Source organism: Puma concolor, chromosome A2 (genome assembly GCF_028749965.1).
Source record: "Puma concolor isolate L17-30 chromosome A2, mPumCon1.1.hap2, whole genome shotgun sequence".
Taxonomy (NCBI): domain Eukaryota; kingdom Metazoa; phylum Chordata; class Mammalia; order Carnivora; family Felidae; genus Puma; species Puma concolor.
This window is the reverse complement of record NC_141668.1, coordinates 151,157,776-151,262,616: the sequence shown is the minus strand read 5'-3', so window position 1 is coordinate 151,262,616 and position 104,841 is coordinate 151,157,776. Positions and strand designations below refer to the sequence as shown.

At 49.7% G+C, this 104,841-nt stretch overlaps 11 protein-coding genes, 1 long non-coding RNA gene and 1 other non-coding gene across 28 annotated transcripts; 7 read left to right on the top strand and 6 right to left on the bottom strand.

Moving 5' to 3' along the window:
* Positions 1-7,228: 7,228 nt before the first annotated feature.
* On the top strand, positions 7,229-8,789 carry IQCF2 (IQ motif containing F2). The gene is made up of 3 exons (XM_025916562.2): positions 7,229-7,333; positions 7,510-7,593; positions 8,352-8,789. The coding sequence occupies exons 1-3, from the start codon at positions 7,316-7,318 to the stop codon at positions 8,733-8,735; spliced, it is 486 nt and encodes a 161-aa protein (XP_025772347.1). The 5' UTR covers positions 7,229-7,315; the 3' UTR covers positions 8,736-8,789.
* A 12,130-nt stretch (positions 8,790-20,919) lies between these two features.
* IQCF5 (IQ motif containing F5) lies at positions 20,920-24,080 on the bottom strand. 3 transcript variants are annotated; one of them, XM_025916445.2, is made up of 2 exons: positions 23,951-24,080; positions 20,920-21,371 (listed from the first exon to the last, which is right to left on the bottom strand). In XM_025916445.2, the coding sequence occupies exons 1-2, from the start codon at positions 23,958-23,960 to the stop codon at positions 20,932-20,934; spliced, it is 450 nt and encodes a 149-aa protein (XP_025772230.1). In that variant the 5' UTR covers positions 23,961-24,080; the 3' UTR covers positions 20,920-20,931. The 3 variants fall into 3 exon arrangements, with proteins under 3 accessions (XP_025772230.1, XP_086554178.1, XP_086554179.1); XM_086698052.1 differs by lacking the exon at positions 23,951-24,080 and adding an exon at positions 22,763-22,873; XM_086698053.1 differs by lacking the exon at positions 23,951-24,080 and adding an exon at positions 21,784-21,876.
* Positions 24,081-32,963: 8,883 nt separating this feature from the next.
* IQCF1 (IQ motif containing F1) lies at positions 32,964-34,507 on the bottom strand (the record flags this gene model as incomplete). Its single annotated transcript, XM_025915952.2, has 3 exons — positions 32,964-33,420; positions 34,194-34,256; positions 34,391-34,507. Coding segments are annotated over 3 exons (630 nt in total), but the record flags the coding sequence as incomplete, so codon positions are not given.
* A 64-nt stretch (positions 34,508-34,571) lies between these two features.
* Positions 34,572-43,226, top strand: LOC147583596 (uncharacterized). The gene is made up of 4 exons (XR_015248378.1): positions 34,572-34,894; positions 36,692-36,792; positions 40,016-40,073; positions 43,184-43,226. It is a non-coding gene; the product is annotated as an uncharacterized LOC147583596 (long non-coding RNA).
* Positions 38,049-38,157, top strand: LOC112853073 (U6 spliceosomal RNA). The gene has a single exon (XR_003222881.1). It is a non-coding gene; the product is annotated as a U6 spliceosomal RNA (small nuclear RNA).
* A 2,582-nt stretch (positions 43,227-45,808) lies between the features above and the next one.
* On the bottom strand, positions 45,809-53,744 carry RRP9 (ribosomal RNA processing 9, U3 small nucleolar RNA binding protein). Of its 4 annotated transcripts, none has more exons than XM_086698063.1 (16): positions 53,557-53,715; positions 53,188-53,276; positions 52,921-52,987; positions 50,266-50,375; positions 49,833-49,900; positions 49,710-49,751; positions 49,285-49,411; positions 48,329-48,453; positions 48,154-48,246; positions 47,724-47,824; positions 47,510-47,644; positions 47,371-47,433; positions 47,075-47,220; positions 46,913-46,992; positions 46,090-46,163; positions 45,809-45,976 (listed from the first exon to the last, which is right to left on the bottom strand). In XM_086698063.1, exons 2-16 carry the CDS (start codon positions 53,219-53,221, stop codon positions 45,883-45,885), a joined length of 1,359 nt encoding a protein of 452 aa, XP_086554189.1. In that variant the 5' UTR covers positions 53,222-53,276; positions 53,557-53,715; the 3' UTR covers positions 45,809-45,882. The 4 variants fall into 4 exon arrangements, with proteins under 4 accessions (XP_086554189.1, XP_086554190.1, XP_086554188.1 ...); XM_086698064.1 differs by having other exon boundaries at positions 53,188-53,270; positions 53,557-53,697; XM_086698062.1 differs by lacking the exon at positions 52,921-52,987 and having other exon boundaries at positions 53,188-53,270; positions 53,557-53,744.
* A 258-nt stretch (positions 53,745-54,002) lies between these two features.
* PARP3 (poly(ADP-ribose) polymerase family member 3) lies at positions 54,003-60,752 on the top strand. 7 transcript variants are annotated; one of them, XM_086698060.1, is made up of 11 exons: positions 54,003-54,124; positions 55,222-55,411; positions 56,059-56,184; positions 56,401-56,589; positions 56,801-56,933; positions 57,014-57,240; positions 57,488-57,634; positions 57,854-57,940; positions 58,197-58,374; positions 59,579-59,734; positions 60,186-60,752. In XM_086698060.1, the coding sequence occupies exons 2-11, from the start codon at positions 55,229-55,231 to the stop codon at positions 60,353-60,355; spliced, it is 1,596 nt and encodes a 531-aa protein (XP_086554186.1). In that variant the 5' UTR covers positions 54,003-54,124; positions 55,222-55,228; the 3' UTR covers positions 60,356-60,752. The 7 variants fall into 7 exon arrangements, with proteins under 7 accessions (XP_086554186.1, XP_025772006.2, XP_086554185.1 ...); XM_025916221.2 differs by lacking the exon at positions 54,003-54,124 and adding an exon at positions 54,174-54,536; XM_086698059.1 differs by lacking the exon at positions 54,003-54,124 and adding an exon at positions 54,174-54,536 and having other exon boundaries at positions 55,174-55,411.
* Positions 60,753-60,886: 134 nt separating this feature from the next.
* On the top strand, positions 60,887-67,678 carry GPR62 (G protein-coupled receptor 62). Its single transcript, XM_086698069.1, has 2 exons — positions 60,887-65,709; positions 65,783-67,678. Exon 2 carries the CDS (start codon positions 65,813-65,815, stop codon positions 66,902-66,904), a length of 1,092 nt encoding a protein of 363 aa, XP_086554195.1. The 5' UTR covers positions 60,887-65,709; positions 65,783-65,812; the 3' UTR covers positions 66,905-67,678.
* Positions 67,628-77,903, bottom strand: PCBP4 (poly(rC) binding protein 4). Of its 2 annotated transcripts, XM_086698067.1 has the most exons (13): positions 77,792-77,903; positions 71,336-71,477; positions 71,168-71,191; positions 71,027-71,059; positions 70,685-70,801; positions 70,332-70,463; positions 70,043-70,171; positions 69,722-69,796; positions 69,513-69,557; positions 69,373-69,436; positions 69,197-69,249; positions 68,938-69,107; positions 67,628-68,516 (listed from the first exon to the last, which is right to left on the bottom strand). In XM_086698067.1, the coding sequence occupies exons 2-13, from the start codon at positions 71,414-71,416 to the stop codon at positions 68,228-68,230; spliced, it is 1,212 nt and encodes a 403-aa protein (XP_086554193.1). In that variant the 5' UTR covers positions 71,417-71,477; positions 77,792-77,903; the 3' UTR covers positions 67,628-68,227. The 2 variants fall into 2 exon arrangements, with proteins under 2 accessions (XP_086554193.1, XP_086554194.1); XM_086698068.1 differs by lacking the exon at positions 77,792-77,903 and having other exon boundaries at positions 70,685-70,796.
* Positions 77,904-78,997: 1,094 nt separating this feature from the next.
* Positions 78,998-83,203, bottom strand: ABHD14B (abhydrolase domain containing 14B). Its single transcript, XM_025916578.2, has 4 exons — positions 83,053-83,203; positions 81,906-82,141; positions 80,466-80,707; positions 78,998-80,084 (listed from the first exon to the last, which is right to left on the bottom strand). The coding sequence occupies exons 2-4, from the start codon at positions 82,114-82,116 to the stop codon at positions 79,905-79,907; spliced, it is 633 nt and encodes a 210-aa protein (XP_025772363.1). The 5' UTR covers positions 82,117-82,141; positions 83,053-83,203; the 3' UTR covers positions 78,998-79,904.
* ABHD14A (abhydrolase domain containing 14A) lies at positions 82,752-89,065 on the top strand. Of its 2 annotated transcripts, none has more exons than XM_086698070.1 (5): positions 82,752-82,911; positions 86,630-86,841; positions 87,018-87,133; positions 88,270-88,505; positions 88,712-89,065. In XM_086698070.1, the coding sequence occupies exons 2-5, from the start codon at positions 86,648-86,650 to the stop codon at positions 88,892-88,894; spliced, it is 729 nt and encodes a 242-aa protein (XP_086554196.1). In that variant the 5' UTR covers positions 82,752-82,911; positions 86,630-86,647; the 3' UTR covers positions 88,895-89,065. The 2 variants fall into 2 exon arrangements, with proteins under 2 accessions (XP_086554196.1, XP_025771836.1); XM_025916051.2 differs by lacking the exon at positions 82,752-82,911 and adding an exon at positions 84,179-84,323.
* A 1,482-nt stretch (positions 89,066-90,547) lies between these two features.
* Positions 90,548-95,646, top strand: ACY1 (aminoacylase 1). 3 transcript variants are annotated; one of them, XM_086698066.1, is made up of 15 exons: positions 90,548-90,708; positions 91,217-91,328; positions 92,037-92,101; positions 92,173-92,277; positions 92,639-92,733; positions 93,022-93,098; positions 93,190-93,279; positions 93,380-93,436; positions 93,776-93,849; positions 93,935-93,984; positions 94,080-94,224; positions 94,326-94,394; positions 95,025-95,104; positions 95,238-95,298; positions 95,380-95,646. In XM_086698066.1, exons 2-15 carry the CDS (start codon positions 91,235-91,237, stop codon positions 95,542-95,544), a joined length of 1,227 nt encoding a protein of 408 aa, XP_086554192.1. In that variant the 5' UTR covers positions 90,548-90,708; positions 91,217-91,234; the 3' UTR covers positions 95,545-95,646. The 3 variants fall into 3 exon arrangements, with proteins under 3 accessions (XP_086554192.1, XP_086554191.1, XP_025771831.2); XM_086698065.1 differs by having other exon boundaries at positions 90,549-90,822; XM_025916046.2 differs by lacking the exon at positions 90,548-90,708 and having other exon boundaries at positions 90,728-91,328.
* Positions 95,647-97,812: 2,166 nt separating this feature from the next.
* On the bottom strand, positions 97,813-100,333 carry RPL29 (ribosomal protein L29). The gene is made up of 4 exons (XM_025916100.2): positions 100,197-100,333; positions 99,734-99,778; positions 99,343-99,407; positions 97,813-98,315 (listed from the first exon to the last, which is right to left on the bottom strand). Exons 2-4 carry the CDS (start codon positions 99,768-99,770, stop codon positions 97,932-97,934), a joined length of 486 nt encoding a protein of 161 aa, XP_025771885.1. The 5' UTR covers positions 99,771-99,778; positions 100,197-100,333; the 3' UTR covers positions 97,813-97,931.
* Positions 100,334-104,841: the final 4,508 nt, after the last annotated feature.

The following is a 104,841-nucleotide window of genomic DNA, read 5'->3' as shown; positions in this document are numbered from 1 at the left end:
CTCCAAGCCCCTTGCCTCTTACCTCCAGTGATTCTGACTTCCATTTTACCTGAATCACCCACTCCTATAATTGCACCAGAGATTGTTGCTTTTCAAGCTGCCTTTAAGGAATGGCCTTAAAAAAAAAAAAAAAGTGTCCAATCCATCATATACTAATTCTTTTGTAAAACAATAAAAATGAATTGTGGGAAAAAACAAGTAGAAAATGTATACAGAATATAAGGCTTACTTTTGTTAGGCTGGACACACATAAAATTTCTGTTTCAATTTGCTATACAAATTTCTAAGTGCTTAATCTCAATCTTTGTACTTAATCTCAGTGGTAGCAAATGCTAACCATACTTTGGGTGGCATTGTCCTGGTCCTTGTCATAACTGACCACAGCAACACCAATACTGATTTTAATAATCTTGGTCTCTAACTTTTGCTTTCTATGCTTTAGGGCAGAAGTCAGAAAACTATGGTTTGCAGTTGAGTGGTTGTGATTGTGACATCAATCTTAAAATACTATCTGGTCCTTTACAGAAAAAGTTTGTCAACCTCTGTGTTAGAGTCGCTGATTCTTATGCATTGATCCAAATGTTTCTTCAGTCCTAATAAGGACTTCCCAAAGATTGACTTTACCAGTATTGTACTACTCTTTTCCCCAGCTCAGATTCCATTCTCTATCAAGGATTCTCTTACAATTTTACCACTGTTGGCCCTCTCTCTCCACCTTTGTGTGAACCCAACCCTTCACCTACTTCATCCACAAGAAAAGCTGAATTTCCGTGAAGAAAAACAAATCACTATATTGCGTGGTTTGGGTTTATCTTCAAGACCACAGATGGACAGACTTGCTTCTCAAGACACTTCTCTGTAAATTTGTTTTTTGACCTGAAGATTTCACATCACTTCCTTTTTCCTCAATGCGCTATTCTTCCTCTTTTCCTTTTGACCTCAAATGATGATATCACTACACCCTTAACTGAGAAAATGGCAGCAGACTGGACTTCCGTCTCCCTACTGTCTCATCCTCCATCTCAGCTGGCCTTTTTTACCACACTCATTGCCTTCCTTGAGTTGAAATGAATTATCTTTGCCCCATCCAATGCCACCCCTTCCACTTTGCTCTTCTGGTGCTCTTCTTTTCCTTTTGCCCACTGTCACCTCCTGCCTTTGCAATGATGTTCTGTAATTTCATTTGTTTCTCTGAACTGGTTTCTTCCTTTTCACCAAATCATTTACATCAGCATAAGTATCCTCCACCATTAAAAAGTCCATTCTTGACTACCTCCTATCCAGTTCTTTGCATCTTCTTATAGAAAAACATGTTGTCACTGTTTCCTCTCTTGCTCTTCCCATTCTCTCATAAATTCACTCCAATTGGTCTTTCCTTCCCCCCAACTCCACGGAAGCTACACTGGTCAAGGGTATTGATTGAGAGAGATTGTTTACAAAAATGACCAAAATTACTGTCCTCCTTGTATCCATGCACCTTTGCAATGTGACTTTGTAGCTCTATCAATAACAGACAGAGGCTACTTAACCTCCTCTTGTATCTAGGCCTCCCTGTGACTTTCTTTGGCCAATAGTATGCAGTAAAAGTGATATTGTGCCGGTTGCAAGCCTAGACTTTAAGAGGTCTTAAACAACCATCTCCCATGCGAACAAGGAGATTACCACTGTTGCATGAGACAACATATGGGACAGAGATGAGCTGTCTCTGATGAGGCCATCTTACATCACCAGCCCCCATCACACCTACCAACGGACCACGTATTTTTAGCGAACCCAGTTGAGAACAGAAAAATCACCCAGATGATCCTAGCTCAAATTGTCACTCCACAGACCTGTGAGTTCTATAAATGGTTATTGTTTTGAGTCTCTATGTTTTGGTGGTTGGTTGAACAACAAAAACTAACACCATCTAAAATCACCAACTAACTTGCTTACATGAAAATGGTGAATCCTCTGCTCTCTGCCTTCTCTCTGCATCAGACTACAAGTTGACAACTCTCTCTTACTTGAAACACTCTGTTTGGCTTCAGGAACATCACACTCTCCTGCTTTTTCTTCACTGGCTGCTTTTTCTTAATCTTATCAATGGCTTCTTCATTGATGAGCCTCTAACCTATGAGGGGCTCAATCATAAAAGTTCTTTTAGTCCCTCTTAATGTGTACTCCCAGATAACATCACCGACATGGTCTTAGCTATCTGCTATATTCTGATGCCATTCAAATCTACATCACCATCCCTGATAGCTCCTCTGAATTCCATACCCAACGTATGACTTCCCACTTAATGTCTTGCTTTGATGTCTAATAGGTTTTTTCAAACATAATGTGGCAGACAGGACCCCCACACTTCATGATTTTATCCAAAATTGCTTCTCCTTGTGCCTTGACCATTCACCACATCTGTTTGATTCAAATTCTCTTCTGAACCCTCCCTTTTACTTATCTCTATCCATCCCCATTCACATCAGTCCATCAGCAAATGCAGTCAGCTGCAGCTGTGCAATATAGTAATATCTACAATACAGTAGATAGTAGGATTGGAGAAACTGGATCTTATGTAGATTGCTCTTAGGAATGTAAAATGGGGTAGCTGATGTGAAAATAGTTTGATGATCTCTCAAAAGTTAGGTGTAGAGTTACCATAAGACCCAGCAATTCCACTCTTAGGTATATATATCCAAGAAAATTGAAAACACAAAAGCTTCCACAAAAATTTCATGGTAGAATAATAGCCAGAAAAGTGGATGCAACCCAAATGACTATTCAAACTGTGGTACATCCATACAATGCACCACTACTCAGCAGTAAAAAGGAACAAACTACGGATACATGGAACAATTTATATGGGTCTCAAACTAACCAATTCAGGGTAAACCCCCTCTGTCTTTGTCCTCTACATCCAGAAAGCCATAATCCTCTGCCTTAATCATTCGAAGCCAGGTATTAGACATCTATATAGCTTAGGAACCACAGAAATGACTCAAACCAGGCAATCTTAACCTGTTTACCCTATCCTTCCTTGCCTTTCCCACTCTGACAGAGGCCATGGGAGAAGTTCTTTTCTTACTCCTGCTTTCTGCCACCTGACTAAAACCTGATGCTTCCCTGTGATCCTGTGTGACATGCAGTAAATTTGAGTAGAACCTGTACAAAAGACCCTGACAAGCCAAAGCAGCCATGAGAAAGAAGAACAAAGCTGGAGGCATCACACTCCCTGATTTCAAACTATATTACAAATCTATAGTAATTAAAACAGTATGGTATGGACATTAAAAAAAGACACAAAGGTCAATGTACCATAATAGAGGTCTCAGAAATAAACTCATATACTAATGGTCAATTAATTTACAACAAAGGAGTCAAGCATAAACAATGTGGAAAGGACAGTCTCTTCAATAAATAATGTTGGGAAAATTAGACAACCACATGCAAAAGAATGAAACTGGCCCATTATCTACATATTATGCACAAAAATTAACTCAAAGTGTATTAAAGACTTGAATGTAAAACCTGAAACTATAAAACTCCTAGAAGAAAACATTGGTGGTAATCTCCTTGACATTGGTCTTAGTGATGATTTTTTAAAATCTGACACCAAAAGCAAAAGCAACACAAGCAAAAATGAACAAGTGAGATTACATAAAACTAAAAGGCTTCTGCACAGCAAAGGAAAGCATCAACAAAATGAAAAGGCAACCTACTGAATAGAAGAAAATAGTTGCAAGTCATATATCTAATAAGGGGATAATATCCAAAATATACAAAGAACACATATAACTCAATAGCAAAAAAATCAAACAATCCAATTTAAAAATGGGCCAGTCTGGGTGCATGGATGACTCAGTCATTAAGCATCTGACTTTGGCTCAGGTCATGATCTCACGGTTCATGTGTTCGAATCCCACATCAGGTGAGCTTGCGCTCCACTTCAGATGAGCACAAGCTCTGCTTGGGGTGAGCTCAAACCTCAGTGGGTAAACACGAGCCCCACTTCGGGTGAGCCTGCTTCTCTTTCTCTCTCCCTCTCTCTCTTTGTCCCTTCTGGGATTCTCTCTCTCTCTCTCTCTCTCTCTCTCTCTCTCTGCCCCTTGCTCACTTGCGCCCTCTCTCTCTCTCAAAAAAAAATCAATTAATTAATTAATTATAATAAAAATGGGTAGATCTAAGACATTTTTTCAAAGAAAACACACAGCCAACAGGTATGTGAAAATATGTTCAACATCACTAGTCATCAGGGAAATGCAAATCAAAACCACAATGAGATATAACCTCACACCTGTTAGAATGGCTATGATTTTTTTTAAAAAAGATAAGAAATAACAAGTTGATGACAGCACACCTGAGTGACTCAGTCGCTTAAGTGGCCAACTTCTGCTCAGGTCCATGATCTTGCAGTTCGTGGGTTCCAGCCCCACGTTAAGCTCTGTGCTGGCAGCTCAAAGCCTGGAGCCTGCTTCAGATTCTGTGTCTTCCTCTCACTCTCTGACCCTCCCTCGCTCATGCTCTGTCTCTCTCTGTCTCTCAAAAAAATGAATAAACATTAAAAAATAAAAAAAAAAAGTTGATCAGGATGTGGAGAAAAGGGAACCCTCGTGCACTGTTGTGACAGGTAAATTGGTGCTGAAACTATGGAAAACAGTAAAAATAGAACTACCATACGATCTAGCAATTCCACTTCTGGGTATTTATGTGAACAAAACAAAAAAACTAATTTGAAAAGATAACCTGCACCCCCATGTTCATTGCAGCAATAGTCAAGATATGGAAACAACCTAAGTGTCCATCGATGGATGAATGGATAAAGAAATTGTGGTTTGTACATACAATGGAATGTTACCCATTTTATGGAATACCCATTAAAAATAATTAAATTTTGCTATTTATGATACCATGGATGAAACCCAAGGGCATTTTACTAAGTGAAATAAGCCAGACAAAGACAAATACCATATGGTTTCTCTTATATGAAATCTAAAAAAACCTAAAAACTGGAAACAACAAAACAAACTCATAGATACAGAGAACAGATTGGTGGTTGTAAAAGGCGTTTTGTTTTTGTTTTTTTTTTTAAGTTTCTTTATTTTGAGAGAGAGAATGGGAGAGAGGCAGAGAAAGAAGGAAAGAGAGAATCCCAAGCAGGCTCCACACTGTCAGAGCAGAGCCTGATGTGGGGCTTGATCCCATGAACCAAGAGAACCTGAGCCAAAGTCAAGAGCCTAATGCTCAACTGACTAAGTTACCCAGGTGCATCTGTTTTGCTTTCAGGAAAAAAACAAAAAAACAAAAACCTTACCATATGACCTAGCAATTCCACTTCTAGGTATATATCCAAGAGAATTGAAAATGTATGAGCATTGTATATGCTCATACAAAAACTTGCACATCAATACTTATAGGTATATTATTCATAATACTAAAAAAATAGAAACAACTCAAGTGCCAATTAACTGATGAGTGGATTAAAAATGTAGTATATACATGCAATGGAATATTATTTAGCCATAGAAAATAAGGACATACTGACATGCTACAAACATGAGTGGACCCTGAAAACATTGTACTAAGCAAAAGAAGCCAGACACAAAAAGCCATTTATTGTGTGATTCAAACCATATGAAATATCCAGAATAGGCAAATCTATAAAGACATAAAGAAGTTCAGTGGTTACCAGAGGTTGGGGTAGGGAAGAATGGAGATTAACTGCTAATGGGTATGGGGCTTATTTGGGGGCTTATGAAAATGTTCTAGAATCAGATAGTGGTGATAGTTGCACAACTTTGTGAATATGCTTAAAAACTACTGGATTGTACAGTTTTATTTTTTTTTTTCAACGTTTATTTACTTTTGGGACAGAGAGAGACAGAGCATGAACGGGGGAGGGGCAGAAAGAGAGGGAGACACAGAATCCGAAACAGGCTCCAGGCTCCGAGCCATCAGCCCAGAGCCTGACGCGGGGCTCGAACTCACGGACCGCGAGATCGTGACCTGGCTGAAGTCGGACGCTTAACCGACTGCGCCACCCAGGCGCCCCTGGATTGTACAGTTTTAAATAGTGAGCTTTGTAGAATGTAAATTATATCGAGAGAGAGAGAGAGAGAGAGAGAGAGAGACCTTTACAGGAGCTCCTGGCCGGCTCAATTGGTGGAGCATGAGATTCTTGATCTCAGGGTTGTGAGTTCTCAAGTCCCACATTGAGTATAGACATCACTTAAAATCTTAAAAAGACCTTTACAGAAAAATTTTTAAAAACTTTAGAGAAATATATAGAAGAATTATTTTTTGAAAGACGTAAAAGAATTCTTGTCAAAGGAAGGGATAGTCCATGGTCTTAGAAGGAGTATCAGAAGATAGCTTTTCTTCCCCCTAAAAAAAAAAAAACCCTAGCAGGATTTTTTTAGGGGATTGACACTATGAAATGCTTGATGGAAACTTCTATCTTCTGTCTTCTGCCTTGAATAGTTTGTCACATTGGAAATATCTGAATTTGTAAGTTTTGTTTAAAGTTTGTGTATGAATCTACCTGGTCTTGATGCCTTATTTATGGTGGATCTTCAGTAACCTTCTCAATTTATCAAGTTTTACATATTTTCTCCAATTAATTTTCGTAATTTACATTTTGTTAGGAAAGCATTTCCTCTTAGTTTCCAAATTTGTTACGATGACATTCTCTTACATTTATTTAATTCTCTTTGTGATTATTTTGCCTTTCTCATTCCATTTTTGTTCTCTTTCTCCCTCACTCAGGTTCATGGAGTGTTTATCTTTAATATTGGTGCTTTCAAAAATACCACATTTTCATTTACTTTCCACCACCTATTTTTGTTTTCTATTTAATTTAAATTTTTACCCTTATTTTACTGCTTTTTAGATTCATCTGTTCTTTCTCTTTCTGGTTTCCTATGGTGTATTGAGGTACTGAAACCTGAGTCAAGGGGAGACAGGAAATGCTAAGTCTCAGAAGACACTAGAGAGCTCCACAGAGATACACTGCCATGGTCCTTCCTGCTCCCCTGTGTGACTGAAAATGAGGGATGTGGGCGGGCCTCACTGGAGGACCCCGGGTATCAAATGGCCCTCACGCACCCTATCTTTCCACTCTGAGCTCTGGTACATCTCTGACAGGAGGGAAGTAGACAGGTAAGGTAGTACAAGTTCCCATGGAGCTTGTTTCTGAGGAAGACTCAACTCTGTGGCAGATATCTTAATCCTGATGTCATAATGCAGTTGGGAACTCATAACTGTCCCCCTCATTTTATTCATGCCAGACTTTGGGAAGTAGAGAAATCAAGGCTAATGAACCATCTAGAGATAAGCCATGGGGCTCAGATTTTGTGTAAGAGACATGGCCAGATTTACTAGGCAAACTAGGAGTGGGTGAGAATCACCCAGGACTTCACAGGTCTTGGGAAAAGAAGGGATGCTGAAGCAGGGGGTATCTTTGTACAGAGCCATAGAGAGAAACAGCAGTCTTAACTCATCCATTCATTTCCGATTCAATTCTGATGACAGACTCACGGCAATTTAATTGTACTTGTAATTGAAGATGTTGAAGAAAGAACCGAATGGAAGAAGACAGAGAAGCAGAAACTCAAGGTGAGTAAAATTTCCATGTAGTTAAGAGATATCCAGAACATTTATATTTGTGTCATAAGGGTGTGGAATTGTGCTCCTTATGGATCCTGAGTCTAAAATAATCAAGAGTCAGCTCAATTTTGGCCCATTTTTCCTCCACTCCCTTCTCAGCATGGGCTCTCTGGGTATCAGTCTGACTGTGACATGAAGAGTGAATGGGGAGAATGAAAGCCATCAAGAAATGAATGGGGCTGGGAGGTGATAATGTGAGGACTCTGAATTAGAGAGTACAATGTTCAAAATATGGGAAGGCTGGAATAGAAAGTGGGTTGAGGGTGCTGAAAAACAATCAGAGTACTGAAATACATTGTGGCAGAGGGAAATCAGCCAATGATGGTTTGGGACTAGAATTAGCAGAGAATACCAGACAAAGGCATTATGAGGCCAAACCTCCAAAACCCAATAAGCATTGAAGATGTGGACCATGACTAACAAAGTCCCTCACATCCCTAATGCACCCTTCTAGCTGCTAATGGTTTTCCCCTTGATCTATACACCTGTGAGATAGTAGGGTGCTGTGACTCTGAGGGCAGAGTGATGTGCCCACAGTGGCAAAGAAGGGCTCACTATCCAGGTCTTCTGGCTCTTAGGCAGTGTCCTGCCAACTCCCCAACTCTCCAAAAAATGGTAACTGTTAAGAGAATCCAGGCCCCTTCCAGGAAGATCTTGGAAGTTGATGGCAGGAAGTTCCCTGAGTGGTCTCTCTTATCTCCACTTAGAAAACTTTTAAAAAACAAACAAAAGCAGCTACAGAGATCCAGGCCTGGTGGCGTGGCACCCTGGTACGCCGGACATTGCTGCACGAAGCCCTCAGGGCCTGTATCATTCAGCGCTGGTGGAGGCTGACCTTGGATAGCCTGCTGCAGGAGAAGCGAAGGCAAGCCCTGGTCACCTATGCAAATACAGTGAGGGCCGTGGTCAAGATCCAGTCCTTGGTCCGTATGTGGCGTATCCACTGGCGATACCGTCAGGTGCTCAATGCCATCTATGTCATTCAGTGCCACTGGCAATGCCACAACTGCCATACCTGTGCTCTCCTCCGGGGCCACTGTGTAGTCACAGCCACTCACCTACAGTTCCACATTGAGATCATCAACCCCTAAAGGTTGGCAAGAAGGGGCACTGTGTCTCCTGTCCCCATTAAAAGTTTAACCTGGTCTGGTATGTCTCATGTTCTCCTCCAGCTAAGGGAAATGTTGGGTCTTAGGCCATGCTGCCTCCTTTTCTTCCTGGGAAAGAACTTCAGTAAGTTTTCCCCTTGTGCCCATGGACCCTATTTTGGACTGACAATGACCATATGCTGTTTACTCAGTTGTTGAAACAGAAACTGAGGTCCTTGTCTATCCTGATATATGACAGAACCAGAAGTCTCAGTTCCCGTTCCCAGTACCCTTCCTTTCTTCCCCCCCTGGGGATCTGAAAGATAGGTGGGCTGCATCTCACTGAAGACCCTGAGCATCTCTGCACATGAGAAGAGACTCTGAGACTCTTCTCTGTCAGCCTGGGGTCAGGGGTTAACTGGGGTCTGGGTTACCTCAGACAAGGTATCTTTGACAAGCACCTAGAGAAAATGCCAACATTTGTCTGACTACTAGAAGCAGTGCAATGCAGCCTCAGGTGAAGACAGGAGGCTGGCCTTAGTGATAGGTGCAGCTAGGCATGTTGATGAGCAGCTGAGGGGGACTAACAGAGAATATGAGTTCATGGTACTCCAACTCTGTCTCCACAGCATCCTTACCCAAACTCCTCTCCTTAAGGGCTGTAGCAAACAGGGCTCTCTCTGAAATTATCCGATCCCTACTCTTATCTCCACTCTCGGTGATTTTATCATTAGTCAGATTGTCCTATCAATCTCCTTGCTCTAATAAACCATTTTTGCTCCCCTCCTCAGCCACTCACTCCCATAGTCATACTAAAGCAGTGTGATTCAATGGAACTTTCTGTGATGATAGAAATGAACTGGATCTGTGCTATCCAACGTAGTAAGCCACAAGCTACATATGGTTGCGAAGTACTTGAAGTGTGCCTGATGCAGCTAAAGAATTGAATCTTTGATTTTATTTTATTTAAATTAATTTAGGTTTAAATGGGCACATGTGAATAGTGGCTATTCTATTGGACAGTGTGACTGTAGACCTCACCAGTACAAATAATTGTTCTATTACCCAAATGGCTTTTTCTAGTGTTGCATTTTCTGATTACTTTATTCTTTCTTTCCAGTTCATCTTTCAAATACCCCCAATAGACTCTTTCTTCAGATATGATAAAGTCTTCCAATCTATTGACCCTACCTTTTTATTTTTTACAGCCATCACCCCTGGCATGTCCTTGCATCTTTCTTTACCCAGTTCAGATTCTGCGGTTATTATTGTAATCTCTGCTCTGCACAACTTGACTTCTCTTAGCCCTCTCTCTGCAAGCATGTGTGGGGTGAACTCAACCATCTACTTGCTCTGTGCCTGCAGAACAGCGAGCATGGCTGGAACAAAACAAACAATCCTGAGGCATGATCTATCTCAGTTAATATTCATAACTGTAGGTGTCTACTGGACAAATTTCCCAAAAAAGTTCTCTGCTATGTTTGCATTTCAATGTTCTGAGTTGAAAATCCATATCACCTCCTCTCCAAATGTCCAGTTCTACATCTTCTCCCCTTGAACTGGATGATGGTATATGTCACCACACACTCAACTGAAGAAATGGGAGCAGACTGGACCCCCATCTTCCTACCACCACATTCTCCCTTTTCCTTCCCTCTAAATACAAACTAAATACTGTGAAAATAATTCAGTAGACAATCCTAAAAGGACTCTGAAATGTGGAAAGAAGGTGGATCAGCTAGGAACCTCAAGATTTAAAAATGTACACCATGATGAATTCTCTAGGTTTTCTTTTTATCTATCATATATCTCAGACTGGACACCAGAAATGTCTGCAATCCAGAACCACTAAGGGGTATAGAGGAAATAAAACAAAAACAAGAACAGCCTGCTCTCTATAGCCAAAGGAAGGGTAGCCTCACAGAAACTATGCAGGGAGACCCATACCTAGTGGCAATGACAGGCTAAACTGCCTGCAGTAGTGACACTAGTACCCAGATAGATCAATCCGTCTCATGCTCCAAATCCACTGGTAGCAGCAGGCATGATCTGCCCACAGCAGCAGCAATAATGGAACCCAGGCTTATCTACCCTCTCCGTACCCCACATCAGCCAGCAGCAGTGGCCCAAGCTATCCTCAGAAGCAGTAGCAGCAGAACCCACCACATTTCTTATCTGCTGATGGAAGCAGGCCTGATCTACCTTCCTGATGAAAGAGACTGAAGAAGATACAAATAAATGGAAACATTTTCCATGTTCATGGTTAAGAGGAGTTAATATTGTTAAGATGTCCATACTACCCAAAGTGATCTATGGATTCAGTTCAATCCCTATCATAATTCCTATGGCATTTTTCACAGAAATAGAAAAAAGAACCCAAAAATTTGTATCGAGCCACCAATGATCCTGAATAGTCAATGTAAGCTTTAGAAAAAAAAGAACAAAACTGAGAGGCATCACACTTCCTGGTTTCAACTAATGTTAACAAAGCTATAGCAATAAGAACAATATGGTACTGCCATAAAAACAGACACACAGATCAATGAGACAGAATAGAGCACCCAGTAATAAACCCACACGTGTATGTCAATATTTGACAAGAGAACCAGGAATACACAAGGGGTAAAGACTAGTCTCTTCAATAAATGATGGGAAAACTGGATGTCCACATGCAAAAGAATGAAATTGAACCTTTAGTCTTGCACCATGTACAAAATAAACTGAAAATTAATTAAAGACCTAAACATAGACCTGAAACTGTAAACTTCTAGGAGGAAACATAGGAGAAAAACTGCTTGGCATTTGTTTTGGCAGTGATTGGAAACATTTGAGAAGAATTGGCTTTAAATGGTTGCTAGAATTCACCCATCAAGTATGTGAACTTGACTTTACTGGGAGATTTTTTTTTATTATTACTGTTTGAATCCACTTGCTATTGATGTGTTCACATTTTGTACTTCATCATGATTCAGTCTTGGTAGGTTGTATATTTCTAGGAACTTATCCATGTCTTCTAGGTTATTCAATTAGTTTGTGTATAGCTGTTCATAATAATATGATCCTCTGTATTTCTGTGGTATCAGGTGTAATATATACTCTTTCAATTATAATTTTATTTATTTGAATCCTCTCTCTTTTTTTTTTCTTGGTTAGTCTAGCTAAAGGTGTGTCAAAATTGTTTATCTTTTTAAAAAACAGCCCTTAGGTTAATTGAATTTTTCTATTATACTATTTCTGCTCTAATGTTTATTATTTTTACTCACTTTGGGCTTAGTTTGTTCTTCTTTTTCTAGTTCCTTAAGATATAAAGTTGGGTTGTTTATTTGAAATCTTTTTTTTTTTTTTTTAATGTAGGCATTCTCATTATACACCTCCCTCTTAGAACAGCTTTTGCTGTATCCCATAAATTTTGGTATGTTGTTATTTTCATCTTTATTTGTCTCAAGGTACTTTCACTTCCATTTTTATTTCTTTTTTGACTCATTGATTGTTCAGAAGTGTATTGTTTAATTTCCAATTCCAAATTGTGCATTTTTCAATTTCCTCTTATTATTGATTTCTAATTTCATACCATTGTGGTTAGAGGAGATACTTGGTACCATGTCAATCTTCTGAAATTTTCCAAGACTTTTTTTGAGACCCAATATATGATCTCTCCTGAGGAATGTCCCATGTGTGCTTGAGAAGAATGGTATTCTGGTGCCATTGGGTGGAATGCTGTGGATATGTCTGTTTAGTCCATTTAGTCTATAGTGTTATTCAATCCTATTATTTCCTCATTGTTTTTCTGTCTAGATAATCTATCCATTGTTGAAAGTGAGGTTTGAAGTCCACTACTATTATTGTATTGCTGTCTGTTTTTCCCCTCACTTCTGTTAAGATTTGCTCTAGGGGCACCTGGGTAGCTCAGTTGGTTAAGTGTCTGACTTTGGTTCAGGTCATGATCTTGTGGTTGGTGGGTTTGAATCCCTCATTGGGCTCTGTGCTGACAGCTCAGGCTGGAACCTGCTTCAGATTCTGTGTTTCCCTCTCTCTGCTCCTCCCCAACTCACACTCTGCTTTTCTTTCTCAAAAATAAATAAACATTAAAGAATTGTGTAAAAAAATTTTGCTCTAAATATTTAGGTGCTCTGGTACATATCTATTTATAATTGTTATATCCTCTTGATGAATTGACTTCTTTATCACTATATAGTGACTTTTTAATCTTGTGATTGATTTTGAATAAAAGTCTATTTCCTCTGGGGCGCCTGGGTGGCTCAGTCGGTTGAGCGGCCGACTTTGGCTCAGGTCATGATCTCGCGGTCCGTGAGTTCGAGCCCCACGTCGGGCTCTGTGCTGACAGCTCAGAGCCTGGATCCTGTTTTGGATTCTGTGTCTCCCTCTCTCTGACCCTCCCCCATTCATGCTCTGTCTCTCTCTGTCTCAAAAATAAATAAACATTAAAAAAAAATTTTTTTTAAGTCTATTTCCTCTGATAAAAGGATAGCCAGCCCTGCTCGCTTTCTTTGGGTTATGATTTGCATGGAATATGTTTTTACATCTCTTCACTTTCAGCCTATGTATGTTCTTAAAACTTAAGTGAGTCTCCTGTAGGCAGCATGTTGTTTATCTTGCTTTTTAAAAATCTTTTCTATGTGCCTTTTGAATGGAGAATTGAATTCATTTATGTATTTTAAATTTTTTAAATGTGTATCTTTGAGAGAGAGACAGAATGTGAGTGGGGGAGGGCAGAGGGAGAGGGAGACACAGAATCCGAAGCAGGCTCCAGGCTCTGAGCTGTCAGCACAGAGCCCAAAGCTGGGCTTGAACCCACGAACCTTGAGATCATGACTTGAGCCGAAATTAAAAGTGGGTGGCTCAGTCGGTTAGCGTCTGAATCTTGATTTCGGCTCAGGTCATGATTTCACAGTTTTGTGAGTTCAAGCCCATGTCAGGTTCTGCACTGACCCTTCAGAGCCTTCTTGGGATTCCCTCTCTCTCTCTCTCTCTCTCTCTCTCTCCCCTTCCCCTGATCCCATTCTGTCTCTCTCAAAATAAATAAAGTTTTAAAAAGTAATTTAAAAAAAAGAGTTGGACACTTAACTGACCTGAGCCAAAATGAAGAGTAGAACATTTAACCAACTGAGCCACCCAGATGCCCCTCTACTAGAAGATGTGTGTGTGTGTGTGTGTGTGTGTGTATGTGCGGTTACCATGAGGCTTACATAAAACATCTTACAGTTATAGCAATCTATCTTAAGATATTGACAACTTACCTTCATTTGCACACAAAAACTCTATACTTTAACTTTTCTTTCCATACTTTATATCACACTTTATATCTTTTTATATTGTGCATCTATTAACAAATTATTGTACCTATATTTTTATTACTATTGTCTTTTTTCACAGTTCCTTGTTTTTTTAAAAAAAATTGAATGTAGTTGACCCACAATGTTACATTATTTTCAGGTGTACAGCATAGTGATTCAACAACACTTACATTCTTCTGTTCTCACAACAAATGTAGCTACCATCTGTCACCATTCAACACTATTACAGCACCACTGACTATAGTCCCTGTTTTGTAACTTTTGTTCCCACGATTTAATCATTCCATAACTGGAAGCCCATACCTCCCACTCCCCTCTATCCATTTTTCCCATTCCTCTACCCTCACCCCCTTCTGGCAACCATCTTTTAACTTTTACACTAGACTTAAAAGTGATTTATGCACCAGGGCGCTTGGGTGGCTCAGTCAGTTGAGTGTCCAACTCTTGATTTCATCTCAGGTCATGATCCCAAGGTTGTGGGATTGAACTCCATATTAGGCTCCACACTGAGAGTGGAGCTTGCTTAAGGTTCTCTCTCTCTCTCCCCTGCTCACACTCTCTCTCTTAAAAAAAAAAAGTTATTTGTGCACCACAATTACAGTATTAGAGTGCTCTGAATTTGACTGTATATTTTAACTTTACCAACAAGTTTTATACTTTCATATGTTTTCATGTTATTTCTTAGCATTCTTTCATTTCATCTTGAAGACTCCCTTTAGCATTTCTTGTAAGGTAGGTCTAGTGATGATGAAGTCCTTCTGCTTTTCTTCATCTGGTCTTTATCCCTCCTTCAATCTGAAGGACAACAATGCTGGGTGTAGTATTCTTGGTTGGAAGTTTTTTCTTTCAGCACTACAGCTATATCATCCTACTTCTTCCTGACCTTCAAGGTTTCTGCTGAGATTTCCACTGATAGCCTTTGTGTGTGTGTATGGTTTTTTTTGGGGGGAGGGTTCCTCTTCTATGTGACAAGTTGCTTTTATTTTGCTGTTTTTAAATTTTTCTCTTTGTCTTCGACTTTAACAATTTGATTATAATGTATCTCAGAGTAGTCTTCTTTGGGTTGATCTTGCTTGGGGTCCCTTGAGCTTCAGGTACCTGGATGTCCATATCTCTCCCCAAATATAGGAAGTTTTCAGCTATTATTTCCTTAAATACCTTCCTGCCCTTTCCCCTCTCTTCTTCTTCTGGGACTTCTATAATGTGTATATTTGTTCAGTTAGTGGAATTCCATTATTCATGTAGGCATTCTTCATTCTTTTTCATTCCTTTTTTCTTTTTGTTCCTCTAACTGGCTAACATCAGATGACCTGTATTTGAGTTCCTTGATTCTTTCTTCTGAGTGATCAAGTCTTATTTAAGTTTTCTATAGGTTTTCAGTCTTTCATTGTATTTTATAGCTGTAGAATTTGTTTCTTTTTTATGTTTTCTATTTTTTATATTTCTTATTTTCTTCATTTTTTTCTTCTTTTTGCTTAATTATTTGTGTTCTCTTGCATTTCATTCAGTTTCTTTAAGGTGATTACTTTGAATTGTCAGGCAATTCACAGATCTCCATTTCTTTGGACTCACTTACTGGAACATTATTAGTTTTCCTTTGTTGGTGTCATGTTTGCCTGATTCTTCATGGTCTCTATTACTAGGTGTATGGATGAATGTGGCTCCCACCAGGTCCCTAAGAAAGATCCTGCCAGGACACTGGGTAGGCCCTGGGAAGGCATAACTGGGCCCAGATCATGGCTTAGAGGGGCTAGAACTGAGTCCCAAGGCTACTTCAGTGTTCATAGCCAGGACTGAGGTCTGCAGGCCTGGCTCTGGAGGCACAGGTGGATGTGTTTTTCTAGTTGGTCACTAAGTGGGCAGGGCTGCTTATGGATTGTAACTGGGATGGGCTAGAGCTAAGTCACAGAGCTGTTTCATGAATCTGCTGTCATACCAAAGTTGGCTGTTCTGCTTCCAGAGACACTGATGGGCATTTCTCCCAGTGGATCCCCAGGCTTCTGGGACTTTGTGGACTGAAGCTGGGAATAACTGGAGCCAAATTACAGTGCAATTTCAGGATGTCCAGGGGTGCAGAGGAGCATGTTTTCCCCTGGACCCCTGGGCTGTCAGGATTGCTTTAGACTGCAGTTGGGAGGACCTTGAGGTGAGTCACAGGGCCATTTCAGGATCTGCATCAGACCAAGTTTGACAGGCTTGCCTCCAGGGGCTCCCAGGATGAGGTTGAGAGGGGCTAGAACTGGTTTACAAGCCATTTCAGGGTCCACAGCTGGGACCAAGGTCTGTGACAATTGCCTGAGACATAGATACACATGCCTCCTCCCAAGTTCCTTGATACATGGTGTTGGTTGTAAGCTCAAGGCCAAACAGGGGACATAGAGGTATTTCCATGTTTGTAGACAAGACCATGGGTAGTGAGTCAGCCACCTGGGCATGAGCCTACATTGTCAAAATGACCTTCTTAGGTCTTGACTCCACTGGGGTTTCACAATCTCTTACCTGGATCCAAGATCTCTCACAGAGTACTTTTGTCCATGGGTGGCTGCCAAATTATTGCTGCTGAGGGGGAGTATGAGCAGGGAGCCTCCTTTTTCATCATCTTGCTGATATTCTCTGCTAAAATATATACCTTTTATATTCCCAAAGAGGGGCACCTGGGTGGTTCAGTCAGTTAAGTGTCAAACTGTTGATCTCAGCTCATATCTTGATCTCAGGATCATGAGTTCAAGTCCCGCATTGGGCTCCATGTTGAGCTCTGTGCTGGGCATGAAACTTACTTAAAAAACAAAAACAAAAACAAACTCCCAAAACAAAACAGTAAAAAAGAAACAATCCAGATGGAAAATAAGCAAAAGACATTAACAAACATTTCACTGGAGAGTACATAGATGGCAAATAAACACTTGAAAGTATTAAGCATTCAACTTAATTAACCATTTGGTAAATGGAAATTAAAGCCACAGTGAAGGGGAGCCTGGTTCAGTCAGTGGAGTGTGCAACTCTTAATCTTGGAGTTACGAGTTCAAGCCCCACTTTGGGTGTAGAGATTACTTAAATAAATAAAACTTTAAAAAAAAAACAGTGGAATGTCACTACTTATCTATCAGAATGGCTAAAACAAAAAATACTGACAAAACCAAATGCTGGTGAAAATATGGAGAAGCTGCATCTCTCAAAAATTGTTGGTAGGAATGTTAAATGGCACAGCAACTCTGGAAAACAATTTTGAATTTTCCTAAATAACTAAATATGCAATTCTCATACAATTCTGAAATTGTACTCTTGGGTATTATTCCCGGGGGGTGGGGGGGACGGAAATTTATGTTTACATTAAAGCCTTTATATGAAGTCAAAGCTAGAGAAAACATGGCAGAAAGGATGGACAAAGAATCCATCTCCCTCATCTAGACAACAACTGCACTGGAAGACTCTGTCTGATGTAGCTGTTTTGGAGCTCTGGACTCTATTTGAAGGCTTATAACTTCCAGAAAACTAGATGGTAAACTGTCATTAATTTTGGTCAATTTCAGCCCTTTGTACAGTACTGGCTGCCCATCCCTGACCCTATCCCTAATCCCCAGTACTGTGGTGGGCAACCATGTATGAGTTCCATAAAAATTTTTATTCTGTTTCCAAAAACCAAGGTGAGTAATAAAGATTCTGTCCTCTAAATATCAAGGATTTGTGCTCTGACTGCTTATTGCTGCTTGTGATCACAGAGGTACAGAGGCAGGCAGCCATTGTTGCAATTCCCAATCCCCACCAATTGTTTCAATACCCTTTTCTTCCAGCTAAAACAATTTCCAGAGGATTTAAAGATATGGAACCTTTTTTTTAAATTTTTACTCTTTACTTTTCTCTTTTTCCCTTATTGAGTACCGGACATTTAAGGACTAGAACACATATACCGGGTAATATAAAAAGTCATTATGTTTGCCCAGGAAAGGTGTGGGCTCAAAATTTAAGAGAAGGTCTTAAATTTACACCTTAGATTAACTCCAAACACAGAGACACCTTACAACAAACCACCACCACCAACAACAAAACTAGCAAAATGAGGGAAAGTGTGAAAATCTGACCTGTAGAATCACCACATTATAAGATTCAAATTTCCAGTTTTCAACAACAAAAAATTCCAAGGTATACTAAGAAATGAGAAACAATGTCCTATTCAAAGGAAAAACATTAAATCAACAGAAACTCCTTGAGATAAACAAGATGGCAGACTTACTAGAAATCGACTTTAAAACTGCTGTCTAAAAGGTGCTCAGAGAGCTAAAAGAAGACATGGACAAAGTCAAGATGATGTAAGAACAAAATGGAAATATTAAGAGATAAAAAACATTTTTTAAGTAGGCTCCATGAAGCCCAATGTGGGGCTTGAACTCACGACCCTGAGATCAAGAACTGAGCTGAGATCAAGAGTCAGATGCTTAACCAGCTGAGCCACCCAGGTGCCCCAAGAGATAGAAAATCCTTTTAAAAAGTAATTCTTGGATTGAAAATTACAAGAACTGAAATGAAAATTCATTAGAGGGATTCAAAAGCATATCTGAGCAGTCAAAAGAATCTGCAAACTTGAAGATAGGACAATTGAAATTATTGAGTCTGAGGAACAGAAAGAAAGATTGAATAAAAGCTAATATAGCTTAAAGACCTGTGGAAGACCACCAACCTCTCCAGCATATGCATTGTGGAAGTCCTAGAAGGAAGAGAAAAAAAAGTGCAGAGAGATTATTGAAGAATGGCTTAAAACTTGGCAAATTTGATGAAATACATGAATATAAACACCTTAAAAGCTCAGTGAACTCAAGGCAGGATAAATTCAAAGAGATCTATGCAAAGGAACACTATAATCAAACTTCCAAAAGACAAAGACAAAGAGAGAATCTTGAAAGCATCAATGGAGAAGCAACCCATTATATATAAGTGATTGCCTATAACGTCATCAGCAGATCTCACTGGAAACGTTGAGGCAGAAGGAAAAAACTGTCAAAAAAGAACCCCTACTGGGTTCTCAGCCACCTGGATGCCTCAGTCAGTTAAGCCTCTGACTTCAGCTCAAGTCAGGTCATGATCTCTCCGTTCACGAGTTCGAGCCCCGGTTCAGGCTCTGTGCTGAGCCTGGAGCCTGCTTCAGGTTTTGTGTCTCTCTCCCTCCACCCCTCCCCTGCTTGCTGCTAGCTTTAGCTGCACTGAAAGGGGAGGGGCGGAAAGAAAGGGAGACAGAATCTGAAGCAGGCTCCAGTCTCTGAGCTATCAATACAGCTAGTTTTTTAAAAAATAGGATCAAATCTTTGAAAATTATATATCTGATCAGGTATCAATATCCAGAATATAGAAAGAACACCTACAACTCAACAACAACAAAAAACCTGATTCAAAAATGGACAAAGGATTTAATAAATATTTCTTCAAAGAAGATATACAAATGACTAGTAAGCATATGAAAAGATACTGAACATCACTAATCATTAGGGAAATGAAAATAAAAACTACAATAAGATACCACTTTACCTCCAGAAGATAGCTACCATCAAAAAGAGAGAGAGAAAGAGAGTCAGATTAGCAAGCATTGGCAAGGATGTGGAGAAATTGGAACCCTTGTGCACTGTTGATGGGAATGTAAAATGGTACAGATGCTACCGAAAACAGCACAGCAGTTCCTCAAAATTAAAAATAGAATTACTATTTTTATAATGAATTTTATAATAGAATTACTATTTTATAATGATGCAGCCATCCCACTTTTGAGTATATACACAAAAGAATCAAAAGCAGAATCTCAAAGAGATCTTTGTACACCCATGTTCACAGCAGTATTATTCACAATAATCAAAAGGTGGAAGCAACCAAAGTATCCATTCATGGATGAATAGATAGACAAAATGTGGTGTATACATACAATAAATATTATTCATCCTTAGAAAAGAAGGAAATTCTGACACATGCTACAACATGGATGAACCTTGAAGACATGCTAAATGAAAAAGTCAGTCACTTCTACTACTACTGCTACCACTAATGTCTGATTCCATTCAAATGAGATTTTTACAGTGACCAAATTGATGGAGACAGAATAGAATGGTGGTTGCCTGGGGCTGAGGGCAAGGGAGAATGGAGAATAATTGTTTAATAGTACAGAGTTTTAATTTTGCAAGATGAATAAAGTTCTGGACATGGCTGCTGGTGATAATTGCACAACAATGTGAAATACTTAATGCCACTGAGCTGTTTATTTAAACATTGTTAAAATGGTCAATTCAATTCTATGTTATGTATATTTTACCACAGTTTTTTATTTTTTTATTTTTTTTATTTTTTTAAAAATATTTTTATTTATTTTTGAGACAGAGCATGAGCAGGGGAGGGGCAGAGAGAGAGGGAGACACAGAATCTGAGGCAAGCTCCAGGCTCCAAGCTGTCAGCACAGAGCCCGATGCGGGGCCTGAACTCACAGACCGTGAGATCATGACCTGAGCTGAAGTCGGACGCTCAACCGACTGAGCCACCCAAGCGCCCCAACCACAGTTTTTTAAATGGCATTTTTTAAACATTTGGGTGGGGGGAAGCAAAAGATGGCACAGTCCTCCATGTTACACAACTACAGAGGGTGCCACTTACATGAACCACACTGTGAAAGAGTCTCTCCTGTGTTGGCCAACTTGGAGGCCCTGAAGCCCCCAAATCTCCTACCCATGGCAGACATTGCTAATCAATCTGTTCATAGGTCCTGTTCATCCAGCATTGGGCTCTCAGAATCTTTCTCCATGCTAGGAGAACTGGCACTTCCTCGGGACCGATTTATGAGATGCTATCATTAACTCAATGACCTCTTTGAAATCTGGCAAAGAGAGCAGAGGACACAGATATAGCAGACCTGATCATTCATTTACTGGAAGGGGTATGCACTGTTGCACTTTACAAGCCTGTAAGCCTAAAGAGATTTCAAGTTGAAGATTTAGTTGGCTTTCTTTGAGGTTGTAACGGCCCTGAATAAAGCCACGGGTTTGACAAATATGCCAGCGCCAATAGATCTGGATGATGCGGACAGCGTGGAGCAAACGGCAGTAACGAAGGCGTAAGCGCCACATGCGGACCCAGGACTGCAGCTTGACCACTGCCCATTCTTGCTGAGCATAGAACTGTAGGGATAATCGCTTCTTCTTCTCCATCAGCTTCACCAGCATCTGCTTCCACCAGCGCTGAATTATCCACGCTCTGAGGGATGCGTGCAACAGTGTCCGGCGTACCAGGGTGCCCCGCCACCAGGCCTGGATGAACATGGCCGCTTCCTGTTTTGTAGTGGTCTTTATTCCAGGGCCTTGCAAAAGAAAATGGGACACTTAGGAAACTCATACATTTCAACTCCCAGGTGTGCCAGGAAGGAGCCCTCTATCAACAATTGCCCCTTTCTCTGACATTCAGCAGAGCTTTTGTGGGCAATGGATGGACTCAGGAGATTAAGCAAGTGTCCTGCCTCTGCCACTCTCTGATTACTGGACATGGACACATCATCTTGCCCTCTGAGTCTCATGGCCTCCTCCTGAACTTGCAGTGTCACCCAGTTTTGCATGGACCTGGTTGGCCAGTTTAAAGCAAGAGCACCATAATCAGAAGTGAAAGAGATATAAGTTTCACCTGGACCCAACCACCTACATACGGTTCATGTCTCTTTCCTCAGACCCCTCCCGTTTGCTGGAGAAGTGGCATCTTTGTACCCCCTGCCCTCTCACCTCTGACTTCAGGTTACATCCACAACGTGCTGTCTCCCCTCTGCCTCACCAAAGTATTAAAAGATTCTTCCACCGTCTATACTTGAGCTTAAACATCAGTTAACACATACATTAGTATAAAGATACACGTGCACACACACTTCTAGACCCAATCTCCCTGTACCTCTACGCCAAACACAGTCCCCACCTTGTAGCTCCCAACCATGCATGGTCTAAGTTCATACTCTTTGCCCACCTCCTTGGCACAATCTATACACCTTGGCCAGACCCACATCTCAGCCTAAGGAGAAAATGGGGGAAAAGGATAGCCAAGGAGGAGTCAATCTGTATTCATTCCAGCTCTGTGTATGAGGACCATTCCTCTGTTTGCCTAGCACACCCTGGGTTTATGCCTATTGTCCTGGAGCCACGTTAATAAGTGTCCCTTCACTCACTGAAGCATCTCTCTTTGGATAACAAAGTTCATGGTCACAGACTTTTGGAATACTCCACTGAACCCCAAGGGTCAGAGATGTCACAAGTCAAGACTTTCCCCAACATAGTAAAGCCTATAACCATCTACACATGGAGGAGTGGAGTGGGTAATGGTAGTGATGTGGGTGGGAGTTTGGGGGACAGCCACTTCCTCTTCTCCCCTTTGCTCCTTCAACCTCTGTTCTATCAATATGACTTCATCATCTTTGACTATAACTTGGAAATTTTGCTGTCCTGTAATCAGAGACTACCGAGAAAAACATTGGAGAAAGTAAGGGTGATCTTCCCATCACTAGGTGACAAGTCAACCACACAGATTCCTGGCCTTTCTGGGACCTCAGATATGGAAGTATTGGGGTTGGGGGGGGGGGGGCTCTCATCCTGAGAACTTTACTGTCCTCCCAGAAAGCTCAGGTGGACCTAACTCTTTCTTACAAAACATTAAATGCCCATGACTTGAGGTGGATGGTCAAATCCCCCTCAGATCTGCACTTTACTAAATTACCCATGGTTAGGGGCAAGGTGGTCCCATCACTCTCAGGTCCATACTCCTCCAGCCACACACTGGCAGGAAAAGTGGAGGAGGGGTGAGAGATATGATGTCATAAAGGCACCTATGACTCAGGCACCAGGATGGCTTCCAGCAATTGAGCCCCTTTCTAAGAAAAACCTAGAAGAACTGTCCTTTCTTTCCTACCAGAGTGGCCAGAGTTCTAGCTACAAAGAAGGACACCCCAAATACTGACCCACTGACACAAAAGTGTATAATGATACTCATTAAAGCCTGGGTAGTATTTATTATATGGATTTCAGTTTATCTCAACAACGACACCCCAGATAACAATTAGAATCAGTGTTCTATGTACTGATATAGAACAGTGTTCAAGATTTAGCAAGATTAACAATCATCAAATCAAGATGAACTCAATATAAGTATATATTTATACACATGTTGTCACAAAAGCATTATTTTTAAAGGGGTGGGGATTAAGAAGGTAGATAAAAATTAGCAGTGATCATCTCTGAAGAAGATAGCAGAATTAGTGGAACAGAATAAACTCCCTTGTTGCTAAACCTCCTATGTCTGGCCTAACTGTAGGTCGTCTAGTTATCAGGCCTCTGGGAGAGCATTCATGAAGCCCCCAGGACTAGCCAGGGCCTTCATCTCAGGCTCAAGTGGGCTCAAACACTCTCCAGTCTTCCTTTTCCCCTGAGAGCCTCAAAGTCACAGCCAGAAGATGGGTAAGGGGCAACCACTACACAAGAAGTGCCCCACTTTTGCCTGTTCCTTGCCTCTGAAGACCCACATGGTCATTGTGAAGACCTGGTCCCCTCTCAGGGTCACAGCCCCAGGGGTCACTGAGGAGTGCACTTGCAATATGTAGAGTGGGCATGGGGTGGGGGCAGTGTGGGGCTATGCAGGGGGGTGGCATGTAGAGAAGACTCACACTCCTTACCCCCTTCTCCCTTCCCCCTTCCACCCTTTGACTAGCACTTCTGCTGGTCTAGGCAATTTCAGGGGGAGCAGTTATCCAGACCTTTATCCATGAGTCTAGACCTTCATCCGTGAGGTATCTGATTCTCTAGTTACCATACTTCTCCGGTCATAATTGTATTCATCTACCATTACACTGGGCAGCAAAGCACCAACAGATCTGCCAGTGAATCACCCAAGCAGCATTCATAGTCTTACCTGCCCCCATAGTGTGGCAGCAGCCCCCTCACCTTCTGATGACCAGGGTTAATTATCCCTGCCAGTATGGTGACTCCTTTCAATACCTGCTTGTCTCTTGGCGAAGGAGTCCAAAGTGACCAGGTCCCAGCCATAGCTTTAAGTTTAGTGGGACCCTTATTGTGACCCTTGATGACTACCCTCCTCCCTAGAAACTAGAATCCCCAGTCGTATGGAGCCTGCAGGGACACAAAGCCCAAATTCCCACATGTATAACTGGAAGGGTGCTCATGGATGCACCACCACTGCCACACATTGATTCTGGGACACATACATTCTACCTATTAGGAACCAACCACCATGTAATGGGCCTTGATTTAGGGCTTGGGTTAGCAACTACAGCACATAGGTTAAATCCACCCCACTGCCTGTTTTTGTACATCCTGCAAAGAATGGTTTTTATATTTTTCAGTGGTTGAAAAAACTAAAACAAAACAAAACAAAACCACAAAAAAAAACCTCATGACACATGAGAATTGCATGAAATTCAAATTTAAGCATCCATAAATAAAATTGTATTGGAACACAGCCAGGTTTATTTGTTTATAGGCTGTCTATTGCCACATTTGCACCGCAATGACAGATTTGAGTATTTGTGACAGGGACAGTATATGACCCTCCCATCACCTCCCACTGCTGCTCAACACATAACAAATGGCAGTGGTGCAGTTATAACTGAATAGTATTTCGAGTGCCACATATACTGCTTGCTGTGATTTATATTTTATCACCAATACATAATGTATTATGTCAAACAAGAACAGAGGAGAAAAGTAGACTTTAAATGTCACATTATTTGGCAATAGCAAAACATTGTGTTCATTATGCAACATTATAGCTGTGCTAAAGGGATACAGCATTATATACCTACATTACCAGACTAAGCAGTCCGTATTATTCCTAACTCACAAGAAAGCAAAGATCTTAAAATTTAGCAATTTTAAATGGGATATCTCACCACAGCAGAACTTCTTTACAAAAATAAAAAATGAAATTGGGGCACAAAGTAAGTTTTCAGACTGCTCATTTGTTAGCCAAGCAAGAAAACGTGTTTACTACTGGTGAGCTAACTAAATTATATTTAATTGCAGCAGCTGGAAAAAAAATGTGATGACAGAAAATAAACTTAACACTATTAGCCTTTAATGGGAATAGTTGCTCTGAGAGTTGAAGACACTGGGGACAAAACCAACAGTCAAATTAAAACAAGGAAAATGATTTCAAGTGGTTTTTCCTTAGCTGTTGATGAGTTAGCAGATGTTACCATACAGCTCAGCTGTTGTTCATGAAAGGGGTGAATGCCAACTTTAAGAGGCCTAAAGAACTCAGCTTTATGAATAGTCTGCATGAAAACAACTACAGTTGAGAATACTGGTTGAAGAAGCTGAGAAGAGACAAATTCAATGCCACCTGAAGTGGAATCTGCTAGGATGTGATAAAACTGATACAGCGAAAATACATGTGGAAAAAAGCAGAAAAATTAGGCTTAGTTGGACAAATTTACAAAGTTTATGAAAATGTAAGGTGCTTACAGCCTATGGTTACTCATTATATTATTCATCAATAGGTATTTTGGGGAAAACATTTTAACCTACTGTGTTACTAAAGCAGGAACATCAATGATAAGCTTTCCTGCCATTGTTGACTTAACTATTATTAGTTCTGTGAGTTTTTCTCAGAAACAGAAGGTGAATGTTCTGATTTACCAAACACACCACAACTCCATGACTTGAACATAGCAGTAGCAAGAGCTACATAAGCCTTGCTAACTTGGAGCCTATGCTGTTGGGTCCATATATTGCCTCTATCTCTGCCTCCGTGACCATCCAGGACCCATTGTTCCAGCAATAGAATGAGTGACAGAAGTTGGCTGACATCAACCAGTCCAGTGTTTTTGTCTACTTCACTGTTTAGTGCCTATTCCGTGGTAGATGTACCCTGGTGGCAGGTGTTAACATACAATACAAAGATTTTTTATTCTGTGTATACTCCCGTATGTCCATCTATCTGCCTCTAGACCAGACTTCCTTGTCCCCATTGTTCAAGTCTTTGTGTTGCCAGGAAGCTGACCAATAAGCCATTCACTGCTACTGAAAAGCCCATATATATTCTATCTCAGACCACTTCTCTTTCTGCATAAAGTAGGTGTTCAGCCTGAAACTCTGACAACTAAGAGGACTTTCCCCTCACCACTCACTGTCTTTCAAGGCTACCTTTGAATGAGGCTGTGGCTCACCTGCTCTTTGGGGATGGCATACACATACTAAGCTTAACAATCTGCAAGTCAGGCATTTTCCTCTTATGTCAGCTGGACCCAAGGGATTCCCTATAAGCCCACATGAGTATGAGCTAAGAGGGCTGATGGCACAACAGTGGTGGGTACTCAAGAGTCTAAGCTACCTGCTCATGTAGTTTGCATCTTCAGTTTCCCATTGTCTGTCACCATTACTATCAGTGAAGTTAAGGAGGAGTATCACATTTCTTCAGATTCAAAGGGTTCAGGGGAACTTGGGAATTAAAGATTTGGGGGGCCATCAACCCAAATTATCCTATCCCATGTGTCAGAGTTCCATCTTTTTCCTGCCCTGATTTTGGCAGAACATCCTACCTTGATGGAGAATTTAACCTTCTTAGGATGTTGGCCACTTTGATGATTAAGCCCTGGTCCTGGCCCTCAGCTTTTTTAAGCCCTACCATTGTAGACAAGAGTTTCTTCATATGCCATCAAGAAGGCACTCTGGCTTTTACACTTACTTTTTAATTACCTGTTACTTGTTCTCAGCCATCTGTTATCTTTTTCTAGAGCTTCATAGAGCCTAAAATAGCCATCCAATTCTTTATAGTTAATTCCCCCCTACTTTCCAAATGCTTGCTATGTCACACCAGCTAGTGGATATATATATGATCCCATTCACGCTTGAGAAGGTTACCATTTAAACCACCACCCTGTGTCAGGGGCTATCTGTGCTGCACATACCACTAGTATTTGGGGTCCTCGTTGCCAACCAGGCACTGATGAAGTCAGTGATCCCACTTCAAAACCCCATCTTATTATCTTCTTTCTCAGGCAACCTCTGGCATCAACTGTTGTACTTTGGGTTCTCCAGGAAAGGAGATGGAGTTTAGCATTCAGGCTATGTATTAGGGAGTACCCTTGGGATCAATACCTATGGGAAGAAAGGGAAGGAAACAGGATTGGGTAGAGGGAGAAGATGCAGCAATTCAGCTGGCAGCCTTAGCAAGCACCACAGGAAGTTCTGTTGCTGAAATGGCCTAGCAAGATTGACCCACATTAAGTCCAAATGTCCAGGTCTTTACACATTCACTTAGATCAGTCATTGAGGGTGGTATCTGAAGGGCTTAACTTTGGGCAAGGCAGGCTCTTTGCAGCTGAAGCAGTCCCTGAAAGGGCTGACAGCTGCTATCAGCACTCCCAGGAGCCAAGGCAGCAGGTTCTTCCTCGAAGGGGAGTCTGTATAATTCATCTCCATGTCTACCAAAAGCAAGATCTGTTTAACTCAGAAGGAGAACATTTTTTTAATAGATGGATATTACTAATTCACATTTATTGATTCCTAATATATATGGACTTACTACCATCTTATTTTGTGCCTTAAATCTATCATTTTTTCTTAAAATCTGTTTTTCTTTCCCTGTTTTTTGTCAGATTGAGTTTTCAGTGAGTTTGGAGGTTGGTGAGTTTCTTCCCTTCTACTATTTTAGCAATTGTGACAGAGATTGTGAGTTGCTTACCCATATCCACACCCTTCTTTCTTACCAAAAGAACTGATTTCATTGGAGTTGGCAACATGCTCATTTAAGTAAAATGACGTTTCTCAGGATGTCTTTTGACTGGAGTGGCCATGTGATACTCACTGGCCAATGAGATGTTGCTGGGTAAGTCTTTTGGGAAAGCTCCTTAAGAATGCAAATGAATCCTTTTTGTCATTCTGCCTGAACCCTCTTCTTCCCTAAAAAGTAGGCTTGATAGCCAGCACTCTGGTAATCACTTTGAGGACATGAGAATAAGGCTAACATCTCTAAGATAATGAGGAGGAGCAGATGAGAAACTAGTAGCTTAGTTACATGAACTGCTACACCAGGCTTGGATTGTCCATGCTCAGATTTCTGTAATGTAAAAACAAACCCCTAGTTTGTTTATCTCCTCATATTTTAGATTTGTTTTCTCTGAACATAATTTCAAATTTCTATAAAAGTTATACAATTTATTCCTTTTCTTCTAGTACTTATTTATACTTAGGTTCATTTTAACACTTACACTTTAAATTTTATGTCATGGAAAATTTTGACCCAATCAGTATCTGTCACTTCTACCCCAAATCTGGCAGGGACTTCTGCCCAATTTTCCTTACTTCACTCACTGCCTCCAGCATCCTCTCATGTTAGTATCATCTGAGATAGTACACATATTTTTAATAGAAAAATCTTTCTTGTAACAACAAATTTTAATGGCATCTGTACTCATTACTGCTTCTTATGTCATTCTCCTGGATTCATTTTCCTTTATTGTGGAATTCATTTCCCAGAAATACTTTGAGAGACTTTCAATGTAAACTTTGAATTAATAAAAATGTCTTTCATTTTTTGCCCTTAGACTTGAATGATGTTGTAGGTGGTATATCATTCAATGCTTACATTTCTTTTCTTTTAGAACATTAAGGGTGTCACTCCACTTAATCTCCTCACACCCAGTGTTGCTGCTGAGAAGGCTGAGGTCAGTCTGCAACTTATTCCTGAGTGGGTAGTTTCTGGATTTTTTTCTTCCTCTTCAAATGTTTACGTATATTATCTTCATCAGCTATGAGACTGTGCTGCAACCTGTTTGGAAAACAGATGAATGCCACCCTTTTTAGGGCAATTGAATCTCCTTGATGAGTTCTGAGAAACTCGTTAATGCCTTGAAGGTTCCTGCTCTTCATCTCTGTGCTTCCTTACTCAAGAACACTAATTCAACCATGAGTAGAACTTCTGGATCGGTGCTCCATTTTTAAATTTGCTTTTCTTTAACCTTTTCGTTTCTCTGAATCTTTCCCTTTTCTGCTGTATTTCAAGAGTTCTCTTGTCAAACTTTCTACTCATTAACTTTGGTGATGTCCATTCTGCTATTCATCCCATCTATCAAGTTTGAATTTTAACACTGTTCCTTTCTAAGATCCATAAATAGCTCTTTTAAATAATGGTTTGTTCTTATATGGCTAAAATGTCTCCTCCCATCCACTGAGAATATTAATTCCACCTCTTTAAGTTGCCTTCTTAGTCTTTCCCTTGGCCATTGTGTTTCTCATTATTGAGTCTAGGGATGCTTTTTTTCTGCGGTTGGTTTCCTCCAAAGCTTGGTGATTCTTGTTTGGGTACTCATCTTTGTCTTGTGATTTCCTCTTTGCCTCTTGATGATTGCTATGTCCATGGGTTGCAAGGGAAGCATGGGGTGGGATCTCATGGTTGGTGGTCTCCTGGGCAGGAGTCTTGCTGTGCAAGGGAGTCACATGGTAACAGGCCCTACCAATCATAGCTCCTCCCTGGAGATAGTCCTTCTCTTGCCAACCACATGGCTCAGCTAGAGCTGGCTGCCCCTTCTATGGTTATATCCCAGCTAGTCCCCACAGTAGCCACCAGCCCCTGCTGCCTCCTGAATCAGCTGCTTCCAAGCTTGGAGGGACTGCATGGCCATTCTCTTCCTTGATAGGAGACCTTTTTTTAGAGCTTTGATATATGTTCTTTCGGTGTTTTCACATCTGCCTTCTATCCTTTAAGGAGGCCACATAATTTCTGTCCATTTTAGTTCCCTTCCTAAATGTTTAAGTACTATTAGAGATTTTTTTATTTTTTTATTTTAATTTTTTAAATGGTTATTTTATTTTTGAAAGAGAGAGAACAAATGGGGGAGAGGCAGAGACAGAGGGGGACAGAGGATCTGAAGTGGGCTCTGCGCTGACAGCAGCAAGCCCAATGCAGGGCTTGAACCCACAAACTATGAGATCATGACCCGAGCTGAAGTTGGATGCTCAACCTACTGAGCCACCCAGGCGCCTCTATTAGAGATTTTTTAAATAAATATATTCTTTTTCTGTTATTCCTATGAATTTACACCAAGAGAAGAAGACCTGAACCTGTGTTCAAACATGTTGAGCCATTTTCTCATGGACATTTTTCTGGTTTTCTTTATGGTCATGTTTCGTTGAGGTTTGAGATAAAAATGTTGAAGCAGATTTTAATGACTGGGAATTTTTTTCTGCAGATGGTTTTTCTCTGTTTTTAAGTGGAAATTTTAGTTTCCTCTCATCCTTTCCCTCATTTTATTCCCTTCCCTTCCTGAACAATTTAGTCTGAAAGCCATTAGGCTGGGCAATGCAACATAGGTATACAAGGGCAAGAGAAACTGTGACACAGAACAGGGCGTGGATCCCAAGAGGGTGAGGAAGGTGTTGGCATAAGAGAGTTGCCAATTTGGAACCCAGGCAGAGTAAAGGGGGGGTCTGGACATGGGAGTTCAAGGCCATGACAGTAGTAGGTATCATAGCATAGACAAGATGAAGAGGGCATCCTTAATGGTATAGGAAATCAGAACTTGAGTACAGCAAGGAGGGTATCTGTGCAGAGGGCATCCTGAAATTTCATGTCAGCCCCAAGTTAGGTGAGAGGGGCATTCACAGAGGACAGCAACCAATGCGGGAAACTGGAGCCTGAGATACATGAAGAGGGTAATGGCCCAGCAGGGTGTCAGAGCTCAAGCAGGGTGAAGACAATGTCTGCATAGCCAGCAGCAGCCATGGAAGATTAATTACATACAGAGGAGACCAGATAAGAAAATGTATTAAGTATAATTGGGACCAGGTGTCTTAATCTTGGAAACAGGAGGTAGAAATATAGAAAGTAGAAAACTAGAATGAACTCTGATTTTAGATTGTAATTGGAGATATCAGTGTGAACTCATACATTTCAATATAGATAGATGATAGATGATATAGATGATAGATAGATGATAGATAGATAGATAGATAGATAGATAGATAATGTGTGCTTGTGTGTATGCACAAACATATATTCCTTATCTCTGTGCACTGAGAGGGCCTGGGACCATTGCACCCCAATGATAATGAGAACACCTTGCTGTGCTCTCTGGGGTACTCTACTGCATCCCCAAATTTGCAGTTTTTCCCTGGCTGCCAGTTTTTAAGGTGGGTGTGACCCCTTTCCTTGTTTTGTTGCTGATGCTAAATTTTTATGGCACTTGACCTTTGTGCTGAAAGATGAGAATCAGCTCAGGAAATGAGCTCAAAGAGGTAAAATGTGTCCACAGCCACACAGCAGTGAGTGGTGGAGTAAAGGATCTGACCTAGGGTTTGACTCCAAAATCCTTGCTCTTTACTCTGAGACACTGAACACAAGAGGGAAAGGTAGTCAAGGAAAAAGACAGAAGTCCTTCAGAGTGAGAGACCAGAACCTGTGTGAGACACAGGGGTGGGACACAGAGGCACAGAGCTGGACATACAGAGCTCATGCCCCAATGCAATACAGAGAACTGGAACCTGAGGCCTCCAGGCGGTATTTCAGAACCCTGTGAGCTGAAGGACTAGTTTGTCAGGGCAGAGTAGATGGAGCAGGACCAGATATAGGGCTTTTGAGCTTGCAGTCTTGATGGAGAATAACCCAAGACCCCAGGACCCTGTGTCTATAGGAAGCCATAGGATAGTAGTGCCCAGATGGGCAAAGGGACAGCTTAACCTTGACCTCTTAATGGACCTAGGCCCCAATCCCACCCCAGGGGGGGCAGCTTTTCATAGGAAGTGACTGTCAGAGGCCCCAGCTCCAGCTGGACCAGCCTCTGCTAAGACTGAGCCTGGGGATAGGGTGAGGGAGACATGGCTGATCCTTCTTAACTCTTTATCTGTGAGATGCTATGACCTGACACTCACTAGAGGGTTAGGCTAGCAGTGGAGTGCGTTCTTTCCCATCTCCACTCCGGTGGAACCTCCCATAGGTCTGAAGGGGAATGAATCCTAGCCTCCATTTGGGACTGGAGGATGAGTTTGAAGTAGGAATGAAGACTGGGGCTATGCACTCTTAACAATTTACAGTTTGACTCATTCTGACTTGGAGGCTGGGTATGAGGATACAGCCCCCAGTTGGGCAGGGAGTTTTGAAGAAGGTCGTTGAGAGGATATGACTGCACATTGACTCGCAAGCTGGACCCAGGCAACTGAAGGCCCCTCATCCCCTCCCTTATCCTTGGAATGTGCATGCCACCCACCATGCCACAGTGGGAGCCTTTTTCAAGGACATAGCCTTGAGAAAGCAATGTGGCATTGAGAACATCTGGACAGTATATGTGTCTGAACCCTGTTAAGGCTTATATATAAACTTTTAAGATTCTGGCAGGCAGGTGAGATCTACTCACCTTGCAGCCACACAAGACAAGCCCCATACATAAGTTCATTTACTTATTAAACCTGCCACCTACCAATCTGAAACAGCCTGCCTCCTCCTTTCCATCTCTCCTTGCCCTTTATAATGGGGGCCAGTTTATGAGCCAATGGGAACCATGATCACAGAGCTTGGGGTGGGTGGGCTCCTCTCATTCATGCAGGTGAGAGAACAAGCCCTAAGTAATTAGACCTAGGTGGGTGAATTCCCGACAAATGTGTTGCCATTGCCATCACTAACCCCCGCCCCCACCAGGCCTCCATTATATGCAACCTTGGGGAGGGGCACCATTTACATGAAGGATGCTCCCAGAGTTGGCCAACATGACAGATAGGTTTCACCAACTTTTCTACTTATGGCAGACCTTGCTAATCAGTCTCTCCTCAGTCTGGACAAAGGCTCAGGATCCTTCCCCTTAACACACTCGGGCCTTTGGACAATCCGGCCCATTCCTCAGTGCCAGATGTGAAGTATCTGCTATCATGTGCCCTGACCTCCTGGAACCTGTCAAAGAAAGAGACTGGGGGAAGACCACTTCACTGTTTTATTGGGAGGGGAATACACTCTGTCACAATGCAAGGCCCTGAGCCCAGCAAGATCTCTAGCTCCAGATGCAGCTGGTTGGCAGTGACTCTGTACTGGCCCTTGATGAATCCCTGGGAAGCACAAGAGTGGCACCTCCAGTAGGCCTGGATAATGCGGACAGCATTGAGCAAACGGCAATAGCGCCTCCGGATGCGCCACATGCGGACCCAGGACTGCAGCTTGACTGCCGCCCACTCCTTCCGTGTAAAGGTCTCCAGTGCTGTCCGCCGCCTCCTCTCCATTAGCTTTGTCAGGATGTGCTTCCACCAGCGCTGGATGATCAGCGCTCTGATTACCGCGTGCAGTAGTGTCCGGCGCACCAGGGTGCCTCGCCACCAGGCCTGGATCTTTATGACTTCTTGATTATTGCTGGTAGAGGGCTTATTTTGATTTCTTGGGATCTTGCAAGAAAAAAAAAGGAGGGGGCATTTTGAGAATGTTCCCTACCCATTTGAGTTTGGGGGCATGCCAGAAAGGGGCCCAGATTCCCTATCTACAATCAGCCCTTCTTCTGAAGCTCAGGAGCACTGAACAAGGCACTGGCTGGAACAAGAAGACCAGGTAGGTGTCCTGTCTCTGCCACTCTCTGGTTAATGGACATGGACACAACATGTTGACCTCTGAATCTCAAAGTCCCCATCTGTAAAATGTGAGTACGTCTGCCCTGTCTATTTTATATGGATTAAGTTGGCCAGCCTAGGGCAAGAACACATGACCTATGGGTCAAAAAGTTACATGTTCCACCTGGTCAAGACCTATGATCCTTCCCTTCAGACTCCACTCACCTGCTAGAGAAGTGGCATTCTTTGCTAATCCTGTCCTTTCATCCTTGACTCCAGCTCCAAACCACAACCTGCTCTCTTCCTCTGTCATGTTATGGTATTAAGTATCCCCCACCCCATAAAGTTTATTTCTTATCTTTTCTCCATCCTTACTCTTCTTGACTTTCACATTTTAACTCTTAATTAACAAGCAAACATATATGCACATGCTCTCTCTCTCTCTCTCTCTTTCTCTCTCTCTCTCTCTCTCTCTCTCACACACACACACACACACACACAGACAAATATTGCTTAAGCTCAGCTTTCCATATGTTGGCTATTCCATTCCACAAACACAGCCCCTACATTCCCAGCCCCAGCCCTGTGTGGTCTTGGGGGATAGGGGCTCATACTTGTCTAGCTTTCTTATCAGCACCATCCACTATCTGTGTCTCAACTGTATTTACATCTTCAGCCTGAAAAAGAAATGGGGAAAGAGGACAAACAAGAATGAGTTTATTCCTTTCTTAGTTCTAGACCATGCAAAAAACACTAGCTACAGGCACTATGACACAAGGACCAGAGACATCCAAGTCAAGGCTCCTCCCACCTCTACATTATTCTCTGAGGTCAGTGGTACTGAGGATAAACTGGTCGGTTCCTCTTTCTGCTGAGACTCATCTTCAGTGGGTTCATTAATATTTTGAGGTTGGTCCTTCTCCTGCAATCAGCAGTTAGGGAAAAGTCAAGAGTGAAGCTGTGCTCCCTCCCTCTGCATTCAGTATCTCTAGCTTCCAGGGCTTCCCAGAGTATTCATATGCCAGGGGGATCCCCTTATCCTAAGAGATTTATGGAGACATCCCTAAAAAGCCTGGTTTATCTGTCTCTCACTTACTCACCATTGGATTGGGTGTAGATGGTTCAAATCCCCTCAGGTCTGTCTTCCTCTAGCCATGGATGGGTAGATGGAGTGGAGGGGGAGACCTATGATGTCATAAGGGCAGCTGTGACTCAGGCACAAGGATGCTCCCAATAGTTGAGCTGCATCCAAGGAAAAGACAAAAGTGCTGTCCATTCTTTTCTGCTGGAAATGGCCAAAGCCCTGAATACAAAAGTAAGACACTAGAATATTGGCCCACTGATGTATAGGTATACAAAAATAACCAGTCATTGATCATATCCCTAATTGGTAAAAGTGAAGATTGATTTAATTGTTAACAGTCCATTTATACTCAGAGAATACTAATAAATTATAACTGTAAAAAAATTAATTTAGGGGTGCCTGACTGGTTCAGTCAGTAGAGCATGTGACTCTTGATCTCAGGGTCATGAGTTCAAGCCCTATGTTGGATGTAGAAGTTATTTAAAGGAAGGAAGGAAGGAAGGAAGGAAGGAAGGAAGGAAGGAAGGAAGGAAAGAGAGAGAGAGAGAGAGAGAGAAAGAAAGAGAGAGAAAGAAAAATAATGTTTTTAATAATGAATTTGATTTATATGTACTGATGAGAAAGTGTATCTAAGATATATTTGTAAGTGAAAAAGTTGGAGATCATTATGATCCCATTCATGTAAGTAAAGTCATCAAGATACATAATTATACATATATAGTAAATGCATATAAAGGGGGAGAAAGGTATATGTACCAAATTGCTACCAATGATTACCTTGGAAGAGTTGAATTGTTGAACCATCCATACAAGGCCCAGGAAACTCCATGAAGCTTCCAGGACCACCTGGGGCCCCCATTGCAGACTGCAATGGTCTCAGGTGCCCTCCTGTCTTCTTCCCTGAGGGACTCAAGGCTACATTTTATGGTGAGGAGTGGCCACTATAGAAGTTCTTAGCTGTGTTCTTAGCTCTGAACCATACAAAAGGCACTTGCCACAAGACCTCCCCACCTTTGCCTGTTCTTGTCCTGTGAAAACCCACCTGGTTAGTGTGAGTCCCTGGTAGCCCCTCAGAGTCACAGCCCCAGGTGTCACTGAGAGTGCATTTCTCATATCTTCCAGAACACTGAGGTAAGCTATATGACTGAGCAGTGGGGAGGAACTGAGAGAATATCAGGTAGGGCTCAAAATGTATCAAACGGATGTGGGTTCTTCTAACCAGACTCCTTCAGGAAGCCTGCCCACAAGCCACTGAGGATGCTTCACCTTCAGATTCCCCAGCTGGCATATGGACATCTCTAGCACTCTGTGCCACTCACCCCATACTCCCTTACCCATGGCTGGCTCCCTGTGTAGGCCTCTGAGGATGACGAGTAGAAGCCTTTGCAGATGGCCAGTGAGCATGCATACAAAGCCAGTTGACTCTGTGGGACTGAGAAAGAACACAATTTGAACATTCAGCACTGCCCCAGGGAAAGCAAACAGGAGGCTATCAGAATTCAGCCTGGCTTTACAGGATTGAGAGAAGACATACAATCTTAAGAATCCTCTCGAGAAGGAATAAGAAGTATGGAGCAGGTATATTTATTTTTGAAGGAGAGAGAGATAGAGCATGAGCAGGGGAGGACTAGAGAGAGAGGGAGACACAGAATCCAAAGCAGGCTGCAGGCTCCAAGCTGTCAGCACAGAGCCTGACACGGGGCTTGAACCCACAAGCCATGAGATCATGACCTGAGCTGAAGTCAGATGCTTAACCAACTGAGCCACCCAGGTACCCCACCCCTGCAAAATTTAAAAGCAACAAGAGCAACATTTTCTCACATATAAGGGAAACTCCTTAAAGGTATCAGTGGATTTCTCAGCAGAACAGGCCATGAGAAAGTGATATATTCAAAGATATGATATATTTAAAGTGCTAAAAGAAAAAAAAAAACCCTGCTAATCAGGAATAAAGCTGTCCTTTAGAAATGAAGACAAGATAAATACTTTCCCACACAAAAGCTGACAGTTCATCTCTCTCACCACAAGACCTGCTTTACAAGTAATGCTGCAAGGAGTTCTTCAAGCTGATATGAAAGGATGCTAATTAATAACAAAAACATATGAAAATATAAAGCACACTGGTAAAGGTAAGTATACAGTCAGATTTAGAATACTGTAATATTGTAATCTGGTGCTGTGCTAATCACTTAATTTTAGTACAAAGGTTAAAGGGCAAAAGTATTAAAAATAACTATAGCTACAACAATTTGTCAATATATACACAATATAAAAAGATGTAAATTATGACACCAAAAACAGAGTTGGGGGAGGAGTAAAAGGGTAGGTTGTATATACAATTGAAGTTGTTATCAACTTAGACTATAAGATGTTTTATGTCAGACTCATGGTAGCCACAAGGCACAAACATACAGTAGATACACAAAAGAAAAAAAAAGGAAATCAAAGCATACCACTATAGGGGCACCTGGCTGACTCAGTCAGTAGAACATGTGACTCTTGATCTTGGGGCTGTAAGTTTGAGCCCCATGTTGGGTGTAGAGATTGCCTAACAAAAAATAAAATCTTAAAAAAAATTTTTTTAAGCATACCACTATGGAAAAACATCAAAGAAAGACAGCAAGAGAAGAAAGGAATAAAAGAACTACAAAAGAGCCAGAAAACAATAAGATGGCATTAGTAAATCTTTACCTATCAGTAAGTACTTTAAGTGTAAATGGATTAAATTCTCCAATCAAAAAGACACAGAGTGGCTAAATGGACAAAACAAACAGAAAAGACCCAGGTAATGCTAGTTAACAAAGACTTAAGTTTCAAGGACACCCATGAGCCTAAAAGTGAAGGGATAGAAAAAGATATTCCATGCAAAAGGAACCAAGAGAGAACAGGGGTACCCACTTAGACAAAATAGACTTACATTATCTGATTTCAAGACTTACTGTCTTGGAAGACTATAAAGTTACAGTAATCAAGACAATGTGGTTTTAGTGTAAGAAGAGACAAACAGATCAATGAAACAGAATGAAGAAGCCAGAAATAGACTCACATTTACACAGTGTATTGATTTTCTTTAATGTATCAAGATAATTCAGTACAGAAAGGAAATGCATTTTCAATGGGGAAAAAAGAAAAAATCTTGACCCCTATCTAATATCATAGACAAAACACACCCACACATGATGTGTCATAGATCTAAACAAAAATTAAAGCTAAAACTATAAAGCTTCTAGAAGAAAAACCATGAGAATTATTTTGTGACCTTGGAGTTGACAAAGATTTCTTAGACAAGACAGAGAAAACATTAAGTACAAAATATTGATAGAATGGACTTCATCCAAATTAAAACCATTTGTTTATCAAAAGACAGCATTTTTAAAGGTCAGCTGGGTGCTCACTTGGGCAACCCATACACTAAAATTGGAACTATGCAAAGAAGATTATCATGGCTCCTGTGCAAGGGTGACATACAAATACATGACATGTACCATATTTTTCAGTATGGAGACCACAGTCATCACACTGTATGGCATATTTGAGAGGTGCCAAGAGAGTAAATCTCTTTGTTTTATTATTATTTATTTTATTTTACTTATTTGATGGGGGAGGGACAGAGAGAGGGTGAGAGAGAATCCCAAGCAGGCTTCACACTGCCAATGTGGAGCCTGATGTGGGGCTCGAACTCACAAACTGTGAGAACATAACCTGAGCCAAAATCAAGAGTCGGATGCTTACCGACTGAGACACCCAGGCGGCCCTCTTTTTTGTTTTTGTTTTTAGATGTTATTTATTTGTTTTGAGAGAAAGAGAAAGAGTGCATGAGTGCAAGTGAGGGAGGGGCAGAGATAGAGGGAGGGAGAGAATCCCAAGCAGGCTCCATGCTGTCAGCGTGGAGCCTGAAGGGGGTGGGGGGTTGATCTCATGACTGTGAGATCATGACCTGAGCCAAAATCAAGAGTCAGACACTTAACTGACTGAGCCACCCAGGTGCCCCTGAGAGTAAATCTTAAAAATTCTCTTAACAAGTTAAAAAACTTCTGTAACTGTGTGGTGACAGATGTTAACTAGATTTACTGTGGTAAGCATTTTACAATATATACAAATATCAGATCATTATGCTGTACACCTAAAACTAATATAATGTTGTATGTCAATTATACCTCAACTTTTTTTTGAAGTCACAGGCTAAAGAAAAGAATTTTCACTGTATATATTATATATACATAGAGACAGAGAGAGAATGTGACAAAGGTCTTTAGTCCAGGATAGAAAAACTTCTGCAACTTAATAATAAAGATAAGCAACCCAATAAAAATGGGCAAAAGACTTAATACTCCATAAAAGAAGATATACAAACAACCACCAAACACATGAAAAGTTTCTCAACATCATTGCTTATTAGGGAAAGTCAAAACTTACGCTACAATGAGATACCACTACTTATCCATTATAATGGCTCAAATGAAAGAATTTTTAAAAACTGAGACCAAATGTTGGCAGAATGGAATGACCAATTTGGAAATTAGTTTGGCTGCCCCTGATAAAATTAAGCATACACGTACACCTGTTCTGTGACTCAGCAATTCCACTCCTTCATATTTATTTACTTGAGGGAAATGAAAATGTATGTTCACAAAAAGACTTGTACAGGAATGCTTGTAGCATTACATTCATAAGAGCCAAATACTGGAGACAAGTCAAATGTCTATAAATAGGAGAATGGATAAATATTTTTTATGAGTATACTCATAAAATACTATTAAACCGTAAAAAGTAAAGAACTAACAATACATGTAGTAACATCGATAAATCTCCAGACATTATGTTGAGGGGGAAAAAAGACAAACACAAAACAGAACATTTTGTATAATTCCATATACGAAGTTTGATAACAGGCAAAACTAATACATAGGGATAGAAATCAGAACCAGGGTTGCCTTTGGGAATTAGGGCAGATTAGAAAGAGGCATGAAGGAATTCTCTGGAGTGATAGAAATGCCCTATATCTTGATAAGGTACAGATTTATGGGATGTATGCATTTGGCAAGACTTATTTAGCTGCACATTTAAAATTTCTTCATTTCACTATACATAAATTATAACCTTGATTTTTTTAAGATAAAGTTGAAATAAAGCCATTTTCAAAAAAAAAATAAGAATTCAGAAAACAAAATTGCTAACAGATTCACATTAAAAGAAATGTTGAAGGAAGATCCCATATGGAAGCCCACATCAGCAGGTAGAATTGAAGGCCCCAGAAGTAGTGAATGTTGGGTAAATAGAAAAGACCATCTTTTTTTTTCTTTAAGCTTTTAATTTTAATTCCAGTATAGTTAACATACAGTGTTGTATTAGTTTCAGGTGTACAATATAATGATTCAACAATTCCGTACATTGCTCAGTGCTCATCACGGTAAGTGTACTCTTTAATCCCTATCACCTATTTCATCCATTCCCCCACCCACTTCCCCTCTGGTAACCATTAGTTTGTTCTCTATAGTTAAGAGTCTGTTTCTTGATTTGTCTCTCTCTCTCTCTTTTTTCCCCCTTTGTTTCTTAAAAAAAATTTTTAATGTTCTATTCATTTTTGAGACAGAGAGAGACAGAGGGTGAGCAGGGGAGGGACAGAGAGAGAACGAGACACAGAATCCAAAGCAGGTTCCAAACTCTGAGCTGTCAGCACAGAGCCCAATGCGGGGCTCGAACTCACAAACTGCAAGGTCATGACCTGAGCCAAAGTCGGACACTTAGCTGACTGAGCTGCCCAGGTGCCCCTGTTTGTTTCTTAAATTCCACATATGAATGAAATCATATGGTATTTGTCTTTCTCTGGCATTTCACTTGGCATTGTACTCTCTAGATCCATCCATGTTGTTGCAAATGGTAAGATTTCATAAGTTTTTTATGGCTGAATAATATTCCTGTGTGTGTGTGTGTGTGTGTGTGTGTATCTTTGTCTATTCATCTGTCCATGGATACTTGGGTTGCTTCCATAATTTGGCTATTGTAAATAACGCTGCAATAAACATAGGGGTGCATATATCCTTTAGAATTAGTGTTTTTGTATCCTTTGGGTAAATACCCAGTAGTGTGATTGCTGGATCATAAGGTATTCTATTTTTAAATTTTCTTGTAATTTTTTTTAATGTTTATTTATGAGAGAGAGATAGTGCAAGAACAGGGGAGGGGCAGAGAGAGAGAGAGAGGGAGAGAGAGACAGAATCCGAAGCAGTCTCCAGGCTCTGAGCTGTCAGCAGAGCCTGATGAGGAGCTAGAACCCACGAACTGTCAGATCATGACCTACACCCAGGTCAGACGCTTAAACGACTGAGCCACCCAAGTGCCCCTATTTTAAAATTTTTGAGGAACCTCCATACTGTTTTCTACAGTGGCTGCATCAGTTTGCATTCCCACCAACAGTGCACGAGGGTTCTTTTTCTCCACCTTCTTGTCAACACTTTTTTTTTTTAATTTTTTTTTTTAACATTTATTTATTTTTGAGACAGACAGAGAGCATGAACGGGGGAGGGGCAGAGAGAGAGGGAGACAACAGAATCGGAAACAGGCTCCAGGCTCTGAGCCATCAGCCCAGAGCCCAACGTGGGGCTCGAACTCACGGACCGCGAGATTGTGACCTGAGCCGAAGTCGGACGCTCAACCGACTGAGCCACCCAGGCGCCCCCTTTTTTTTTTTTTATTAAAATTTTTTTTTTAACAACACTTTTTTTTTTTAATCCATTCTGACAGGTGTGAGGTGATATCTCATTTATTTGCATTTCCCTGATGAGTGATATTGAGCATCTTTTCATGTGTCTTGGCTATCTGGACGTCTAGAAAAGACCATCTTTTTTTTTTAACTTTATTTATTTATTTTGAGAGAGGAGAGAGAGAGTGTGAATGGGGAAGGGGCAGAGAGAGAGGGAGAGAGAGAATCCCAAGCAGTCTCTGTGCTGTCAATGAAATGAGAGATTATGACCTGAGCTAAAATCAAGAGTCAGTGGGAACACCTGGGTGGCTCAGTGGGTTAAGTGTCCAACTCTTGATTTCGGCTCAAGTCATGATCTCATGGTATGTGAGTTCGAGTCCCACATGGGGCTCTGCACTGACAACACAGAGCCTGCTTGAGATTCTCTCTCTCTCCCTCTCTCTCTGCCCCTCCCTGTCTTGTGCTCTCTCTCTCTCTCAAAATAAATAAATAAACATTAAAAAAAAAAAGATTCGGCTTAACTGACTGAGCCACCCAGGTGCCCCATAGAAAAGACCATCTTTTAAAATTTCTTTAAAATACCATGGAGTCTGGTGCTGGCAAGATGGAATAAGGGCATTACAGCTAATCTTTCCCAATGATGACAACTAAAAACTATGGCTAGAATACCAAAAGCAACTGGAGGGGCACTGGGATGGCTTAGTTGGTTGAGCACCCAACTCTTGATTTCATCCCAGGGTCATGAGATTGAGCCCTGCTTAAGATTCTCTCTCTCTCCCTCTCCCTGTGCCCCACTCACATGCCCTCTCTCTAAAATGAATGTTTTTAAAAAGTTGGGGAGATGGGGCACCTGGGTGGCTCAATCGGTTAAGCGTCCGACTTCAGCTCAGGTCACGGTCTCACGGTCCGTGAGTTCGAGCCCCACATCGGGCTCTGGGCTGATGGCTCAGAGCCTGGAGCCTGCTTCCAATTCTGTGTCTCCCTCTCTTTCTGCCCCTCCCCCGTTCATGCTCTGTCTCTCTCTGTCTCAAAAATAAAAACGTTAAAAAAATAAAAAAAAAAGTTGGGGAGAAAGCAACTGGACTCTGAAAAGTGGACAATAGCAGGTAGATTGGGGAAGAAAGACAAAATTTGAACTGTCAATTTGTTTCCACATCAGAGCTGAAGGTGTCTCAAAACACAGAATTGCACTAGTGTGGGTGGCAAATGATCCAAGAGAAAGCCCCTCTTTTTTACCAGACGGTCAAAAAAAGTCACCTCCTCAAGCCAAAGATTATGGACAGCATCCCTTCCCCCACCCCACCCCCCATTTTCCTGTTTTTGTTTTCTCCCACGGCTCTGCCCCATGGCAAAGTCATAGAGCTGTCACAGTGGTAGCACCATGAGCTTCTGAAAAATCATCTCCTTGGCTAGAGGAAACATCCAGGATACAATCCAGAATTACTCAATTTATAAAGATCTAGGAAAATCTGATTAATTCTTAAGGAAAAAGACAAGTATCAAGTATCAGACGACAACGTTTACAAGTTTAATGTTTACAAGTATCAGACGACAACGTTTTAAACAGTTGTAACTATCTTCCATGATGGTAAAGGTGAACTATGAACAAAAACATAGTTCTCAGAAGAGACATAAAAACTAAGATAAAACAAAAGAGGGATGCCTGGCTGGGTCAATCGGTAGAGCATGCAACTCTTGATCTCAGGATCATGAGTTTGAGCCCACCATTAGGTGCAGAGATTACTAGAAAACAGACAAACAAGGGTCGCCTGGGTGGTTCAGTTGGTTAAGTGTCCCAACTCTTGATTTCGTTTCAGGTCATGATCTCATGGTTCTTGAGTTCGAGCCCCACATCAGGATCTGTGCTGACTGTGCGGAGCCTGCTTGGGATTCTCTCTCCCCTGTCTCTGCTCCTCCCCAACTTGTGCTTTCTCTCTCTCAAAATAAATAAACTTAAAAAAATTAAAACAAAACAAAAAACTTAAAGAGGAACCAAGTGGAAATTTTATAACTGTAAAATACAATATCTGAAATAACTCACTGGCAGGCTCATTAGCAGAATGCAGATGACAGAGAAATCAGTGAGCTTGAATAGAGAGCAACAGGAATGAAATAATCCAGAGAGAAATAATATTGTGAAAACAATTAAAAGAGCCTCAGCAATCTGTGGGACAATATTAAAAGGTCTAACACTTATGTTATTAGAGTCCCAGAAGTAAAGAAGTTGATGTAGAAAAAACTTTTGAAGCAAGGCTAAGAACTGCCCAAATTTGTGAAAGGCATAAATTTACAAATTCAAGAATCTCAGCAAACACCAAAGGGGATGTACTCAATCAACAACAAAAAAAGCAAACAACCTAATTAAAAAATGGGCAAAGGACTTGGATAAGCATTTATCCAAAGAAAATATCTGAGTGGCCAAGAAGTGCATGAAAAGATCCTCAACATGATGAATCTTTAGGGAAATGCAAGTCAAAAGTGAAAGGTGATACCACCTCACACTCATTAGGATGGCTCTATCAAAAAACAAAACAAAAAAACCCAAGTGTTGGCAAGGATGGGGAGAAATTGGAACCTTTGTGCACTGTTGGTGGGAATGTAAAATGGTAGCCATTGTAGAGAACTGTATGGAGGCTCCTCAAGAAATTAACCATAAAATTCCCATATGTCGCAGCAATTCCACTTCTAGGCATACACCCCTCCAAAAAAACCGAAAGCAGAGTCTTGGAGAAATATTTGTACAATTGTGTTCAGAGCATCATCATTCACAATAGCTAGAACATGGAAGCAATCCATTTGGTGGATGAATGGATAAACAAAATGTGGCATATACGTATAATGGAATATTATTCAGTCTTTAAGAGAAAGGAAATTCTGACACCTGCTACAGCATGAATGAACCTTGAGGACATTATCTGAAGTGAAATACATCAGAAATGCATTAGTCGCAAAAAGACTAATAGCGTATAATTCCACTTATAGGAGCTAGTTGTAGTCAAAATCGTAAGTAAAATGGTGGTTGCTAGGGGCTCGTGAGAAGGTGGCCTGTGTGTGTGTTGGGGGGGGGGTATTATTTAATAGGTATAGAGTTTCAGATTTGTAAGCTTTTGGCAGGTGGACAGTGGCGGCAGCTGCACAATGTGTAGGTACCTAATACCACTGAATTGTATGCTTAAAAATGGTAAATTAAAAATTAAATTAAAAGTAAAGGTAAATTAAAAAGTAAAGGTAAATTAAAAAGTAAAGGTAAATTAAAAGTGGTAAATTTTGTTGTGTATTTTAACACAATAAAAAAGAAAAAGATGTATTCAAGAAAACCATGCCTTGGGGCGCCTGGGTAGCTCAGTCGGTTGAGCATCCGACTTCGGCTCAGGTCATGATCTCGCAGTTTGTGGGTTCGAGCCCCACATTGGGCTCTGCTGACAGCTCAGAGCCTGGAGCCTGTTTAGGATTCTGTGTCTCCCTCTCTCTCTGCCCCTCCCCCGCTCGCGCTCTGTCTCCATCTCAAAAATAAATAAACATTTTAAAAAAAAGAAAGAAAACCATGCCCACACATGTAATTAAACTGCTGAATATCAAATCTCAAGAAAAATCATAAAAGCAGTCAGAAGAAAAATGATGCATTACTTAGTGGGGAGCAAGGATTCAAAGGCTGTGGATTTCCCCTAGTAGGAGCACGCCCATAGGAAAGGGGTTAGTATATTAAGGTATACTTCAGTGTTGCTTTGCAGTGTCTTTCAGGAGGTATGTTTATGCCATCATTGAGCTGAATTGGAGGAGAGACACATGAAATGAATTCTATCGACGTCTTCTGACCTCGAACAGGATTTTTGGGGGTTTGATTTGAACCTGACCCCGCTGGCCTCAGAAGAATGAGAGCAGGCAGGAGCAGGTCTGAGGGTGAGGCCTCAAGAGCATGGGAGCAGGAGAGAAGCCTGTGGCTTCCTGAGGGGACCACACTATTCCTAAGTCTGACACTTGTCCCCAGGCAATAAGCAGTGTAGCGTGTCACTCCCACCCCAGGGGCAGTCTGTCCCCTCCAGGTTCTTGACCTGGCCCTGGCAGGAATGGCGGGGGTGGGGGGCAGGTCACCCTGACACCCTGACTTGTAGGCCTAGTGGTCTTGTCAGTTCTCAGACTCCACAGCCAGCCCCAACACATAATTGGACAGCCATGGCTTCCTGGCTGAGAGGTCAGCTTCTGACACCTACCAGCCCAGAGCAGTGGGTAGAGACCTGGCCTAATAAGGTCACAGAGGATACTTAGGGACCAGGGGCTTTCTGAGGTCTCCATCCCCAAGTTCCATGGAAAAGGATAAAAAGCTCTCTGCCATCAGAGGGGCAGAATGGAGACTGTGGGAGCCCTGTCCCTCCCTGGCCTTTTCCAAGCCACAGTGCCACCATCACCCGCTGTCCCCGCCCAAGAAGCTGCAAGAGACAAGGCCCAAAAGAGGAGGCTTTTAATACAAAGAGGGCAGGGCCTGGCCTGGGAAGGACTTAAATAAAGTGGAGAGGAGTCAGGAGCCGGCAGTGGGGGGCCTGGGGGCCCTGCGGAGGGGGATGATGCAGACGGAGTTCCGAGCCTCTTTGATGCGCCACCAGCGGCCAAGCCTGCAGAAGACAAAACGAAAGGAGCAGCTGAGGCCAGGCCCAGCCCCCACCACCCCCAGTCCCACCAGGTAGCCCAGCCTCACCACCCTCACCCCTCCAAGGATGCCTCATACCTGTGCTCCTGCCCCACCCCAGCCACCAGGAAATCCCCAGAGGTGGAGAACTTGAGGCTATTGATGAAGCCCACCTGAGAAGAGGGAGAGACATGGGAAGATGTGAGAACAGATTCCCCCAACACCACAGCCCCAGCCTCACAGCCAAGGGCTTGGCCTCAGCAGGCCAGGTTAAATCCCTGCTCTGCCTCCTGCACCCAGACCAGCCCTTGACCTGTCAGGGCCTCAGCCTCCATACCTGTGAGGTGGATGATAACAGAGCAGCAGCCGCACAGTGATATTTGTGAGGATTTAAGGAGACAGTGTATGCCAAGTACGTCGGGTGTCAGGGGTAGCCCAGGGCTTAGCTCCTGGCTGTGGGATCCTAGAGACCCCATGACCATCACCAAGCCCTTCACTGTCACCAGATGTCGCTGACCATCCTGCCACTGTCCCTTAGGGTGCCACACGTTCACAAGCCCTAGACTGGTGTCAATCTGGCACCAGCCTCACAGAACCCATCACAGCACCAGGCCCTCCATGGCTCTGCACACAATGTTCCCTGCCTTGTCCCTGCCTTGTTCCCCTGCACCCAGGACAAGGTAGGGAGTAGAAAAGGGGAAAGGGGAGGAAGGGAAGAGGAAGAGGAAAAAAAGGAGGGAGGGTTCCTGTCAGGTCCTATGCTAGGAGCTGGGACTATAAAAAAGAGAAGTCATAGCTGGCCCTGACCTGAGGAGCCTCCATTCTGGTAGGAAAATACAGTAAGGGTCTAATTCCAGGGGCCACGAGCTCCTGGGCCTCGGGACTGTGGCAAAGACAGGCTGGGCACTAGAGCCCCACTCACCAAGGGAATGTCACAGAGAGGGTCAAGCCGTCGGAAGCCCTCCCCACACTGCCAGAGCCGCACGCGAGAGCTGTGGGAGCCTGTGGGAGACAGGGAGACAGTGGGCACCCCCACGCCAGCCCACCCTGCAACCCCCTCCTCCCTGCCTCAAAGAGCACCCACCTGTAGCCACAAGGTCCGTGTTGAGAAGGGCTGCCACCGATGACACCCAGAAGGGCTGCTCCAGGCCTGGCTCCCCCCGCAGCCCATGGGCCTCACGCTGCAGGGCAAGTGGCCGCTTCTTAGAGAGGCCCCACAAGGCCACAGAGCTGCGAACGGAGAATATGATCATGAGGGGCTGGGGTAGGGCAGAAAGGCCACTCAGCGGAAAGGAATCACACCAGCCGCACAGGGGGATTCCAGGAGGCAAGTCCAGGAGCAGTGGCAGTGGCATGAGACATCCAAAAGGCAGTTCTTACCCATCATCTGCACCCGACACCATGTGCTCCTCATTGATGAGCTGGATGCTGTCGATGGAGCCCCTGACAAAAGGAGCAGTAAGGGGCATGGCCCCTCTCCCCAACACCCTTCCCAACCCGGCCCAGCGGATCGCCTTACTGGTGGCCATAGAAGACAAGCTGGGACTCCTCCGGGATCTTCCACACGCGCACCGTCCCGTCTCGGCCCCCGGCCGTCACGCAGCACTCCCTGCTCAGGGCATCCAGCGCGGCCACGGCGTCCTGGTGCCCAAAGCTGGAGGGGGGCAGAGGCAGGATGGGTCACACATGAACAAGCACACACATCCGCACACCCTCTCCCCGCACACACTCACAGTGTCTCCACATAGGAGTTCTCCGCCACATTCCACACCTTCACAGAGCGGTCGTGGGACGTGCTGTAGAGCTGGTGGGTGCCTCTGCGGAAGGCCAGCCCCTAAGGGTACACAGAGAACAGGTGAAAGGGGACCTGGACTACGACAGGCGAGACGGGTCAGGCCCAGGGAGGACTTCCCGAAAAGCAGGTCACAAAGCACAGGAGTCAGGGCACACTCCCTAGCCATCAAGCAGCTGCAGACTTCTCAGAGGGCTCCCTGCTTCTTAGGCAAGCCCACTCAGCCTCTCCCAGCTCTTCCCTATCCCTTCACCCCTTTATGTCCTTTACAGTGCCACCGACTGCACAGAAGTACAGGTTCTGTGACCTCAAGGACCCCCTGCCTCATTCACCCCATCACCCAAGCACCGCCAAACATCCATAGTTCCTACCGACACAGCGTCCCGGTGTCCCGTGAAAGTGTACAGGTGCCGGCAGCTCTGGGCCTCCCAAATGAAAATGAGCTTGCTGCGGTCACCCGAAGCCTGTGGAGATGATGACAATGGCCCCAGGCACCCGATGTGTGCCCGGGCCTCTCACCCACTCCCAGGGCCAACCCTGCCTTACAAGGTACTTGCCGTCAGAGGAGATGGCCATGCAGAGGATGTGGCTGCCGTGGCCGGGGGGCTGCCCCTCCACACCCTTCTTGGCTCGTGGGATCACATGAAGCTTCCGTCTGCTCTCAACACTCCCTAACACCAGGAAAGAGAGAGGCTACTGTGACGGAGGAGAGGACTGGCTGGCAACCCCCTCAAGGGCAGTATGGGGCTGTGGAAAAGGTCGTGGCCTCAGGGCCAAAGATCTGGCTCAGCCACTGTGAGACCCTGCACAAGTCCCCTCAATTTCCTCATCTGTTAAATGGTGACAATAATGCCAAAAAGCAGCCACAAAGCCCCAAAGAAAAGGACAGGATGGAGCTTTGGGACCAAGGGTGCGCGTTCTTCTGGTTTCTCCTGAGGAAAGTACTCCGCTGTCAAAGGGGAGACCCAGGAGGACCAGGAATGCAATCCCAAGACTGCACAGGGCCTCAGGTACCCTCCAGCTGCCCACCTGCAGCATCACTCCTCATTCAATCATTATCCTGCCTCATCATCCCCAGTGACAGCAACACAGAGTCACTAGCGCCACTCCTGGGCAGAAGCATCCATTGTCATCCAGAAAACACTTCGTTGTTTTTTTTTTAATGTTTATTCATTTTTGGGAGACCAAGAGACAGACTGGGGGAGGGGCAGAGAAAGAGGGAAACACAGAATCTGAAGTAGGCTCCAGGCTCCAAGCTGTCAGCACAGAGTCCGACGCAGTTCTCGAACCCAGGAAGCACGGGATCACGACCTGGGCCGAAGTTGGATGCTCAACCGACTGAGCCACCCAGGCGCCCACAGAAAACACTTCTTCAGGAGCAAACTTCCTCCAGAAGCTTTCCCCATGAGGCCTCGGTCTGCCCTGATTACTCCCTCCTCTGCAGACTAGCCCTCCCCAAAGACCCCTGGTGAGGCTGCACCCCCACCCAGCTGCTCACTCACACTTGATAATGGTGCAGTCTTTGGCAGCAGAGAAGATGGCTGAGTCGTCGGGGGTGATGACCACGCATGTGATGGAGAGCTGGTGCCCCCGCAAGACTTGGATGTCAGCCGGGGCTGGGGCCTGAATCTGGTGGGCAGGGCTGGGTCACTGCGACAGGGGGCAGGAAGGCCCCGACACACACACACAGACACACACACACAGACACACACACACACACACACACACACACACACACACACACACACACACGCCATCCTTTCCCACCACCCTGACCAGAAGGCAAAGTGGACACAGAACTGCAAGGATCAGACCCTTATCTGGTCCGTCCTGTCTGCCTTAGTGCTCACCATGTTCCAGAGCAAAGAAAGACCCCCACAGCCTGAGTCCCCAGGCTTACTTACACCAAAGTGCCTTGCCCACTCACCTCCTTTGCCACCGACTTCTGCAGCCTGCCTCTCTGCTCGAGCTGCACAGAGAGGAAAGGGTGAGCTCCCAGGAGCAGGGCCAGCCCCACCCTTCTCTCCTACCACCTTCCCTCTACACTCACCACGTCCTCCTTCAGGCGCCCTGCCACCTGGTCCTCCTCAAATGCCTGGGCCTCAGCCTTCTCCTCCTCTGTGCAAGGACAAACCAGACCAAGTAAACCGAGGCCGAGACTCCACTTCTCCCTTCCCATCCCCACCACCACCACCTCCATCCTGGGCCCCAAACACTCAAGCTGTGTCCCATGGAAAGTTTAGGATGCCTTGGGCAAAGGAGGGGTCTCCTCCTGCCTACCCCCTGCCTTTACTTAGAGATAAAGTAAGCTGAAGGTCTGGCCCAGCCCAGGAGGTCCGTTACTCTCCTAGCCATTCTCCCCCAGGGCCACTGGCACCAGGAGCTCTGACAGCCCACCAGGTACCTGCATCAGTCACCCATCAGGTACAGCAGGCAGCCTTAAGCACAGACCCTGAACTCACAGGCCCAGTGCATGGGCTCACCTTGTTGCCTGAGCTGCTCCAAGTAGAGTTTGGCCAAGCGCAGCTTCTTTTCCTGGGCTGTCTCCTCCAGCTCCTCCTCCTCTTCCTCCTCAGTCCTCCTGGGAGCTAGGCTGGGGGTGGGGAGGGGCTGGCTCTGAGGGGGCTCACCCCGCTTCTCTAGCCTCTAGGACCATGCCTCGTCGCTGCTTCCCGACACTCAACCGCCCCCATCCCTGCCAGCCCTCATGGCCAACGATTACACATGTAGAAAACCAAAACAGGTGGCTTACCAAATTGAAAGGACCTACCCAGTGCCCGACATAAGGGTGAAAAGAGACCCCAAACCCAAGAAGATCACTGTGAAGTTTCTCAATTCTAGAGGGAAAGAGAAGGTTCTACAGGCTGCTGACAAAAGGTTACATACAAAGGGTCAGGAATCAAAAGGCTTCAGAAGTCTCAACAACAACACTGAAAGCAGGCAGGCAAAGGAGTCTCACACACAAAATTCTGAAGGAAAATGTGAACTCCTGGAAGGCCATGCCAGTTACTATCAGATATACAAGGTGCCACAAGATTGGTCTTTTCTACACTTCATTTAAGGATGGGGATGTGCTCCCCAAACAAGAGGATAAACTAAGAATGAGAAAGGCATGGGAGACAGGGAATAGGAGATCCAACATGAAAAGCAGAAAAGGTAAATCCCAGAACCACCCCCAGACAGGGGAGCAGCCAGCCCAGGTCTGAAAAAAGGACCCAAGAGGCAGACACGCTGGGATGTCATTGCCTCATCCTCACCTTGGATGCCACCTCACTATGGATGCCATAGCACCATCCTCTACCTTGAGGACAGGATTCCAGGTGAAGCTTAACTGGTCTTGGCTTGACCTTGTGCTGAAGTTTCTGCTTTCCCTTCCACGCCCCACTCCCTACCACAGCTGAGGGCACTCTCTTTACTCAAGACAAGTCCTACTTTGACTTGCTCCTGGGAGCTAGAGGTAGGTCACAGGAACCGTCCCTTCTGATCACATGCCTAAAGATACCTAGTCCCTGTCAAATGCCCCAGTTGTTCCCCAGGACTCATTCACGACCCTGCCCACAACTTTCCCAGAAAGGACCTTGGAAACTCTCAAGGAAGCTGAAGCTAAATCAGGTCACAGAGACCATTTAGTACTCAGTGCTCAGCAAGACTTCAGCCAACAGGGTTGGTGGCTGCCCTGCTAACCAGCCAACGTTAGAACTTGCACTCCATTTACCCAAACTAATCGGTCTATTGTTTAGGGGTTCACACATAGGAGACAGAACTCTGAAGGAAAGCAAAGGAAATATACATTGTATTGTATAATTCCACTCATTTGATGTTCTGGAAAAAGCAAAATCCAGGGACAGTAGTTAGCAGGGACTGGAGGCAGGGCAGTAACTGACCGCAAAGGAGTGGCGGGGAGTTCTGGAGTGTGATGAAACCCTTCTATACCTTCACAGTGGTGGTCGTTATACAACTACATGTGTTTAACTCACAAACTGTACGCTAAAAAAGGTGAATATTACTATATGTAAATTGTATCTGAATGAAAAAAATGAAGAAGAGAAGGAGAAGGAGGGGAGGGAGGAAGAAGGGGAGACCAAAGAAATGATTAACTCAAGTCAGGAATGCAGTTGGGGCTTCCAAGTTTCCGCAAATGGTCTAGTTCCTAACCTAAGGGGTGGGCGCACAGAGGTTCATCATTTCACCACTGCTCCCTATAGTACAAAACGCGTTTCATGAACTCTGCTGTATCTCATACATTCACAACACATTCTTTAAACGTTAAAAGTATTTGGCACAGGGCCAGACACACACCTGCCCAGAGTAACCTTGAGAGAAAATATATATCTCTGTGAGCAGGTTAAGGCCAACATGTACTCAGTTGTTTTTTGTTTTTTTTTTTTAATTTATTTATTTTTGGGATAGAGAGAGACAGAGCATGAACAGGGGAGGGTCAGAGAGAGGGAGACACAGAATCGGAAACAGGCTCCAGGCTCCGAGCCATCAGCCCAGAGCCTGACGCAGGGCTCGAACTCACGGACCGCGAGATTGTGACCTGGCTGAAGTCGGACGCTTAACCGACTGCGCCACCCAGGCGCCCCTGTACTCAGTTTTAGAAGCTGAATTTCTAAGGCCAACTCTAGGATCCATCCCCTGATATGACAGACTCCATTCCACAGGCTCAGGACTTGACACTTTGCTAGCGTCCTCTGAAACCCTGCATCATGCCCCACCCCTGTCACCCGCAGAATGAGGGAGGTATTAAAAGCCCTCCACAATCTGGATGCAGCCAACACCTACCTTTCCATCCTCTCCATCTCCCAGTCTGGCAGTTTTACATACAAATTTGACAATTTACATACATAGACTTTTCTCTGATCCCTGAGTGTCCTCCCTACCTCTACATGAGGGACTCCTCTTCATCTCTCCAGGCCCTATTTAAATGTTCCCTCACCTGTCTCCAGAACACAGAGCTGTAGAATACACATCCTATTACAACACGTTTTGTCTTCACCTGCCTGCTGATCTCTATTCTCAACAGTAAAGCCAGTACCTGGCGTATGTTGAGAGTCAGCGGGGAGAGCAGCAATTGTAAAATTGTGGGAAAGCAGATGAAGAACTAGCAAGCATTTCTTGCATTCCACTTCCCTTACCAGCCAGTCCAGCCTGTGCTCAGGTCCCTGCCAATGAGGGAACTCTCACTGGTCTCGCATTGGGACCCTGCAGGGAAGGAGATGAGACTTCTCAATCTCCTCAAGATGAGACCTACTCATCAGGGTTAGAACTGGAGGAAAGAGCCAAGATCTAAGAGCCAAAAAGGCGGGAAACCTGGGTTCTAGGCCCAGCTCTGCCCACACTCACTGAATCTTCCATACACCATGGGCCTCAGTGTCCCCTTCCCCCAATGGAAGAGAGCTCACCTCTCACTCTCGGAGTCGCTGGAGATCTCCTCATTCATCTTGCCGCCTCCCTTGGACTTGCCCTTCTCCCCGGCAGAATCCGCCTGAGAATTAAATAATCCTTTCGTTGGTCAAGGGTCCCAACCACCCCGGCACTGTGCAAGAGCCCTTTCCGATCCCTCGAGAGCCGCGGGACTAGGAAAGGCGGTGGCCCCCCGGCTCAAGTGCAAGGCCTTCCAGGATTTGGCCCGCGGAGAGAGGGACGAAGCTGACTCCAGCTGGAATCCCGAAAAAAGGGCCACGGAGGGGCCGGGGGCCAGGATGTCCGTAGGAGATGACGGTGGTCCCAGTAACGGGACTGACTCTGGCCTGCAGAAGAGCCAGACTCACCTTCCGCCGCCGCTTGCCGGCCCCTGCACCGGCCCCGGCCCCCGAGGCCGACCTTCCGCGTTTTCGAGCCGCCGCTGCCGCCGACATGCTGCCCACCTTGCGTGTAAGGACCGCCACGGAGAACTCACGTGGCTGCTAAACCCAGGCGGTCTGGCAAGACTCCGGGCCCGGATAGGCTCCCATTGCCCGGTGGGCCCCGCCTCCCACAGCTCCATTGGGTCCTTCTGTAAACTCTGCCACGCCCCCCAAGCGTCCATAGGGTAAACGCTTGTGGCCACGCCTCCAACAGTTCCTACAGGCTCCCGCGCCAGTCTCCAGTAGATAGCAAGCCTCTCCGGGCGCTTCCGGCACAAGGCAGTGGCGCGTGCGCCCTGCTTCAAGCTGACGTCCAAGGGCGGGTCGGAAGAGACTGGCTTTCTCTGTGTTTGCGGCCCTTGAACGCTGGGAGGTGTCAGAGATGCAGGGTTTCACGTCTCGGAACGTGACTCCTCCCCGTCGGGGGCGGGGGCAAGAACGAACCAGCCTGGCACTAGATAACCCCGGGGAATCTAGGCAGCCTCGAGAAGAGGTAGGCAGTGCCTGCACCAGGGTCCAAGGTCATTGGCAACCGGCGGACTTGTACTGCGCACTTCTGGCCAGACAAGCGGCGCTCAGGATGCGTCAGTCCCTTAGGCCTTGGCTGTATCCCTATCAAGTGTCCTTGGGTCCGTGGGACAGGCTGCCGGCCTCCTCCTGCCCAGCCTCTGACTCACTTGACTGGTGGCCAGATAGCTAGAAAACCACACCCCCCCACTCCTGTGTTGCCCCTGCCCCCACCCTCTGGCGATTGTAGGGAAATCACTCTCCAAGTCACACCTAAGGTTACAGAGGGTTGCTAGACAAGGTCCTAGAACTGGAACTGCTGTGGGGGTCCTGATAGTAGACCTAGTGGCCGCCACTAGGCCACCACTAGCCGCCAGGTCACGGCTTCTTTCTCCTAGGTGAGTGCCCTATGATCCAGCCCACAGCCCTCCGCAGGGCAGGGCAGGGATGGGTGGGACTGGCCCTTGCCCTCTGGCAGTTCAAGGCCACTGATCTCACACCCTGACTGGCACCCCAGAACTTTTGAACCCCTTGGGAATGAATGGTTTCTGGGCCCCTGGGTCGCACGTTCTGGAGGGACACATCTGGCCCCAGGAGTGTGGCCCCGGGGAGCTACTACTGCCCACTGTCCTCCATAGTTGGGTGACTCAGCCTAGCAACCATGTCAGGCCCATCTGAGTCAGCTGAGACAGGGGAGGAGCAAGCAGTACCCAGGGAGTGCTCTGAAGGGAGGAGGAGCCCAGAAGCAAGAGGAAGGAGATTTCCTTTCACTTTCCCTCCCTCATCAGGACATACTGGATTGCTAGAGGATAGGGAACCACTCTTCCTTGACCCCGGGCAGACTGTACAGGGTCCTGGCCTGGCCCCTCTGAATGGGAAAAGGGAAAGGTGACTGGTACAGAGAGCTGGTTTTGGTCTGAGTCTGGGAATGGGGAAATGGAAGCAGGGGGAGACAGTGGCTTGAGGGTGGGGGGTTGGGGGCAGAACACCAAAGGGCAAACCCAAAGTGGGGCAAGCTGGTGCTGTGCCAGCCAGGTGGAATGCAGAGTCCATGAAGCCCTGAGGGACCCCTCTGTGCCCCAGAAGAGCCATGGCTCCAAAGCACAAGCCCCCGGTGCAACATGCGGGTCCTGAAAAAAAGAAGGGGCGTCAGGGGGCAGAGGAGGAGGACAGCTTCCGCTCCACTGCCAAGGCTCTCAGAGCTGCACCCACAGAGAAGCACATAGTCCGAGTGGATCCAGCATGCCCACTCAGCCACAGTCCCAGGACTCAGGTAAGCTGTAGGCCCCATCCAGTCTTGGAGCCTACTCCTTCCTAGGTATAAATACACTCAGACCTACTCTGCTTCCCACTGGGGCTTGGTTCTGGCCTGATAGGTCAAGGTCCCAAGTAAGCTATGTTCCCTCAGGACCCCAAAGGTCATGTAGGGTTATATACCATCAGATCCAGGCAGGTCATGTCTGTTCTGCAGACCCCAGAGCAGACCCCTGAGCTTCTTAGGCCTCTCCCTGCCACACTTAAGGCAGGGCTGTGACCCCTCAGTCTTCCCAGGGCTCACTATGTCCCCTAAAGCAGCCCCACAGAGCCATGTCCCCTGAGATCCCTTGCATGGCAGGGTCATGTTCCTGTCAACCCCCCAGGGCAGAACCAATGTCTCTCTCTGATTCCCTGACACAGGGCACAGCCATGTCCTCCCAGAACTCCCCCCAACTGCCTGGGTTGAGTCATGTCCCCTCAGTCTGTGTCCCCCAGGGCAGAACCGTGACCTCCTCAAGCCTTCCCTGACAGGGCCTCCTCCGATGCCCCAGTGCAGCATGACTCCTTCCCCATCAGACCCCTGTCATTGTGCAGCTGGGTACCTTGTCTCATTCAAGGGCAGCCCAAGCCAGCCTGCCTTCCCTATGCCCCCTCTGGCCCCAGGTGCATGAAGACTACGCCTGCACCCTGAACCAGACCAACATCGGGAGCAACAACAACAAATTCTACATCATCCAGCTGCTGGAAGATGGTGACCGCTTCGCCTGCTGGAACCGCTGGGGTCGTGTGGTGAGTGCCACCTTCCCACCCTGTGCCCACCTCCTCCCCACCTCTCCCTTTACAATACATGCCCCCTACTCCCCCAGGGTCCCCACAACTTACTCAGCTGCTGACCACACCCCCTCCCCACTTCTGACTACCCAGGGGCTCTTGGCACAGCAGAGGGCAACTAATGTCCACAGTGGGTACTGTCGCAGGCACACCCCTGAAGGTTGTTGGTTGCAGGGAGAAGTGGGCCAGTCAAAGCTCAGCTATTTCGTGTTACTGGAGGATGCAAAAAAGGACTTTGAGAAGAAGTTTCGGGACAAGACCAAGAACAGCTGGGTGGATCGGGACCATTTTGTGGCCCACCCGGGCAAGTACATGCTTATTGAAGTACGGGGAGAGGACGAGGCCCAGGAAGCCATGGTGAAGGTGAAGTGGCCAGGGAGGGTGGTGGGCCTTGCGTTGAGGGAGGGGACTAGATGGAGAGACCCAGCCAGTTGTGTTCTGCCACTGTCCAGCTTTGTGGCCTCAGGCATAGACCTCTCTTCTCCGGTCTCAACCTGGCCAGTCTCTGTTTAATGCCAGGTTCTTCTCTGGCTGTGCCCAGCTACTCCTGCTCATTTGTGCCCTCTACCTCTAGATGGTTGGAGGCCCAGTAAGGACCATGGTTCAGCAGGTGCGGCCCTGCTCCCTGGACGCAGCTACACAGAAGCTCATCACCAACATCTTCAGCAAAGACATGTTCAAGAATGCCATGACCCTCATGAACCTGGGTGAGGGGAGAGAGGGTTGCAGGGGCCTGGGGGCTGCAAGGCCATGGGACTGAGTCTCCCTGACTTTCCCCACCTCCTAGATGTGAAGAAGATGCCCCTAGGGAAGTTGAGCAAGCAGCAAATTGCACAGGGCTTCGAGGCTCTGGAGGCACTGGAGGCGGCCCTCAAAGACCCTACGGATGGTGGCCTCAGCCTGGAGAAGCTATCCTCCCACTTCTACACTGTCATTCCCCACAACTTTGGCCGCAATCGGCCCCCATCTATCAACTCCCTTGAGCTTCTGCAGGCCAAAAAGGACATGCTGCTGGTGAGGGTTGGCAAGTGGGTGGGCAGTGGGGCAGACAGAGAGACTGGGCAAGGGAGATGGAGGACAGATGGCCAAGAAGGCCCAGATAGGTGGACTGAATGGGTAGGTTGAAGGACAGGGGAGGGGAAGGCCAGGCAGATAGATGGTATGGGGGTGCACAGGTGGGGTGACCATGGTCCCAGTCATGTGGGAGGGAGGAGGCTGGGAGTCAAGTGGACAGACAAGCTGCCAGTGCCCATCACTTTAGGTGCTGGCAGACATCGAGCTGGCTCAGACCCTGCAGGCAGCCCCTGAAGAGGAGAAGGTGAAGGAGGTGCCACACCCACTGGACCGAGACTACCAGCTCCTTAAGTGCCAGCTCCAGCTGCTCGACTCCGAGGCACCCGAGTACAAGGTGGGCCAGGTCCCACAGAGGAGCCTGGCTAATAGCAAGCACTGTCCCTCTACCCATCTGCCCTCCTGGTGTGCAGAGGAATCCCTTGGCCTTGGCCTTGGCCTTGGCCTTCTCTCCCTGTGTCTGAAGGGCCCAAAGAGAGTTCTGGGACTGGGGCACCAGTGGAGGTTTGTCCACACATCTGTCAGCCTCGGCATCCAGCATCTGCTTTCCTTGCAGGTAATATATACCTACTTAGAACAGACTGGCAACACCTACAGGTGCCCTGTTCTTCAACATGTTTGGAAAGTAAACCGAGAAGGGGAGGTAAGAGAGATTCCTCCCAACCCACTCCCCTATCACTATCTGACTCTGAAGGAGATGACCTTAGTTTATGTGCCCATTAGTGAGTCAGCTTAACAACTTGTCAGTTTCCCTCAGACCCAGGTCTTGTGCATGTGTACATGAGTGGATGTGATTGGCCAGAGGGGCCTTTGGCCTTGGTGGTGCTCTCTGAGCATCAGGGAGAAGCACCTGAGCTTGGATAGCATGACCTTTCCTGTTCCCACCTCCTTCCCCCCAGGGAGATAGGTTCCAGGCCCACGCCAAGCTGGGTAATCGGAGGCTGCTGTGGCATGGCACCAATGTGGCTGTGGTGGCCGCCATCCTCACCAGTGGGCTTCGCATCATGCCACATTCTGGTGGCCGCGTTGGCAAGGGCATCTACTTCGCCTCAGAGAATAGCAAGGCAGCGGGCTATGGTGAGATACCCCCGGGGGCCACCTGGGCAGATGCAGGACACCAGGGAGGACCAGGCCCAGTGCTCGCCCAAAAGAGGAAACCTTGAATAGCTACTGACGAGAGTGCTCAGCGGGGCATCCTGAGTCCTATGGGGACTCCGTGGAGGGGCCAGTGGTCACAGACAGGTCAGACAGCCCCAGGCAGCATCTCTTCCTGGAGCAGGTGATGCAGATAGGATGAGCGTGCCAGCCAGATGTGGAGGGGAGTGCAGTGAAAGAGGAGGTTTGGAGGTAAAGAAACTAGGAAGTGGCACACAGGCTGGGAGGCTACGCACACCATGTCAGGACCTCCAAGCACAGCCTGATGATAAGGATCCAAGCAAATGCCTTGTGTGGGCGGGAGGGCTGGGGCCTGGAAGATCAAGGGAGCTTTATCCAGATAGTGATGGGACCCTCACCAGACTTGGTATAGCAGCAGCATCTCAGTGGCTACAGCCTCAGGGAGAGCGACTGAGGCCAGAGCATAGGGAGGCCATGTTCTTACCCAGGCCAGATGTGATGGGCACACAACCCAGGCAGTGGAGGTGGGGGAAGAAAGAATCCGTGAGAGGGATGTGCGGGAGGTGGGATGGGCAGCATGTGTGACAGGGTTGAAGTATCTCTGATGACCCCCAAGTTTCTGTCCAGAGGTGTCCTCACTGAGGAGACCTCCCCAGACTGGCTCCCCGGCCAGCCCATCATTGGAGACCACCACCACCCACTGATCCAAGAGAGCAAGGTTGGATGGGGCTGATGTTCTTGGATGTCTGAGGTTGCTCAAGGCCAAGGGGACCACCAGGAGGGCAGAAGAGCTTATGAAGGAGTAGAGGGTAGCCTCAGCAGAGCCAGTGCAATGGGGTCCTAGGCTAGGGGGTGGAGGATGCCAGTGGTAAAATCAACAGAACAGGCCAGAGAGAAAAGGCCTCCACCCTGGATTTGGTCACTGAGAGCCCCTTGCTGACGTTGGTGTCGGGTAGAAGGGGCTGCATACACCTGCTCTCAGGGATCAGAAGAGTGGGGTAAGGGGTGGGGGGGAGCACAGCCAGGACAAGCGGTGTTTTTAAGGATGCAGGAAGAGTGGGCACTTTCCTTGGCTCGGTCAACAAAGCCAGAGGAGATAAGGATGCAGCAGAAGGGGACCAGGGAGTCAGGTAGGAGGGCCAAGCTTCTTCCCTGTGTCCCCCAGTTACTGGCATGTCCTGCGGAGCCCACCAAATTGGCTACATGTTCCTGGGTGAGGTGGCACTGGGCAGAGAGTACCACATCACCATCGACGAGCCCAGCTTGAAGCAGCCACCCCCTGGCTTCGACAGTGTCATTGCCCGAGGCCACACAGAGCCTGGTGAGTCCTGAAAAGCTAGACAGGCCTGAGGATAGAGACCTGGGGCTGAGCTAGGGGACCAGGATGCTTTCAGGGCATGGTGGGCCCAGGAGGTGGGCAGGGAAGGAGCTGAGGAGAGGGACAAAAAGCAGTAGGCTTCTTCACTATGGTCATTCACTTTGTCATTCGACAAACATTTGCTGATTGAACATATTCCTGGGCATCCAGGAGGGCTTCAACGAAAAGGTGTCATTGAGCATTGAAAGATATAAGTAGGCATTTCCCAGGCAGAGAAATGGGGAGGATACTCCAGGCAGAAGGCCCGGCCTGTGCAGTGGCTTGGAGATTGCAAGGGGGGGAATGAGCAGGTGTTCCCTGTGGCAGAAGTGGAGAGCATAGGAGGCAGAACTTACTGGTAAAGCCAAGGACCAGTGACCCTTGAGTCACCCATGGCCCTTGCTGTGCCCTGCAGATCCAGCCAAGGACACCGAGCTGGAGCTGGATGGACAGCGAGTGGCAGTGCCCCAGGGCCAGCCCGTGCCCTGCACAGAGTTCAGCAGCTCCACCTTCTCCCAGAGCGAATATCTCATCTACCAAGAGAGCCAGTGTCGCCTGCGCTACCTGCTAGAGGTTCATCTCTGAGCTGTCCCCCTACCCTTGCCCCGGGGCCTGCTGGCCGCTAGACCATCATCTCAACCTTCCTGCCCATCCCCCATATCACCCCTTCTTGCCCCCAGATCTCCCTCTTGTGTCCCAGACAGTGATCTCCCCCTCCCTCCAATCCTTGCTAGCCCTGGCATGGCTGTGGCCCCAGAGTCTCACCTCCTAAGGTGATGGGCATGATGGGCTGCCATTATTACTGGGGCACAGATACAGCAGCCCATTCAAGTTAGAGGAGCACAGACTGAGAGTGGGCAGAATCCCAGATCCACCTGGGCTGTCCACCCTGGCCCAGCTTGTCTGTCCGAGAGGTGTGAGCACCAGGGTAGGCTAAACTTCAAGCATGCACAGCAAGCTTATTAAATATTGTATCTGCTCACTCCCTGGCCTCTGCTTGTCTGTGCCGCAGCTGCACCAGGCCCAGGCCTCCTTTTCTCTTGTTGGGAACCCACTACACCGCACAGCTGCACCAGCCCACTCCAGGGAGCAAGCACTCACAAGGTTGATGTGGGATGCACACACATGCGCACACACACACACACACACACACACACACGCACAGGTCGATCTACATCCAAGTCTGCAACAACTAGCCTCCTGATCATTGAGCCTTCAAAGGGGGATTCAAAACTGTTGGGCATCTGGAGACTCACCTGGGCATCTGGGGACTCATTTGGCCCAGACACAGCCAGGCAAATCAAGCATTCCTGTCTTGGGGCCAAGCATCCGTATGTATCTTACATCTGAATATTATTAACAAGTTCAGCACATATCCATGGAATACTGCTGTACAATCATGAAAGGAATGACAGCCACCCCCAGGTAACCCTGTCCACAAATGGGGTGCAGGTACTAGAGAGCAATCAGGATCCAGTCCGGGGTCTCACACTGCATTTAGTTGTTGTGTCTCATCCGTCTCTTTCAGTCTGAAGCCATTCCTCAGCCCTTCTTGTCCCTTCATGACTTTGACATTCTTGACACTCGTGAAGGGGATGGGCCAGTTGTTTTACAGACTAACTCAAAATTTGGGTTTGTCTGATGTTTTGTCATGATCAGATTTGGGTAGTGCAGTTTGAGCAGGGACGTGACCTATGTGATGTGTCTTCGGTGCATTATATCCAGAGGGACATGTCCCATTCTAGGTGATGTTAATTTTGATCTCTTAAGGTGGTGACCACCAGGTTTCTCCACTGGAAAATTACCATTTCTCCTATTTGTAATTAATCGGTAATCTGTGGGAAAATATTTTGAGGTGTAAGTGTCCCATTTTTCCTGGACTTTCACCCACTAGCTTTAACATCCACTGGTGACTTTTACCTGGAATCAATGACTTAAATCAATTTTTGGTAAGATGGTTGCAAATGACAGTTATCTAATCCCACCATTTCTTTTATATTTATTGATACTAGTCCTTTTTCTTTCTTTATTATCCATATGGACTTGTGGATTCTTATTTTATGCATTAGGTTATAATCCATTACTATAATTATCCTGATCTTCAAAATGCCCCAGATTTTGCCAGCAGAAGGCCTTTCAAACTGATTCCTGGATCTATGTCATTTTCTGAGCACTTCCTTACTTTCTGGCATCACAAGATGTTCCAGGCTCATCTCACACAAACCCAAGTCAGCCATTTCTCCAAGGAGCCCTGGTTCCCTAGAGCAGGAAATGGTATTTAGCATCCCAGATTTGGGCAGTAGGTATGCTCCTTAGTTCTGGGGTGTCATTGCTTGTAAGTTCTTGTAGTAAAGAGAGCCAGGAAATACGTGTATGTAAATAAATTAACACATCTGTCTGTCTATATCTATTTCTTCAATTCTAATCCAACACCACAGGGCTCTTCCATTCTTCCTCAAATACATATTTAAAATATCTCTTTTCTCTAACAGAATCTTGGTTTCCATCAACCTTAATATATTTACTTATCACTAAATCCCATGTGAAAAGGGGCTTCAGAATTGCCACACCTGTACCATTATGAAAAACAAACCAAAGTCAAGCTCCAGATGTATTGAATCTTATTCATGACCACCCTCTAGACTGAGGGTCAATGGTCAAAGCAGCAGTTTGAGCACAGGTTCAAATGTTATTTGGATGAGCTATTTATTTCTCTTCAGTGTGGCTGTTATGCATTTGAAATACAGGGAGGTTCATTTGTTTCTGTTTATAGTTCACTTTCAGGGAGTTTCCCTCATCTTCATTTATTTGTTTTTTTCAATCCATAGAACATTAACAGAGTCCCCAAAAGTCCAATCTTTTGGACATAAGCATGCACTCCGAAAAGTGTCCTTCTCCAGCCTTTCACTCCATTCCCACCAACCTGCTGCAGTTTCTGATTTATCCTTCCTCCATTTCTTTGTGCAAATTAAACCAAAAAAACCCCACATAAACTATGAAGTGTTCCATTTTCCCCCCATTTTTAATTGAGTAGGACTGTTTTGGTGGGAGGGGGCACTCTCCAACCCACCATCGTCTCTGTCCCTCCCCTAGCACCTTTCCCAGCCCACGTTTCTCATTTGCTATTCCCACTTGGCCCTTCTGAACCCTCCCCAGGCCCTGGTGGCTCAGGCACTGCCCCAGCCCTGCAGGCCCAGCTGGGCAGGGAGAAGACGAAGGAGAACGTGTTGGACTTCCCCTTACTCTCAACCAAGACCTCAAAAATCCAGCTTCACCTCCTAGAGGCAAATACCTATGTTCAAATTGTGGCCAAGCTCAGGAAGTGGTGCCTGTGTGGACAGAGCCCAGGAAGCAGGTGACCTGGGTTCCAGGTACAACTTAGCTGTGTGATTTGGGACACATTCCTTACCTCTCTGAGTGCCAGTTTTCTCATTTGAATAATGGAGAATTGGATCAGGCCCTTCAAATTCCAGCAGGAAATGAGTCAAATCTGGAGGTTCATGCCCTGGTGGCTACCATCTAGCTCTATACAACGCTGATCATGTGCCTGGGCACAGGCACGAGCAAGACACAGCCAAAACCCCTGCTCTCATGGACCTTACAGGCTAGTACAACAGGCTGTAAACAAGCACATGCATAGATATGAAATTTATCAAGTAGGGAAAGTGCCAGGAAGAAAAATAAGTCAGGGTAAAAGAATTAGTGATGGGAAGGTGGGGGGATGTTAGAAAAGATGGTCACTGAAGGCCTCTCTCAAGCAGAGCCCTGAATTAGGTGAAGGACTAACTCCTGGACAGATCTGAGGGAAGCATACTCTGATAGAGGAAATAGCACATGTGAAGATCCTGAGGTGGAAACCAGTTTGACATGTTGGAGGACCAGCAAGATGGTTGCTATGGCTGGAAGTGTGGTCATCAAGAAAGAGTGTGAGGTCAGAAAGGTGGGGAGAAGGCCAACTGGGCACAGAGGAGCTGAGAGTCTATTCTGATGATGGGAAGCTCTGAGAGGGATAACAGCAGGATCGTGACATGATCTGATTTGTTTTTAGAGGGATCCACTTCAGCAGCTGTGTAGAGATGGACTGGAGGGTGTGTTAATCAAGATCCATCAGCAAAGCTGAAATCACCCTGGGGATTCCAGACAAGGGGAATTTGATACAGGAAAGAAACTGAACTACCAGAGGGGATGGTGAGGCAATCCAAAGATTAGCAACAGCAGGAAGTTGCTACCACCCTTAGGCTGGAGGGATAATGGAAGGAAATGATATTCCACCATGGGAGGCCAGGGTCTCCCTTCAGGTGTGGAACGACAGAGGGGGCTGCGTGAAGGAGAGAGAGGCTGTCCTCCACAAAGGACAGTAGATTCAGAGCCCCAGGCTGAGAGCATGAGAGGGAAAATACCTCGGCTTCTTCCCTCCCTCCACCCTCCAGTCTTCTGCTAACTTCCATTAGCTGAATACACCCAAAAACCAGCTATAAAGAACACTGAGAAGTACAGTTCCCTGGAAGGCGGAGCACTGGGGAAGACTGGGGAATGGATCTGAGGACAAACAAATGACTGCATGAGGTGCAGAGGCAGAGGCCAGGAGATCAGTTGAGAGGATGCTGAAGTGGTTCGGGTGAGGGATGGTGGTGGGAGAAATGGCTGGATTCACACATATTAATGGATTGGACATGGGGCCTGGGGGAAGGGAGGCATTAGTAAAACCTTCTGAGATGGGGAAGACTCTGAGAGGAGCACATTGAGGAGAGAGGTCAAGAGTCATGGTTCTGTTTTGGACATAGGAAGTTTAAGGCACCCAGTAGTCAAAGTACTGGGGGAGATGTTGGAGAGGCAGGGGAGAGAAAGGAGCTTCGGATATTAGTCAAACCACCAGGGCATAGAAGGGGGTTGGACAGGGGACTGGGTGACTTCACCTGGGGGCATATGCCCCATTAGAGTCACATGGCTTTCCCAGAGCCAACCACCTCCGGTGTGGGGGGATGCCATACACTGGCTGGGACTGGGTTTTGCACCTTAGGAAGACAGAGGGTGGGGATCTTGCTCTCCCAACCCCTAACCCTGAGAATTGGGGAGGGGTGGTTTCCTAAAGGAAACTCAGGGTGCTCTTAGCAGAAGGGACTTGTTTGCTAACAGCAAAAACAAAACCGAACAAAAAAACAGCAGTCAAAATGGTAACTACACTTAGCGTGGTTTTGTAATGTATAGAATTGTCGAATGTACACCTGAATTAATATGTCAACTATACTTCAATTAAAACAACAAAAAAACCCCAAGAGTTTCCCCCAAAGCCTCCTCTTATTAATTCCACACACTATCATGAAGCACCTAGTCTGTGCCAAGTTAATCCTTGTGGAGAGCCTACTCTGCGCCACATCCTACGATGTTTTTCCCTCACTTTTCCTAGCCTCCTCTCTGAGAGAACTAGCCCTCCTGTAGCCCTCCCCGCTGCAGCCCTTGTCTTACTGGTACCCCAGTTTCCCCTCAGGACAAAGGCTGAATAATCTGATTACCCCCACTGGTGGAGATGAGAAGGGAGAGCATGTGGAGGACCACTTCCTGCCCTGGGGAAAGGCAGAGCAGGGTCCCACAGACTCTGAAGCCCCCACTCTGATGTCTCAGTCTAGACTCCAGCCTGTGCCTGCTCTGGGCCCCCCTCCAGAGGCACCCCCCAGCTCCTCCACAGCACAGTCTCCAGCCAGCAGCTGGCAGCTGCTAGGACCCAGGGGGCTGGTGCCAGGCCCTGCTCCTCCCTTGCCAGCTCTGTCTCTAAAGGGCAACATCAGAGTATCAGCCAGTACCATCTCCAGCAGAGGCTGAGTTGCGGCGGTAAGGGGAGAGAGCAGAAGTCCCAGCCTTGCATCCCTCCATGGGGCCGCCCAAGCCCCTGAGAGGATGGCAGCCTGGGCGATGGAGCCAGCACCGGGGCATCCTGTGAGGTGAGGGGCCAGAGGAGCAAGGGACAGGTGATGGGAAGGGGGGAGGGAAGACGCTCCATTTCGCTCTCTGCAGCCCAGCACAGGGTGAAGCCTGAGCGTTCGAATGGCCAACACCACAGTGCTGAACACCTCAGAAGTCGCCGTCTCGGCAGGGTTGATCCTGGCGGCTGTCGTGGAGGCAGCAGCACTGCTGGGCAACGGCGCGCTGCTGGTCGTGGTGCTGCGCACCCCAGGACTGCGTGACACGCTCTACCTGGTGCACCTGTGCATCGTGGACCTGCTGGCGGCCGCCTCCATCATGCCGCTGGGCCTGCTGGCCGCGCCACCGCTGGGGCTGGGCCGCGTGCGCCTGGGCCCCGCGCCGTGCCGCGCCGCGCGCTTCCTCTCGGCGGCGCTGCTCCCCGCCTGCACGCTCGGGGTGGCCGCGCTCGGTCTGGCGCGCTACCGCCTCATAGTGCACCCGCTGCGGCCGGGCGCACGGCCTCCGCCGGGCCTGGTGCTCACGGCCGTGTGGGCCGCCGCGGGGCTGCTGGGCGCGCTCTCCCTGCTCGGGCCGCCGCCCGCGCCACCCCCGGCTCCACCGCGCTGCTCCGTCCTGGCCGGTGGCCTCGGGCCCTTCCGGCCGCTCTGGGCGCTGCTGGCCTTCGCGCTACCGGCCCTCCTGCTGCTCGGCGCCTACGGCGGCATCTTCCTCGTGGCCCGCCGTGCGGCCCTGCGGCCCCCGCGGCCCGCGCGCGGCCCCCGGCCGCGCTCCGACTCTCTGGATAGCCGCCTCTCCATCTTGCCACCCCTCCGGCCTCGCCTGCCTGGGGGCAAAGCAGCCCTGGCCCCAGCCCTGGCCGTGGGCCAGTTCGCAGCCTGCTGGCTGCCCTATGGCTGTGCGTGCCTGGCGCCCGCTGAGCAAGCCGCAGTGGCTGAGGCGCCCGTCACCTGGGTGGCCTACTCGGCCTTCGCGGTTCACCCCTTCCTGTATGGACTGCTACAGCGCCCCGTACGCCGGGCACTGGGCCGCCTTGCCCGCCGGGCTCTGCCCCAGCCCCCGCGGACCTGTACTCTCCGGGCCTGGCACCTGCCAACATTTCTGCAGCACCTCCAGGGACCTTCATTGCGCCCTGCCCTAGGCCCTCCTGGGGCACCAGAACAAGCCCCAGATTTGCCAGAAGGGGAGAACCTGAGCATGACAGGGGCCACCTGAGAGGAGATCTGTCTCCCATACTGAGCTGGCACTGGAGAAAGATGGTGGTGTCAGAAGGAGGCCCATCCAAACTCCTGCACAGTTCCAGGCAGGTGCCCTGCCTGGATTTCTGGCTCTGGAACAGGAGAAAGAGGGCCTGCAGCCTGGTGAGGCCAAGAGGCTTCTGGGAGCTAGGAATCCTGGGTTCTGAGCCTGACTCTGCATAGCTTTGTATACAGACCTACCCTTTCCTAGGCCTGTTTTCCCATTTGTATCCTGGACCATCTCTAAGAGCTCCTCCAGCTTAGGTGGTTTGGACACTCACGGCTAGTCCCCAGGCCAAAGAAGGAGAGGAAGTGGGCAGGATCACAGAGAAGTGGGCTCTAAGGGTTTACAGCCAAAGGGATGGACGAAGCAGGGCAAGGTCTAGGTAACAGCCACAGCAGGAGGAACCAGTGGAGAGATACTCAGAAGGACTTCCCTGACATCTACACCAAGGAGAGGCTGAACCAAGCTACTGGAACTCCTCTACCAGCTTCTAAAGTGCCCAGAAAACAACTGGATCAGTGTGGTCAGAGGCAGGAGGCTGAACAACATGACCCCAAAGGGCCCGAAGCCCCAAAACTGGCATGTGGAAGGAGCCAAAGCCCAATGGGGACCGGTGGATTCACAGATGGGGTCCTCCGGGACCTTGTCAACACCCATTTTCTGGAGGTTTTGCCAACACCCACAATGTTTCACAGCTTCCTGGTCTCTGAGAATATTTATTCAAAAACAGGGATTGAAAAAACTGTACAGAGTGTCTGCTGCTGAGAACTCGGCCCCTGCCTCCACACCACTCCCCCAGCTGCCCAGCAGGGTCCCCTCTTTGGGTTGCCCTCTGCCAAGCCCAGCCAGTCCATTCCAGTCAAAAGGGTATCAGTGGAAGCAGCAGGAATCTGCAGGGAGGTGGGGAGAGAAGCATGGCCCCCAGCCACCCCCCAGCCCTCCTCCCTGATCCCCACAGAGGAGCAGGAGACTGGGAAGCCCTAAGGGATGGGGAGTGCATGAGTGACCCTTTGAAGTGAGGGCACTAAGGATGCTCCCTGCATCCAAGCATAGAGCTAGAGGGGTTGGAGCCCCCTACCCTGGAGCTGCTGCAGTTCCCCAGACCCTGGGCCAGAAACTGCTCCCGCTCTAAGAGGAGTTACTCCCACAAACCGGGGCCGGGTGGGGGGTGCATCCATGCGTCTGGGCATTAGTGGTGTTTGGGACCCCAGGGTGGAGTCTCCTTGGGCAGATAGGGTGCAGAGGCAGCCCCTACCGGTGGTCCTGCCTGCCCCTGCGCCTGTGCCTCAGCCGGCCTCAGTAGGGGGAGAATTTCTGCCGCTCAGCTTTCTTGCTCCCATTGGCTGCTGCCATCTTGGCAGTGTAGGCCGCCAAGCCCGGCGGCGGCCCTGGGGAGGCAGGTGGTAGAGCCAAGAAGGGCACAGGCTTGAGGCCGATGAAGTTGGAGAGGGAGATGGCATAGGGTGTACCCAGCAGGCCTGGGGGAGCTGTGGGCAGGGCCGTCAGGGGCGGCGAGAAGGGGGCAGGCAGGTCTGTGGGGGCCGAGCCGGGCGTCCCCCCAGAGGTAGACTTGGCCGTTTCTAGACTGGAGAGAGGGATATGGGGGGAGATGCAGGGGAAGGTGGGGGTGAGAGAGGGGCAATGAGGGCAAATATAGGGGAGATTAGATGAAAGATGGAGAGGAATCGAGAACAATGTTCAACCCGAGAGAACAGGAATGGCAGGAGAGTGGGAAACGGGAAGAAAGAATAAGCAGGTAAGGTACGGGGTGAGAGGAGACGCAGGGAGGGCAAAACCCAGTGGAAAAAGACAGGGATGGGAAAAGAAGACACAAGGAATAGACGTGGAGGGGAGATGGGGCAACATGGAGTGGGAAGGGCAGGGTTGGGGAGGCAGAGGACACACCCAGACAGAGACAGAGAAGGGAGATCAGCTTTCCCGCCCCAAGTGTGCTTTTCACAGGCACATAAGCCCCGTGACCTGGGACACCCCCTCCCCACACTCACCAGGCAGTGATGAGGTACTGGGCCAGGGCGATGGAGACAGGGGAACCAGTGATGGTCACGTGCCTCTCGCCAGCACCCTCTGCTTGGTTCCCGATCTTGATATGTGCCCCTGACATCTGCCGGATCTCACTGATCTTGCTGCCCTGGCGCCCGATCACGCAGCCAATCAGCTGGGGGGACAACAGAATTCAACCCGAGGCCAGGCCCAGACTCCTGGGCCCCTGCTGCCCACCCTCAAACTACCCGATCCCCTGCTCACATCGTTGGGAACCAAGAACTCCTGTGAGCTGGTCTGTGTGCCAGGATCCAGTCCTGGGAGGGAGGAGAAGAGGGATCAGATGTGATTCTGGGCCTTTCCTGCCTCCCCATGTACATCCCAAGGGGGCTGTCTGCCCCTTGGAGTGTGCCCTTGCCTCCTTCTGCAGGGCTGCTCACCTGGCACCATGCTGGGTGAGGCAAAGGGGACTGCGTGGCCCGAGAGCTGCTGGAGCTTGGTGACCTGTGCCAAAGAAGAAGGGTCAGAAGTCAGAGGAGGCCTGGTTTGGGAAGGACTCCCTTGGGTTATGGTTACTCACCTCAGCTGGGGTCACAGCCCCATACTGACCCTGGACAGAAAAGCCCTGTGGGAGACAAAGTGGGTGAAGGGGGCTTACTGTGACAAGTCAGACCAATTTGGCCAGTCACTCCTCCTCCCACCCAACCTCCAAGTCCTTCTTCCATCCCTCCCCCATCTCAAGTCCCTTCTCCAGTAATGCTTCTCACCCCTCTTACTGTTCCACCTCACCTGGTTGGCAGAGAGAAGGACGGTACCTAAGGAGAGGCTTGGATGATATGGGATAGTAGCTCCTTTGGGTGGGGACTAGAAGGCACAAATGGGGGAAGCTCTGTCAGGACCCTCCAGGCCCCCCTGTATCCCCCAAGGGCCTATGTTTTCAAGGCCCTTCCCATGACCCCCAGGGTAAATGCATCCCGACACCCTGGAGCTCCCAGTCCATCCCTGCAGCCCTGCCCTGCCTCCACCCAGTGCCATATGCATAGGACTTGGTGGCCTGACAAGACGGACCAGGGCCCATCCCCGTCCCCTCTCCCTGCACCAGGGCAGCACCTCCAGGATAACAGCACAGATCTGGCGCACACACAGGATGATGGCATCAGGTACCCCAGACACAGTGACAGCACGCTCTGTAGAGTTGGGGAGCAGGTCTCCCGCCACCTGCACCTGGGCACCCGTGGTCTGCAAGCAGAGAACAGGGGCCACTTCTGGCTGCCCTTGTAATCCAGGCTAGGGCTGCCCAGGCTTAGAGCTCCCCAGGGGACAGGAAGCCATAAGCCCAGGTCCACTCTCTGAAGTGGAGGGTAGGACTCCCCGAGGGTGGTATCCCCCTTCTCCTCACCTCTCGAATCTCCTTGATCTTGGTGCCAGCCTTCCCAATCAGTGAGCCACACTGGCTTGCAGGGATGACAAGGCGCAGGGTCACCGGAGGCCTGGAGACATTTCCACCATTTGCAGGAGCAGCACAAAGGTCCTGGGTAGGAAGACTGTGGTTTGGCTGTGCTTGCCCCACCCCCGGAGCACCTTCCTGCTGGGGTTTGAAGGAGGGAAGCCCTGCCCAAATCCCACCCTAATGAAAGAACCCTGCCCCGGGCTTAGCCTTTCTTGCCACCTACAGCCACTGCGTGGAGTCGGAGCCCTGTTCCCCTGCCCCAGGGAACCACCCCTGGCCTCCCACCCCAGCCACCCACGGACCTCATCCAGCTTGAAGGCGATCATGGAGACTGCATGGAAGACGGCTGCTGTGGACCCAGTGATGGTGGTGATGCGCTCGGGGCAGGAACCCTCAGAGATGGTGATCCGGGCACTGCTCTGCGGGTACAGAAAGGCCGGGCAGCAGGTCTCCTTCTCCACTTCCTTGTCAGGAACCTGTCTGCCTGCCCACTCACCAGGCCCCGGCCAAGGCTGGAAACAGCTACCTTCCAAGGGCACTCACTGGTCATCCCAAATAGTGGGGTTCAGGGAAAATGCAGCTAGGGATCTCCCCTCCCCTCCAAACCAGGTGCCCTGGGCAGCTCTCCCAAACTCCATCCTCACCTGCTCCCGGATTCGCTTTACAGTCTCTCCTTTCTGTAGGAGACAAAATACAGAATGGCTCTTAGCCTGACTGGTCACTGCCCCCACACCTGGCCTAAGCCCTCAGATTGAAGTCTACACAGAACAGAACTGGGCACCTACCTTCCCAATTATGCTGCCAACCTCCTGCAAATGAGACAAGAGTAGAGTCAGGGAGCACCAATGCCCCAGGCCCTGCCCCTCCGCCAGGACAGGAGCTCTAGCAGAGACAGAATGCAGGAGAACAAACTGCTGGCTGGCCATGCCTCACCTTGCCCCCCACCCACTCACCTTTCCATGCATTAGCATCCGAAGTGTGAGGGTGATGCTGAGCTCTGGCTCCTCCTCCAGCCCCGCATCTGAACCGCTCATCCTGTCAGGCGGGGCTGGGGCCACAGCGGCCTGGGGGTGCGTCCACGGTGCCCAGCCGACTCTGGTGGGTGCAGCAGAAGCGGGGTTAGAGAGGAGCCCAGGTCTCTTTTGGGTTCCCTGCCCTTACATGAAGATATCAGAGCCAAACTAACTAAATTCCTACAGAAGAGAGACAGTTTCGAATGTCACACTGACCAGTGTCCTTGTATACAACTACTTGCTAGGTAACCCTGGACAGTTCATTTAACCCATCTGAGCCTCCGCTTCCTCATCTGTAAGAGGAGACTACCAAGTCCTACCATCAAAGAGTTATGAGAATTAAAATGAGCTAAGTACATATGCAGTAGGCAGCCAGTCTCCATGGGTATCCTTCCCTTTCCCACATATATTAGAAAAATTAACCAGGAGGCCTATGGGAGTCCAGAGAGGGAGAGCCTCCTCTCTGACCTTTTGGAAAAGGGGACCCCTGTGGATTGGGCCTTGAAAGTTTGGTTAAGGTTGAAGTTATTTCTTTTTTTTTTTTTTCAACGTTTTATTTTATTTTTGGGACAGAGAGAGACAGAGCTTGAACGGGCGAGGGGCAGAGAGAGAGGGAGACACAGAATGGGAAACAGGCTCCAGGCTCTGAGCCATCAGCCCAGAGCCCGACGCGGGGCTCGAACTCACAGACCGTGAGATCGTGACCTGGTTGAAGTCGGACGCTTAACCGACTGCACCACCCAGGCGCCCCGAAGTTATTTCAAATGAGAAGCACTTGCATCCAGGAGCCAGAGCTCCCCACCCCCCGCCCCTGCCCCAGGACTATAACATGGAGTTGCTGCTGGAGCTGAGGCTGGAGAGCCCATCGGGAGCCACAGGAAGGCCTTGAAAGGAGGGTGGAAGTAAAGATAGCAAGGTTCTAGGAGGGTCCATTTGCCCCAGCCTTCCCACTGCCCGGCAGAGGCTTGTGGGGATTGGGGCACAAGGGCTGGGAATACCACCTCCACTGGTCACTAAAGCAGAGCCTCCCTGCAGACAGCAGGGTTCATTCAGCACATGGGGCAAGGGGGGGTGGTGTCAGGAGACCAGCAGTCTGCATAATGGTTTTCCTAGCCATCTCCTGTGTGCTGCAGAGGTAAGAAGTGGCCACATTCCCAGCCAGGAATACTTTCTACTGCACCAGACACAAGTCACTGGGCTCCCAGTCTCAATTTCCTCACCTATAAAATGGAGAGAATGCTTCCCCCCTGGGACTGGGTGATGGGTAAGAAAGGGATTTGGGGGCTGGGAAATGTCAAGGCCGTTAACTGTTAACTGACAGAGGAAGGAGGAGCCAGAGATTAGCTTCTGGGATTAGCCCAGCCGCCAGCCCTCCCAGCCCTCCCTACCCGACCCCTTTTCATGCCCCGACTTAATCCTGAACCTTAATCCTGCTTGGAAATCCCTCTCCTCCAGCCGGCTGTCTCCTACCAAGGCTCAGCCTTGATGGGGAGCTAACTGGGGGACCAGAACCCAAGGCAGAAAATGGAGTGGGACCAATTGGTGCCAAAGCTGAGCCAAGACCAAGCCCTAACTCTGCAAATTCCTTCTGCCCAGGAGGGTGTGGGAGCCAAGGATGAGTGTGCCTGCCTAGAGCACTCTAGAGACCTCTGGGCACCTTCTTCCTCAGCCCCCTGCCCTATTCTGACATGAGGGTCAAGGGCGTGGAGCATTGTCCAATCCCCTCGTTGGAACCCCCATGCTAGCCAGAGCTTGGGCGTGGAGTAGGAAAGGGGTGCCCCCAGCCTGGCTTTCTCAGGAAGCCCAAGCAAGCCACTCTACGGCATGAGGCCTGTTCCTTCCCTGTACCATTGGGTGACAATGCTGTCCCCCCAAGCACTCAGTAACTTGTCTCCCCAACACAGGCTCCTCCCTCCCCTTGAGTCCTGTCCACAGGCTCTCCAGAGGTCAGAAGTCAACAGTGGATACAGGGACTCTTCTGTGAGCATCCTGGCCAGCCTCATGCTGGCTGCCCTTGCTAATGTTCCCCCAGCTGCATGCACTTCCTCCAGCAAAGCACTTGTAATGACGTGCTTAGTTTGTGCCTCCCTGGACAGCCAAGCTTGGGAGCCCCTTAGAGCAGGGGCCAAGGCTGCCACCTTCTCCTTGTGTCCCCAGAGCTCAGACCAGAGCCAAGCTGGAGAAGGTGTTCAGAACATAATGGTGAGCTGAACAAATGAATTCACCAGACAGAAGGCAACCTGATGCCAACAGAGGGTCTATAACCTGCCCAAGGTCACAGAGAGGTGGGGGAAAGCACAGTCCTGCTTGCTAGTGTGGGGCTCTGTCACAGGCCCCGTCCGCCTCTCCTTTCTGGCTGTCCCATCTGGATTTGTCAGTCCTCTTCCTGGAGCAGGGCTCTTTAAAGGTGAGGAGCAGACTTAGTAGTCTGTGAGACCCCTGCCTGGCTAGTACATGTGGGTCATGTCTGGAAAGGACTGACAACTTGTCCAAAGCTACGGCCTTAGGCTCCAGAATTTTCAGACACTCAGGGACTCCTTTGGAATGGCAATCAGTGGGAGACTTCACACTGTCCCCATACCATTGCCACATTACCTCTTGGGGTCATAAGGCTTGAGGAAAAAAGGGCAAAGGGCCTAGAATGTGGCCAGAACTAGAGTTCCTGCCCTGCAAACGGTACCTGGGTCTGTAGTAGAGCCCACTGCCTCAAGTTCCATGGGTGACCTTGGCCAGGCCTTCACCTGACATGGACCTCAGTTTACCCACCTGTGCTATGTGTGTATGTATGGGGCTGGGGGTTGCTGGTGCTGGTATCTCTGTGTCCTTCCTGTTCTGAGACACCCTCAAGATCTTTCCTGTTTTTAGGAGAGAACAAGAGTTCCTGACACAGGTTTCCCAAATTAGTCTCCTAGGGGCCCTAAGAGCAAACAGTCCTATTAGGCGTGCTGGCTCCCCTTCTGCCCTCACCAGGGTTCTAGGGAGTTATTTGCTGGTGGGCCCTGGGTCCCTGCTGGGCCACCCACATGGCAGCCACACGTCATGCCATACTGACCTCCAGCTCACCTCTGGGGGTGCCCAGCCCCCTCTGGTCAGCAGGGCTCCTTGGCAGAACATACCAAGCTCAGACCAGGCCTCTGACCTCGGGTGTTCCCTTCTGCTCCCCAGGCCCCCTCCCCAGATCGAGTGCCCACTCCTTCTGTCCCTGGCTTCCTGCCACCCAGGCTGGAGGGGGCGGGGGGGGGGTGACAGCTGTGTAAGCGATGGCGGCTGCCCCTTCCTGCCCCTCCCCCCCAGCTGTCTCTCTCTCATGACAGCTGCCCAATCAAAGGGCCGGGGGCTTAGCCAGCTCCCCCCCACATGCAGGGATCAAGTGTCCACCCTGGCTTTGTTCTGGAGCAAGAACAATCCGGGGGAGGGGAGGGCTCCTGGGGCCAGGCAACTCAAGTGGACGGGAGCGCCCCTTGGGGGATTCCCTTGGCTCTGCTAGCCAGTGTCTAGACCAACCAACCAGGGCCTACAGACCCACCTGGGCTAGAGAGAAAGTGTGTGTGTGGGGGGGGGGGGGCAGTCTCCAAGTTCATCCCCCACCTCACATCCCCTGACATCCCTCTCAGCACCACCAGGCTCCAACCTAGCAGCCTCCTACTCCTAATCCAAAAGCAGCCATGCTGGCCACACCCAGTGATGCTGGGGAATGGCTCGGGACATCAGGCGAAGCAGGGCGTGGCGGGAGGTGGACACTAGGCTTGGGGAGATCAGCACTGAGGGAGGGATCCTAACTCCCTTGCCTATCCCCTTCACTGGGTATGCTCCCCCTTCTTGATTACCCAGGCCTCCACAAGAAATGTTCCAGTATCCTACGACCCATGTGCCCAGCCTCTCAGCCTTACAGCTTCCCAGGATGACCATTCATAGCACTTCTTGGGAGAGTCAGGGGAGGAGAGGCCTGCAGGGGAGCAGCCTGGGGGGTCCATGAGCTCCACCCTCTGGTTTCCTGACCCAAAGCTATCCTGTAGAATCTATGCTAGGCAGCGAAGGGGAGCTCTGACAAGTTGTCTGGTGTCAGAAATGCTATAGCCTCCTTAGGGCATCATTAGGCAACTCCTCAAGAGTCCTCACAGCCGAGGGAAACTGAGGCAGGCCCAGACTGGGCTCCAGGAGGAAGGACACAGCTTCATGGTACAGCCCCACCCCCTGATACCCTTTGCCTCACCCAAATTGAGAAAGGTCTCTAGCTTTTATTTTCCATGCTGGAGACTCGGTCATTCTGCTGCTCAACAGCCATCGATGGCTCCCCAGTGCCCAAGGAATAAAGCCTGATCACCATAGACAAGCACTCAAGGCCCTTTGTGATCTGGTCCCTGCCAGCTTCTCTTCTCTCATCTCTACCCCTTCTCCCCTACACACCAGGCTGCAAAACACGCCTAGCACCTCCAGGCCTCTGGGCCTTTGCCCAGGCTGAACCCAGCTTGAAATGCCCATCCTCCTCACTCTCTGTCAAAATCCTTCTCAAATGCCACCTCCTCTGTGAAGCCTTCTCCAACCTTCCAAGTCAGATATAATCACTCAGGCCTCTGTGCCCCTTAAAGATATGCCTCAACTCAAAGGAGCCCCAACTGGGCATTTTCAAGCCTATCTTTCTACTACCCAGGAAAGTAAGAGTTCCTCCAGGAGATCAGGAGCCAGGACGTGTGCAGGGAGAAGGGCCTGGCGGCATTAGGGACCAGAGATGGGGCTGAGGGTCCCAGAGAAGCAGTAAGGATGGGGTGAGAAGATCAGGGCATGGGGGGACCAGCCACATAGGAGGCCCAGGATCTGGCTGGACAGAATCCTCTCTCCATTCCTCAGCAGAGCCCCTGCTCCTGCTGTTTCTTTGGATCTAGGTGCTTCCAGGGCATGTCACTGGGGTGGGGAATTTGTGCTGTGCTTTGAGACTTCCAGGGGCCCAGAATGGGTTCCCCATGTGGAAGGGAGGCTGGAAGAAGAGCTGGGGAGTGGCGCAGGTTTCACAAAATCAGAACCTGAGGCCCAAAGAGGAACGCATTTGTTTACAAGGCTACATGAAAGGCAACTGGCAGAGCTGGGAGAACCAGGGGTCCACCTGTGCAGCTCAGAGCTCTTTCCTCAAGAGGTCAATGCCACTGGGCGATGGTGATGGAGGCTAGAGGGGGGGTAGGTGGCAGGGATGGGAGTAGGGAGGGTGGACAGAGCCTGTCTGGGGACACAGGGCGGGGCAAAGCCAGCCTCCCTGTGGCCTGGGCCTGCCAGGGTGTGTGGGCCGCCTGCTCCCAGCCCCCCACCCTGAGCATGCAGGAAGAACAATCCCCTTGTGTTTGGGCAGTCTGAGCCTGCATGCTGATGAAGGCTGGGGGGTGGGGGCTGGGATGGGGGTGCTTTGGAGATTGAGGGGGTTCCAGGGCCCAGAGCGACTAGGGGACCTTCAGATGGGAAAAGGATAGGATCCCAGGTGCTGGCCCTGAAGCAGTGAGGGTAACCTCAGGAAAGAGTGAAGACTGGAGCTAAGGTTTAAGCTCCTGGAGAGTCCCTGGGGTCTAAGAGCTCTTTGTAGGAGAAGGAGGGCCCCTAGGGATACATGCCCTGTTGGTCCAGCATAAAGGTAAACATTGTGGGCTTGGTGGGGACCAAGAGCCCACATTCTGGAAGGAGGGCATGCAACTGGCTGTGGGTGCATCCCCTTGAAGACCACTCCCCATGGTGCTGGAGCCGGGCGGAGCACTGGGTGCCACAGGTCTCAAGATGGCGGGCCTGGGACAGGGGAGTGAGGAGGTGGGCACCTCCCTCTCCTGGCCAGGCAGGCATGAGAGCCAGGCTGAAGTGAGTAGCCAGAGACACCCCCTGTCCTCCAGGACTCCAGCTAGAAGCTAGGTCAGAGCTGAGGGGCTGAAGAGCCACAGGGCATGAAGGACCACTCTGAGCCCCCAACTGTCATCTCCACACACCCCTGGATGGAGATCTGTCTGCCGCCCCCCCCCCCCCCCCCCCGCCCAAATCAAGGACTGCGGAGAATGGGAAGGGGTGTGTGTCCAGCCAGGAACTGCAGGGGAATGGCAGATGGGGATAGAGATGGAGCAGAACCAGAACCCAAGGCAGGAGATCGAGAGAAGAGCAGGTCCAAAGAACAGAAACAGCAGGTGGGATGTGGGCCTCGAATCTGGGGTCTCAGGTCCAGGAAGGCCCTCCCTTGGTGCTGGGGGCTCCTCTGGCAGAGCAGCGCCCCCCACCTGTGCAGGCCTGGGCCGGAGTAGGACAGGGAAGCATGTCTCCCAGTCTCCCAAATCTGGACCCCGGCCTGTAGACTCCAGCGCGGTCTCCCCACCCCCCGGCCGAACCCCCAAACTTCGCGGCCCGCGGTGCCCCGCCCGGCCCGCGCCCTACCTCGCTGGGGCTGTCCTGCGGCGGCGGCGGCGGCGGCGGCGCGGCGGCTGGGCCGCTCAGTCCCACATTGTCCCCGGGAGAGGCGGCCGCTCACAACTGCGAGTGACATCAGCTGCGAACAATGAGGGGTTTGACAGGCGCGGAGCCCGGCCGGCCCGGAGCCCGGCTCCGCGCCCCCCCCCCCCCACCCCCCGGCCCGCCCGGCCCGGCCCCTCCCCGCCCCCTCCCCGGATCCGATTACAGCGCGGCGGGCCCGCCCCAGCCGCCCCAGTGCCGCAGCCGCCCGCCCCGCCCCGCGCGCCGCGGTGCGCCCCGAGCGGTGGCCGCTTCCGGGAGGGCTGGTGCGACCCTCCCCCGGGAGGTCGTCCGCGCGCCGAGAGCGGGGGACCTGGCTGGGTAGGGGTGGAGGGGGTGCCCGGCCGCGAGCGACCGCCCAGTGGTCCCGCGGTGCCTGGCCCCGAGCCCCTGCGCTCTCTGCCCGCCAGGGCCGCCCGCCCGGCGCCTGCGCCGAGCCCACCGCTCCCAAATCTCGGTCGCGGGCCGGCCGCCAGGCCCCACGCTGCCTCGCTCGGGCTCGGATCCCTCGGAGCCCGGACGACCCTCCGCCCGACCCGGTTCCCAGCTCTGCTCGCTTCTGCGCCTTCCATCCCCGCAACCCCGCGCGGGGCTCTCGCCCACCAAGATCCGCGCCCCTCAACCACCCACAGCTTCCGCGAGGCCCGGCCCTTGTCCACCCGGGACAAGTTACCGGACCAGCTGGAGGAGGGGCCTGAGAGCGGTGTGATCCCGTGCAGCCCGCCCCGCCATTCTCCCAAAGCTACCCCCAGAATTCCTTCTGGGGACTAGGGTCGCAAGGGCCGCGACGCAGTAGAGTACTCTGCTAGGGAATGGGAGGAGTTGGACGGTCCCCCAAGCCCTCTCCTTCCCCCACCGCACCCCCTGGGGAGCAGATCTACCTCCCCCTCTCCTTCGTAATCGGCTCAGCCTGGTCCCACTGACCTCCACCTCCCCCCACAGCTGAGTCTCTTGGCACCTGGGTGTGTGTGGGTGGGGAGGGGAATCCAATCTCCCTTCCCCTCCATCTGGCCGGGTGGACAAAGGGCAGGGGGACCATCTGGTCCCGCCAGGGTGGGGGAGGGGCCCACAGTGGCTGTCCCCAGGGACGGGGGAGGGGCGGCGCTCTGGAGACAGCGAAAGCCTGCGGGGTCTAATTGCATCACTTTATTTCACCGACCTCCACTCTCCACTCTCCGTCTCCCCAACCCCCAAACCTCAGAGCAGGAAACAAGCTTGGCTGAGCAGATGCAGGCCTAATAACCTGGGGAGGTGTGGAGCACCCAGAAAGAGAGGAGGGGAGGGCAGGGAGATCTGAGGGTCGAAAAGATGTCACCTTTTGGGGGGCAGTTCTGGTCGGGGGGCCTGCTGCAACCTGTGGGTGAATGAAGTTCAGGGCTGGCTACCCCTAAGCTTGGCAGAGGGCCTCCTGCTAGGGCTGGCCTATTGGGTCCCCACCTTCCTGGACAGTGGGTGCTGCATGGTTGGGAGGGGGCATGTGTGGAGGCACAAGAATGCATGCATGTGAGTGCATGCAGGGCAAAGCTGCAGGTGACAATGTGCATGTCAGCCCAGAGTTGCCTGTACCTATGCAGTTGCTCCCAGGTGAAGGGTCATATTTGGGAATATAGATGGCTCTAAATGTGTAAGCATGCATGTGGTCATGGATGTATCTGGATGTATGTGTGGTCTAAGGCAGGGGTAGGGGATGTGAATGCCCCATAGGACAGCCAAAGAGAGAAGCTGGAGGCAGGATGGGGAGGCTGAACAGGGCAGAAAAAGGGGTGCAAGCAAACAGGAAAGCCTATAGGAGAAGCCCATCTAATGGATTACCCTCCACCAGATTATGTCTCTTGATTCCTGGGGCTTTTCTTCTTTATTTCACCTCCAAAGTCTGTCACTGCAAGAGGAAGAGGAAGAGGAAAAGATAGACCCCAAAGACAAGAAACCAGATAGAGACACACCTGTTGCATGTACATGATGCACAGGGACCCATGGCAGAGGAAGGAGACAGAGCCCAAGGCAGACCAGCAGCCACCCCCATCAGCAGGGCTGGGTTTCATGCTAGCCCCTGCAGGAAATCCAGCAGCCCTGTGTGCCACTCCCCAGGTTTGTCAAGGTAACAGGGGTGCCCTGCCCCCTCCATGACCAACACACGGTGGTTGGGCAGATGCTTCAGGTGCTCAAAGCTGGTCAGACCCATGGGGTCCTGGTCTCCATATACAATAAGTGTTGAGGTCTAGAGAAAGGAAAGGGAGACAGAGTAAACAGGGACCTGACACACCGGCCCCAGCCTCCTAGAAGTCAGCTCTAGCCCCACAATCACTTCAGTCTCTCCCTGGGGTCACCCCAAATAAGGGGGAGAGACAAGCTGGCCCAGTGGGTGGTAGAAGCCCCAGCTCCAGGCGGATAGAGGCATGGATGTTGTCTGCCCCAGCATACAGATTAACACAGGCCAAGGCACAGTAATCTGCTAAGTAAACCAAAAGGGTGGAGTTTGGTCATTTAGCTGCTCCCAGAAGACACCCCTTGGTTACCCTGCCCCCAGGTGAGGAAAGGCCCCAGGATGGACCCTTCCTTGCTCGTGGCAGGGGCATCTCAGCCTCCCACACAGGGGTACCTTCACACTGGCATAGTCGGCAGCATTGATTTTGTCAGTGCAGATAGGGGCCACTGGCACGTAGCCCCGGAGCTGGGAGCCAGGGGCCGTCAGGAAGGGCAGGGAGTACATGCCACTCAATGACGGGCTGATCACAACTGGGGGACCCAGGTCCAAGGCATCTACCACAGCTGCCAGGAAGCTGCTGGGGACCAGCTCTCCAATAGGGGCAGGGGCTGCTGCTTCCTTGGAGCGCCCCAGACCTGCAGGGATTCAGGTGTGAGAAAGACAAAGGCATGAATCGGGAAGTGGAAGAGACAGTCCCTTCCTCCAGGAAGTCCTCCTAGGTGGACCTTTCTGTGCCAGGTTCCTGCAGCACACAGCGTACCCAAGCTTATTCCTACAGCAGCCTAGATCTACCATTATCTGTGGCAAGCATGAGGCATTTCCCTCAATGTCTGTGCCCATCTCTCTCGGCAGTAGAGTGGTCCTGGAAAGGATCAGGCTCTGAAGTCCAACCCAGATGGGTCCAAGTCTCAGTCTTCCACTTACTATCTATGTGACCTTGGGAAAGCCTCCTCAACCCTCTCTCGGCTGCTCAGTTTCCCCGTGTGTTAAAGGAGATAACAAAAGTATCTGTCGTTTCAGATTGTTGTGAAAATTAAGTGAGTTAACTGGTTAAGAGACACCCATCCCAGGGCTGGCAGAATGGACAGTGACTGAGGAGCTGGCTCTGCACATGGACCTCCCCTCCAATTAGTCGTACCTTTCCCACAAAGATTAGCTCAAGACCTTCACCTGGAAGATCAGCCCAACCCACTGTCTGAACCAATTCCATCTGGGCCTAGAGGCCCACACCTGGGCACTGAAAACATGGCAGCCATGCCTGTGAGGGGAACAGGTCAGCTATGCTGCCCCTTCACATGGCACCATGTCTAGGTTATGATTGCCAGTCTGGGGCTGTCCCTGCCTACTCCAGAACCCAGTTTAGGGCTTTGTACATGGCTTAGCCACCCTCCAGGGCCTGCCCCACCCCCAAATGTGTCAGAAGATTCAGTCTTACTAGGCAGGACTTCCAACAGACCCTATGGTTATGGCTCCATCAAAAGATTTTACTTCCAATTGGCCGAGCACCGATTACTGGGTGTCAGGTACTGGCCACTATTCACATAATCTCAGTCCATTCTCACTAGAGCCAACCCTCAAAATGAATGTATCTCCCGTTACAGATGAGGAAACAGAGGCTCAGAGATACTGAGACACTGCCCCAGGACAACACAGTTAGAAGGATCTGGACAGTGTCCAGACCACATCCGGATGGAGACTAGAGACAGTGGAAGGCCCCACAGTGTGCACCGTGCCCTATGGAGCTTGGGGCCCAGCCTGGCCAGGTCCTCCCAAGTCCCCCAGCCCCCAGTGAGGCCCCCACAACCCCTGTCCAGGAGCCCGCCCCAGAAATACCTGGCAGGTCGATGGCCACAGCCCGGTAGCCAGCCTGAGCCAGACTGTGCAGCGTGCCCAGGTTCTGCCAGGTCTCAGAGGAGAAGCGGATACCATGCAACAGCAGAACTGAGAAGCAGGCAGCCTGTCCACCGCCTGGCCGAGCCTCTCGGAAGAAGAGGCTCTGGCCCTGCACCTGGATGGTGCCCTCATGCTGCTCCACACCCGCCATACTGGCTGCTGCACTGGTGAAGCACCTATGGTTCAAGGCCAGACTGATGAGCCACAAAACACCCTGCCCAGGCTACCACAGAGAGAGAAGGGGTCCCTCAAGAAGCAGCAAAAAGGCCTCCAGGAAGCTACCAGAACTCTAGGAACATGCTTTGGGGGGGAGGAAGACATAGTGTTTTTATGCCTCTCCCACTCAATTGTGTGGCCCTGGGCCTCAATTTCCTCTTCTGAAATAAGGAACAATAAAGCCTATCTCAAGAATTAATGAGTTAAGAAAAAAAAAAGAATTGGCAGATGAGGGTGCCTGCCCTTAGAATGTAATACATGGGGCTCCCATTACGATTATTGTCCTCACTGTTATTATACTTTTCTACAAATAGGGATAATACAATAGTGTTCGGCTCATAGGTAGTTGATGAGATTAAATGAGCTCAGGCATGTACAACGCTGGACATCGTTCCTAACACATAGGGAGCATAGTAAGTGCTCAATCAACAGTAAGGTGCTGTTTTGCTTATCGACCTCTTCCTCTTCAAGGCACTGTTACAGGCTGTAGGTTGGCACCACAGACCAGAGGGGGTCGGGGATGGAGTTAAAAACCCATTTTCCGGAGGCGGAAGCTGGAGCAGAGCCGGGAAAGGCATTGGAGTTCCGGCCTGCAAGGGATGCGGAGTGCCCAGCGCGCTTCCCGCTGGGGGCCAACGCTCTGACGCCGTGGTCAGGGGGCACGGTCAACGGCGCTGCAGCGGCTCTCTCTGTCCCCTCCGCGGACCTCGGTTCTGGCTCGCAGGGCCGGGTAAGGCGCACGCGGAAGGGTGGGAGCAGACCCGAGGAGGGAACCTGGGGAGCCGAGAAGGGGAAGGGGAAGAACTTGGGGTAGTAAGGGTGGGCCCTCACTGGATAGCGGAAGAGAGGGTCGGGGGTGCAGGGCCGGTACCTGAGGAGCTGCGTAGGCTCGCGCAGACAAGAAGCAGGCGAGTGCTGGCTGCGACTGAGGCCCGGGGCAGGGAAACCGGGAATTGGCCTGGCCGAGGGCGGGGACCAGGCCGTGCTACGGGGCGCCCTCTTGTGGCCACAAGACGTCGCAGGCCTGTCGGTGCCGTTAGACCTATCTTTCTTGTCGCAGCGGCCTCAGTTTCCCAGAGCCCCTCGGCCCCTTGTGTTCCAAGTACCCGGCTAGGTGCGGCTCCCAGCAACCTGCCCCAGATGCACATGGTGCGGCTTGAGGTTCATAGAGTCTCATCCCTGCTGCTCCTCCCCGCCTTGTCCCCCAACCCACTCATCCCTGGGGCCTTGACTGCCCGGGCCCAGAGTTGTGCGCCTGACATGCAGTGAAACCCGACAGCTTTGAGTGCGAGGTACTGACAAAGTCCAGCCAGGTGGCGTTGGTCGTTTACCTATCGTCGCTGAGCCTCCTGGCCTGTAGAATGGGTGCGATGTTGCCTTTTTAGCAGGGTGTCGATAACAGAGTGAGTCCTGCATGCTCAGCGCAGCTTCCCCGTGCCAGGCCTGGCCGCCAAGCCTGGGACCTGTCCTGAGCCGGGGGCAGACCACACGTTGGTCACACATTGCCCACCAGGATGGGTGCTATAAAGAGCCGTGAAGGAGCGAGAGGCTGCCCTGGGCTGTGACCAAGTGCGTGCGCATGTGTATCCGTAGGGGTTGGGGAAACAGTTGGGATGAGACCTGGAGCTACCAAGTAACAATAATATCTGACATTTACAAGGCAAGGGACTCCTCGCCAGACACTGAGCTAAGGCCTGACCGGTCCTTTGTGGTCCTTAAGACAACCCTTATCCTTAACCCCGTTGTGCAGACCAGGGACTGACCCACGATAGAGATGGTCTGGTGGAAGAAGCCGGTGGCTCTCCCCTGGCCCTCGGGATGGAAGCAATCCGGAAAATCTGGACGGGGGGACGAGGCCTGTGTGCTTTCAGGCGCCGCCTGGACTCACCCCCCCCCCCACCCCGGCCACCGATCTGGGTTGGGAGGCGGGGGAGGGGGGGGAGGAGCGGGGGGGGGGGGGGAGGTGCTGCGACTGCGGACTGCGCAAGCGCGCCTCCTTGGCCACGCTTTCCGCCGACCAGTGCCCGCAGCAGCCTGCGGAGCCGCCGAGGCAGCGCAATGGTTGCGGCGCTGTTTGGCTGCTGGTTCCGCGTGGGCGGGGCCCGCTCTGGGGTGTCCGGCCCGGTCATCCCGGTCGGTCGGGTGAGTGTCCCCGGGGAGTGAAGCCAGCAGGGTGCCCGGGGCGGGCCATCCTGGCTCCGCCCCTTGCCCCCAGAGTCCTCGGGCAGAGTCCTGCGGGAGTGGCAGGCGCTGGGGCAGTGAGTGTGTGTGTTGGTGTGTTGTGTGTGCACGCACGCGCTTGTGTGCGTGTGTTCTTAGGGGTCTGAATGTACGTGTGTGTCGATGTGTGTGTCTGTTTCTACATGCATATATAGCGGAGGGTTGGGGATTGGTCTGTCCGCTTGTGTTTGTGTATGTCAACTGTGTGCATTTCTGCCTACATGTGATTTTGAGGGTGTGTAAATTCCTGTGAGTGTATTTCTGAGGGTATGTCTGTCTGTCATGTGCACGTGTGTTTCTTGTATGCATGTGTAGTTTTAGGATTGTGTGAATGACTGTGTGCTGGAAATGTGAGGGTCTGCATGGTTTTGAAAGCGTGTGTCTGTATGTCCACCTGCCTTCCTGATGGCTGACTGTATGCCTGATTTTGAGGGTATGTATTTCAAGGGATCAATTGTCCACAGGCCAGGCATGTCTGCCTGTACGTGCGGGGAATAGCTTGTGCAAAAGAAAAGCATGTGGGAGCAGGACTCGATGTTTGTGCGCACATGTGTACACCCGTGTGTCATTGTTGACACGTATGTCAAGGACCTAACTTGAGTAAAGCTTCCCCGTCCCCACACACCGTATCTGTAGTTGCCTGCAGCCAGTTGCTTGCTAGCTGTCCACTATCATGGTCTAGTGCACTAGCTGCCTGGGTTGCCAAGGCAACGGCCAAAGTCCTGACTCTCCCTACCCCCAAAGGGTAAGGTGCTGGGCGCCTGCAGGGAAAGGTACAGCACAGATTCTCCCACTGGTGGGAACATAGGCTAATGCCAAGTGGGAGGTTGCTCTTCGTGGTCAGAAGGAAGAGAGGAGCGCCCTCTTCCTCTCCTCAGCTCCTGGCTCTCCATCAGCACCAGAGGGGCTGCCACTGCCCACCCACCACGGGACTGGGAGCCTGGAGGTGGGGGCTTGGGAAATATCCCCAAAGCTCCCAGGAGAGGAGGGTGGGGCTCAAGATGGGTTTCCAGCTCCTAGCGAGGGCCAGCACCCAGTTGGCACTCAATAAAGATGTGTTCGCTGCAATCGGAATAAGGCAGGTGTACTCATCCTAGGCCCAAGAAATGAAGACAGGACATCCCTGGATCAGGTCCACTGTCTTATTGACATATCACAGGAAATTTGAAAGGGCTGATGCAAGGTTATCCTTTCCCCCCATTTTACTGACAAACTGAAGACACACAGCCAGGAAGTGGCAAACAGAGTATTGAAGCCAGGGCTAACTGTTCTGTCTGGGTCCTGGGTCCTGGAGTCTGTGCTCTGGATAGTCAGAGGACTCAGACTGAGGTCCTGAAGCTGGGGTCGGGGAAGCATTCATCTCTCCAACCTCCATGCCGCCTTTTCCATTTCTAGGTGTACCATGCTCCTCCCTTGCCCCATACCCCTCATGCCTCAGCATTTCCCCCATCCCAGATATTCTCCAGGAGCCCTCCTCCCACTTAATATCAGCTGAGGTAGAGTGTTAACTATTCCCATCAACTGTAAAAAAACACATTCTGATTTAAGCACTATTCTATGCAATGTGATTAAAAAGGAAAAAAAAGGACCATTTCAAACATGCTGTCAGTGGGATGTAGCTTTACACATAGTCCTTCACTTTTGATGACTCTCACTCCTCTGTCCACCAGCAAGGCTCCAGTTCATTCTTCACCTCTCAGCCCCATGGTTTCTTCCTTGGCAAATGGAGTGTGGCTTGGTGGTTAGCAGCCCAGCCCCGGATTCAAATCCCAGCTCCCCTACTTGCTACTCTGCATTTTGGGCAAGAGAATTTACCTCTCTGGGCCTGTTTCCTCATCTGCAAGAGAACCATAATCATATCTGCTCCCCAGTGTTCGTTCTTGTGTGGATTCATGAGCCCTTGCATGCGAAGGGCCAAACACAGGATCTGGCTGTCATCAGCACCCGATGAATGGAAGTGGTTTCAGCTGGCACAGTGGTGATGGTCACTGAGCATGCTGTGTATCGAGACATCTCAGATGCCCCTTCTCACACTGCAGGGTATCTGAGCCCTTGCTCCAGCATGTGGAGGAGTTGAGTATGAACGTCAGATCCCTGCCCAGAGCAGGAGAAAGGGCAAGGGCTGAGCTCTTCCTCTGCTGGGGGCTTCCGGGTGGGGTTTGGGGATGGGGTCCCGGGGGCCTGGTGGAGGCGCAGCGCCAGCCTCTTCTTCCTCTCCTCTCCTCCAGACTGTGGTACAGACCTCCATGAGCCGGTCCCAGGTAGCCCTGCTGGGCCTGGGCCTGCTGCTCATGCTGCTACTGTACGTGGGGCTGCCAGGCCCCCCTGAGCAGACCTCCTGGCTCTGGGGAGGCCCCAATGTCACAATCCTGGCTGGTCTCACCCCTGGCAACTCCCCCATCTTTTACCGCGAGGTGCTCCCACTCCACCGGGCACACAGGTGGGTGCTGACCCCAGGGTACAGTGGAAGGACTAGGTCCAAGGGGAGTCCCTGTGTGGGACCCCAGCTCAACTCAGGGTGCTCAGGGCCTGGGAGGGCAGTGGGAGAAGCCTAAAAGAAAGAATGGCGGGCCATTCTCAGACCCCCAGGACACACACTCCCCTGTGTGCCCACAGGGTGGAGGTGGTGCTGCTCCATGGAAAGGCCTTTAACTCCCACACGTGGGAGCAGCTGGGCACACTGCAGCTGCTGGCGCAGAGGGGCTACCGGGCCGTGGCCCTTGACCTCCCAGGTGAGAGCCACCACTCCGGGGTCTAGGGAAGCGACAACATCCAGCAGGTACAAGGGGGCAGTTTCCCAGAGTGGGGAGTCGGAGGGGTAGAAAAGCCTTACGGTATGGCTTGGGGTTGGGGGGGGGGGGGGCTTGGCATTTGGATCCCAGTGTCTGGACAAACGGTGGCAGGTCGCAAGACAAGATGGCCACACTAAAGGGCCTGTGTTTTTATTCTCTACCTTGAAAACTAGAATGTGGATTGTTGCATGTCACAGAGCAAGTAGAAACATGACTCACTTTACAAGCCATTGAATGGAGAGACCTCACTGTACTTTTATGACAAACTAGGTAGCTTTTTGGTTTTTTTAGTTATGCAAATGGTTTATGCTATTATTCTTGTCTTTAAAAAATCCAACAAGAGTGATGCCCTCAGAGACCCATGCCACATTTCTCTCCCAGCAGTTTGGGGGTTCCTGACTCCCTTTGGGTGTTTCCATATATAGAAAAATGTGGTGCTGCAGGATTGTGTGGTGAGGTTAGGAACGTGACTGGTGTCCCGTCTGCTTAGCAAATCTATCCGCAGTTTGGTTTTCTCCTCCTGTACCATGTCTCATAGGGCACGCCAGTCATCTGTATGTGTACTATGTGCCATTGGAGGCATGGACACATTTTATCTGCCCATTCCTCTACTGGTGGATATGTAGGTTGATTTAGAGTTTTCAGTGTAAATTGAAATGCTTGAGAAATGAAGCTGAAGCAACTTTGGACATGTCTCTGAGCACAAAGGCAATAATTTCTGTAGGGTAGCTACCAAGGACATTGATGGGTCAAAAGATACACATTTAAAAAATTTTTGACAAATACTACCTTACCCTCCAAAAATGCTATATGGATTTATCCTCCCATCCGTCATTTAAGAATGTGCCCATTTCTCCTCATCTTTCCCAACACTGCGTATTATCAATCTTCTTGGTTTTGCCAATGTAATGAATTAAAAATGCTTTTCTAGCAGACCTATCACATTATAAAAAGTAGCTTCTGGGAAGTTTGGGCTAGCATTGCCACGTACCACTGCTCTTTCCCCCACTGTGGTGGGCAGGAAGTCCTGAGTTCCTTTCCAGCCTCCCTTAGCTGGTGCCTCCTGCTGTTCCCAGGTTTTGGGAACTCAGCACCTTCCAAGGAGGCAAGCACAGAGGCAGGGCGGGCAGAGCTGCTGGAGCGAGTGCTTCGAGACCTGGAGGTGCGGAATGCCGTGTTGGTGAGCCCCTCTCTGAGTGGCCGTTATGCCCTGCCCTTTTTGATCCAAGGCCACCACCAGCTGCGTGGATTCGTGCCCATCGCACCCGCCTCCACCCAGAACTACACCCAGGAACAATTCTGGGCCGTGAAGGTACTAGGAGGAGGGTTTCCAAAGGTCCTGGCTTGCTATCCCTGGCTTGAGTCATGGCAGGAAAGGACTCAGGTCTCACTTGGAGGACACACGGCCTCATCTGGATAGAAAGAGATGGGGTGTTTGGGAAAGATTTCCTAAGGAGGTGGCTAGAGGGTCAGTTCCCATCAGGCTCCAGGATCACAAGCCCTTGCCTTGCCCTGCAGACCCCGACTCTCATCCTGTATGGGGAGCTGGACCGCATCCTGGCTCGGGAGTCACTGCGGCAGCTCCGTCACCTGCCCAACCACTCCGTGGTGAAGCTGCGTGATGCAGGCCACGCCTGCTACCTCCACAAGCCTCAAGACTTCCACCTTGTCCTCCTTGCCTTCCTTGACCACCTGCCTTGAGGTCACCCACTGGCCAGGCCCGAGGCCTGGCCTGAGCTTGGAGAGTCTGGACCAGCACCTCACCAGGGAGGCAGCCCCTGGGATTGGAGGGTGGAGGTCAGAGGGCCAGACCCAGTCAGGACCTCTCATTTCATCTCACAGGCACAATAAAAAAGAGCATTTTTGTCATGCCTGGGGAGTGACAGGTCCTGTTTCCTGGTATTACAGCAGGTGGGGTGGGAGTGGGAGGCAAGTCTGGAACTGCTTTGGGGCTGGGAGCTGGAGGGAGGTTTCAGCAGCCTGGGAAGACTAAGAACATGGGCTACTTCCTAGCTGGCTGCCCTTACCACTCTGTGACTCAATTTCCTCATCTGTAAAATGGGCATGATGTTAATACCTAACTCAAAATTTGGTTTTAGGATTGAATCAGTCTGGGTAAGTGAGGTACTTGGCCACACGGAGCTGGAGGGGGTCAGGGCGAGGGGGTATTACTACTGCTGCGTGCCCACTGGGATTGGTGGGAAATCCAGGATCTGGCAGTTGAACTGAGTGAGTCAGGAATGCAGGACCTATGGCCTAAGGGAGCAGGATGTGTAGGGCTGGAGGTGGGGAATGTGGTTTAACAATTAACATAGCATTGGTGGTGAACTACCAAGACTGCTTGCTCCTGGGTATGTAAGCAGACCTGACTTAAACCCTGGGAGCGTTGGGATGGACCCCTACCCTACCCTCCTGGCCTGCCTCCTCTGAGCCAGGAGGCTGAAGTCTTCAACCCTGCCCCTCCCCAAGCTGACTCAGAACTGCCTAAGGGTACAAAGGGCAACTGGGGGCACAAGTGGGCAGCTACAACTGTGTGCAGTCTGGGGGTGGCCAGTACGACACCTGTGCCTCTTTATCCTCCCTCTCCGGTGGCTGCAGAAGAGCCAGGAAGCCTGGCACAGGGTCAGCCAACAGTATGTCACATGTATGCTTTTGTGCAGTTTCCCCACCTCTCCCGCTGTCACGCAGCCTCAGTTTCATCCTCCCACCATGACATTTTCTGTCACACAGATGCTACCACACCCAACCACCACCTCACACTCATATTGTCACACACACGGTCACACACACTGATGCACACTGTTAGATTTGCCCACACAGCTGCACATTCGCACGATCTCACAGGCAGTCACATATGTGCCCCTCTGTCCATTTATCCTTTCCTGGCACTTTGTCTAGGCATAGGCTCAGTGCCCTACCAGGTACACGGATCTGCGGGTACACGGACCGGCCTCCTGGAGCTTATACAGTATGAAAAAACAGATATTGACCAATAACCTCTCCACATAGGGGGCTGAGGCAGTCAGGGAAGCCCTCCCTGAGGAGCTGAGACACGGAATGGGGGAGAAGTCGGAGACGCATGGGAGGGGGTCGGGGAGCAGGCAGGGGCCAGCTCTGGCAGGACTTTGCAGCTCTGTACCCCAAGAGTAAGGGGCGCCGGAGGGGCAGACACTTCGTGCGTCAGTGTCTACCCGCCTCTCTTCTGTCCCCACGTGGAAGTTGTGGGAGCTAGAGCCCTCTGGAGGCGGGACCATCCGGAGCTCGCTTCTAGGCCCGGGGGCGGGGCCTGGCGGGGTGGGGCCTGTGGGGGCGGGGGCGGGGCCAGCGGGGGCCAGCAGTCAGCCGCGGGGCGTAGCAGGTGGCGGCGGAGGCTGCCCCCGAGAGGGATCAGGTAATCGGAGCGGAGGCTGGAACCAGGGGCGGGCGGAGACTCCCGCGCCGACGCGGCCCTAGAGACTGGGGCGGCCCTTACTCGCAGTCTTCGGCCCCGCCCCGCGACCGGGTCCGGGCACGTGGTAGGCAGACCCGGGCGGTTCTGAGCCCGCGACCTCGCAGGACCCTGAGCCCTGGGCACAGTCCGGAGCGGGCGCTGAGAGGCAACCGCGGGCCCAAGACCGGCAGAGAGCGAGGTGGGGGGCCCCGGAGAGGAGTAGAGCGATCTGGGGTTCCATGGGATAAAATCCGGGCAATTGGGAGAATGATTTGGGAAGGGCTGGGGGAGTCAATGCCTGGGATCAAACCTGGCTCAGCTATTCTCTAGCTGTCCCCGAACCTCTCAGCCTCAGCTTTCTCCTCTGTAAAGTGGGCATTCAGAGGCACAACTTCATGGGGCTTTTTGGCGGATTCAAATGGGCATGTGTCGAAAGCGGCCAGCACGGCTCCTGAAACAGAATGGGGGCTCCAAAACGGGGTGTGTTCTCCCTGTGGGACGTTGGAGGAACCGCCCTGGGGAGGGCCTGTGTGCAGATGGAGTCCACTGGGACCCAGACGGGAGGGGTAGGTAGCCACTCGCTTTGCCCCCAGCGCACCCCGCGCAGCGCCATGGCCAGCGAGGGTCTCGAGGGCGAGCACCCGTCCGTGACACTCTTCCGTCAGTACCTGCGCATCCGCACCGTCCAGCCGGAACCCGACTACGGTGAGAACGCGGTGGTTCCAGGGCCTGCGGTGGGGCCCCAGGGCGGGGACTGTGCTCTATACCAGACTCCAACCCCTGTCACCCAGCTGAGCCCCACTCTGCTGCCCCAAATGGCGCCTCAACGCCTCTAGCCATTCCCCAGACCAACAGACTGCTCAGCCACCCCCTTCAGACTGTGCTGCACCAGAAGCTAGCACCAGAACTAGCCTGGTGGCTAGTTAAGGAACAACTTCACCTCACTGCCCAGTGTTTGAGGTCGGGGAGGGGAGACCAGACAGCCACAAGGAAAGACGCTCCAGAAGCCTACTGGGGCAGGACAAAGGCCACAACCCTTAGGGAATCAAGCTTGATGGCTGGAAATTGTGGACATGGGTCCAAACCCCTGCCCTGTATTTACCAGCTGGGAGACATTAGGTGAATCTCATGTCTCTGTACCACAGTTTTCCTATTTCTAAGGAAGATAGCAATCACTCCTGTTTCTAACTGTGGACTTCCCACTTGACCTTCCACAAAGGGTCCCTGACTGGCCAAAAATATCTTCTTCCTTGGAGACAGAAATGCAGGTGTCCCTGAGGGATGTGGAATTGCACTGAGGAGGCAGCAGCCCATTTTGAATGGGCTCCCCTCTCTGAATGCACCCCAGCTTTGCCTGGATCGGTGGGAAGTGTAGGTAGGCAGAAGCAACCCCAAGACTCTCTGTGTCCCCAGGGGCTGCCGTGGCCTTCCTTGAGAAGAGAGCCCACCAGCTGGGCCTGAGCTGTCAGAAAGTAGAGGTGAGCTTGGGGCCCTGCATGGGGAGGGGATCTGGCCCTGGGGCATCTCCTCACCTCCTGGTCCTCTCCAGGTGGCACCAGGCCGTGTGGTGACCGTGCTGACGTGGCCAGGCACCAACCCCAGACTCTCCTCCCTTTTACTCAACTCCCACACGGATGTGGTGCCTGTCTTCAAGGTGTGTGTGGGGACAGGGGGAGTGGTGTAGGCTTTGAGGCACGCGAAGATGATGTAGACCTTCTCTTGGACCCCAGGGATCCTACTGGGCTGGTCCTAAAACTGACTCCTGATCTCATAGGGCGTTACTCTGTTCAAGCAGCTTTTGTCCAGTGGTCCATTCTGTGCCCACAGTGGGGGTGGGGGTGATGGTGGGAACAGAGTTGAGGGATGGCAATCAGCTGCCCTCTTCAGCCCTCTTCTATCCCCTTCACCACCCCACTTGACACCCCAACTCTACTATGGGCTTCCAGGACAGGGCCACAGTTGAGCAGAATAGATTAAATTTGGGGCTTGGGTCCTTCTTCTCATCTCCACCCCAGGAACACTGGAGTCATGACCCCTTTGAGGCCTTCAAGGATGCCGAGGGCTACATCTATGCCAGGGGCACCCAGGACATGAAGTGTGTCAGCATCCAGTGAGTGTCCTCCATTCCCTGTCCCCTCCAATGTCACTGGCCCATTGAATTGACACAGGACCTGGGGTGTGATTGGAGAAACTCAAGGCCAAGGAACATCTTGACCCCTTACCTTGGACAGGAATTACCACCATTACATGGATAGGGAGACTGAGGGACAGGGATTTCCCAGAGTCCCCCTACCAGATTGTGGCAGAGTAGGGCCCAGGGCCCAGGGCTCCAGCCTGCCCACCCAAGCATCTGGTGGCTCCCTCAACACCTGGCTTACCTCCTGTCATTGCCCCTCAGGTACCTGGAGGCTGTGAGGAGGCTGAAGGCTGAGGGCCACCATTTCCCCAGAACCATCCACATGACCTTTGTGCCAGGTAGGAGTGGCTTGGGGAGGGACACTTTCAAGGGAGGAGGATGTGTTGGTGAGGGTGGCTCCCTCATCTCATGTCCTTGTTGCTTTTGCAGATGAGGAGGTTGGGGGTCACCAAGGCATGGAGCTGTTTGTGCAGCGGCCCGAGTTCCAGGCTCTTAGGGCTGGCTTTGCCCTCGATGAGGGTGAGCAGGGTGGCAGGCCCCTGAGCGGCCAGTAGGGGATAGGGAATCTGCTAGTGGGGGCTGGGCCACTCCACCCTCTGAATCCCCTTTTCCTCCCCAGGCCTGGCCAACCCCGCCGATGCCTTCACTGTCTTTTATAGTGAGCGGAGCCCCTGGTGTGAGTATGGGCTCGGCAGGAGGGTGTCACTGTGCAGATGGGGTGCTGGGCCAGAGGGGCAGGGGCCTGCCCAGGGTCATGCAGCAGGTTTGGACCTGAGTAGGCCTTGAACCCAGAGCCTCTGCCTCCCAGACCCTTCCTACCTGGGCTTCTCCTTCCTGAGCTTCTTAGGGTAACCCCCTGTCATGAGCAGAAGCCAGCTCTACACTGTGCATTCTGTGGGGGACAGCCCTGCCAGAGGAGCTTGGAATGAGGGGAAGACCTGGGTCCACCCCAGGGCTGATACTCTTTCAGCCCTACCCATGCTTAAGACACCCACTTCTCACTCATTTTTCCCAGGGGTGCGGGTCACAAGCATCGGGAAGCCGGGTCACGGTTCACGCTTCATTGAGGACACAGCAGCAGAGAAGCTGGTGCGTGGCACACAGGGAGGGAGTTTGGGAATTCCCAAGGCTCTATCCCAGGGCCACTCTCACATCCGATCTCACACTCTCCTAGCACAAGGTCGTGAGCTCAATCCTGGCTTTCCGGGAGAAGGAGAGGCAGAGGTAAGGCAGCCTGGGAAAGAGGGTGGGGGTCTGAGCATCTGTGCAGGAGAGAAAGGAGGTTCCCCCTGCTGCCCCTGCCCTGTCTCCCACCGCAGGCTGCAGTCAAACCCCCACCTGAAGGAGGGGGCTGTGACTTCTGTGAACCTGACTAAGCTAGAGGGCGGCGTGGCCTGCAATGTGGTACCTGCTACTATGAGCGCCAGTTTTGACTTCCGTGTGGCACCGGATGTAGACCTGAAGGTGCCACCTCTACCTGGGTTTGGAGGAGGGAGCCAGGTCCTCAAACCTATCTTGGAGGCTCAGGGAGAGCCCGAGAGGTCAGCTCATCTCCCTTCTCATAGGCTTTCGAGGAGCAGCTGCAGGGCTGGTGCCAGGCAGCCGGCGAGGGAGTCACCTTCGAGTTTATTCAGGTATCGGCTGGGGACCCATGGTCGGGGAGCCGTGGGCACAGGGGAGACCGGGCTGGCTGAGTGTGGGTCACAGTGGGAGTGTGTGCTTGGTGTGCATGCATATATCTAGACATTGCTTTAGCTATGAGAGACACGTTTCATTCACCAACAAGCATTAGTCATGGAGGCCACTGTTGGGTGCTGAGCATAGCATAGGAGTAAAATTAGGCACAGTTCATGGCCTTCTAGTCCTTACAGCATGAAAAAAGGAATAGACCTGAATTAGACATTTGTATAATATTACTTTTACATAAGTATGAACACATGTGGTTCAGAAAAGGGTGGGACCCCACACTCTGAGAACCCATAACGAGTATTCGGCCAGTCTGAGAGGTCTGGGAGAGCCAACCTGAGGAAGGGCCACTTGGCCTAGGATATGAAGGATGGACAGGAAGTAAGAAGATGGAGAGCAGGGCAAGGTCCCAGACCTGTGGCTGGACTGGCCAGCTGGACATCTGAATAGGTGGATTGAGGCCAGGGTGGGGAGTGGGGGTTGGATGTGTGCCTGTGGCAGGCACAGCCCACCCTATGAAGAATAGGGCAAGATGTCCGGGCCCTGTCCTGATCTTGCCTTCCTTCCCCTCCCCCCAGAAGTGGACAGAGTCCCGAGTGACATCTACTAATGACTCAGATCCCTGGTGGGCAGCATTCAGTGGGGTCTTCAAGGACATGTGAGCATACTGGCCAGCCTTTCCCTTTCCTCTGTCCTTCCCCTACTTCCCTTCCACCTTCCTTGTCCCTTCAATCCTTCCCTTGCCCTCTCCCCTCACTGCCTCCCCATTCACCAGGCTCTTCCCTCGGCAGGAACCTCACTCTGGAGCCGGAGATCTTCCCAGCTGCCACCGATAGCCGTTATCTCCGTGCGGTGAGCCTCATGCAATGGATGAGCAGTGGGTGGGCCTGGATCCTGGCCTTCCTCCTAACAGCTTCTCCTTGCTCCCTGCAGGTGGGGGTCCCAGCTCTGGGCTTCTCACCCATGAACTGCACACCCGTGCTGCTGCATGACCACGATGAGCGTCTGCATGAGGCTGTGTTCCTCCGTGGGGTTGACATATACACACGGTTGCTGCCTGCTCTGGCCAGCGTGCCTGCCCTGCCCAGTGAGAGCTGAGTCCCAGGCTCCCCAACCTCTACCCCGGGAGTGTCCATCCTGACCAGTGTTAAGTACCCCTCTGCCCCCCTGCCCCACAATAAAGTCTGTGTGCGGACAGGGGCCAGTTCTGAAGTACTAAGAGCAAGGATGTTCATGAAGCAGGGATTCTGTCATTTTCTTTGTGGACATGCTGTTATCACCCCCAGTTCACAGATGAGGAAACTGAGCCTGGCTCTGGATATGTCTCTAGCATCCTATGCTGCTCTTGTGCCCCTCGACACGGCATGCTCATTCAGTACCACCCAGCCCTGTCTGGCATCAAAGGACCATAACTCTTGTTCTCAATGGTCACTATACCTATATCCGATTTTTAAGGTCGGGGATACCATCCGCGTTGAGGGGGAAACTAAGACAAAGATCTCAGGGAAACATTCCTGGCTTTCTGGAAACACACTTGGGATCCTGAGATAGAACTAGAACTGGAGGCCAGGTGGGCCCTGCCAGATGTCGGGGCAGGCAGATAATGAGCAAGTCATGACTGCTCGCATTGGCCAGACCCTAGGGATGACAGGTGTGGTGCCTGCTCTGGTGTTGGGAGCTTGAGTCACAGAGGGGCAGGAGCCTTGGTAGACCTGGTTAGTTGACTTTAGGGTCCCCAGCACCCTGTGTAGGGAAGGATCAGTGTGCAGAGTGGCTCACGAATGGGGGCTTCAGTCTGTCAGCACTGCTAGGGCTCTAGGCAGTACCAAGAGTCACTGTGGCCCTGAGAGTTGAGCCTGTTCCTCTAGCTTATCCGATCTAGTCCTGTTCTGGCCTCCACAGAACTGGGTGGGACAGGTATGGCTGGGCTTTTAAGTGCTGATAGTGGCCAGAGGGAAGTCCACAGCCTGGTTCTGTGGTCTGCAGGCTTAGTCCCCATGGTAGTAACCCCTGCACCTGGAGTTCTGACAAGGAGCCAGGACTTTGTTACCTTTGAACCCTCACAGCAGCCCCTGGATGCAGGTTTCACTGGAACCCCTTTAGAAGCTCTGCTAGAATACCCTGCCCAAGACTGCATAGCTTGCAGGTAATGGGAGTCCACAAAGAATTGAGACTCAAGAACTGGGGACCTGTGCTTCTACACAAGGGAGGCTCCATGCAAAAGCTGAGTGCAGCACGCTGGTTGTGACGTTCAGTAAGCCTAGTTGAAGCCCCTGACCTGGGGTCTGGCCTCCCCCTTCAGACTGCAGCAGGATGACTGGGCAAAGGAGTCTTTATGCCCCCTCTCTTGGGGATTAGAGCACAGGCCTTAGTGGAAGCCACATGACCTGGTAACCTCAGGCTGGGCCAAGCTACCTTCAGGACATAAAACCTGCTTTTGGTCCCTTTCAAGACCCCACCTATCTGACACCCCCTGGTAATGGGGCAGTTGGCCATCCAGAGCATGCCAGGATGACAGTCATGAGCTAGCAGCCCAGCCTTGGCTGGCCAAGCAAACTTTCTGGGGTCCAGCATGGGCTGCCTGGGTCCCAATGCGACTTCCATCCCAGCCTAGCCCCATCATCTAGGAACAAATTTCCTTCCCTGTAAAACAAAAAGAATAGTAATACCTACCTCAGAAGGGAGACCATTTATCATGGGTTGTAGCTAGTACCCCAGAGTAAGGAAGTGAAATCCTTGAGACAAGTGCCCAAGGCTGGTTCACAAATTACATGATCACCATACTCAAAAGTGAGTTTTGAGGACTCGGTGACCAGGAACAGTGATATGCTTGGCACCTTCTATAGGAAGCCCCCAGATACCAATGACCACTGTACCACTTGCTTCATTGACTCCTCTAAGGACGAAGACTTTGCAAATAAAGCAGCTGATCCAGGGTGCACAGCAGGGTCTGGCGCAGTTGCACTAGGAAGACAGTGCCATCACTGCCCTGCCTGCAGGGCCCCCAGCGCTTGGGGGGACCAGAACAACCGGAATAGTGGATGCTGGCCATGTACACTAGGAACAGCTTAAGTGTGGAATGGCTCAGGCCAGAGTGCAGAATTCAGCAGGGTCCTTTATCTCCTGGCTAAATTCAAAGATCAGGATGTTTGTGATTACTTTCCTCACCAGCCTGCCTAGTCCAGCAGGCTATGTGCTCCAGCCTCCCTAAGGCCCACCACCGTTTCTTTTACCAGGTCCCCTTCCTACACTCCAGAACCCCATTTCCCCTGACTCCCACCCATACCCTACCACCGAGAGAAAGCAAAAAATGGAGGTACCAACCCCACTCCAACCCTAGTTCCAGGATCACAGACACAGGCCAACTGACAGATCCTGCCGCAGGTTTATTTGTACAAATAGCACAGGAGGACACCAGCCCCGTGCAGATAGAAGCCCAGGGGTCACACCAGTCCTTCTACCCTCACACTGGCAGATGGAAGCCTCTACACTGGTGCCTTTGTGGGGGCCTGGGCACCTTTGGGAGCCTGAGCCTGAGCTGCAGCAGGAGCTGGAGCAGGAGTTGCAGCTGCAGCCTGGGCCTTGGTTTGAGCCTTGGCCTTGGCCTTTGGCCGGCAGAGCCTGAGACCCTTGGCAATGCGGGCACGAGCACGTTTCCCGAGCTTGGGGTGAGCGATGTAGGCAAGTCGATTGAGCTTGCGGCTGCCACCCTTTGGGATCTTGGGCTTGACCTCCTTGGGCTTGACAAGGGCCTTGATAGCCTCGGCACGTGCACTCATGGCCTTGGCGTTGTTGGCCTGCATCTTCTTCAGGCCCTTCTTGTTGTGCTTCTTGGCAAAGCGCATATTCCTCAGGAACTTGGGGTCTACCTGGAAGGCAAAAAAAAGCAGACACTGTAAGTGCAACATGTGGGCCCCAAGTCACCTGTTGTGGCCCTCTCCACAGCTGTACCCAGGAGATTGCTGGGCTCCAGCCAAGGCCTACTGGGGAGGTAGACAGTCAAACTTAAATGCTGAAATATACACCCCTCACAAATCACCTGAAGAGAAACACGTACTACAACCCCAGAAGCCAACACTCCACCCTAATACTCCACACACACCACATTTTCCGGGCTACATGCCCAGAGCCCAATAGAGCTCAAATCAAGTGCAGACGGAAAGAACAAATGAAGGCTGCCCCTTCTGCCAGGGTTGCAGGGCGTCAGCTCAGTTTTCCTGAAACCCCTCAGGGCCATCCCCACCTCTTTTAAGGAAAGTGTCAGTTAAACACCAAACCTGGTACAACAGATTCATGGCAAAGAAGGCTGAAAAAGAAATCAAGATGGGGAAACTGAAGCTGTGAAATTCAAAGATTCATTCCACAGATCAGAGACCAAGGGCACAGGGAAGAGACAGGACCCTGTTCTCTTGCTTAGACCCTGTAGCCTCAGCCTTCTCAGCCAATTCTTGGAACTCCTTGGCACAGGAAGGAAAGCTGACCCCCCAAGCTCAGCACCGGGTCAGATCAAGGTCATGTGACTAGAAGAATGGAAGACTCTCACAAAGTGCGCAGTACACAAAGATAAAGCCATTCCCTCCCTTCAAGTGCTCTGGATAAACAATGGGGATGGTCAAACTACCCTCAGGAGGCAGGTTACAGTTGACCAGGGAGTTACGACCTGGGCTGGGAAAAGCCAAGTAAAGGTTTCTTATGGGTTTGGCAGAACTTCAAGTCCAAGCGAAAGGTGGCTGGATAGAGAAACCGTGGACTTTGGTAGTCCAGGTAAGACAAGAGACAGTTCATAACGGTGCTCAGGCAGATGCTGAAGCCAGAAAAAGATACATGAAAGGCTCTCTGATGGTGCAACTGGGGCCAAACAGACACACTTGTATGTGATGCGGCACACACACTCACCCCCTTAAGAGATTCGTATCTTTGTGACCGGGGCTTCTTGATGCCATTTCTGTGCCATTTCCGTGCTGTGAGGAAGCAAAGGAATTAGACCAAATGAGATTTGCTCTAGTAAGACCACCCAACATCATAGCTGGCCAGCCTGGGAAAAACCATTACTTCCCAGAGTAGGCCTTCTTGAGATCTGGAATAACCCTTATCATTGAATGCAAAGCACGGTGGGTATCTCAAGCGGATGCCTGGCTTCTACAACTATAACCCAAAGGTAACAGTGACTGAAAACAAAATCAGCCCCAGGCCCACAGTAGAAATGTGCCCCCTTGCCCTGCCCTGCATCCCTAGTTCTTGTCAGGGTCTGAAGTGTGAGATAAGAGGTTGGGCCAGGGGAACTTACACTGGTTGTGCGTGGTGTGGTTCTTGGACTTGGCCATATCTGCACCTGGAAGAGGAGAGTAGCGGTCAGGCCCGGGGGCTCACAGGGCTGGGCCTATCACTGCCGCCCTGATGTGGAAGGACGTGGGCCAGAAGCCGGAATGAAGCTGCACACAGATGCCTGCCTTGTATCTGCGGCCTCCACCGGCCTCAACTTACTCAGCACGACCCGACGCCGGTCCCCGCCTCCCGAACTCGGGTAACAGTGCCCTGAAACCAACCCTCCCTCCGAAGGCTGCGCTCTACCCCAAATCCGAGTCCTCCCCCTCCCATCCACTCCTTGAGAACCCGCAAGCACCGCGCGCGCTCCGCACCCTCCGCTCCCCACAGTCACGCAGCCGGTCTCCCTGTCCTTCGCGGGGTTTGCGCCCGGCAGCTGGCTGGGAGCCGCGGATGGCTCCGGATACCGCGCGGCCAAAACTCACCAAAGCCCGCGGCTCCCGAAGCGCCTTGGACCGGAAGAGAAAGAGGAAGGCCGCTGTGCAGCACGGGAAATAGGGTCGTCCGGGCCGGAAGGTTCTTCCGGAAAAGCTTCCCCCAGCGCCGGGAAGAAAGGTTCCGAAGCCTGGGAGGGTACAAGCCAGATGGGAAGGCGGCGCTACGAGCCTCGCGCAGCTTCCTGCAGGTTTTACCCACGTTTATTCTTCCTGGACTAGGCTCTTGGGGCCCAGTTCTCATTAAAGGTCCCGAAGACGAAGGGAGACCCTGAGGAATACATGCTAGGAAAGGAGTGACAGACTTGTGTTCTTTAAAAGTACCTTGGCTGCTGTGCGGAGAATGGACTGTAAGGGGCAGAAGTGAAGCGGGGGAGGTGTGGGGCGGCTGGTGCCGTCTTTTCCGTGGTGCCACTGGAGAGTGGGGGAACCTGGAACCCAGCCAGGGCGGCCGGTATGGGGAAGAGTGGATCAGTAGACTGGACTTGGGATGCAGAAGATGAGGGAGGAGAGGGAGGCCAGGTGGCCCCTAAATTTTTGGCTTGAACGTCTGGATGAATGCTGGTACTGTTCACAGAAGTGGGGAAGGTTGGGAGGGACAGGGCTTTTATTGCTTTGCTTTGAGGAGGCCAGTGATCCAAATGTTTCTGTTTGGATGCATTAAATGTGACACGCCTGTGGGACATCCAAAATGAGTCGGGCGTTTCCTCCTGACAACTTTTCCCTCTTCCCCTCTCCCCCTCCACAGTTCATCTCCACGCAGCAGTGGGACCGGAGGGCACGGTTAAAGACACAAATCAGACCTTGTCATTGAAAGTCTTCAAAGGCCTCCTCTTGCATTTGGAAAGAAACTCGTTACTTCCCCTAACCCTGGCAGTCTTCTCCATATCATTCACTTCTCTCCAAACCCATGGGCTTTTTTCCTTTCCTGCCAAGTACAAATGCTTGTTCTGACTTCAAGGCCTTTGCACTTAGTATCCTCTCTGGCTGGACTACCTTCTTCCTGGACTATGCTCTTTGGATGGTGTGCTTTCTTGGAGAGGTCTCCCAAAGACTGTCCACCCTATCTAAAATAGATACACTCTACTCCATCTCCTCAGTTATTCTGTGTCCTCTCATTCTCTTTGCTTCCTTCATCGAACTTTCCAGACTCTAATTATGTTCTATATTTACTTGTGTACGTGTCCACTGGCACAAGTGCCATGAGTTCAGGACTGGTTTGGTCACTGTTACTTCCCCATTGCTTGACATAGGACTTGATGTAGAACAGGAACTTAATAAACACCTGCTGAATGGACGTTCTTTGGCAAGGTGGTTTCACGGAGTGACAGGAGCATATTGCAGAGAGTTGGGGGGTGAAGGGGGAAAAGAAGATGTGGACATCTGCTCGGGACTTAGTTTTGCCAGGTTGTTATAACAGTGGCAGAGCAAGCAGTGAGCAGAGAGCCGTAGTCTGACAGGGGAGGCAGATTCAAAGACAGGTGATGGCCATCCATTAACATTGGAGCTGCTATAGGGATTGGCCCAGGGTGAAATCCCAGCTGCCTGTCAAAGGGGGAGCAGTGACAAGAGTGGGGAGCTTTGATTGATCTGGGACTTGTTCAGGAGCCAAAAGGGAACATGACCTAGAGCCACTTGCCTGCCATGCCTTTCAATAGGCAAGATGGTAGGGCCAGCCTTATGTATAGGGATAGTTCCCTCCTTCTTCCTTCCTCCCTCCCCCCTCCCTTCTTCTCTCCCTCCCTTCATCCTTCCCTTCCCTCTTCACCCCTCCCTCACCTCCATCTCTCTTTCTCCCTCTCCCTCTCCCTCCCTCCCTCCTTCCTCCCTCCCTCCCTTCCTTTCTCTCACTCTTTTTCCGTGAAAGCTCTTTTGTGACAATTGTATTCATTCAGTCATAATTCATGGACATCCTTCCCTGTTCATGAAAATCCTTTGTGGTCCTATTTTATTTTGCTCATTTGAAAACATTATTGGTGTGTGTGTGTGTTGGGGGGGCACCTGGGTGGCTCAGTTGGTTAAGTATCTGACTTTGGCTTAGGTCATGATCTTGCAGTTTGTGGGTTTGAGTTCCGCATCAGGCTCTGCATTGACACTGAGGAGCCTACTTGGGATTCTCTCTCTCCCCCTCTCTCTGCTCCTGTCCTGCTTGTTCTCTCTCTCTCTCTCTCTCTCTCTCTCTTTCAAAATAAATAAATAAACTAAAAAAAAAAAAAAGGAATATGGGACTCCTGGGTGGCTCAGTTGGTTGAGCATCCGACTTTGGTTCAGGTCATGATCTTATGGTTCACATGAGTTCAAGCCTCATGTTGGTCTCACTACTGTCAGCACAGAGCCTGCTTTGGATCCTCTGTCCCCCTCTCTCTGCCCCTCCCCTGCTCATACTCTCTCAAAAATAAATAAGCATTTTTTTAATTAAAAAAAAACCTTTAAAAACATTATTCTGGGGCTGGCTCAGAAGAGTGTATGACGCTTGATATAGGGCTTGTGAGTTCAAGCCCCACATTGGGCATAGAGAGTACTTAAAATAAATAAGTAAATAAACAACAACAAAAAAAACCCCACCACAACAATGCATTATTCTGAAAGAGGTCAGTAAACATCACCAGATGCCAAAGCAGTCTCTGACACAAAAAAGGTGAAAAATGTAACCTTTCCTCCAAGGTTGACACACTTCCACCCTCTATGAATGAGCAGCTCTTGCCCCATTTCAGGTCCATGTGGAGGCCTGGGTCCACCTTCCATCCTCAGTGGCCTAGCCTAGGGCAGAGCCACTAGCTAGACTCAGCGGAGTGTCTATCAACCAGGCCCCTTGCCGATGCCTTGGGCACAAGCTGGAGAGGGGAGGCCTAGATAAACCTTGCACTGGACGAGGCTGGATGTGACCCACCTGAACCACGTGGCCTCCAGTGGCATTGTCTTGCCCAGGCCTTGTCCAGAGCCACAGTCCAAGTAGGATCCAGTAGGGCCCATTCACCAAAGTAACAGGATTGGAGACATCTGGGATTATTTTTGCTGTGCCTGGCACAGGTCCAGGTGCATGTGGGGGCCTGATAAGTATTTGAGGAATTAAATGTACACACTTCACAAACCCAGGCAGATGGCAGAATCAAGAGGCAAGAAGCCAATCAGCCTGAAGGGATTTCACAGGGATAAGAGTCAGCTCTTTGACCAGGTCAGATCTCTGCTCTCTAAGCTTCATTCTGAGTGTAACCTGGGGACAAACACAGTAATTGCTCCACAGGGTGACAGTGGATAATTTGAGTAAAGCACTGAACACTGTGCTGAGTACACATTAGGTGTTCAATCATTGTCAGTCTCATTTATGCTTTTTTCCCCACAAGGCCTCTGGAGACGGGGAGAAGGCTCAGGGAAAGAATGTCAGAGGCAAGTGAATGCTAAAAATGAGGACAGGATCCAAGGGAGGGTCAGGCTGGAGGGAAGGGACAGTCCTCAGGGGTCCAGATTCCCCTCAGGCTAGAGTCCCCTCAGTTCCAGAGGGACAGGGACCCCCAGTGTACCAGATAAGAGGGACTGTGGGTGGGTTATCAGAAACCAGGATGTTCTCTCTGTAGAAGACTGGCGGGGGGAGGGCACAGAAGAGGAGCCCCCCTGAGCAGTGGCTTTGGATCTGCTTAGAAATTCCCAAGTGAGAGGCCACCTAGCTCTATGTGGCCACAGAAGGCAAAGCTGTGACCGAGGAAGGCCAATACCAGCTCCATGGATGAGGATTATTTCAGATCAAGCAGAATTTCCTCCGAACTATGGAGCAGTGAGTTCCCAGAAGCAGTGAGCTCTCTTGTACAAGAGGTATGCAAGCAATGATTTAATTACTGAAGATGAGGATGAAGTATGGGATAGAGGGTTGGAGAATATAACCTTTAAGTTCACTTATCTCTGGGAGTCTGGGATTCAAAGTTCCTGAAGAAGGAAAGGTGGTGGGCAGCGTGTGACGCCAGCGTGGGGCTCGGGGCCTGGCAGGAAAAGAGAGGACAGATCAAGCGGAGGCTTGGAGGTGCAGCCCATCCCTCAGGTCACTGGGTATGTCTTCAACAGCCCCAGGCCACCGATGTTCCCTCTGGGGGGGCCTCTGGCCCCGGAGTGCTGCAGTGTCCCCAGCCAGGAATGTGAGCCTGCTATCCGCATGGGGGCAGCACGGGCCCACGAATGGAATGGTGCTGCAGCTGGTAGGCTGGGGCTCCCTCTCATGGGAACCCTTTGAGCCTCCAGTCCCTCTCTCCCTCTCTCTGTCCCTCTCTCTCTCTCTTTCACACGCCCACCCCCCCCACACACACACCCACACACACACACTACTTTTCCACCCACCTCCACCTGTGGATCAAGCCTCTATCTGCCATTCTTGGCAGGTGCTCTGGGGTAGGTTGGGTCCCCCTGGCCCCAACAAGAGCCTGGTGGTGATGGGGGTGGGTGGGTGTCTTCCCCGAAGAGAGTTCAGGGTAGAGAAAACGAAGCCTGTGGGGACCACCCCTGTTGGTCTACCTGAGAGTTATAGGAAGCCACAGTTTGGGCATCAGGTGGGCTTGGGTTCAAATCAGACTGCCACTCACCAGCAGAGTGACTTCACATTTCTGAGCCTCAGTTTCCTCATCTGTAACAGTGGGGGAGAGCATCACCC

What these genes read in the sequence shown, in the direction of transcription:
- IQCF2 (XM_025916562.2), top strand. An exon ending in CAGAGAAGCAGAAACTCAAG is followed by an intron (nt 7,594 to 8,351) that starts GTGAGTAAAATT and finishes ATCTCCACTTAG; the next exon opens with AAAACTTTTAAAAAACAAAC.
- RRP9 (XM_086698061.1), bottom strand. Translation starts at nt 53,643, where the DNA reads ATGTCGGCGGCAGCGGCGGCTCGAAAACGCGGAAGGTCGGCCTCGGGG. An exon ending in GTGTCGGGTGCAGATGATGG is followed by an intron (nt 47,221 to 47,370) that starts GTAAGAACTGCC and finishes CTCCGTTCGCAG; the next exon opens with CTCTGTGGCCTTGTGGGGCC. An exon ending in GGGGTGGGGCAGGAGCACAG is followed by an intron (nt 45,977 to 46,089) that starts GTATGAGGCATC and finishes TGTCTTCTGCAG; the next exon opens with GCTTGGCCGCTGGTGGCGCA.
- RPL29 (XM_025916100.2), bottom strand. Translation starts at nt 99,770, where the DNA reads ATGGCCAAGTCCAAGAACCACACCACGCACAACCAGT. An exon ending in CCACACCACGCACAACCAGT is followed by an intron (nt 99,408 to 99,733) that starts GTAAGTTCCCCT and finishes GCTTCCTCACAG; the next exon opens with CACGGAAATGGCACAGAAAT. An exon ending in GATACGAATCTCTTAAGGGG is followed by an intron (nt 98,316 to 99,342) that starts GTGAGTGTGTGT and finishes TTTGCCTTCCAG; the next exon opens with GTAGACCCCAAGTTCCTGAG.
- ABHD14B (XM_025916578.2), bottom strand. Translation starts at nt 82,116, where the DNA reads ATGGCGGGTGTGGAGCAGCATGAGGGCACCATCCAGGTGCAGGGCCAG. An exon ending in TGTGGCCATCGACCTGCCAG is followed by an intron (nt 80,708 to 81,905) that starts GTATTTCTGGGG and finishes GAATCCCTGCAG; the next exon opens with GTCTGGGGCGCTCCAAGGAA. An exon ending in CCGACTATGCCAGTGTGAAG is followed by an intron (nt 80,085 to 80,465) that starts GTACCCCTGTGT and finishes TCCTTTCTCTAG; the next exon opens with ACCTCAACACTTATTGTATA.
- PCBP4 (XM_086698067.1), bottom strand. Translation starts at nt 71,416, where the DNA reads ATGAGCGGTTCAGATGCGGGGCTGGAGGAGGAGCCAGAGCTCAGCATC. An exon ending in TCGCCTTCAAGCTGGATGAG is followed by an intron (nt 70,464 to 70,684) that starts GTCCGTGGGTGG and finishes CTTCCTACCCAG; the next exon opens with GACCTTTGTGCTGCTCCTGC. An exon ending in CTCACCCAGCATGGTGCCAG is followed by an intron (nt 69,250 to 69,372) that starts GTGAGCAGCCCT and finishes CCTCCCTCCCAG; the next exon opens with GACTGGATCCTGGCACACAG.
- ACY1 (XM_025916046.2), top strand. Translation starts at nt 91,085, where the DNA reads ATGGGGGCTCCAAAACGGGGTGTGTTCTCCCTGTGGGACGTTGGAGGA. An exon ending in TAGTGAGCGGAGCCCCTGGT is followed by an intron (nt 93,437 to 93,775) that starts GTGAGTATGGGC and finishes CATTTTTCCCAG; the next exon opens with GGGTGCGGGTCACAAGCATC. An exon ending in ATAGCCGTTATCTCCGTGCG is followed by an intron (nt 95,299 to 95,379) that starts GTGAGCCTCATG and finishes TGCTCCCTGCAG; the next exon opens with GTGGGGGTCCCAGCTCTGGG.
- ABHD14A (XM_025916051.2), top strand. Translation starts at nt 84,240, where the DNA reads ATGGTTGCGGCGCTGTTTGGCTGCTGGTTCCGCGTGGGCGGGGCCCGC. An exon ending in CGGTCATCCCGGTCGGTCGG is followed by an intron (nt 84,324 to 86,629) that starts GTGAGTGTCCCC and finishes CCTCTCCTCCAG; the next exon opens with ACTGTGGTACAGACCTCCAT. An exon ending in CGTGGCCCTTGACCTCCCAG is followed by an intron (nt 87,134 to 88,269) that starts GTGAGAGCCACC and finishes TGCTGTTCCCAG; the next exon opens with GTTTTGGGAACTCAGCACCT.
- PARP3 (XM_086698054.1), top strand. Translation starts at nt 54,800, where the DNA reads ATGTCAGGCCCATCTGAGTCAGCTGAGACAGGGGAGGAGCAAGCAGTA. An exon ending in GCCACAGTCCCAGGACTCAG is followed by an intron (nt 55,412 to 56,058) that starts GTAAGCTGTAGG and finishes CTCTGGCCCCAG; the next exon opens with GTGCATGAAGACTACGCCTG. An exon ending in AAGTAAACCGAGAAGGGGAG is followed by an intron (nt 57,941 to 58,196) that starts GTAAGAGAGATT and finishes CCTTCCCCCCAG; the next exon opens with GGAGATAGGTTCCAGGCCCA.
- GPR62 (XM_086698069.1), top strand. Translation starts at nt 65,813, where the DNA reads ATGGCCAACACCACAGTGCTGAACACCTCAGAAGTCGCCGTCTCGGCA.